The sequence below is a fragment of the Pleuronectes platessa genome, chromosome 11 (assembly GCF_947347685.1).
Source record: "Pleuronectes platessa chromosome 11, fPlePla1.1, whole genome shotgun sequence".
In the NCBI taxonomy this organism is placed as follows: Eukaryota; Metazoa; Chordata; class Actinopteri; order Pleuronectiformes; family Pleuronectidae; genus Pleuronectes; species Pleuronectes platessa.
Genome location: NC_070636.1, coordinates 21,822,131 through 21,951,353, shown reverse-complemented (window position 1 = coordinate 21,951,353; position 129,223 = coordinate 21,822,131). Strand labels below are relative to the sequence as shown.

General features: G+C 41.3%; 5 protein-coding genes and 1 long non-coding RNA gene across 9 annotated transcripts in view; 1 reads left to right on the top strand and 5 right to left on the bottom strand.

Annotated features, from left to right (window-relative positions):
- Positions 1-19,442: 19,442 nt before the first annotated feature.
- On the bottom strand, positions 19,443-56,624 carry lingo2b (leucine rich repeat and Ig domain containing 2b). Of its 2 annotated transcripts, none has more exons than XM_053435021.1 (2): positions 56,273-56,624; positions 19,443-22,842 (listed from the first exon to the last, which is right to left on the bottom strand). In XM_053435021.1, the coding sequence occupies exon 2, from the start codon at positions 22,797-22,799 to the stop codon at positions 20,931-20,933; it is 1,869 nt and encodes a 622-aa protein (XP_053290996.1). In that variant the 5' UTR covers positions 22,800-22,842; positions 56,273-56,624; the 3' UTR covers positions 19,443-20,930. The 2 variants fall into 2 exon arrangements, with proteins under 2 accessions (XP_053290996.1, XP_053290995.1); XM_053435020.1 differs by lacking the exon at positions 56,273-56,624 and adding an exon at positions 37,808-37,988.
- A 20,855-nt stretch (positions 56,625-77,479) lies between these two features.
- On the bottom strand, positions 77,480-85,563 carry eif4eb (eukaryotic translation initiation factor 4eb). Its single transcript, XM_053434036.1, is given in 8 exon segments — positions 77,480-78,106; positions 78,198-78,337; positions 79,837-79,950; positions 82,315-82,378; positions 82,542-82,637; positions 84,151-84,254; positions 85,403-85,432; positions 85,435-85,563. Coding segments are annotated over 8 exon segments (792 nt in total). The 3' UTR covers positions 77,480-77,991.
- metap1 (methionyl aminopeptidase 1) lies at positions 85,544-101,370 on the top strand. The gene is made up of 11 exons (XM_053434034.1): positions 85,544-85,678; positions 87,133-87,184; positions 87,963-88,072; positions 88,404-88,464; positions 95,444-95,535; positions 95,627-95,710; positions 96,498-96,636; positions 98,267-98,398; positions 98,892-99,035; positions 99,131-99,196; positions 99,665-101,370. Exons 1-11 carry the CDS (start codon positions 85,562-85,564, stop codon positions 99,829-99,831), a joined length of 1,164 nt encoding a protein of 387 aa, XP_053290009.1. The 5' UTR covers positions 85,544-85,561; the 3' UTR covers positions 99,832-101,370.
- Positions 101,371-103,731: 2,361 nt separating this feature from the next.
- Positions 103,732-115,713, bottom strand: LOC128450526 (alcohol dehydrogenase class-3 chain L). The gene is made up of 9 exons (XM_053434035.1): positions 113,287-115,713; positions 112,592-112,693; positions 111,236-111,377; positions 110,895-110,982; positions 110,597-110,816; positions 107,723-107,983; positions 106,699-106,834; positions 105,792-105,930; positions 103,732-103,820 (listed from the first exon to the last, which is right to left on the bottom strand). Exons 1-9 carry the CDS (start codon positions 113,302-113,304, stop codon positions 103,796-103,798), a joined length of 1,131 nt encoding a protein of 376 aa, XP_053290010.1. The 5' UTR covers positions 113,305-115,713; the 3' UTR covers positions 103,732-103,795.
- Positions 115,714-115,851: 138 nt separating this feature from the next.
- Positions 115,852-116,794, bottom strand: LOC128450528 (uncharacterized). The gene is made up of 3 exons (XR_008340021.1): positions 116,597-116,794; positions 116,265-116,339; positions 115,852-115,874 (listed from the first exon to the last, which is right to left on the bottom strand). It is a non-coding gene; the product is annotated as an uncharacterized LOC128450528 (long non-coding RNA).
- Positions 116,795-127,228: 10,434 nt separating this feature from the next.
- The window catches only part of LOC128450434 (alcohol dehydrogenase 1), a 16,374-nt gene continuing 14,379 nt past the window's right edge, over positions 127,229-129,223 (bottom strand). For 2 of the 3 annotated variants that reach the window (XM_053433871.1, XM_053433870.1), the window contains one exon: positions 127,231-129,223. This exon is cut by the window's right edge and continues 1,570 nt beyond it. Coding sequence is in view for 1 of the 3 variants with exons in the window: in XM_053433875.1 (XP_053289850.1) it covers positions 128,465-129,223 (759 nt within the window). In the remaining 2 variants the exon portion in view is untranslated. The other variant, XM_053433875.1, reaches the window with a different exon arrangement.

Below are 129,223 nucleotides of genomic sequence, written 5' to 3'. Positions count from 1 at the left end.
TAATTTCCCCCTAGGTCACACATCTGTAAATGGCAATCACGACATCTCCAAGGAGCATCATGGCTGCACGTCTCTATAAGGGAAGCCTCACGTGTCAACAGATGCTATTGTGAATGTGCTTTTTCCTTTAGGACATACCTGACATTATCCAACATTTGTGAGAATATCAAACACCTCTACGGCTGAGGATTAGAGCAACCTCTGCAGTTGTCAGGTGAGCATCTCCTCCAACCCAAATAAGGTTGAAGCAATACAAGCACAAACACCTTCACACTTATTCTCTGTATATTCGTCGACATACTGTACACACACCCAATTTGCAGTGTTGGACCCACTGGCCTGAGCAGGACACTAATGAGACGGCCGCCGCGCTCTGGGCTCTAAATGGTTCGTCAGCAATTAAGAGGCTGAGCTGCTTGTGCAAACAGTCTTCATTTTATAGCACAATTACATCTTGTTGGTGAAAAATGGGCCCTCCGCTGTGCGACCTGTCTTCAGTGTTGTGCTGTCTCAGTCCCGAACCGTTTCTATACTTTGTCCTGCAGCTGGTGTCTCATCAGTCCGTCTTTGGCTGCTGTTTTCAATTTCTTCTGGGGCCCCTTGTGGCCTGTTGCAATCCAGGACTGCAATTCTCACCGAGTAAACTATAGTGTGTGTGTGTGTGTGTGTGTGTGTGGGTGGGGGGGGGGGGGGGGGGGGGTACAAATACCATGCAGCTGTTCTCCACAGGGTTTTTAGCCTCTTCTTTCTTCGTTTCCAGCTCAATTCCAATGATAAACTTCCTCTAGATTAAAATAACACAAGGACTTTTACACTGCACCAGATAAAATATGTTAATCAGTGAACATTAGAATGAATTAATCAATCATGCTTTATCTTTGCAAGACTTTTCATACAAATGTAGTGTAACACAAAGTGCTTTACTTAACCCCCCCAACGCGCACACACACACACACACACACACACACACACACACACACACACTATTGAATAAAGAATATAAAATATTAGATACATTTTTTGTTTATAATAGAAACATTGAAGCGAACAGATACAGATAGAAAAATAAATGAAAAAGGATGAATGATTCAATTCGTAAGGAATGTATCAAAGTGAGTGAAATATAAGATATCATATTAAATATTGAAAGTAAAAGAATCTGGAAATAATAAAATAAGGTCATCTAAAAGGATTCACAGACTCAAATATAAATAATTAGAATTGCTAGTGGGCAGATTGTGTCACCTTGAACCGAGCTGCTCCAGTCTTTATGCTAAGCTAACAGGCTGTATGTTCCAGCTTTAAATGTCATGAAAAAACATACCTCATCAAAAAGGGCTAATTTCACATCCAGACAAGAACAGTTATGATGTTGCCGTCTATGAATATACACAACAATATATAAAACATTCCCTCATACTGCTCTCCTTCCACACTATCTTATCGCTGGCATTATTTATTCTAGAGCAGTTAAGTGACTTTCCTTCCCCGTGTCCTGTGAGAGTGGCGGCCCCTGTGCCACATGAACAACAAGCCACTGAAAGTAGCTGAGGTTTTTTAAGTTTGTTTGTTCTGCGGAGCTCAGCAGCAGCGAACTTGAACTCTACGTGTGGACGGCCAGCAGCGAGCCAGTGTGCTGATAGAAGTTGGCTGAAGTTTTCAAGGTCACTGACTGTCAACAGTCATTCCCAACAAACTGTGTAGCTGCTGGCCACCGCGCTGATGTGACTGCACTGTGAGAACAGCCTTGCTGCTGCAACAGAGGCGAGGGGCTGACTTCAGTGGAGTCTACCCGCCTCTCTGAATTTTTCAAAGACAAAACAGCCATAATTTGCAAACATTTCCAGGAGAACATTTGTCGAGCTATTTAAATATTAATGCAATATGTTATTTTGATGATTCTGTAATCTTGAGGATTGTCTATTCATGGAACCACCTCTTATTTATGCATCTCCATATCCCTGCCCCGATGAAGAGCCTGCAACGTAGAAATAGGTCTTTATTTTTAACTATTATAATACCACACTAAAAGGACGTCATTATACCTCATCACCTCGCTTTACATAAAAGTGCCTCAAGATCTATTCCCCTTCTCTTATAATTCTTTTCATCTTCAAAGGCACCTCAAGATTCCTGGATCAAAAACCTTAAGAAACACATTGAGCACTTGGCTCTTTTGTCCCCTTAGAATCCTCACATATGACGTTTGGAGAACGATTAACTTCATTATTTGGGTTAAGAGCAAGTTTACAATACACTTTATACGCTCTGTCCATTTGAGATTTATGCTTCCATATTAGCCCTTGCTACACAACCACTGTGTGTTGGAATAATGATGTAACATGATGATCTGGTAGCGAAAATACACTAAGTAGATTAGAAGCTTCCAGCCGCAGAGTACCTGAAAAGACTACGACAAAGATGCAATCAGATTGTAGACTAACCACCAACAGACAGAACAGGCTCCCACGATAACCAGTTTAATGGCTCTGTTACAGGCCTGTAATAGTATTACCTGCTGCTTGCAGGTTTTCTTTGCACCAGGGCCAATGGGCTTGGACAATCTTGTACGTCAGCACATTATCCTTGTGTCTCTAAGAACTAAGTCGGTGAAGAGGAAATTTAAACAATCCGGTTGCCTATGTACAGTAGAAACCCCTGAAAAGTACCTTTTTTTAAGAGTTCTGTTACTTCTTAGTATTAAAACATAGACTGTAGAATCGGCCAAACGTCAGCTCCCCAAAAGTGAAGCCAAAGCATCTTGATACCCTCCTGGTGGCGGGGTGCAGTATAGGTCGTAAACCTCCTCCAATTAGTTATGTGATGCTCTAAAAACAGAATGGAACACCATGATTGACTGCTGAGACCCACACGCATTTGGTCGATCGCCTGTATCTGTAGGAGCTCGTTACAGCAGCTCCATGCCCCAGTAGTTATTACCAAGACTCTCTCTCCAAATGTGCAAGATGGCGGTGTTGGTGTCGAGGGTATTTCGGCTTCATTTCTGATCCGTGGGAAGAAGTGAGGAAGTGTCATCCATCTTTAGATACAGTGATACATTTTGTTCAATACTGAAGATAGTTTCTCTCCAAATGTGTTTTTGCTGTCCTTCAGATTTAAAGGCTGAGAAATTATCTATTTATATACTTGTTTTTATTCATATCTCAATCTCTTTAACCCATTCAAAAACAAAAACAACATATTTTGACAAAACGTAGCTGTAGCTGTTTTTCCTGTTTCATGTATTTATGTTAGGCTAAGATAACTGTCTCCAGGCTGTAGCTGCTGTCCAAACATCAATCTAATATGACTTTCACAAGCAGAGTGAATCTATAGTGTTTCTCAAAACATTTATAGGTTTTGCATTTTAATAAAACTGAAATATAATAGTATTTATTAGCATCAGCCAATATTTCTTGCAGTAATGCGTACACATAATTTGCCTCAAACCCCATTCAGGTCTTAATGCCGCCGAGGTGACGATTGTGCCTGATGGTGCAAATACTACACATACCAAGGAAGGTATTGGACGCACTCTGCCTCCATCTAGTGGTCGGAGTGGAAAATACATTCTAGCCCCTTGGGAATGTGTAGCAAACCTTTTGAGGTATTAAGCTTTATTTGAAATACTGTTATGATGGAACAGCAATGATTGTACAGAAACATATGTTGTTATTCAATTTCAAGCAAAACCAGCATCAATATAATAATCTACATACCAAAATGTGTTAAATTAAGGTTATGCCCCATTATGCCTAATGTCGCTAATTTTCCTCATACCTAAATTTATATCTATTGTATATGCTATATTGAAATTAACAATCTCCACTTAATTTAGCATCTGTATGACAGGCCAAAAACACCAATAATATTTTTTTATATGATTGGAAATTAATTCAGGCAATAAGGGGTTAATTAGACTCATTTGTCACTATGTTATTATAGTGTATAATATTTATTTAACATGATATTAACACACAAAACGCAAATAACCTCCAGTGTTTACTCTTTGTCTGAGAAGTTTACATTTCACCAACTTCCTCTTCTTCTCAGCATCTGGTTTTATCAAACATGTGCCACTGCCAATGCAGCTCTGCTCGCTTTGACAGCACAAAGGTCATTTTTTCGAATTTTCACGAGTTAGCTTTCGCTCCACCTCATCATTCAACATGGTGAGCAGGCGTTTCGTTCAGCAGCACTCGTTGTCTTCAGTTGTCGTTTTAGCAACGTCTCCTAATGAGTGGGTGGAAAATGTGTCTGAGCTGTCTCTTTTACCACAGCCTCCTTTTATGAGTGTGAAAAATTACTGGTCATTTATTAAACGTTAACTAGCCATGCTCCTTATTCGTCACTTTTTGGTCTGAATATCTTCTCATTTCATGAAGCTTTTTTCCCCTCACAGTTTCACACATTATTCCCCCAGTGGCAAATTGTCTGACCTGCATGCTAATGACAGTAAGAAGCTTGTTTCAGCCTGCAGATCACTTTCTTGTTACGCGGGCAGCATGACCCTCTCAATCGTTATGTCTGTCTCTTCGTCTGGATGTCTAGACTGAAATATCTCAACAACTCAAACTCTTATTTGTACTGACATTCATGATCCCCCGAGGATGAAGCCCAGTGATTTTGGTGATCCCATGACATTTCCGCCAGCACAACCATAAGGTTCCTATTTTTGGTTTTGACTGAAATACGTCAACACTTATTGGATATATCTCCATGAAATGTGATTGATTGATTTGCCTCAAGAGTACTTCACCAACACTGATATTCATCAACATGGTAAATAGCGCAAAACAATATACCTGCTAGACAGAAGCATGTATGTCTTTTACACAACTGTGTATACACCAGGTACCCACATTTTTTTTTTTAACTAAGAAAGGTGATTGATTAATTTCCTTTAACCTGTAGAGGAGCTTGCCTCTCTTTTTCCACCAGTGCGTCATGCTCGACGTCACAAATGCTCCGAAAACTGAGGACTGCTCTCACCTCGCTGTCCTGACAAATTAGCCCTTTCACCTGGGTGTCACGTCTACGTCACTGCAGATCGTAGCTTGAGGCGATAAAAGCCAGTTTCCACGGCAGAGTCATTTGACCCCGGAGTGAATGCCGATTGCATCTATTTCCATTGCAGGTAATAGCCAGATGTGAGTGTGTGTTGGTTGGTTTTTGACCAGTGGAAAAGGGGCTTTAACACATTTGCTTGACCCTATGCCTCAAGTTGTTAACATGGCTGTAGACGTTGAGGGCAAAATGTTAAAGTTGTAATTTTTCAAATGATTACCACTCGTCTCTCTTTTTCACTAAATCAGAAACAAGGCACTAATGGTAATTATGTGACATCTCTTTAACTGGCACACTGCCGTTTTTCTTTTGACTTCAAGGCCTTGTCATAGTGCTGTAAATTCATTTTCATTAATCATTTTTTTATTGAAATAAATTACATCTCATTATTGTCAACTGAGCTTTAAGGTAAGACTGTTAATTGTCTTGCCTTGGTGAGGACATTCTGGTTTAGTCACTCAAGAGCATCTCAGTAACTTAGTTCAAATGAATCTGAGATGTGTTGGCACAGTAAACACCTTATGAACTGCTAATACAATGAATTGGGGATTTTAGGTACAAAGAGCCAAATTGGATGAGTAAGCCATGGTCTCTACTTCGCTCTGAGGTTATGGAGTCTGTGGCTGTGTCTCTGCATCTTTGGCTCACTTCATTAGCGTCACTTGGCTCAGGGAAATGTGATTGAGAGTTGTGACAGCACATCATCTTTTTTCATCTGGCATCAGACAAGCAGGCGGGCTCCTGTTTCCGCCCGGGCGGCTGCAGCCTGATGCCTACCGCCAGCATCCATTAGGATCGGTTTAACTTCAGTCCATTCCCCGCTAACCTACATGACCACAAGAAATGGGGCAAAACCCCCTCGCAGCAGCCTCCGGGGCCTCGATGAATCCCGGCTTCCCTCATTCTGCCACCCGACTCTCTTTGTGCTCTCTTTGTGAAATAACCCTCCTGTTTCCTTAGACCTGAAAATATCACACACGCTTGCGGAATCGCTATAGACATGAATGCGCTTTGCAAATGGAGTGGCAAGAAGTATAAAATATGATACAGATGAATCATATAAGGATGATCACAAAGATCCCAAGGACGTCACGCTCGTGGTCAGACTCGGCAAAGGCTGATCCTGCCAATTCCAATTACTCTTCAATTTTTAAAAAGGGCAAAGTGTGGCTACTGGGCCCGATCCCTTTGTGTGCTTTCAAAGCCGGCTCCAGGTTTGAAACAACAACGATCTGTGATGCCATTCAAAAGAGGCAACTTCAAAGAACATTTTTCTCCTGCCCAGCTGCACTGCCACGGGCCAATCATTATAATGAGTTTATAAAAATATTACTTTGGAATAGAGGTCTCACACTGCAAGCAACTGTACAGAATGATTCAAATTCCCTTTCAAAGACTGCTCATCAGACGTTATGATCAACGAGAGGAGCTTTCATGTACTTGCTGTCTGAGGAGCGATACTTGTAGCTTTCACTGAGCGTTTATTGGTCAAGAGATTATAATACAAAGCTAGCTGGCTTTCAGTAGAGCACACAGCTCCACCAAAGCCCATCAGTAAACCACATGTAAACCCACAGATATACATAAATTTGGATTTTCATTTCGATCTGCACCAAATTGGACACACTCATCAAGGATCCATTGATTATTCTGAGAAATCAACAAAGAATGTGGGAAAATTCTCACAATGTCAAAGAAAGTGAAAAATATTTCCTGGATGCGCCCCCTGATCCTCATGCGCACCACCATTTGATGGGTTCTTTCCAGAAACAAAATGTGTTCTTCCACCAAGGTTTGTGTAAGTCGATGCTCTCCCTCCAACTTATGGTCACTGGATCGGAGTGGTCATGTTTCATATCCATCTGGGGGGATGGACAGGAACTTGACCTAACTGTCCTCTGTACAAGTTGTACTTATTTTTTTATATATATTTGCTGTCCTGGCTCCTGAATGTCAGGACAGCAGAAAGTCTATACATCTTCCACTGCAAACTAAAAACACACCTCTTACGACTATACCTTGGTTAGTAGCACTTAAATGGCACTTACTTGTAGCACTTTGTAGTTTGGCTTTCTTGAAGAAATTGTACTTGCTTTATTATTGTTGTTCTGGGTTTGTACCCTCGTGTTCGCATGCACTTATTGTAAGTCGCTTTGGATAAAAGCATCAGCTAAATGAAATGTAGTGTAATGCAAGTAAGTTTTGTGGTAATCCGTCAAGTAATGTTTGTGTAATCCTTCTAACAACGGGGCCATGAATCCTGGAATTCAGCACACAGTGTTAGGATGCATAATAAATGCATCTACTAATATCTGATGATTGAATTTTATATCGAATGAACACAAATAATCTCCAGACGCTGTGAATTCCTGAAAATCTGCCAAACCCATAGTTTGTCCTGCTAAATACAAATTACCTGGGTTTTTCGAAAATCAATAACTGCTCAACAGACCTTCCCCAACACAATTTGAGAGCAGAAATGAAAAACACATTTCACCTTGAACAAGCCTTGATCAGGGTGACAAGCTTTGACAACACTGTAGCTTGGACCCCTCTTTGATTTTTAATGCATCACTTCAGGTTTGATCAGTCTCCACTTCACATGCACAAAGAGTACTTGCACACACCTCTGACAGAGAGGGGCGCTACACTGATGTTCAACATAATTGTACATCTTTATATGTTGCCCGGGATCATGTCTCTTTTATGAGAGCATTTGTTGTAGTGGTCATGAACCGAGTGAGTGTGCGTTTCTGGCTCAGAGGCACCAGTTGCAGCCCAGTCCAGACCTGCCGGCTGTGTTTGTGCAGTGATTTCATGCCTCACGTGCGCTCATCATGCTTTATTTGTCACGTCATGATCTGTGAGCCCTTCGAACACTGTGCCACCATTTCAACACGATTGTATCATTTGTTGATGCTGGTGTCTTCTGCTCACCCTCTTGTGCAAATATCCATTTATATGCTAAGTCGAGTGTCTGCAGCGATCATTTGCGTGTTCCTGGTGACTGAGTGTGATGATGCACATGCACATGCTCCTTTTCAGATGATTTGGAAGCTGCAATATTTGGCTTTAAATCCCAAACACAGCCCTGCCAATGAATGAGGCCGTAATTAAACATTACACACAAAAACTCATCAGGACGTATTCTGTATTTAAAGCCTTCCAGCAACAGCTGCTACAGTAGCTGAGAGGACTGTATCGAAGCCCTTTCATGTGTCATTGAATGTGTCTTCCCCTGACACACAGAGCTCTACATCAGAGCTCCTCTCTCCTGTTCCCCCAGCCGCCTCTGCAGCAGGTGATGGCATCATCCACCTCATCTCAGATGAAACATGATGCCGTCATCCACCTGCTGCAGAGAGCTCACTCGCATCTGGGTGGAACCGGTCACATTCAATAGATTCAACTCAGCCACTGCTGTCGAGGGAGACGATACACGCGGTGAGGGAAACATGTCAACCGTCCCCTGGATTATTGAATACCTGAAAGACCATTTGCAGTTGGACTAAGCAGTGCTCTAGTACACCATTACTTGTACTGGAGCTCACCGGGAACAGTGCTGTCTCTTTTCCTGTTGACTCTGTCCACCTCAGACTTTGAGTACACGTCTGGGGTCACACCTCTTGCAGAAGTTCTCTAGTAACTCAGTGGCAGTGGTCGGGTGAATAAGTGATGGGCAGGAGCAGCAGCACAGAGCGATGCTAGATTTTCTCGTGCAGTGGTCTGGAAAATAATCATCTGTATCCGAACATGGCCAAGACCAGGGGGATAGTGATCGACGTCAGAAGAGCTGGACGGCGACACAGGCCATGTGTATTCTGGGAGAGGATGTTGAAGTGGCGAAGGGAAGAAACGCTTCCATGTTGACACAAGACTGAACTGGAAGACAAACTCTGAGACATTATATAAGAAGGAATTGTAGACTATCTCACAAGGAAGCTGAAATCATTCAACAACAGGATGTTAGAAATAATCATCTGTAGTGGCCAGTGGTAAGTTCTCATAGTCTGCTGGGGGAGCATGACACCAACAGACTGAATGAACTGATCAAGAAGAACGGTTCTATAATTAGCTGCAAACCATACACGTTTGAAGAACTGTTAGAGAGGAGGACACTGAACAAACTGTTATCCATTATGAATAATCCTGAACTCCCTCTTCAACACCTTCTGGACAGACTGTCTCAAGGGCTGAAAGGAGGAAACCTCTCCTGCCCAGAGCCATAACTCTTTACAACTCTACACCTCTGTCTGACAGAGAACTTTCAGAACTCTCAGCTTTGCAGTTTCTGGTTTAACCAAAGTCCACTTTATGTGAAAAACCTTCCACTCTTACATGGCAAATAGGACCCAAACATAGAACTCAAGACACAAAGAGGAGGTAAAAGTTCAAACAAGTAAGTTTATGTAAAGCTTTTTCAGACATACAAGTCTGAGGTTTATGTCGCAGTTACATTGTTAACATTTGATTTGGTGAGTTATGGTTTCACATTGCAATTCAGAAGGCAGACCAAATTCTTTTGTATGATAAACCTACATCATCACCTACAGTACACTAGGTACCATGGTTCCATCGAAAAAAATAGCTTTTCTGTTTGAATGGAGAAAATTAAGGATCTTGTTAACATTGTTAATTTTGTTACCACTCTAACATCATCTTAGTATTACCACCAGCAAAATGAATGTCCTTGTTGGTCATTATATCCTTGGAAGTGACGAAGGCTTATTTTTCCTACACTATCATTCTATCGTGTCTCCACTTCCAGCAATAGGTCTGAAAGTCTGAATGATAGAGCAGGACAGGCTGCGACACAGGCAGTGGAGCCAGGACAGGTAATGGTGTGTGGCAGGCTGGGGTCTTCTGGTCGTCAGTCAAAGGAGACTAAATGTGGAGTGAGGCACGACAGACCAGGAAACCAGGAAATCCGGGAACAGCAGGCTGAGGCTCAGGGGAGCAGAAGATTAGATGGATGGGTGGATGGATAGATGGATGGATGTATGGGCAGACAGACCAAACTATAGGTAGAAAGACAGATGGACAGATGGATCAAAGGATGGAGGGATGGAGGGACAGACGGACCAAAAGACAGATAGAAAGACAGAAGGACAGATGGATCGAAGGATGGAGGGATGGATGGACAGTCGGAACAAAAGACAGACAGAATGACAGATGGACGGATGGATGGATGGACAGATGGACCAGAGAGACAGACAAACTGGATCGATAGATCTCGGCTTGGAAATCCATTTAACCACATGCTGTCATGTCATGTTATTTTTCAGTCTTCCTCCTCCACTAGTCAGCTGCGGTTTTCTGAGAGTGTTTCTTTGTTTCACACGTTTTCTTGGGTCAAGGCCAAAGGAGCAATCCCTTTGAACTTGTTTTTTCCAATTCCGTGTGCACGAGTGCCAGTGGGTAACTGGTGATTCTGCTTCACTCAGGCCTGTCAAACACAGATTTCACTGCAATTCTCTACAACTTATTTTATTCTATCTGTGTTTTTTCTTTCTATCACTAATTGAGTGGATATACACAACAACACTCTGCAGCCCTGTCTCAAATGATGGCTTTCATCAGAACAGCATCCTATAGGAAGGACATAACAGTTACATTTAATGCCAACACTCTTGCCCTGTCCACACAGAGATTTTTACAAACGCCTCCCAAATAGATTTTCTAACTGACTTCTCTGTATCGGGGGCCGTATCTTTCGGAGGACCCAGTCTATGTTGCCTAGCAACAGAGGTATGGATGAGAAAGTTCTACAGTTGATTAGAACTCTGAAACAGATGTTCTTTGATAGTGTACAGCCAGTGGTTTGGTTTTGTACTTACATTTAAAAATAAATTCCCCTGATGTTTTCGCCTCGCTTGCTGCTGCCATTACGTCATTGAAAAAAACAGTTTGTAACTGAAGTGCAATGAATCATGGGACACGTTGGGCCTAGAATGATCCACCTGGTGGAGCCTTGGTTGCCTGCGGGTGGAATGACACATTTTTTCGGCCGTATTTAAAGGACGACGCTGTGACGCAATCTGTCTTCAAAGGCAGCCTCCAGAAGATGCAGACATAGCTGTAGCGTTTTCACCAGGACGGAGATACTTGGCATCACATAGATTGCGATATGCAGTGATTAATAACATCTAAAGAACATATTTAATCTAATCATTTTATTTTTATGGTCACATATGTGTGAGGGGTAAATATCAATTAGAAAAATATCTGCAGTAGTGTCGACAGGCATCAGGTGGTGGATAGGTGTGCTACATGACAAATCTGTACCTTTAAATGTCATCTTTAATATTTCTCTAGCCTTACTGATACTGTGATGCTGCAGACATATCGTTAGAAAGCAAGAACTTCAGAAAATCATGGCATTGGAATTCATAGGACAACTTTATTAGTACAGTGTGCTGAGGGGTGTTGCGAGATTGTCGCATGTCAACATTCTTGTTTGGCTTGGTGTTCATACGGGTCGTGTCCGTTTTTTTATTGCTTGTTTGTCGGTAAGATTCATATCACAAACACCAGCAGATTCCCTTGATTTACTGTGTGCGTTGGGATATTTCTTTCAGGGTTCATCTGTACCCTGTTGCTCTTGTTACCACTGCACCTTCAGATACGGCTGAGACTCAGCCCCAGTCTTATTTCTGCAGATTTAGATTCCTCCAGACATCCCTCCTATACACTGCCAACACATTAAGGGACTCCCAGTGGCTTCCAGACGGCGACAGTCATTGGAAGGGGGCCAGGCGGAGACAGCCGTGTAGGATCCCCATGCATCTTTTATCCTGGATCAAACAATCAAACAGACAACATGAAACATGCAGCGCTGCTACTTCCTCTGTTTATTGTTCCCTGTTTTTGGGGTAAGAGCTGAACCAGCTATAGTGATTATTCAGGCTGCCTTTCTCTTCAGGTGCCTGAAGTGACTTTCCGCCCTTCTTTCGGCTCACAGGGACTCACCTGCTGAGAAAGGTATGTATATGTATTTAGTAGCAGGTGTATCGCAATACACCACAGTTTTTCAGCTTATCATTTCATTTGGCAGGGAGGCTGATTTCTACATAGTCATGCTAGAGTCATATTGTCAGCTAATTCCCTGATAGACAGGAGGCACTTTCTTCCCTGTAACCAACTCTGATGCATTAATGATCATCAGAGTGTGTGCACTGTGTGGTAATGGGCCAGAAGCTGCTTGTGTGGCCGGTCTCCTTCTATCTCCGAGCTGCACCCACGTACAGTAGCAGCACCACGCATATTCGATTTGAAATCCAGGTATTTCCGGGGCTTAAAATTGAGAAAATTCAAACTTTCATCAGCGGATATCTCGTGGGTTTATCTCCTCTACTTACGCCTTTCCTTCTGTTAGTAATTGCGTTTAGCCCCTCAGGTCCCCATCATTCATTCCGTCTAATTACCTCTCCTGACCCTCTCAGCGTCGCCGTGACCTCTTCATCCGGTAAAGGCTCTGACTTCTGCCTCATCCCTTTGACTGCTGGCTAGCATGTAACCAGTGCCGAACGGAAGAACGTTCCTTCCAAATGCATCTGCCTAAATACGGGTATTTATTGCAATTGAAAACGAGCTTTAATTGCCTCAGTTAATTAATTACAAGCAGTTATCAAGGTATCAAATTCAAGCCGAGCGCATATTGTCGTGTTGAAAGAGACGTGTAATTCATGTGACTGCATGGTGGTAAACAAACTGCCTTTGGCCGGTCCTCCAGAATGCAACAGATTAATTGGTGACACGCTGACAGAAACAGAGCCACAAAAATACGACTGTGCCTTATGAGAGCGAATTTCCGTTGAACAATGGGCCTATTTAAAGCTGACTGGGAGGCTTGTTGTAAGGAGAATTAATGTTTGAATTAATCAGCACCTAGCTTTGCTTTTTCTTCCTCTGTGATTTAGTGTCTGCAGCAGGGAAACGGGGCACCGAGTCATAACTCACAAATGAATCATTCATAATCATTGATGTCACTTGCCGGCTAACTGCGGTACAACAGTGAAAAGTGAATTAACACGCACTGATGAGATACACTGACATGTAGATGACATGTTTCTCTTTAGACTTTATCCTTCAAATTAAAGTTAGTGCTGTGGGTTTCCTTTTAAGCATAATAGTGCAGTGCTGCTGGGTATTAAGCCGGAACACTTAGCTGCCTGCAGGGCCAGTGTTCACACACCGTGCCAGTGAAGCCCAGAGGACATCTCTAATGTGACTGTAATTCTCCATGGCCTCTGCACAAATCACACTGTGGGCCTCCAGGCACCCAGCTGTAATGTAATGTTCTGCAGGCGAGGGTGTCTTCAAGAACCCACGCTAACACAACTAGGGGTCGACCATGACGTCACACTGAGGCTTTTCTACCTCCTGAGCTTTGGACGACAGATCAATTCAATCCCCACCCCCCGGGGGTCGGCCACTGGTGTGATGTGATGTGCTTCTTTTCTGTTATTGTGGTCATCTTTCATGCTGCACCCCCTCGCCGACACTTGCCACAAGCTGTGTTTTAATGGGGCAGTTCCACAGATGTGAGATGAGAGGTGGTCGACTTGGTCCAGCGCAGGGTTAAATGGGGGGAGGTGGTGGCACCGACACTGACAGTGCTCTCCAACATGACACACGATTCAGTTTCCACACAAAGGAAAATAGCTGTATTGTCACAGAGTATGTTTGTATGCACCTGTTTTAATGTGGATCTTCAATTTCCATGTTAAAAACTGAGTGAAAATGGCGGGGAAGGTTCTAAATGCTTGGCTGAGGTGGAATATTCACTTATTTCCCCTCACGAAACACAAATACCTTAACTTTTTGCCCTTAACATTTTCAAACAGGCTGGTTACTTTCATTTTCAATGCATTTGAGGTGAAATCATTTTTTTATGTTGCATCATCACGCGCCGCCTTCCCAACATCAACACAGATTTCAACATAAATGAACAAAAACACAGAAAAGACAATTCCTTGTTGTGTATCTATCAGTGCATATCAAACACAACATACGTTACACAGACATATGAAGACGAAACAGGCAAGAGAGGGAGACCCAACCGTGGTGAGGAGGCACATATGACAAGGAGGAACAACATGGAAGAAAGTGGCAAACATCACTGATAATGTTGAGAACTTTGACGACATTCCCCATGCTTGGCCTTGTTTAAATGAAGAATGCATCATCCAATAGATTGTGCACATTTTAATGCTCACATCATTTCTTTCTTTGATGATTACTTTTGCTGAAAATTATTTTCTATTTGAAGTAAGAGTAGTTTAAGTTAAATAGTCTTGGAACCATGAGTCACGCTTTGCACAGATGCAGCCAAATTAAAATTGTACTGTACTTCTACTTCAATAGAATTGATGAGTGTGACCACTCATCAATACTAAACAAGTAAAGAAGTATCAGCTAAAGGGAAGGTTGGCTCCTCTTACCCTCTGACACACTGGTAATACTTGCTGTCACAGTGAAATCCCTGTGTTACATCGTGTGTAAAAGTAACACTCTTATTTGTAAGGCGGATATTGTGTTTTTTTCTTTGAACAGCCACATAAAAGCAGAGTGAATGTTTTCATCTTCCTCATAAAGTGATAAGCTACTTGCCTCCTCCTGATATTCCACTGCTGCAGACATTAATCAGTGGATGCTTCACATGAAGAAACTTCCACCACAGTGAAAGATGCCAGGCTGCAGTTTTATGAGCTGTAAACACAATTATGGGACTCGGGAACCATCTGTTTTACTTGTCCATGTTTTGCACCATTAAGTGGATGATTACGTCGGGTCTGAAAATATGTCCATACTCTCCAAAATGGCAACAAAATAAATCTGTGAAATAAATGCTTTTTCTTGCCTTTTTATTTCTTTGTTGTAAGTTATCATACCATCCATTAACTGCAGTATTTAATGTCCTAATTTGTATGATGAGCTAGGAGATGAGAGCAGATGGAAGGCTCCTGTGCTGATTTGTGGTCTGAGGAGAATAAGATCAACTATGTGGCTTTTCAGCAGCAGCCTCTAGTAAAACAGTACAACCAGCACCATCAAACCCAACAGGCAATAACATAACACTTTTACAGCTCCCCTCCGAGGGCCGCCAGGGGTCCTGCGTGGCGTGAACCCGTCCTCAGCTGCAGGCCAGCTCGATTAGTGACTGACCTTTCATTATCGTCTGTACATCATCGGCCGGTCCCAGGGCACCGTGCAGAGCCACTGCACCAAACTCCAATATTTTTTATCGATCTGGGTCAAAGTGAAATGCACATCAAACCGGCAGCGACGTGTGCAGGAGACACAAAGTGAAATGTAGCCGGGGCTAATGATTGGTAACACATCTGAGGCTCAGGAAGTTTAGAAGAAGGTCAGTATCTTTGTAAGTTTGGTTCCAAGGTTGAAAGTTGTAATGAAAGTCTGGATTAAAAAAGATTTAATATGAAATGTTATCTCTAGAGGGCAAACTCCCAAGTTTTAAAGATATTTGTTTTCCACAATTTGAATCTCCAATTAACTCTAATGATTGCATTTTCTGTCAATAGGAGTTTCCTCCATTAAAGTCTAAATATAGATCCATAATAGATACAGTTTTAAAGGTAATTAGTAGATCTTTTATGTTTCACTTTATATTAAGCTTAAGATATTAAATCTGTGGTATCAGGGTGGGCACACATGTAATCAGAATAAACAAACTAGCTGCATAACAACTGTGTGATATAGTACATTAACTGCATCAGGCTCAGGTAAGGTTCGGACATAAGACACAGAATGCTAGTTGGGTTCTGGTTGCACTAGAATTTACCCTAGAAACTCATCAAGGTTTGATCTAAATTATTAAATATTTAACTTTTCATGACCAAATGTGCAAAAATGTAGGAGTCATCAATAAACCTCTTTTATTATTAAGTTCAGGGACAGATTCCGGGGTGTGGCCAGGGGGGCCCTATACAAATTTGTCAAGATTTTTTTATTTTAGTACACAATGACTTATGTAAAAAATGTGTTTAACAGTCAATGTCTGGTTCATAAGGACTGTGTTGGTGCATGCACATGTGACACCAACTTTTTCCAACACTAGTTGCCCACAAAAACACACAAATACAGAAACACCAAAACTGAAATCTCCCAATATGCTACTTATAATTTGAATTCCTTCCACAAGTCTCTAAATTGTCAGAACACAGATACGAGCACCCTCCATTTGCAGAGAAGGTAAATCGAAAACAGGCATATCATTTATGCCTTAGTCTCTTTTGGACTTAATATGCAGCATAATCAGTCATTTTCTGTAAGCTGAAGGTTGTGTGGGTAATTATATAGTGCTTTTCTAGTCTTGATGACCACTCAAAGCGCTTTACAGTACAGTTTTACATTCACCCATTCACACACATTCATACAGTGCATCTATTCACAGCACTTTGATATTCTATGGGGGGCCATTCGGGGTTCAGCATCTTGCCCAAGGACACTTCGGGCAGATGGGTCAGGCTGGGGATCGAACTGCCGACCTTCAGGTTGGAGGACAACCACTCTACCCCTCAGCCACAGTCGCCCCAAACTACAAAAGTAACATTGACTGTGGAGGAGAGATGATCTCACAACACAGGATGAAATTACAACTCTCACTGCAAGATCCACCAAACAGAGCCAGACAAACTCTTTTAATAAAATCAGTGGTCAACAACTCCCATGTTGTGAAAGCATGGAAACCTTGATGTCAAGTGTAGTGAAGCTTTTCTTTAACAGCCAAGTTGAAGTCAACACTGTTGCTGCATTCAGGCTCCTCGACTCTGGGTTACTTTGACTCATTCTCTTTGATGCAGTAGTGAAGTTAATGACAGATTCTTTAGATTCTCTGAAGATCCTATGTGATGGGTGAAATTATTCATTTAGGTGAGCATGGCTCTGGGCGTGAACACATCTGTGAGTGCCACCGAACACTTTGCTGTTTTATTTCCCCGAGTCGTATATTTACTGCAGTAAGTGAAGTTTGGGGCGTGAAAAGGAAGGTAATAACAGGGTGTTTCTTTGCCAAATCACTGAGCAGAATTGTTTTCATTCTGATAGAAATCACACACACGTTAACCACTCGTGTAAGCTCCTGTCGTACGAGAAGCGATTCAGAAAACCTCCGTCTTTGAGATACAGTGTAAGGAAACCCGACAGTAATGGATTCATTACATTTCCTCTCTATTGTTTACAGCGCTGTCTACAACTGCAACGAAAATAATAAAAGCCTTTTGGAGGCACTTTGATCTTGTCTTCGTATAACGCTTGATGAGCAGCCTGAATATTCCGAGTGAGCTTTCGTGCACCGAGACAGAAAGTATTTTCACAACGTGCAACGATAACATAAAAAAAAGAAGCTTTCTGTTAGAGCAGGAAGCCAATTAGCATTTATCTGATTGTCAGGTGAGGAAGTGAGGAGGGCAGCTGTTCGGAGCTGTTTTCACTGAAGCATGTGGCCTGGCTGAGGATCGCATTGATATGGTTTCAGGGAGTTCAAAGGTTTAACACCTTAACCACGTGTCCAGGTCAAGTAAAATGGCATTTATCACTTGCTGTCAGGCTATTTGGACCAGATACACTTTGCAGCACAAAGCGTTCCAATTCTGATGCTTTTCCCCCCCTCACGTGTCCCAGTTTTGACGTCCTCTGATCACGGTAAAAAGCAGTAGAATCGCAGTGTCCCAAATTCCCACCTGGACCACATGAAAGCGTGGTGCACAGTCAGGTTTCAGAGTGTGCAACCACTTAGCAGATTGTATGGGATTTCACAAAATAGAAGTCGTCTGCAATTGCACAACCCTCCTGCTGTGTGACGAGACCGGCGGACTACAGGAAATCCAAACTAAAGTTCTGGTGAATGTCTGAATATTTCGTCCGGACTTTCTCAGCGGCACAGAAATCTCAGGAGCACTCAGGTGAGGGGAGGGGCAGAGTGTAACGTATAAATTCTGTTTCTGGAGATCACATGTTTTTTGCACCTTGACACCAGTGTTGGTCCTTTGCACCAAAAGCTCTTCGTCTGTGTCGTGGAATTGTATGGCATCAACCTGAGATATTTGTATTATTTTAGATTTATTCAGTTTTGCCTCTGTTCGCACGTTAGAGACATCATCAACACGCCCAAATCCTTTGTGGTGAATCCTGCGGAGAATCAATCTGCTGCTTTTTTGTCACATGAGCTCAAATGGTCATTGTCTGGAGTTTCCAGAGGGTTGGCAGGAGAAACTGTGGAGAAAATCTGGAGCCCCTCACTCTGACCTTTGTGTTCTTACACACAGCGTCTCAAGAGAAATTCCCGAGATTATCTGGAGTTCAGTGCATGTCTGAAAGCAGCAATGTGCAATAGGTAGAGTGTCGGGGGGAGGGGGGGGCTCTGTGAGGCTGCTCTTCAGCAGCAGACCACACAGGCTGCGGATGTGACAATGTCATTTTGTATTCAGTTGGACTTGATGATTGTAAATGATTTTTGTTGCCTCTCTAAATTACAGGGGCACTGACTGTGTCCGCCTTGATATTAGATATTGGATATTTGTCCAGACACAATAGATACAGATACAGCTCAAGTAGGCGACCGACACATTGAGGAATTCGAGGGAGAATCCTGTAATAATACACCTTGAACACGGTTAATAACAATGTAATATCGTTTATAAAATGGGATTAACCATAAATAAGGATTGAATTATTAAACACGGATTATTATGTCCTGTATTATGATAACAAAAATACAGTTCATCCCTGTTTTTTAACATGTTTTTTTTAAGACACTGAAAGCTATAGAGCTAACAGTAAACAGGGAACGACGTGCAACTTACTGAATCAGGAATTGAGTATGGATGTAGTACATGTATTTGGCCTCTCTGTAAAAATATTTGCCCCTTCATATCCCTGATTTGGAAAAGTTAGAAAAACTCTAATTAGTACTGAGCTACAATATAGGGCTAAATTTGATGGGAATGTCGTTAATTGTGCTGGTACTTGTTCATAAACTAAAATTCATGGACTAATTCAGGTTATAACCTTTGAAGATAATGAATAGATTGTTCAAGGTTTATGAATTTATTTATACCTGTGACATCTGAGTGGAAGATGAATCATTTCCTCTTTTATCAGCCTCTTTACCCTTTCAGAGAGGACATATACAGTCCACTGTAAAACAGAGACAAGGGTCCAAGGACACATAAACAGACAGGAATCCATATTGTTCTGCCCACATGAGGGAAAAGGCCACTGAGAGACTAGAACTATTTGTTGTAACTTAATTCAATGATATAAAATGTAATTATGAATTACTTAAGGGATAAATATAATAAATCATATTAGAATTAGAAATAATGATTAGGCCTAACATATTAACACTTCTATATACAAATGATTCAAAACACATTAAAACCACTGTCAAATCAGTTAACAAAATTTTAACTACTAGGACTCCAATCTTAGGGGTATGGTTAAGATTTATTTCAATTTGAAAATATACCCATAAATTTGTGATATGAAAACAATTATACAACCTTGAACATTTTATCACAACAAGATCACACAAGTTTAACACCCACTTCCCTGCAATACAAAGAATGAACCCTTAATATAATTTTTCCCCCTTAAACATTGAAAACATTTTCAAAAAAAGAGAAAAAACCAAACAATACAAGATTCCACTACAACTTTCAATTCGCCATCTAATAAATACCCAGAACCCCTTGGTGCCCCTGGAAAGAATCCAGTCACGCTAGCTTGGAGTAGCGCGATCAAAGATAAATGCAAGAGGGGGGGAATTGGGAAATTCAACCTATAAATCTGTGAAGATCAACTTTGTCTTGTCCCAAAGACGACACCAGCCAGTAAATCTTTGCCATTGTGTCTGGTCACCAACTCTTTTATATCATATCGAGGGATTTGTGTGGCAGGAAAATCTGCCCATGATTTATTATGTTATACAGTGGGTTTAACATGCCATTTCTATAGCTGGAAGCATTTCCAGAGTAACAACACCACTGACTACTGCTATTTCACAGGAAACGTGTCCAGTTGAAAGTGAGCTCTATAGTAAAGACAAAGCTCTGATTTCACACAAACATTTCCTTGAGTTTAAAAAAATCCCTGTTGGAGTTTTTCCAGAGGGGACAGTGACCTATTTCAAAATGTATGCAGCATTTCTCTTGGATATGATCATTGTGAGTTTGCATACAAACATAGATAATCCTTTGTTTTACTCAACATTGACAATACTGTTGTTACAATGACCCAACAAGAACAAAGGCCTGGAAAAATGCTTTGGACCCTATCATTAGTTTTCATTGTTCCGTCCCACAAGAAAGGCAATGCGTGCACATGCACAAAGAAACACACGAATGCAACATGCGCACACTGATGCACTCACACAACACGCATCCCTTTCACACTGCAGCTAAGATGGGTATTAGACAATTTAGTCCTGACATGTTGCAGCGATGATAGCTCTACTTCCACGTGAAGATGTCCCCTGTCACTCCCAGCGGCTCCCTCCTTCACCTTGATGTCACGGTGAGTCGACAACATCATTACTCATCACGTCACCACGGAAACACATGCCTAGTGCAGCACTATATCACTCCCATATTGATATGTTGGTTATAGTAGTATATTCAATGTACTGTATGAGAACATTATTTCATATAAACACGTCCACAGTTTCATGTATCACTTTGTATATTCACATGTCCACTTCATCACTAAATCACCGTCATATTGACACCCACTATAATAATACATCACTGTCGTTTGTCACAAATCCACTGTGTCATCGGAAAAACTTTTTTTCAACTGATATGTGTATACTGTGTTGTTGGCGCTATTATCGTATCGTATGTTCAAATCATTTTCATGTTGACCCGTCTCGGGCCGCTTGTTTCTGTCACCTCAGCTGCTGCCCCGTTGGATTTGCGAGGGACATATTCTATATCAAAGTTGCTCTTATGGCGTCCTTTCCCTCGGCTCCAGATGAAAAGAATCAGGAAGCAGAATATGACCACACCTAGGAAGGACAGGCAGCCCATGGCTGTAGATATAATGATAGTCTTAATGTCTATAGGGACTGTCATGTTGTACAGTACCGTCCCATTCCCCCATGTGCTGTTAGAGTCTGTCAAATAGTTTGAGCTCCTGTTGGTGTAGGGAGATCTGTCCCCAGTGCTCAGGCCCTTCACAGCTAAAGAGGCTGACAGACTAGCATTGCCAGCAGGGTTACTGGCAATACACAAGTAAACCCCGCTGTCATGCAGCTCCGCTGCCTTGATCTCCAGGGTACCATCTGGTTGGACTTCCACCCTACCACTGCTCTTGGCTGTGACATAGCGTCTGTGAGGTGTAATCCAGACCACAGAGGGCCGTGGCGCTCCCTCTGCCAGACAGCTGAGGCGGGCGGGCTGACCCTCATCAGCCATCAGCAACTGGGTCGTGTTGGGCCCAATTCGTGGTTTAGTGCAGGTCATGTACCTAGACACCAGAGGCTCCTTGAGATCACGCAGACTTTTCCCCAGGAGGTGCTCGGGGGCGGTGCACTCAGGCTGGACATCCAGAATCTGCAGAGATGGGGGCTTGTGGCTATTGAGCAGCCAGAGCAATCTGCAGTCGCACACTAATGGATTCCCTCCCAGACAAAGCCTCTGGAGGCTCTCTGGTGAGGCAAACACTCCTCTCTCCAGAGAGTCGAGGCGGTTCTGTGACACATCCAATAGTTTCAACGATTTGAGGCCCAAAAATGCAAACGGCTCAATAGAAAGCAGCTGAGCCCCTTGGAGGCGGAGCTCCACCAGATGTGGGAGTTGGCCCAGCTCTCCCTGATGGATGTGCTGGATGCGGCTGTTGGACAAGTTGAGATGAGTGAGGTAGGGCAGGTTACGCAGCGCTGCACCGGGGAAGGCAGACAGGTTTGTGTTAGTTATGAACAACATTGTAAGGTTGAGTCCATGCAGGGAGAGGGGGGGTAGCGTGTCCAGCCAGGGCCAGTAATCAATCTCTAGTCTGCAGAGACGAGGTAACCTCTTAAAGGAAAAAGGCTTTAGAAAACTAATGCTCAGGTAGCGCATGCGCAGTTCGACCAGGCTGTGCAAATGTGCCAGAGCCTCAGTAGGGACCACGGTCAGGTTGGAACGTTCCAGGGTCAAGATTTGGAGTCCAAGTAACCCTGTAAAAGCCCGCTGAGAGATAAAAACTAGCTCATTATCACCCACTTCCAGGGATGTCAACCTGCGCAGATCTTGGAAGGCATGATCCAGGAGAACCACCAGTCGGTTGTGGCTGAGGTCAAGACGGGTGAGGTTGGTCAGGCCGGACAGTACGCCGGCAGGAATCAGCTGAAGCACGTTACTGCGGAAGTTGAGCGAGCGAAGAGAAAGCTGAGAGCGAAATGAGCCGGGCTCCACCACGCTGATGAGGTTGTCACTGAGATCCAGGTCCTCCAGCTGCTGGAATGAAGAGAAGTTATCCGGTGTGACGATGCGTAGTTTGTTCTTGCTGAGGTCCAGGACGCGCGTTTCAATGGGGATGCCTTCAGGGATAGTGGACAGGCGCTTGCGGTGACAACTAACCGACTTGCTTTGGGCGGAGCACTCACATCGGGCGGGGCAGCTCAGGGCTGAGCTGACCAGGAGAAGCACCAAGGCCCCACCCAGGATGAGGTGGCAGTGATGCGGGGCTGGGTGTCGCATGTCTCTTTTACCCACGTTGCCCTCTGTCATGGCACAGCTTCTTGTCCACACAGAGCACCATCACGATTAAGCCCTACAAGACACAATACAAGAACAAAAAAAAAATGTTAGACCGCTGCATACTCAACTCAGACCTTCGTAACCTGCGGGCCCCTCACCTTCTTACATTTTCAACCTTTTAGACTGTCTGCCTAAAGTCTTTTCTCTCTTAATGATCTGTCCCGTTTCCTAGCAATGAGGATATAACGGAAATTCACAGCAGGGCAAGACATGGCGAGAGAAATATCGGCTGCAGAAAAAAATGTGAATGTTCACCAGTGTGTTAGCACAAAAGGTTGCAGGAGGCTAACTGGAGATGTTTTATGAGAATGGAAGATGTTTCAGCTCAATGGCGAGAAGTGACTCTTGTTAGCGAGGGGCAAGTGCCCATGTGGAATAGTTGTGCCTACATGCGTGCTACTGTGTATTCAGCGTCATAGATAATGGAGTGTACAGAATATTTATTTATATATGTGTGTGTGTGTGTGTGTGTGTGTGTGTGCAAGTATGTGTAGCTGGAGGGGGATGTAGGAAATGGAACATGTCGCAAGTGTTGGCAAACAGGAAATATGCGTTAGTCGGTCCACATAGATTACAGCAGCATTTGCCCGGGCAACATAACTCCAGTATTAGATAAATAGAAATGTATATATAGGATTTCTTAATGACTGATCAACATACTGACTCAGTGGCTCATTTTTATCTGCACTGGATTTCAATATTATTCAATTTATTTATTAACAATGTTGTCAACTGTATGTACCACTGTGCATCAATCAATATAATAATGTACGACACCGAAGCTTCAGTCTGTTTATTCAAGAAAGGGGGCGGGCAAATGTCAATCAGAAGGACCTCCTTAGAAATGCATGACAAGGTCAGATTTTGACAAGATTAATGATATAAATCTGTCATAAATTAGACAATGTTCCTGATTGTTATCAAAATAGGTTTTCGATGTATTCAAGCAACAAATTATATATACTGTGTATATATATATATATATTGAAATAGAAAATAAAAAAACGTTGTTTAGGTGTCCAATTTATTAATTCTGATCGATAATGTAGTACTAATCTGGTACTTAAATTCTCTAAATGGGGTAAATATCCATTAAATACATTTTAGATGTTATTATAAAATAATTACATTTCTATGAATAACTCACATTCTCTAATTCATTTTCTTAGTAATTTTTTCATAATGCTTTAAAAAATTGGTAATATTGAGCTTGGAATGCCGAAAGCAACGTGATTTAGGCTTAAATTAACATTTGTATAACACGGTTCTAAACAAGGTTACAAAGTGCTTCACAAAAAAAATCCATGGCAAAAAGAGGAATGAACTATCATAAAAGGTATTCAATTCGTCAAGACTCTACAATTCATAGAGAAACCAAGGACTATCTCCATTTATTCTCCTGGTGTGGTTAGAAAACATGTTAAGTTCATGGAAAGGTATAATATGATATAGTATAATATGTTGAATATGTGAGTAAAACAGATATCGGAATAGGTCACAAATGTCAAAACTGCTAAAGATTTCCCAGATTACTTGAGTTCACCCTATCTAATATCAAATCACTAAAGAGCAAGCAATAAGCACAAAGACTGTGGAAAAAATAACACATGCATACATTTACATAATCCTGGCAACAGTTTCTTCATCACTCTTCCTGTTGCCTCACACTGCTTGTTATTTTATTCACTTTTTTCATGAAAGGCTTCTCCACAGCAATCAGTGAAATTTTAACTCATGTTAAATTCATTTTATTTCTAATCTATACAGCATGGAGTACCACTACAGGACTGCAGCCACTCTCTCAATAGCAAACAGCACAGGCAGCAGCTGATGATGATGCTATGGCATTACTCTACATGGTTAAAGTCACAGATAAGATGAGAACAACTTTGTGCCACCATTAGTTTACTCCAGTCAATTGAAGAGTGCTGCAGCATATGGAGAAATTAATACAACGTACAGTGATTAAATAATTGTATCATTTCCTGCACGTTCAATGAACTGGATCTGTGGGTGATAATTCCTGACTTTCTCATCACATTTTGCTCATATACGTGGCTCCAATGCATAGCCACTGTAGGCCCGTGTGTGTGCGTGTGGTAGGAGGGCGTTCCGGGAGGACGACATAACGGCAGGGTAATGAGCGAGAGGAGTTCAACTGTTGAACATTATGTTCGGTGAAAGCCATGCCTCGCCACGGCTCAGACTGGGCACGGACCTTGACAGAAAACCAGCAGCCACAGGTTGTTGAATTGACAGATGGCTATGCAGACAGAGCGGCTGACCATAATTGCCTCATTACCAGTAGTATCTGTATTCTGCTCGTGGCTATCTTTGCCAATTAGGTGTGCAAAACATGAGACACGTCCGCCCGTGGAGGAAATTTGAATGCACGATCATAAAAGGCGCAGAGAAAATGCAAGAACTATGAAAGGCGCATTTAAAAAGCTGTTTGGGCTGCTCGCAGGGCTCTGTCAATCACTGCAAAGTGTGATCCTGCCAAGGTAAGCGGATGATGAGCAACCAGACAGACACATGCGTTACTTTGATAGTGAAGTGAGTGACATTCAGAAAATAGCTGAGATGAAGGAGCTGCGGAGCATGCTCACACAAACACACACACACACACACACACACACAGTCACCATCGCTCACTCGATCTCTTTCCCACAGCACTCACCCCTCCGCCCGGCTCAGCAACAGCGCTGCTCGCATCTCCGTATCTCCCCTCTCTCCCTCTTTCTTCTATCTATGCCTTGTTTTATCACTCCGTCCTCCTGTTCACACATCTTCCACCTAACTCCTTTTCTCTCTCCAGTCCTGCCTGGCCTGGCAAAAGCCCTAGTCCGTTCATCAGTCCCTGTAGGCTGGGTTTCTATCGATCGCCGCGCAGACACATCAGATGCCAGGAATGTAGCCTTTAACAAAGAGCAGGCCGTTGCCACAGCAACTACAAACCCTCGCTCCCATCCGCTCTATGTAGTCTGCCAGTCAAATTAATGAAAAAAGGAAGAAATAGAGTAAGGAGGGTGACTTTTTTCATATTCCTTTAGTCCTCGCATTGAGGGAACACACAAATAGAATATAGTCCCGGAAATTCAGTTTCATTGGTAGAGCGGAGCCTAGTTTAAGGTGTTTCCGAGCTGTCACTCTGGCTGCATTGCTATTTGTCGACCTGTCTTTTTGCCCATCCATCTGCTCCTCTGGTAACTATCTCTGTCTGTCCACCTTATTATCTGTCCACAAGCCTGCTTCTCTCTTTGTGCTTCAGTCCGCCTTAAAGCCTCTGTTCCTCCCTGCCTCTCTGTTTAATAATTACAGTCCAGTTGTCCCTTCTGCTGTCCGTCTGTCGTGGTGATCCACCAGAGAGTTGTGTGACACTCTCCGCTCTGTGCCGAGCAAAGTGACAACACCAAAGCCTTGTAATTTATTTAACCTTGTGGCAGAAAAAGCACATGATAAAAATGACTGCTGCAGTGCTGGAGTACTTTTTTTACTTTGTCCACAATTAAAAGTAAAATAATAGCTCCTCTTGTAGACCACTAAAAACAATCACATTTCTTAAATGTAAGTATATTGGATTAAAATACTATTTCAGCATTTATACAAGTGCATAACCTTGAGAAATGATCTAGGCATAGCTTTGATTCTCCTGAAGTCCTGCAGTCTGTTTGATGTCCTAATCCATATCTGCCGTACAGAGCCCGCTATCCTCCAACCGCTGTCTTTCTTTCTTTGGATTTTCAGTTATTTGCCTTAAGGACCCTTTTCTTCCTCCACAGAATGACTGAATGAATGGCTGATAGGGGCTGACAGTCATATGATAAAATTATATCTGATGCCCCAAGTATTGTCTTAAAGGCCAGTGGTTTCAAAGAACTCAAAATTAAGGAGGAGCAAATATCGATTGGACAATGACTGTCACATACAGCAAATCTGTTAAAGGAGCCAACGCATAATCATCTCAAAGTCACTTCTTCAAGCACAGATGAGATTTGAAGAAACACTTTGGGCTAAACTAAATTCTTTCTTCTGCGACTTCTACTTTATCTATTGTGTGGCACTTTATCATAATTAGCCAGTGATAAACTTGCCTTATTTGGACGAGGTCTTTGTTTTTACAGCAAACTAAAGCTTTTCAGTCTTTCTGTCAGTGACAGGTGGTGGATGAGTGAAACGAAGATGGATTTTTTTTGCCTCCAACACGGAAAGGAAGATGCTAGTTCATGGGAAATGTAGTCCCAAATTTAAGCAAAACTTTAAGGAATATGTCAAACAAATTTGATGATACATTAAAGCTCATTATTATATATGAAAAATAAAGAGTGTTTATTTTAAATCTTGGCCGTAGAGAGGAACCCAGATGTTAGAGTAAAAACTGTTCCCTTCAGTGCTACGGAGCATTTTAAGAAGGTTTTCACGCTGTGCAATTTCACCGTTTTGATTAAAAAATTGGTTCAACAATAACGATAATGAAATGAATTAATGGAGGCTAGTTATTAGCAGTGCTCAGGTGCTTTGCTCAGCATCATAAAAACAGTGTGACTGTACCTACGTAGATGTCTAAATTTGTATATTTGGGGAGCTGTGAGAGAAACACCAGTAATTGCAACAGCCACAGAAATACCATCAGCGATAGTCACGTTACTTTAGTTGGCCACAAAGGGTGAAGAAGTTCAGATTGAAGTGTAGTGATTTTATAAGAGAAGATAACCAGTATAAGAGCTAAGCTAACCCAGCATGGACCTGAGAGAGTCAGAAGAGAGATAAGGTGTTGCAGGAGCGCCGCCAGGATTATATTTAATAGAACACACGAGAACCGCTTGATTGTAAAGTTAATCTTGAAACCCAGACATACGACTACTTAGTGAACAAGTGAACGAGCAAGAGAGGCTGATTCTATTCATGTGCTTCTTTCTACACCTTCTTATTGTGACTTAGCTCAGGTGTACCCGCAGAACTTGGAATCCTAGTCGTGCAAAATAAAAGGGTTCATTGAACAGGACACTATACAAATAAAGCAAAAGGGGAAAGGGTGTGTATTTGTTTCTCACACAACTAAGAGTTGCATCTTTACTATTTTAAACTGTATCATATAGCCCAGAGAAACATACAGTGAAAGCGTAGACTGTATCTACAGTTATACAACATGACTTCTCCCCAAGGTGAAGCCAAAGCACCTCGATTGGCCCCTGGTCATTGTCTGTAATAAAGGTTATTAGCCCCACCTCCTCCATGTTAGTGGATCGGACACGGACCAAACAAACAAAAGTCAAAGTACACATTGAATAAAAATAACTTAAATGTAAAACCACATTTAAGTTCACATGATCTCGTTTTATATTTGGATCAGGATCAAATTTTACACACTCACAAATATCACTTTTTTCACCTAGACCCATGAATACTCGTAGCAAAAAACGTAACAATGCAATGTTAAAGAAAGTTAAAAAACATTCCTGGAACGGCCCCTTGATCCGGGTCCGGAAACACAGTTAATGTGTTCTTCCTCAGGCAATGTCCTGCCCCTCCACAAACTTTCATAGAAATAGGTTTTTAGTAGTTTTTGCGTAATGCTGCTAAAGATCACATCGTCGATGATGAAAATGTGGCACCTGTAAGAATTTTTATCTCTTTAAGACATAAATAGACATTCATAGCTAGCTTTATTCAATCTCCATTCAGTAACTCGGAGTCTGTGACAGTGATAAGCAGGAGGGAACTGTGAAGCAAAGTCCTTTGAAAGGAAAGGGTGTGGTGGTGAGCACCCCTACTGCATCGAGGACAGTCTTGCTTCCAAACAAAAAACAAAACCCTAATCTCTTCGGCAGAGTTAATGAAATAGAATCCAAATATTTGATAGATTGTATATTTGCAAATCAGTTACCATCAGTTGCCCAGCCCCAAAAATGGTGGACGACAAGTGTCGTGATGACTGTTTCGTGAAGTAGGGCTTATTTCAGCAGCCTGCCATATTTTTACAATGGGGCGACTGGATATTGGACTCACATGTTAACAGCATCAACTTTATAAGGTGATCACATTATGAAAATATGTTGCACATTTAAAAAAACGATTCATGCAATTTACAGACACACGTTATCTACGGCCCATCAAACATGTACACCCCCTGACTGGCCAGTTAGTAAACAGCTCTGATAGCCTGACCCAGTCTAACCCAGGTGGCCATATGTCGTCTCCCTTCAGGCCATACTTTTGAGAAGCACTCAGAGCCAACCGTGCCATGGCCAAGATGGAAGACCTACAGGATAGCTCAGAATTCTGGGTAAATGGTAATGGTGAGGGCGCGGGGGGGGGGGGGTCAACGCGAAGGGCAGCCTACAGGGTTGAGCATTTTGGGATTTGGTTCAGAATTGGATCAGAGTCACAGGGAAACTGTAGAAAATCTGACAGCTGAAAAGGAGCTGTAGGGGTGATGCATGAGTCACTGTGAGAGCGAAAGCGAGAGCAGGCAAACATAAGAGAGCGGAGCATAAAGCAGAGACACATGAAGAAAGGAGAAAAGCCACGCTTATGAGATGAGATAAAACCCCTGTTTGCTCAGGTTGACTGTGATTTCTAATGTGATTTTAACCTGAGTACAGCTTGAAAACCTGATTACAGCTCTTCCAGGAGATCTCCATAATGCTCGGGCAATCCTCCGTGCACATGTTGATTTTGATCTGTGGGTCTATCTGTCACGACAAGCTCCTTAAACCCTGTCCATTATCAAACCGCTCTCCAAAGCTGTGGCCTTTGACAGGAGCGGAGCCCAACTCACGTGACACCGAGAAGGGCAGAGCTGGACTGTTCCAATTAAATTTTTTAATTTCTCTAAATCGCAGTATTGATCGCCACAAAATTAGTAATGAATTCATAATGAATTTTATTGACAGAACTGGGCTTGACAGGACACTGTTCGCCCTTAGGTGTCCATCAAATGAGTGCTTTTGTGAGAAGCTCTATCTGCAGTGCTGAATCTTTAATCTACTGTTATTAGCAGAGTTCCCCCAAAATGTGCGGTTGCAGGTGAAAACATTGAAGGCTTGAGCTGTTTACGGTGCATAATAATCTCGACTCTAAATCCCCTCTCCTCTTCCCACAGCCTTGCAAACATGAGGCTTCGAATTCATTTACATAGCCGCAATTATTTCCCACCCAGCTCCTTGGAAAGAACCATTATTATTTTTCCTCAACATAAATCTTACTGCGTTCACTCTCCCTACAACCTCTGCAAAGATGTTAAATGCACATTTTACACTTGTTTGGACAATTTCAAGAAGTCACATGTTTATTTTAAGTCTTCGTTTTTTCATTTAGAATCAGTGGAATGCTTTAAAGTCATCATTCCTCCTATTGTTTTCCCTTGAAATATTAAATATAGACCCAATGAGTCTTTGCTCATTTCCAGATGTAATAGTGGGCATGAATAATGGAATTATCTCACATGAAAGAGTTCACATGCAGGCGATTATTGCCGCAGCGTGAGCATGTGACATAACATACTCTAATGACCTGAAAGGACAAGGATGCTGAACCAAAAATCCTTTTTGTATCCACGCATACATACACAAACAGATGTGGGTGCGAATTGTGTTAACAGGGCGCTAACTGTGTCTTACATGGAATTTGATGCTAATGCAAAGAGGAAGCCAGTTGTGGCACAGCTAATTAACAAAGCAGGGACACACATTCTACTCAAGTTGTCTGATGAATAGAAAAAAAACATCCCTAGTGATTAGCCTTTTTATGTCCACACCATAATTTAAGATGTAGAACGAGAAGCAGAAGAGCCACATGACTTTAAAGCTTCAAGACAACTGAAATGTAAATTGTGCAAAAAGCATCAGTAACGCATCCATTATACTGTCGCTGTTGTGTGAGTTCACATGAATGATAATTAACTGTGTATTCATCACAAATACTAACAAGCCAAATGTATTTTTCTATTCTGGGAATAGCGGCACAGTGCACCCCCACTGACCAGCCTGCAGAGTGCAAAATGCCAGCGCGGTTTTCAGGCTGCTGCTGGAATTTGGAAGTTGAACCGTGTTCTCCTCAGCTAATTAACGCTTGTGCATTCAAACTCTGCCAATTAAGCAGCTCCTTTCTGCACCAGTGGCCATGTTTCCTCTGAAGCCGGCGCCTTGTTGAGCCATCAACAGCGTATCCTGTCTTCCATCATGTGGCTTGTTGTGTGTCTGCTGTGCTGCGGGCTCACAAGGGATGCGGCTTCACCCTGCAGACTATGGAATTAGAAACGTCTCTGCGTTTGCCCGTAGTGGTAGGAAGCGGGATTCTCCACCGCAACCTTCAGTGATATAATACAGAGCATAAACCCTGGAACCATCTGCAACACAGCTTGCATTCTACGGACATGAATAATGTTAAATAATATTCCTTCCACTAGGATTATGTCATAATTACTTGGGCTAGCTTGTCGAATTAAAACAACGGGAATTCAAATTCAAGGCCATTTCAGATATGCTCAGTGTTACACACATAGCAGCAGTTTTACGTATTGTTGTCATGTCTGAAATAAACACCCAAGTCACTGTGACACAAAGGTTGAGATGACAATCTGAGCAGGTCGGCCATGTAAACGTCTCTGAAACACTTCCCACACACGACAAATCAAATATCATCAGATCAACTCAACTTCTGGAGAAAAACTACGTCAAATATAAACTGAAAGAACTTAAAGGCACAATGTGTTCGCTCTATTAGGCTCAATGTAACATTTAGACAAATAATCTCCTTCGGCTCTAACAGATTCCAATCAACTGGAAGAAACTGCATGTGAGATATAAAGTTAAACACCCAAGGTGCTCTGTTTCGTCAACAATTTTCATTACGTGCTACTCGCTAGTTCAAAGTTAATTTGCTGACTTATTTGTGCTGTTTAATTTGTGTAGGGTTTTCACATATGTACAAAAAGGACCCTGTTCTTTGGCTTGTTTTGTCAGTATAAATATAAAATGCTTCCAAAGTCATTCATGGTATAGCCCTTTTCATCCAATAAATAAATAAACGTAAACAATGCTAAACACCACTAGTTACACTAGCCACTTGTGAGAGCGAGTGAGAAAAGTGCAACATTATACTGTGGATTGAAAAATTACATGTATTGGTTTTAAAATAAGGGCGGCCAAAAGTTGTTGTTGATCCAAGGGCCGGCATTCACGTGAATTTTCCATTTGCAGAAGTCATTTTTCAGATTATTCGGATATTAAGTTAATGCATGAAGAGACTGGGTGGTGGACAAAAAGGAGCTTTGGCAGCTGCAGAGCCAGAAACTTCTCTCGAGGTATTTAGACCAAATCTTATCTCCAGAACTTTGCATAGTGGACGCAAACATAACGCGTGCTGAAGCTGCTCTTCTCCATGTGTGGCTTTTTGCTCAAGCTCCCACTACTTCAACTTTATGACCCAATGAATGCACTTTAATGTCTCTTCAATTTCACCCTGAGCTCTTCAGAGCATTAAAAAAGTGGAGTAAATGTTAAATAAACAAAAAAATCTAAGACGTAACCCATGCATGAGTAGAGGGCTCATGTGTTCCTTGTAGCGACAATGGTCATTAATTAAGGCAGAAATAATCTCTCACTGATTCAGTAAGAAATCGAAACATGCTTCTTTATGCATATTCATATTTCTAACTCACCACAGTTCTCAGCATTGATGACGCCCTCTCACAGTGGTGCTTTGTGTAAATGACTAAATTAGGTTATTGCAGACCTTCGTGCAAAGGACACATGCTCTCATAATAAATTTTTTTATAGAGATGAGGGAATGGCTCAAAAGGGCTTTAGGCCACAAAAAATATTTTGAGGAAGGTTATGACTTGGTAATGAGTTTATGATAATAGATTAAGATAATAATTAAGAGCATTTATTGATAAATTGTTAAACAATTAAACCTTCATGTCTTAATGTAAGACAACAGATCAGATAAGATAAGACGTCATTGATCCCATGCCAGTGAAATTCACTTGTTACAGTGGCAGATAGTCGCTGATAGTCGATGTACCAAAGGCAATGAAATTGAAAAATATAAAGAATACATAATGTAAACCTTTCACTACAGACAGAAATATTACATGTAGAGAAACATGCTTGAGTAAATTGCAGTGGCATGACTGCACAAGGATGTCTTTGACTTTGTATGAACATTATAATGAGATATTGAAATATAAATATAGGCATTATATTGACTGTTATATTATTATGAGTATAAAGGATATAATTGGGTTTAATTTCATCAAAGTATACAAAATAACAGTCTACTATGAAGTATTATAACGCTTTATATATACTGTATATGGAAGAATATAATTGGTATATATCATACAGATAGAAAATAATGTCGGTGGAAACAAATGTGCAAAAGGGGATTTATTCATCCCAAAAGGGAAGTTATTAATAACTGGTTGTTGCCTCAGATCCTCTGCAGACTTTGTCCACAAGCTAAAGGACCTAAAAGTCTATTAAAGGCGATGAATTCTTTTTTACAAACACACTCACTTCTGTATCTGATGGTACTGAAAAATATGCATCAATATTCATACTACATTGCATATTTATCCTTTATACCATTTTATATTCTGCCTCAGCATCATTGTCATTGAAGGACACTCACACACCAATCATATCGTATGAAATGATTGCTTGAGATGATGCCATTGCTTTATTTCTATGGCTGCTTAGGTTTCCCGCAAAGGAAATAATCAAATTTTCCACACTGTGTCGACTGGCATTACGTTTCCCTACCTATCTTGGCAAGTGTTTTGTTGAGTAGCATATATTCCTCACCCTCTCTCTCCTTTGTTGTTGCTATAAACCAGTGTTACTTGAAGGACACACACCATATTAGGTTTCTGTCTAATTTTAGTCTCGGGAGGTGGAACTCATCCATTTTTTATGGTAGATGTATACCACCACCACAGATTCATTGGCCCTGTCCCCATTCACCACAATAAGATTTGTCTTGGCATATGGCACCAGACGTTTCCTGAACACATTCTACCGTTATCTCCTGCAAACCAGTTCCACGTAATGTGTTTTAAAAACAGCATTAATGTTCGGTGGCAAGTTTCAGCAGCCGAGGCTTCCTGCAGCTTGGGTAGGGGTTAGGATTATCTTCTGTTAGGCTTTTGAGAAATCCTACCCATCATACTGAATACAAGGTTTTACTTAACAAAAGAAAATCGACACACTATCGAACATACGATTTACAATTCAAACGTTAAGAAACCCCTGAGGCTGCCTTAGAATCTTAGTTCATTTTCAGAGGATACCATTCTACCACAGCAAAAAATCAGCTATAAAAACAAAAAGGGGAAATGAGCCTGTTGATGTTGGATGGTCTCTTGTTGACAACAGTTTTATGTTTGCCACAAAAGTCAGGGGAGGCATTTGTACTGTCCTTGTAGGAGCCTGTTGCAATTATATGGTGCCCATATCGATTCCAAGTATTGATTAAGGTCCATTCTTGAATTTAAGATTCACCAGACGGTTCTAAGGACTTCAGATCAAATGAGAACAATGGAAAGTAGACTCATTTGAAAACTGAATGGAACCTCATAAACTGGGGCAGAGGGAAACAATAATTCAGGCATGAAATTTAACTCCATCTCAGTCCACCCTGTTCAAGCAAACCACCAGAGACTATTTGTCGAAAAGTGTGAGCACCAGACTAGTTATAAAATCGGCCAGTGTGCTCATCTGAGGGTAAGATTTCCTGATTAGAAAATAAAAAAGCGTGGTCCTGATAGACAAGTAGCCTCTGTAAATACTGAGTTCTGATGGTAGGTTATAGCTAGAGGTGAACATGTCAGAAAATCACTAGGAATACACCAATCACTGCACATACAATGATGTAATTATCGAAGTAATCTAAGACAATGTAAGCTTAGCTGGTGTTTTTAACTGACCTGGTCTCTTACCGGCAATGATGCCTATATGAGAACCTAAGCTGCGTCTGTGGAGAGGAAATGTCTCCTTTATCTTCTCCTTCAGTGTTCTGTCTTTCCTTTATCAGTTTCCCAAGTGACTTGTTTACGATGTTAACACTTCTGTCCGCCCTTGAAAAGGGATCCAATGTTTTTTCCCGTTAAAAGGTTTTTTTTGGTACTTTTTACTCACTCTTGTCAAGGCTTAAGGACAGAGGATGTCACACCTTGTTGAGCCCTCTGAGACAAATTGCGATTTGTGAATATGGGCTATACAAATAAAACTCTATTTATTGATTCATGAGAAGCAGGTAGACGGCTGGACATGTTATATATCTCATTCATTTTGATTAATAATGCTAGGTTTTAGTTAAGCCGCGGTTGTTGTGTCTTATTTTATTGAGAAATATTTGGCTGGTATTTTATTTTGGATTATTACCAGAGGTTTTTTTTATTCTTTAATGTCCAGAATAAACACATCACTTTCCTCTAACTGTCCATAGCTGCAGCTCCTCTTTTCAGCCACTGTCTCTTTAAGGCCCTCCTCCAAATAAAGCCCATTCTGCTCTGATTGGTCAGTTTGACCACTCTGTTGTGATTGGTCAACTGGTTTCAACACGAGTAGAAAAAAGTGGACTCTGTTTTCCTGACTATGGAGGTGACTGGGAGAGCACATCCACCTGTATGGGAGGATCCAACAGTCCAGGTGGGAGCTGTTAGCAGATTGATCCTCAGGTTTAAAAGGCAGCAGCGGCGCTGCCTCTAGAGACGCAGTCAAGGAGAGACACACAAGGACTGAGACGGACACGCGGAGAGACAGAGACACTGGGCTGCCAAGCCAAACACCTGCAGAAACTGCTGGCGGCTTTATGTTGAGTTTGAACTTCATGTTTGCTCCTGTATGCTGAGTGGAGAATAAAAGATGCAGAAAAGCAACAGTTGTGTCTCTGGCTGTGTGTGGAAGAGCCCCTTGGCATGGTCATTTGCCTATCTTACTTTGTAAGGGGGCCTGCTAGGTGTATTATGCAAATATGGGCTGATTCAGTTTCAGTAGCAGGAGGGTTTTCTCTGGGGGCAGAATCTCTCTTTACCGTGGAATTTGGGCTTTTTAATCAATCAATCAATCAAATGTTATTTGTATTGCCCATATTCACAAATCACTATTTGTCTCAAAGGGATTTAACTTTGTGGAATTTTAACACACACAAAAAACCAGAGGAAAGAATCACAAAAAAAGCATCACATGTCTCCTTGAAGAGACAGACAGAGTGATGTTGATCTTCTCATCTCACTCTCAACAACAGAGTGAATAAGCTTATTTCCCAAAGAGTATTCCTTTATCTGTCTCTGTCCACGTGCAGGCTCTGTAATCATACTGTATATATTGCTGCTTCTTTATTTGAAAGATTTCTCTGGCTCATTCACTCCAAACGTCAGTCCTCTTATTCAGTGAGAAAATATGATTCATCTCTGAATAAGAGGCCTGCAGTTAACCATAAATAGGTAATTACCTCCTGAATCAGTCCTGTTTCGTGATCATGAAACCCTCTTACACTTCCCCTCCTCTCGTTCACTGAAAGTTTCCTCCCCTTACAAACTATGTCAGCGTGAGACCTAGAATTTTTCTCTATATTCAGCTTCTCCATTACTGGAAAGGCTGAATGATGGTTTGATTTCTAGAGTGGCAACCTTTAAAGGCGAAGGATTGAACTTGTGGTATTTTTCTACCAAAGCCGTGACATGTTCTAACTGGCTTCAGAACGAATTATATTTAGGCAATTTGTTCAGTAAGTACATTTATAAATCAGAAATTGTGAATTTGACCTTTTGTGAGAGTAGAATAATGAAGACTTTCTATTTTTTTAATCTATTTATGCTTTTTATGTTAATCAGAGTTGTGGAAATCAGTTATTAATGATCACTGAATGTTATGTGACCTCAAACTTTATATTCAATTTGAAAAGTGGGTCAGCTTACTGGAAGAAATACAACTTACCCAAAAGTAAGTTTGAGAATTGTCTCCCAGAGGTTTTTAAATCTCACAGAGAGCGATGAATCCCAGATTAACAATTTCTATTCATCTGAGGAACAAAATGTCTCTCCCTGCTCTGCTGTCAGTCAGCACATAATAGAAGGTTCTGGCTGAGAACCAAGATATTTACGAGCGCAGCAGTAAATATTGGCTGTGTTAATATCAGTGTGTACTGGAAGTGTGAACTTGCCCTCAGACCCTCCTATCATTTTCCTGGAGAGCCGTTTAGTTAGCGTCATCTCTTTTTACATCAGAGCGTCAGCCAGGGATTTGGCCGTCCTCGCTGGCACTGAATAACATGGGAGGATTAGCACTTTCGCCTGTCACCAAATCATTCTGACGGATTAGCAATCTCCTCTGTCACTCTCGGGAATTCACTGCGGCTCCAGAGGAATTCAAGTCAGGCCGAGAGCCAGGGTGACATTGGAGTGAAAGGCAAAACATCTTTCTCATCAGCCACTTCTGACGGAGTCTGGCACCACAATCAGCATGGACAATGTTAGCTCGGCTGACATTTGGTGGAAGTTAATCAACAACACAAACATCAACAGTGAGATGGTCTTATACGTACTGTTGAAAGAGTAAATCAGATTTGGATGAAAGGTCACTTTTTGTCAGTTATACGGATCAACAACATCAGTCTGAAAATGTAAGTTTAAGGCAAAGGATAAAATCTATCCACACTGAGGTTTTAGCATTTTTCTAACCCTCTAAAGTACTTTACTTGTTATCAGCATCTCTACTCAATAGACTGGACTGGGCTCCATTGGGGCCAAAACATTTCCAGCACCAACTTGGTTATATATTTCATTATGTATAGGGTGATTCAATCTTAAAGATTTCATTCTCATTGGCGAAACCAATGACAATAATTATGTTATGTACCAACTCATTACCTTTTAAACATCAGGGTAAATACTTGTCAGGGTTCTAGAACCCAAATGCAGATGAACGACTTAGCAGTAAAGAAATGTTGAGTTAAATAAACAGACTTACAGTCACTGGAAGGCAGGGACACAAACTGCAAATCCAAAATATAACAAAATACTCCAAAAGGCAAAAGATCAAAGTAGGCCAACAGTGGTCAGCCAAACCAAAACACTAAGCACAAAAGCAGAAAGGCGACCAGACGACCTGACAAAGACCAAGGGAAACACACAGCCCGTATACACAGGGGATGCAGGGATAACTGAACACTGAAACACATCAGGACAGGGGAAGATAATCACAAGGGCAGGAAGCAGGACAAACACAGGAAGTAAATCAAGGAAGCAAGTTTCAAAATATAATAGAAAAAAGGGACTCAAACGCCGCGGACATTAAAAGTCCATACAACTGAAAATCCTTCAAAAGAATCCAAAGTCTTCTCCAAGTTCACTAGAGGGCAGACTCATGACACCTCTACAACCAAATTCTGCTGTAGGCAAGGGACACGATAATGGGTTTGGTTACCCGCAGGTAAAAAGTCCAGGCTAAATGGTCCTAAGACGACAGCTGATGGACCGGAGATTAACATTAGGGTAACTATTTCTCCATAATTGTGATATAGTGATGAACTTCGTAATCTTCTTAATGGTAAATGACGGTAACATGAGTTTGCTTGTAGCAGTCCTGCTATAAGTGGTGAATTTTTTTTATTTATTTTTTTGTTGACATCAGAGACAATTAAAGACAACACTTATGCTGTCTCACAGGCGATACAAAAAAGGACCTCGTCCTTTTTTCTTCTCTCAATGCTCTACCCGGCTGCTATTGTTGTGGAGACAATGCCTGTCAGTTTCAAATCTCTTGACGGTGCAGTAGCTCTAACGATTCGCAATCACCACAAACACTTGGACAACAGACAGATGGCTGAAAGACACATTGTTTGAACGACATCATTTCCAATGTACCGTGGCATCAGAGATCATTGTCTCGGTTCCCTGCAGTCCGCCATTTTAGATTCAGAGAAACACTATTGGGTGTTCTTGATTGAATCAAAACAAATCTCCTACCCACCTACAACCTTTATACCAGGGAGGTAGGGGTGCTGAGGAGGGTGCAGCACCCCCAACAGGCAAGGGACTGTAATCACAGGGCAAACATTTATTTTCTTGAGTAAGATTGAGTTAAGCATAGTAGTAATCCCCCACCCATTTTCTTCTTATTTTTTTTTACAATACTTCATATAAACATTTTCTGCTTAACCTGTCTGATATACGAATGTGGAACATGATGAAGATAATATTGTGCACTAACTGAAAGAAATAACTGAATTAAAATATGTGTTAAAAACAATCTCTGGTTTCTACAAAGCCCCTGAAGTTTGCTTTCTGTTGCAGTATAAAATGTTTGTAAAATGGTATACAAAGTTGGCCATTCATATTAATAGAAAACTCCGGATTGTTGCACTGTTGCTCCTGCATTTCAAATGATTTCATTACGCAGACTTTCTCTCAGCACTTCCTACTCTTGCTACTTTCCAGCATCTCTACTTTGCACAAAATACCTAAGTGAGACTAAAATAAAACTGAGATACACAGCAAATCCCCTCATGGCAAACGTTTGCAGTTTTGCTCCCTGAGTTTAATGAATAATCGATTATTAAAATGGCTGCTTATTAATTTCCGATTTAAAAAAACAGTTAATTTGTCATTCTAAAGGCAGCCCCTCTAATCTTCTCCTGATACCCTTTCTTCCCGCATTGTTGCTGTTTGTACTGAACACTGATTAGGATCAATAACTAGTTAGGGCATTTGTTGTTTCTAACTTTGTTCCTGCAGTAGAAGCACTGACTGCAGTCTAGTTAGTGCATCTCTCACTAAAGTTGTGACATAAGCCTGAGGCTCGCTGGGACTGAGACAGAAACTCTCTCCTTTCATTTGTTTACGCCAGAATACGGATCCACATACTAAATGTACCAGCACCAAATTAGATCTGTGTGTGTGTGTGTGTGTGTGTGTGTGTGTGTGTGTGTGTGTGTGTGTGTGTGTGTGTGTGTGTGTACTGGCTGCTTTTTTACCTGCCTTTTATACCTGCCACATAATTGGCTGCCTGTAAATTCAGCCAGGGAGACTGACAAATGTGAACCCTGTTGGGAATGGAGCTGGTTTGGACCAGTTAAATGTTTGCTAAATGCACTGAATTCCCGGGCTACCTCACATTCACATGCATGCCTAAATATTCTAAAACATTATGCACAGTCTGATATTCACTTGAAAGCTTTGAGGGTAAGTGAGAAGCAGAATTTCTACCGCTGCACGACGGCTACGCTTCACGCTGGCTCTGTTGGAGGAAAGTGTAAAGAGATAGGAGAACTATTATATGTGTTTAAACAGTGTTTCCCTCATGTAAGCACCTAAATGACTGCTATCCTAAAAAAAGCAAATCTCCAGGGGAAAGCTATGAGAACATTTGGCTGAGAAAGTAGCACAGACAATCCTTTTTACTTGACTCCTTTTAGGCAATGTGAAGCCCAGCGTCTTTTCTTGTTCCCCTCCTGCAGACTCTGGCTGATATTTGCAGTAGCTAAGTGGTCCCAACATTATGAATCTTACAAATTGTACCGTTCAAGAAAACCAAGCATATGCCAGAAAATCAATACGGCAGAGCTGAGGACAAAGGGGCCTCTGTAGAAAACCCTGTGTCTTACACAGGATGGAGAAGTACTGGTGGCGTACATCCATTAGTGCCTCATCTATTTTCCATCAATGACAGACAGAGCGGAAGAATAAATAGTCACAGCTGCTCCAGTGACCACAGGCATCTCTAGGAAATAGTAACCACCATTATTCTGGTATTATTATTAGCTGGACATATCTGTTATCCAGCTTTTTTCTATTTCTTCATGCCTGTGTTAGGTCACTGTAAGTGGATATTAGGCCAAAAGATTTGTTTTGTCCAGGAATTCCTTGAGTGGCTTTAACATACACATTTGATTTTTTGGAAATCTTGCCAAATGCTCCCCCCATTGCATGTGCTTTTAACTCAGGTGGTAATTGCTCAATTGTTAAATTTACTATTTCTAGTCAGAGTTGTGAAAATCAGCATATGGACCAGCTTTGAAGAGGAAACAGGGCATTTTATTGCAGTACTTCGGCAAACAGTGGATTGTTAGTGAATGGTGCCATAGCTGCACTAGCACCGACATAGGCAACAACACAGAGTCTACTTCCCCCTACACATGATACCCACAAGGCCACCCTCTTAAAGAGCCAGGTTTTGCTTGTAACACTGTAAAAGCTAGGGAGAGTAGGCTACACTGTAAAAGTCCAATCAATACATCCCAACCCCTCCAATCAGCCCTCTCTTTAAATCTACACGCCCAAAAAAGGATAGGAGCTGAATGATGACTTCTACAAGATCAGTTTCCTGTGAATCGCTCGCAAACTCCTGCTAACGTCTCTGCTTTAGCAGTGTATAACTCCTCAACTGAAGACTTGGACCATGTGCATAAGAGCACAATTAGGGTGCAAGCAAGCAGAAAGGTTGGTTAGTGATAGACAGGTACTAATGAAATGATCGGTCCTGTTTATCAGGCCCCTCGTCCACTGGTTAAAAGACCAACAACCACAAATATATGGCTTTATTTTGAATTGGAACAATACAATCAGCATTCACTCACGTCTCAGTGACAGTAGACATGGGTTTTATTGTCCTCCTGCTCAGATCGGCAGTGATGGAAACATGAAACATGGGTGAACCGATCATTTGGCAAAACAGCGAGGTGAGAGTAGTCCTCAGTTTATGGTGCATTCCTGACGACAATCATGACGCACAGCTGGAAAAAAAGCTGTATACAGACAAATGTGTTGTGTGTAATGTGTTTGAAAAGTGTTTCAAATTACCAACTCTTCTTTTAACTGATAGAAGACTAAAATAAACAATACTTGTAAAAAACTGATTAACTAATGAGCACATCAGTACAGTGACATGCATGTATTATTGGAAAGACTCAAAATGGAAATGAACGTTGATTTACTTTTTGTGAAAATCCGACATTTAAACTATTTTTATCTGGGATGCAAAAAGCATGTTAATAACACACGGCACACAGATATTGATTCTCGTGAGATGAGTGGCTTTGCTAGTTCTCATCCAAATCTGCCCGGGCTCAGTGATCCAGGTTCTGTCCACGCACAAAACGCTGAGTGCACTTAGCACATGGGTCTTGGCAACCGGAGTGCACTCTCTCCTTTAATGATCCATTAAAACTGATAAATGGCCGGAAACATTACAACCACTTAGCTGCTTGTAGAAATAGTGCTTTTACTTTTTCAAGAGCAATCCCCAACAAACTGCCAAATTAATTTCCTTCAAGATTTTGCAGCTCAGCCAGTCGTGTCCCGTTGGATGTTTGGGAGTGTGTTGGTATGCAGATTAGTTTTTTGCAGCTGGAGCATTTTTGAGAAGAGGACATCATGCAATTTTTTTTTTTTATGCAGGGAACATTAGCTCCCCCCGCACTACTATTACGGCCACAGCTGAATGCCTTTATGATCATGCCCTGTCTCTGGGAGAAGTCAAAAGGCATTTTGGGAAATGAATGTGGTACATTTACAGTATGAAGAAGTATGATGAAGCTGAAGCCGTGGGTAGAACAAAGAGGCAAATTACAACACTGCATCACAAAGGAGGTTCCTCCATATGATAGAATGATGACGTACTGTATAACACTGCAAACGACAGAGGGTGAAATTTACAGCAATTCTCTCACCAGAACTCCAACTTGGGGAAAATTTAAGTGAAAGCCGCAGAATTCTACTTAAGTGAAGTACTGCAGCAATCACTCTGCCATAATGAATCCTACGGTGAGTTACTGAGCAGCTCTGTCTCCGAATAGAGGAGAGAAAGAGAGAGAGAGGATTGTTACCCACAATATTCAGAGTCATTCTCAAGTTCTTGGCATCAGCATTGAGGAGTTGAGACAGAACTTATTTTTTTAATCCATAACGATGTGTTAGGATTATGGAATTTTCTTTTTAATTTAGTATTATAGAGTCATGTCTGCATGTGTATCTCTGCTTTGTCCAAGCTCTTCAATCGTTTTCAGACATAAAGTCCACAAAATGTCCATTCCATGCTGTCATCTCTGTTGTCATCCTGAGATATTTGTATTCTTTATTTTTTTTTCTTCAGTTTTGTGTTAGAAACGTCATCAACACGACCACTGTGAATTCACCGGAGAATCTGAAGCTGTGTTCTCACATGGGCTCGTGCCGACATTCTGCAAAGATTCCAGTTGGGGAGAATGTCCGCAGCAGCTGACTCCAACAGCGCCCCCAAAAAATTTGAAATTTTAAGAGATTATTATTATATAGTTTTTTTGTCCAGCCTTATGCTCTTTGTGTGTTCCTGGCTGGGCGTGGCTTCCAGACACTTCCATCTGCCATCAACACTCCTGCGCCTGAACTGAATCCATCTACTCTCCAAACTCTGCACTATCAAAGAACTAGACTGACCACCACCTCTCTGCCAGATCATCATTCCAACTTGTGGCGTCTACAATTGGGCCGACACTCTGAACCAGTCTCACTTGTCTTTAAGATGTGCTATTCACTGCCTGTCTGCCCACCTTAAAATGAACCTGTTGTGCTCAGGATCACCAGTTGCTCTCCATCGACCAGCCACGCTCACCAAGCACTTCCCATCAAGACTCTGCTTAGATTAATAGCACTCTCTGTTGTCCACCCTGCACATTCACCTTGTGTCTACTTTCACCAAGGAGGTTATGTTTTAATTGCTTTTTGTCTCACTGCCTGATTATGTAAAAACTACTCTGCAGATTGTCTTTAAACTTAATAGAAGGATGGGCCATGAGCCAAGAAAGAACCCATTACATTTTGGCACGAATCATCTGGCTTAAGGGAGAGATCCAGTTTTTTTTTTCAGCGCTATCTTTAGCATAAAAACATATATATATATTTTTACATTTTCAACAATTTCCCAGAGAATGGGAAATGGGAATGATTCATTGATCGTGTTGATAAAGAACCGGACATTTTGGGTGGACTGATATTTTTGAGTGTGTCTAATTTCATAGGGATCAAACAGAAAATCGGGATCTAGAAAATGTAAATATGTTTTCATAAGCGGACTGTTAGTTGCAAATAAAATCTGAAACATACACCGTGTCTCTCCTCTTATGTTCTGCACATTGAGTCCAGCGTTAAAACACAGGATTTAGGATTTTAAGGTTCATATCTATCCAATTTTTCTGGTTTAGCCATAAAATTGGTGTATGTATACATGTAGACTGATCACTTACATCATATTACTACTCTATATAGTAGTTTGCATCATTAGTGGCAGAGACTGGAAATCAGACCAATCAGTGAGCTCATCTTATTTCACTCTCATAGACAATTCTGTCCCCATTTGACATTCACACGGATTTTCCTCCCTCCTAAAAATGAGCCGGGTTATATTCATAACGAAGAAATGTTTCTGTCACTCTTCACTAGGTCACACATAACCTTTCTCTGATTGGTTGTTGGTCTGTTAAGTGACATGATAACGTCCCTTGTGCATTGAAAATGAACTGAGAGGTTTCAGACCCATTAACAAATGCAAATTGCTCCTGTGATACCAGAAAAGCAGAGTCCACCATGCCCATCCGGGATCGATCCAGCACGTACATGCACAAGGGATTCACAGGAAATGAGGCATCCATGTACTTCGTGAAATTCAGAGGCGACCTTGCTTATTCACACACAGCACAAAATGATTGTCTTGCAATCATTATGTAGGAGCAGAACGGTCAGGCATTCTAAAGAAGAAATATAGTTGGCTGATTCCTTTACACGAGGATTCATAAAGAAGACGTCACATTTTTGTCCTAAAACAACCAGGGAATAGAAAGCAACGCTCTCAAAGTCCTTTTGTTCCCTCGCTGACAGATGAATATATATCTGAACTCCACTGCTTGTATTAAGGAATGTTTATGATGAAGTTGATATGTATACAACCAGAACTGAAATCTCGAAAAGTACAATAAACCTGAATATTGATTGATTGATTATTTACTTAAGCCTCGGAAAACACATTGAGGAATAAGACCCTCATTTAAAATGGTGCCGAGGTTACAATGATGAGTTAAAACATTGAGTAAATAAATAAATAAGAATGAAATAAATATGCATATATATATATATATATATATATATATATATATACAGTAATACTAGGCAAAAGGTCATAAACAATCAATTTTGACAATTCAATAAAATACTATAAAATACTATGGTTAAGCCTAACCCAACTAACAGTTACAAACACTGCAAGAAAAGTCAGTTGTACATGAAATGAGATTAGTACAAGAACCTCTCAGTTGAATCCACATCATTAAATTATCTCAAGTCAATCCTAAAGGTAAATCCATCTCTGACTGACAGGATGAGCAGTGACTTGAGTGAACACGTATATACTTGTACATTAATGAGTTGTTAACACCATCTTCTCACCCCACACTCAAATCAGTGCCTGAGCCAATTAACAGGTCTGTGATGCTGTAATTAAAATGCACCACCATGCAGAAGAAAAATCATTCAGTCACCTGTTCCTTGCTATTTTTAAACACAAGTGCCTCTCTACAGAGAGCGACAAGTGTGTTGTCACTGTGCTCACTCTGCATTGGAAACTAGGATGACATTAAGACATTATGTTCAATACTATGACACTGGATTTCCCTTTTTCCTTAATGAAACAAAGAGAGGCAAAAACATTGTAGCATAGCTCTTCTAGTAGTTTCCTTATCTCCCCCATAGGCAGTATAAAAAGATGGACGACGTGTTCCCACTTCCTCCAAATATCAAAAAAAGTATACAAAATGTCCTGGATTCGAAATGCTGCCATCTTGTGTAGTAGTGGGATGTAATGAAGTACTTTTATTTTTTAATTATTTTCAGGGACTTTTCCTTTGTACTGGCGAAACATATCAGCAAATATCTGAACTTTCCACTACGTTTTATAATGCAGTGCGGTACTGCAGGAGAACTTCATTGGGGTGTCATTGGTAAAGAAAAAACGAATACTTCTAAAATACAGAGGCCGCCTCCGAGGCTCAGCCATAATAATGTGGTATACTGTTGCATTAGACTGCCATTTTGACTTTTAATACTTAAGGTAAATTTAAAAGTACTTACTCTTACTTATGTAGTAAAGTTAATGAGGTGCTTTACATTTTACTTGAGTTTGTTTTTGTCTATTTGTACTCTAAATAAATAGACTGGTAGAGCCAATAAAATAGCAGAGACCAAATCCATCTAATCTGTACTTTGACTCTTCAGTTTGGTCTATCTCCCTTCCACTAACATGGAGCATGAAGGTTTCTGACCTATTGTGCAGCCAGCCACCAGGGGGCGATCACAATTATGGCTTCACTTTTACGCTGCAGTCATGTCGTCCATCTTTATATAAAGTCAATTGTCTCGACACCTGAATTCTACTTTATTTCAATGCAGCCCAATAAGTAATAACAAGGGAGGTCAACAATGTTTAGCTGCATTCTTCAGAGGGGCTGTATGTATAAAAAGCTAATTTCCAGGTGAGCGAGAGTGGGGTTGTTGATGACGTTTCTAACATGCAACGGATGCAAACATGAAAATAACCCAAAGATGGCAAATATCTCAGGATGAAAAAGCAGAGCCACACACATAGAAGACACGATGTGCTGTCAACAAAAACTGATTTGTACGTTACATCCTGCCTCCTGCATGCCTCGACCTGTGTTGACGTGAACACGCCCGACCACACAAGGTCCTTCAGCGTTCTTTCTATTTCAAAGGCAAACTCCGGAGAAAGTCACATTTGCCTGACTGACACAATTAACAGATGTCTAAAATTAACACAAACACTTTATAGTCTGACTTTCAGCAGGACCATGACTATGGCCCAGTAACAGTGTGTGAAATTGGGATAAACTTTTTTTTTTTTTTTGCAGTGGATCCGTTTCCAACACGGCCTTGCTAATTAATCCAAAAAGGGGCTGACCAACGCAGTAAGAGGGAACGCTTTGCACATTTTGCAAGATTAGGGAAATGCAACGCAGTCGGGATGTTCTCTCGTCAGACTGTCGCTGTCCCAACGTGAGCTCTCTGTTCGCTCAGCCACTCCAATGCGTGACATTCAGATAGCTCTGCAGTATTTGTTCTGCAGACGCAGGCTTTCAACAAACCCTCACAGACAATTATACAGTGGGACGCTTTCATTCATTCCAGTGTGTTTGCCAGCTGGCTTCCCGCAATCATACAGCAAGAAGAGCATTACAATGAATGCTCTTATTTTGGCAAACAAGCATAATCATAAAACAACTCCAAATTCAATGTTTACGTTTGAACCCCATCATCTGTGGCGTTGCAACATCCTAATTGCAAACGAGTTCTTTAGTTATTAATTTATTTTAGGTGTTGATAGTTACATATCAGATTTACCCTGAAATGGTTAATTTCTATTTTGATATTAATTTGACCTTAGATAAGATTCACTTTTTGTTTACATTTAGTGTTAGTATTTATGTTTCCATGACAGTAGGATAGAAGTTACCAGTCACTAAATGTTGCATTGAAATCATAAAAAAGACATCCCCTCTCTAGAATGGGAAGATCTTTTTAGTTTTTAAAGTTCCGATGTTTACATAGATTTTCCTCCATAAGTCAATGTTTCACACTGGTTCAAAGTGAAAATCCTAAAATCCTCTCTGCTTGGAACCACTTAAACACTTGGAAATATAACAGGTCCCAGTCACACTAAATCCCCTCTTCCATTGTCACAAACCCTCTAACACCCACTGACCTCTGGTTTCTGTCTGCAAGGCGAATGGATACAGTCGCCATTGACTCCCACGTCAAAATGAAGTTTTTTATCGCCTCCGGTCGCCAGTGATTTCTTCTTCTTCTTCTTCTTCTTCTTCTTCTTCTTCTTCTTCTTCTTCTTCTTCTTCTTCTTCTTCTTCATTTCAGCACTGTAGACGCTGATGCTGCACCTTTTCTGGTGCAATGTTTTGACGGGCACATGACTTTGGGGCGTTGGTGCGTAAATAGCCGTGAACACTTGTGTACATATTGTTCTTTACATCTTGGGATGAAAGGGAATTTATTGCTTTGTATTGTGCAAAATGCAACACTGACAAGACAGCGGGGTTTGAGGGAGCTTCTCAGTTTCCAGCAACATTGTGACGTCGGAGAACATGACTCACCAGGTTTTAGAAAAACAGAGCAAACCCCTCAACTGGCATTAGGTAATGAATAATGAAAATAGACTTTTCAGTGGGTTTGCCCATTTCCAAAAACCTCCATACTCTCATATCGGTGTAAAGGAGGTGTGAGAGACAAGGCACAGCCACACTACACACAAGTCTCAATGGAAAAGTGACTGACAACCTACCGACATAATCATATAAAGCACTCCAAGTTAAATTAACTCTTAGGTCACTTACTCATTTTCCACAGGGGATCAAAACAGTGCCAGATGCTGAGGACAATTTGTGGCTGGTTCTCGTCTGGAGTCCTCTGCACATGTGGTGAGGACACACTCTGTCACACACTAGTGTGTCTGAGCAGCACTCTCAGTGTTCACTTAATACCTGAGAAGTATTTCTCACACCTGCTCAGTAACCGCACTGCATTATCACTGTGATCCATAGTAAAAGTACATGATCCACAAAACCGCCTGTGTAGTTTCAAATCTATTGTTCAAATCATTAGCTCACTCAACTAAGAACAAAAAATCGAAATTGTCCTTCAGATGCTCATGGTGGCAGCAGCTATAGCTGGGCATGTAGCCCTGAGACCGTCATCTATGAAAGCCACTGAAGCTGTGGCTTTGGCCGCCGACCAACCGCATGGCCCCGTGGCAAGGAGTGCGGCCCCGGACAGAGGATCAGCCGGAGCACTGGCGTCCACACAACAGGAGCGATGAGGGGCCTCAGGCACCACAAGTGGAGACGCACAGGCCTGGTGCTACTCTGTGGGTTTAATGGCCTTTGTGCTCTTCGAAGTGCTTTATAATGATGATGGGGCAAGTGCATTAAGACTGCAGCTTGCTGGGCCAATCACACTGACAGGGTCGTTACTAAAGTACAGCAGGTCCTTCCTGGGAGTGCTGCTCTGTTCCCTTCCCCGAACAAACAGCCTGTGTTGCTGATTTTATTTGTGCCAGTACAGAGCACTCCGGCGAAGCCCTCCTGCATCCTGTCACAGAGGTGAAGAAAGCCTTATTGAACATTTTAGATTGGAACAATATTTGTTATGAAATGTGAAACAGCGGGCCGCCTCGTTCCCTCTATCATACATGACAGGCAATCAGCGGCAGTTTTTATTACGTAGAATGTTATGTCAGGGTCTCAGTTTGATTTGTGCTCGTCTATCACCCGGTGTTATTTATTACACTGTGGTTGGGCCAACAACAACATGTATCATATATATTTAATCAGGATTTTTATTTTGCTGATGATACAAATTTCCTGTTGCATATAGCCACAGCGGTGTAAACGACATATCCTTACTTCACCGGGCAATGAAATGCTTAATTTATTGATTTATCCTCATTTATGCTCCGAACACATCAGTGGCCACTACACTAATACTGTAAAACTAACAGAGCATAAACAATCGATGTTGATCCTGCAGCTGTTGCACGCTCATTTTGAGGTTGCACTGAACGATGGTGAGATTAAGAGTTCAGGAGAGGAAATATTTAGTTTGTCTTTACATGATGCCCTGAGGTCAAAACAACTCATTTTGATCTCCCTCCCACTCATCCCAACCACCGCTCTCACTTTCATTTTCTACATCAGCTTTACAATATTTTACGCTAAGCACTTTTACATCACTCTCCAAAAGGCCCCCACTCCTCCTGTTGACTTTTGGCATCATTTCTGCTCTAATATCCAGTTTCCATAATTTCTATGATTCCTTTCTCTCTTTGTTTTAGCTTCTTAAACCCCCCTAGGGCTTTTTCGTCTCTATCACCTGCAAAGTGTGTCATCCATGTTCCTGTTATGCATTCCTATCAGTTTGACTGTATGTGTGACTAAAGTAAATTTGCAGCAGCAGAGACGACGGGAGGCTGCGGGTGAGATGTCGGGGGAGCTAATCATAGGATATGGTCCAGGTGCAGGCAGATCTCCCAGTGATCTAGGGTTTCGGGCCTCACTGTTAAATAAATACTGAAAAGGAAAGAGATGAGGGTTCAGGTGGGGGGGGTGCAGGTAACATGATATTTCAATATGAAATCTGGTTCTTGGCTCGTGTCACGTGTACTTCCTCACCTGTCATGTCCGTTCCCATTAAATCCGATGCCAAACACAGTCAACTATGACAAATTATATATCCATAAAATATTTGACTTCTTGGGGTAGTACATTTTTTAGAGTGTTTAAAGTGATAAGATAAGATAAGGTAAGACAGGCTACATAGATCCCACACTGGGGAAATTCACTTCTGTTGTCTGGGAAGACAACAGAGGTAGACAAGAGAACATATAAGTAGAAAATAGAAGATAAGCCATTAAATAAAAATGCATAACACGCCTTTCACTACAGATTGAAATATTATTTGTGGAGAAAATATATAATACCACTAACAAATTGTAGTGGCACAGGCACGAGGGTGTATACTTAATGTAATGTATAAGGAGATATTGAAATAGACGTATAAATGTATATGAATATTAGTATAAAAACAGTATGTGCTACATGTATATTAAATTGGTATAATTTCCCCATTGTGTAGGCTACTAAATAGCACTATTCTATGTATAGTATAACTATCTTAAGATGGATGTACATATATTTATGTAAAGTAAAAAATTCTAAACTTGATTTGTTTCTATCTACAAACAGCAAGTTTCATGAAAAAGCTTCTGTTACACAGCTAAGACGCCACCACAAAAACAGTGTCAGCCATCTCGCTGATGGTGGTCTATCGAGAATGGAGTATATGATAAAAAATAAAACGGATGTTTAGATATTTAAAAAATAAAAGCAAACACATCAGCTGATTCAAACAAGATCCAAACCATGCACAGAACTGTTTCAAAGCGACAATTTCAGGGACTTGGGATCTTTAATAAATATATATAGAGTTTTGTTGTTAGCCTCGAGCCTAGCTTGTGCAAGAAAATGCTACAAGGTTACGTTTTTACCTCAGTTGAGGAGCTTCTGTTCTCTGTGAGCACCCTTCTGTTTACAGCTGGAGGTGGAAGGGGAAATCTGAAGATCAATAGAAATGTTGTCATTTTCATACATTCTCTGACTTAACCCCACCGCTGAGCCGTCGTTCCATATGAATATTTTATGTGCACTGTTCTCAGGTGTGTGGCGCCTCCCAGTCGCCTCGTTCTCATTGACTATTGTCGGGTTTCTGCTCAGTATTCCATCGCTGTTCCTTTCACGCCGAGGACTTTCCGAGTCGGATTTGAACCGGACCAGCCTTGAATCCGAAACGCCTCTGCAACTGGAGGGTCGACTCAGACCCGACGTCTGCCCAATTATCCTGCCGAGAGGGGGCCAGCGCTAGGGAACAGTGGCAGAAGTTCAGAGAATTTAATTCAGAAGGAAGGAAATCTCTTCCTTTACACTACACTGCTGTGTTAATGAACGTACTGATTAAAGAGAGGGGCACCCAGCTCCTTTCACACACTGTGCTTTTAAATAATCCAGAAATAGACATCTGAGGAACGACGGGCGACGAGCGTCCTCTTGGTACGCGGTGTGCCGGAGGGAGGGGACTTCACACTAACCTGAGAACTCCATTGTGCTGAAAGCCTTTTTCCCTGTTTCACCGGTGTCTCCTACAGGAGGGCGTCCTCCAGGGACCTCCCTGTTGCTTCCTTTCCTCATTTCTCGGTGGTATGGGTGTGAGCTGTTATCTGCCCCCAACACTGCTGGGAGCTGAGCATGTTTATATGTAACTGCAAGAGTGACAGGCACTTATAAACATTTTGACTCTAGGCAACTGGAAGGTGTTTTCACCGGTCGCCAGAGCAACAGGGAGCTCTTTCCTCTGGTATGTGCCGTGCTACCGACATAATGAGATGCACAAGGTGTGCACTGACTCTCAATGAGGCAATAAATAACATTATTCCTTATTAAGGCCATGTGTTACTACAGTGGGTCATGGCTGTACGGAAACAATAGAGACACTGCTTTTAACGGCACCACGTGTTTTAATGTGAACGCATATTTATTTTTAAATTGATGTCCGTCTGTGGGAGGACATAACATGCATTGATTTTATTGTAAAAGCTGGATTACATATGCATATTGTTATGGTTATTATGAAGACCTTTATTACTATGAATGTGTATAAATATTATGATTATGCCAATGGTTATTATCTTCATTATTACTATTATCATCATTTTTATAGTTAAGATTTCTTTAATGGTTTTTTCTTTTGTTTCTCAAGGAAAATCACACGGCACAAATTTCCAGGAATGTCACATTTACACATTTGTTTCTGATATCAAATCAAAATCTTGCAGAATAAGAACGGCTCAGATCCCATGTGGGTCGAGCCCTCGAGTGTATTTATGAGCGAGAGAAGGAGCGAAGGAGCGCGTGCAGGAGGAGGTGTGACACACCTGAGCAAAAAATAGGTTTCTTTGAGCGCGGGAGCATAATTCTGCTCTTGTGAATTTCCCACGCACCACTGTTACATTTTAATCATGCACTGGAGACGGGGGAACCTTGAGATTGTTGAAACTGACGCCTACAGAAACCTGCATCTGCAATGCTAATCACACTCCAGCAAAGGGCCCCACAGACTCGCCCTGTCTTCCCTGTCAACCTAAAAATTCCTCTCCAATAACAACGAGCACTCCGTGGCTCGCTGAATTGCTAATGTGTGGCGGGGCTACATCTGGAGTCGGCCGTCCCTGTCCTGCTACTTTGACCACATCTGCAGTCAGAATAACAGCACAGCGATGGAGTCAATCAACACACTGACTTAATCCCATGACAATGCATGTTTCCTGTTTGACTGCCTAACCTATAAACACGTCATTTTATCTTTCATCTTAATTTAAACATTTGTGACTCCCTTTGTTCTGTCTTTACATAGCAAGTTAAATCTGGAAATATTCAGAATTCTGATGTTATTTTTGCTGCAGAGCTGTGTTGTAGCCACTCAGCCTTTTTGTATCCATTGCCGAGCACCTGGCTTTAGAAACCTGAGATGCATCCCGTTTTTGTGACTATTTTGAGAATACTCTCTGAGAGCTCTTATTTCACCTAAAAGGTACCACCGGTTTACGAGCGGTTTCATCACTGCAGTTTGATGCACTTTACAGCATCTTCTTAGTACGGCATTTGGAGAACTCCTCTCTTGTCTCCACTTGTTGCAGCCAAGTCCCCCTCACCTTGTTCATTGTGGTAACAGATGACATCTACAGTGTGCATATATGGATCACTTTCAATGGCTCTATGATTTAATCTTTTAGGGGAATATTCTTAGGAAATGAGACATTTCGTCACCACTGGGACACGATCACAGCACTGGAAAGATTCGTGAATATGAACCATGGGATGTGATGGCATGTGTTGTTCCAGTAGAAAAACGTTTTCAGTGATGGTGCAGCTTTTTTTGTGTGCAGCTCTGCACACTCTCGATGACTTGCAGTATATTTTGGGAAGGCTGCTTGGAGGACAGCGAGTAAGTTGAGCAAAAGTTCAACTCGGAGCCTGTTGTTGTTCCTTGCTCCTTCTCTCCCATAACTATGAGTTACTGTCTGCTAGACAGCAACACACGGTCGTTTACAGTCTAATGCTGCTTGATAATATGGTGCGATAAAGACAATCATTAAACAGTTGATGTTGTGTGTTTATGAATTTGCCAACTCCTTGCATTAATAATGGGTTCGGCAGCCAGCTGTTGTTTCACTGTCGTTGGAATTGGTACTTGTGCGACAATGACTTTAGTGTATTTGCACCAATATAAGAATAGGTTTGTCGGAGACCAAAATAAACACAAGACAGCCAACGTACCAAACCACACCGAGCTTCAGTTTGTGTGAATAGACATTGTTTTACTCCCTAATTTAACGAATTGAGTTAAATCAACTGGTTGCCTGGCACAGAGCTGGTGGTGGAGTGTACTACTCTACTGGCTTCAGCAACACGTCCGAGCTTCTTTCAGCCTTCCATACCTCCGACATCTTCTCCTGCATCCACACCATGTGAGAAACCTATACAAGCTACATTTAAAGTGCACCTTGTACAAACTCCTGTACATTAAGTAGAGAATTATTTAATCGGATATATTTTACCTCGGTGCCATGACGGCAAACGTTAAGAGGCTACCACCACGACCCTAACTAAAGTCTGGTTGGGGGCCTATCATTTTTTATTCTCAAATCTCTGCTGTAATTAAGCTAAACTGCTTTTAGTGCATGCACTGAACTTCAGATAATCTCCTGAAATTATCCGGGAGAGCTGAATGTGAGAACCCAATTGTCCTTGTCAGTTGAAGCAGAGAATCTCCAGATTCAAAGCTGATGTCCAGGTAGTTAACATCTTATCTCCTGTTGGGCTCTTAATTGGACATTTTCTGGAGTTCATGTTCAAATACAGCTTGCTTAAAAAAATGCATAAGCACCTCTGGATTTCTTCCTTTTGGCTTAATTTGGATTTTGGACCATGAGAGGGGAACCAACGTGTCAGGAAGCACCCAGCTGGTTAGTGTGCGGCTACGCGGGAGGTGGTGTCACCCCATTCGTTTGCTCGTCAAGAGTACTGACCAATTCAAGGTGTTGGAACCGGGACTGGCGAGGTTGGGCAGGTTAGACATTGGTCACGGTCTTTTACAAGGAGGCACGGAGATCAGTTTGTGCCGATTCCGACGCCGGAACACTTTGATGCACTCGATAAGAACCGTGAAACCCTCCCACACGACACGAGCGCGGGCGTGACGCACCCTGCGAGTTACTTCCGAACCAACAGAGGAGGTGGCGTGAGGGAAGGCAAGGAGAGGCAGCCCGTGGAGGAGAGCAGAAGCACAAACAATAGGTGGAGGGGTGGGGGCACCACCACCACCTACCACTCTTCCCTCTATTATCGCCTTCCCCCATCCCCCTCTCACCCTTAACGAGGGATAGTTTTCTCTTCGCCTCTCATCTCTCTCCTCCCCTCCATTCCCGGCCGTCTCCGGGGACCAAACACACCCCTGACAGGTTGCCATGGAAACGCCTCACACATACTCTCTCTCTCTCTCTCTCTCTCTCTCTCGCAGACACTCATCCTCTTTCTGTCTCTCGCTGCGTGTCTTGCAGCGGTAACGGCTGCATCCTCTCTCTCCTCCATTAGCATCCCTCTTGCTCAGAGACAGCAGGGGTGGCACTTGTCGAAACCCTGAGCTACCTGCACCTGAATTCATCCGTCACTAGAAAACTTGCGAGAAACCTACTTTTATATTGGGAGACTATCGTCTGAGTGGTGTATTGTTTGACACAGCTAACTCCAAACTATTGTTCCTGGACGCCCATCTTTCTTTATTTTTAGACATGTCACGTAAATGCATTTCTGTCTATTTCCCTTGAACTTTGCTCTCCATTATAAAGATACGAACGTCCAAATTAAATTTGCACCCAATTACCTTGGCCCATGCCATACTCGATTAATGGCCACGGACGTCAGACAAGAGACAGTCGCTGAGTCCCTTCACTGGAGAGTTACTCATTTATAATTCAGCCCTATATCTCATACTTAAGGTCAAGATAGAAGTGTGTAAAGTGTTTTTTTTTTCATCTGTATGAAAGACTATATCTACACTATAGCTGACCCCATGCAGCCTTTTAGAGCTCCAGGTCCACTCTGAGGAGGGGTATGAACAAAAAGGATTGTGTTTGTGTGCTGCAGGGCCACTTTGACTCACAGCAGAGCGCCATCATCCAACTCCATCCAGTGCATGTGTCATCCCCGCTGAGGCGCTCAGGGAGGGCTCTATGCACCTTGTGAAGTGAGTTGGAGTCATCGTGTCACCTGGTGAGCAGATGCAATCGCTCTGCTGCAACTCCCATCCACGGGCGTCACCAAACCCCAGGCGGAAAATAAATAAATAAATAAAAAATAAGCTTTTTCCACATGTAGTCTTTTGAAATTAGGAGATCTGCCTTCGTCAGCAGTGGGTGTTATTAGGGAGGAGAGTCGTCATCCACCCCAAACTCACCCACAGTGAATGCAGCACATTTACATTTACAATACATGACTCCCAGCGCTGAGGCAAAGCTTCCGTCTCCATTCATCACCTCACAGGGAGCTCATCACTTTTATTTATTTATCCGGTGAATTACCGGTGAGGTCCTCACGCCCACAGACTGCTGATGAAACCAAGGGTCATTACCATTTCTCCCATGACAGCCAGTTGATGGTGAGTTGTGCGGGGATTCACTCATCTTGGCAACAGATAGATTGAAAGCACAGATTGAATGCCCCCTGCCCTCCATCCCAAACGAGAAGACGTGTTGAAGGTGTGTGGTGAGTCTTACCTTTCACCTGCTCCTGCACGCCAAAATCCACCTTCACGTTTTTACATCACTGAGTGGGAGTCCGAGGCACGCACGCACGCACACACACACGCACACACACAAACACACACACACACGCGCACACACACACACAAACTGTCACTGACACACTCTCACACACTTGCACAGACTGTTAAATGCAATCCTGTCCCTGAGTTGCTCTGCTTCCACTCTGTCCTGCATGGGAAAAACTACCCTGAATAAAATCCGTCGCTTGTCTTTTAATGTCTTAAATTTAATTTATATTTGATCTGCGTCTCTCTCCAGTCACCAGGCTGCTAATCCGTCCTGACGGCGGCTCCGGGTTTGAAGAGGGGAGGCAGCGGCACCGCGATGGATGACGGCGGGTAGAGAGAGGTAGAGGTAGAGAGAGAGAGAGACAGAGAGAGAGAGAGAGCGAGAGCGAGAGGGAGAGAGGGCGTCAAGCACGAAGCTGCATCCAGAGAGGCCGGGCTGACTTTGCCTTCACAATAAAAGCCTAGAATTTAAAAGAAGAGATTAAAAAAGCATGAAATAATGAGGTCCAACAGTGACTGATTCCACTTGTAGGTTGATTTCGCTCCTATGTGGACCTGCTGCTGTCGAAGCCTGAGTCTATATGGGACCGAACATTGGAAGGTGGGGAAATTAATTAAAGGTCCAGTGATTTAGGTGAAAAGGATATATTAGCAGAAAGTTAATATTGAGTAATCCTAGTGATGTTTTTACTAGACCTGCCATGCTTTTAACAGTAGTCCAGACTGGACAAACGTAACACTCTTGGGGTTTTCTATTTCATGTTTGGAAGGGGAGGGTGAAGCTGCAACACACAACTTCACCATTAGATGTCACTAAATTCTACACACTGAACCTTTAAAGGAAGAAATTAATGAACTTATCAGTTATTGAGAGAAGAGATCAGAGCTAAGAACTATACATACAATGCCTAAATACAAATATCTTAGAAGCTGTATCACTTTGTGGCCTATTTATTAACTACTGCTGATAAATCCTGGTCAGGAACATATTCTGCAGGTTACTATATGGCAGATTTGTATTACTGTTAAATAATACTATGTACAAAATACCCATTCATTCAGTATCCCCTACTCACTATAGAGGGACTTCTTTGTAGAGGACTATACGGTTAGGGCATCAGCTAAAGACACTACAATGCGCATTTCTTATGAAACAGTTATTATGTTATTGTTGCTGGATTATGACTTAAAAACCACAACATTAGCCAGTGAAAAATCCCATTATATATTTTAACACTCTACTGCAATGAAGATTTCATAGTCAATATTTTTCATGAAATGAAACTGAAAATTACTGTTGTCATGTATGGCTAATATAAATTTGAATGATTTACTAACTGGTGTTTTTTTTTTACATACATACATTGCATGTCAACTCTTTCAGAGGTCTGTTAAGCAACTAATACAATATTCAGACCCAAGTTCACTACTTATCTAAAGCAATTAAACAAACGTTATGCTTTTACTGTGATGACAACTTGCTGAAGAGGAAATGATTCTACGATTGTTGTTGCCATGATGGAGATCAGCACCCATGGCTCTTGTGAATGTCTGTGTCTATATGATATGCTGAAATGAGTACTTTATCCAAGGACGTAGAAGAGGACCTGTTCATCTCTGACCACAGTTTGAAGGCACGCAGCCCCACTCCCATCGACTGCCAAAGAGCACAAGTCGCCTGTAATTCAACCTCTATTAATTCAACACTGCACTTCCCCTGGACTACTAAAAATACACATGCCAAGTGTAAAGTGGAAAACATAAACGATTTGCGAGATATGCATTCCACAGACAGACAGACAAACAGGCGGACAGACACATAGACAGACTGAATTTGAAGGTGGATATAAATTGAATAAATAAGATGTTTTCCATGCAAAAGTGATACACATCAATACACCCTAACTTCTCCTTGACAAATGTTGATCAGTGAAAAGAAAAGACTGCAGAAGTCATTTTCTAATGCGTGAGAACAGTTCTTGTGTATATGCATGTGTATAGTAATGCGTTCAAAATACCTGATATCAGAAGTGTGGAAGCTAAGTAAAGGATAGCTTGACAAGTACAATTGTCTATAGCTAATCAAGATGCTGTGTATGAATGTTAAAAAAAATTGTATTTCTTGCCCAACATCTTCCAAATTCCATATTTTATAAAAATCTTCTCGATCAGTTAAAATGACTGATCGGCAGAACAGATTCACACATGTCCAAAAAATGAATCATTATCAAAGTTTGACTCCTTTTAAGAAAAGGTCAGTGTACTAGAAAGAGGATTTCATTCAACGTATCCACTCACTGTCAACTTAAACCACCTTTACATCAGGAGTTTGAAAGGGCAAAAGGTTTAAAACACAATACAGACAAAGCTGATTTATTTATGTGATTTTGAATTCTTTCCCCACATCAGTGCAAAGTATTTATTTGAAAAATCCTGAATTAGAGATTTTATTTTGACAGATTGGTAGGAAGTCCCGTATCAAATTCTCTGTGTTTACCAGGATGGTGGGAATCGGGTCTTCCAAGTTAACTTGTCTGCTAATACCAGTGAACAGCAGCTCACAGCATGGGGCAAAAAGAGAGGAGTGCCTGTGGGACCTATTTTGTTTCTACCTTCAACTACCCTTTTTTATTTTTTCATCTCTTTTGTCCTCTGCTCTGTGTGAGTTTTAATCCGGGTTCAGCTTTTATCCACCTCTTCCCCATATCCATGTTACTCATACACACCACACTCCCCTAATCCTTCCCTTATTTTAATCTTCTGTGACATAATGTCCCTTGTGACTAAGTCACTGGGGACCCCCGACTCACATGTGGCAGAATGAAGATATGAGAAGCGTGTGAGCCTCACATGTAGGTTGTGCCGGTTTGTTTCACTGTAGGAACTGAGATTTGGAGTGAAGATTACATTTAGGATTAGGTGAAGATTCTGGAGTTACTTCGTGCGTGTGGTTTATTTTTCCATCTCAAACTGTTTTTAGAGCATCAAACTTTCTGAAATATTAATACTTTAACAAGCATAAGTGCTATAGGAATAAAACACCTGACATCTTTACAACTAGAATTCGTGCTCTGTGTGTTCATACCTCTGACAAGGCTCCTGTCACATCATGTCAAAGCAATGATTCCCATTTATTATGTAGACTGTGGAAGGCTGCCATATTCCAGTTTGTCCAAACACAGTTTCATAATACATTTCTTAGTAAAATCTAACATTTCTAACTTGCTGTCTAACACACAGCTATACAATTACAAACAGCATTCATTAGACAGTGGGTGTAAACAAGCTGGATGGAGAGCAAGGTGTCTCCCAGCTATATTAAGTGGCGCTCTTTACATGCATGATATGATGTAAGATGTGATTCGCCAGCTTTGGTTGTGAGCCGTTCAGGCGCTCCACGTGGATTTCGATATTGAACTTTAACAGAGTTGCACAGTCAAAATCGGCGCCATGCTCTTTCTCTACCCACAGGCCTGAATAAGTTATTGTTACAGCGGGGAGGAAAACACTGACTCACAGTAGTTTCGCAAACGCATTGTAGGAAATATTGATGTATAAAATTTAAGTAGGTCCGCAAAAAAGAATAGGACAGAATTAGCTGTATAATCGAGGCTGTGGTTAATTTTTCATTTGTGTGAATCGGGACCAAGTGGAGGCAATGGGGGGTTCTCAGAAGCATAGAAGCCTGCATGCGTGCAGAGTTGAGGGGAGAATGGTAGGAACATTTTTTTTGCTGTCTTCATTAGCATGTACCTCTGGGGCTAATGTCTCTGCGGGGTTCTGGCTAGACAACCTAACGCTCCCCTTCTCTCCCTGTGGTGAAAGACTGGCTTGCCACTCCCTCCTTGCAGTGCCTGACACTTTGGACTGAGACGGAGACCAAAATAGAAGCAGTAAAGACGTAACAGGGCCCAGTGGACACACACACACAGTTCTGGTCTCATGCTGAGGAAAAAAATGAAGCATTACCTAAAATGTTTGTAGCCATTTACACTTTTTAAAGCTCCATAATTCATCACTCTCCCATTAATCATCAAATACTTCCTTTCATAGTTTGATGCAGTATCCTCGTCTCAGCTCTTCTGATCTGAAGCAATGTTAATCACAGCAATTTGCATAAAATTTAACAGACTGGAAAAGCATGTGTTTTATATATATATATATTTTATTCTGCTTTATTACAGACACAACATGTCCTTATCTATTTTTTATTTGATTAATTGAACTTTACTGAAATACCCCAGTTAGAAAAAAGGAAACAAACCAAACATTAATATTAAATGAGAGGAATTAATCCTCCTTCAGCATTTTCTAGACAATGCTTTGATAAAAACTTGCAGCGCTTAAATGAGGGTCCAGGAATTAAAATCACAGAAATCAGTTTCAAACGCGTCTCTGGCAGCAAACATGTGGCTCCCAATGGAAACAACTGCGTGGTATGCAAAATAATTCCAACCCACAATGAACTATGCTAAACAGTTTTTGACAATATACCTGTGCTTTGATGGATGATGCCTGTATGGACTCAATAGGAGCCGGTTATATTTTATGATGAAACACTATGACTGAAATTATCTGGAGGAGCTGTGTGTGAGAACACAAAAAGTCAGAGCCAAAGAATACAGCCGGAGGATTCAGGGCAAGCGAGTGGGCGTTTCGATGACTTTTCAAACTGGCGACAGCAAAAGATTGGCCATACATGTAGAAGATGCTGAGGAAAACGTCCAATCGGAAAGAGCATAACAGGCAACACACCGATTTTTTATTTTTCTCTACAATTTGAACAGTTTATCAGACTATAAAATTGTCCCTCTTTAGAAGTGGATACAAAACGTACATAATACATTTCGTATTCATTTTCCTTTGCACAACCTATTTTGCTAATGATGAAGAAGTTAAAAAATTCAAAGTATTCCAGTAATGTCTGTACCACTGCAGACTCCTGCTAACATTGAGGGAATATTATTCTTCACTGATGGCAAATAATGATGAATGCGAGGCTATAAATATGAATGCCTTGCATTTTGACATTTTGGATTGATAACCAGGAAACAGTAGTTCATTAATATTCCCAGTGATTAAAATCATAAGTTACATGACATTTCAATTTTCAAAAGGTCAGATGAGGAGACTTTAAACTTATTTTGAGACCGACAACCCTTTCATAAGGAGCGTCCACTGCTAGTTCAGGATATTCCTTATGAAGCAATAGAAGAATCATCAAATGTCTATTAATACCAAACTGTTGGTTTCACTTGCAGACCCATTATTTAGAAGAGGGGTACTTATTTATATTGTTGACCATATGCAGAGGACCAATTGATCATTGCAGGTGTTCCATGCATTGATTATTTCACTGAATAGGATGTGTTCAACAGTTTGTTTGTTTATTTTTCTAGTTGGCTTATGTACGTCCCAGCATCGACTGGGAGAAAATGAGGGGTTTCTCTAGATAGCACCGCTTCATGATGTTGGGACATGGTTTTTGTGCAAACCACAGGCCTCCTTTCAGTCAAACTTGAAACAAACATGCCGCATGTGCTGGAGGGGACTCAATCCCCCAAGATGTCACAGGTTCCATTGATCTTAGAAAGTCAAGGAACTCAGTCTCCCAGAGGATGTAACAGGATGCTGCATGTCCTGGGTTCTGGACAATATCACACAAAGGTGTCAAGAACCACCAGGGTCAACTCCTATTGGTCACTCTGGTCCAAGACCCGTGAGGTCCCCGAGGCCAATATAAGGAGAGGTCTCCCCAAAATCTCCCTCTTCTCTCATCCCTCCAATGACGGAAGGCTGCTACAGCGTCACTCTCCACAATCCTTCGATGGCCAGCAGGATGTCCAGCCTCTGTTCTCCTACATCGCCAAGGGGGGGGCCTGGCTGATCCAGCTTCCTTCTCTATCCAACCCACAACCAGAGGTCAGAGTTGCAGCTCCCAGCTCATCTTCAGGGAAATCTCCTCGCCCTTCAAGCTCTACAAAACTCCTCGTAGCGACGCGATGTCCTGCAGGAGAACTTCAACCAGCATCTGAACATACGGCTCGACAGAATCGCGAATGCAGAACTCTACGACCACAAAGCCAGGAGGCGTCACAGAACTGCAAACTGAACAGCAACTTTCTTTTCCTCTTTCCCTCGGACTGGTAACATAATCTGGGCTTAATAATTATACATGTTAAGCAAGACTGTTTACTCAATTCTGTGTGTTTACAAGTTTGATACATGCTGTGACGTTGTAGGTATAAGTTAAATGAAGGTTAATGCTAATTAGGCTCGCCACAGGGTTTGTCCCTGACTCTATCATTATCTGATTAACATCCACACAGACACGCATAGCATCTCACCTAGTTAAACCTTCCCCCTCAGCAGTAAAGCAACGGCCGTAAAGCAACCTCAGAAGAAGGGGGGGGGGGGGGGGCTCTTATCTTAGGTACCATTTTTTTTAGCATGCTAATTTACATTCACACACACACACACTCACACACCTCCTTGTTAGTTAGTTTGATTGTTTAGTAATTTGTGTTTTTATACTTTATTATGTTCTTAATAAATGTTCTTCTTTCACAAATGTTCTGTCATTAATATTGCATAAGTGAATTTTGCCAACGGTTACACTGTTAAGAACTCCATAACCTTCATTGTTCATTATATAATCTTCAATGGTAAAATATTGAGATTTCTAATTGAACTAGATCTAAATGAGACTGATCTTAATCAATAAATTGGCTATATTTTCCCTTCTATGAAGGGTGGTGCCCCGCGAGAACTTTAACCAATTAAAGTTATGATTTTATATTCATATTTTAAATATTAATGTTTTATATTTTATTTTGATAACCAGATTTATTGAGTGCCTAAAGGCACACCATTCTATGGTAACACTTTTTAAGCACTATTGCACAACAATGACTCAAAACCCATTCAAAAGAAGATCTGAGCGATAGGCTGCAGGTCAGCCCCTCCTCTCGTCAAGACTCTCTTCAACTGTGTCAGAGCCTGGTGGTGGCAGAGCCGCAGGGTCACGAGCATCTGCCTTACATCTTAACTGTCGCCTTTACTCACGCGGAGGTTGTGAATGGAGGGAGAAACAACAGGGACAGAAGGCAGACCATTTGGTCTCAGGTCCGAGGCCTGAGAGTAAACAGTGCCACCTTGACTGCCTCATGCAAAGTGTGTTCTGCCACTCTCGGAACCTTGGGAGGAACCCGGGTGCACATTAATGTGGCCACTGTGGGGTACTCAGGAGCAGGGCTTTGGTGTGCGTGGAGCTTTTCATAGTCTTACGTTTCAAATTTTTTATATGCATCACAAATTACATGCACTGTGGCAAATGTAGAATACTTAAACCGTAGACCATCCATAGGTCCAACTTAGCTATCAATTCAGCTCTATGGGCAGCTCCTTTACCTGAATGCTGGGAGAACGCTCCAATTCTCTTTTTTGTTAATTTGTCACAAATACCCTCATTTAAAGAAGAAAGATACAAACCCCAAAATGTATGTAATGGGTAAACTTCATGAAACAATTAAGTCAACTCATCAACTGGAAGAAACCTCCAGCAGAACCAGACTCATTGTGCATGAGGGATATTGGAAATGTGTGCACTTTGGAGAAGATTACTTATGTTCAGAAAAGAAAGAGTGAAATGGTTTGATCGGGAGGTCGACAGTGGGAAATGAGGTTGCCTTTAAGGTGCAGTGTGTAAGATTTAGGTGAAAGAGATCTATTGGCAGAAATAGTAATAATAATTATCTTAGTGATGTTTGTTTCATTTAAATTGTACAAATTGTTGTTTTCTTTACCCTAGAATGGGCCATTTATATCAAAATACTTTATATTTACATCGGGAGTGAATCCTCTCTACGGGGGCAGCCATCTTTTTTACAGTAGCCCAAACAGGACAATCTGAACACCTTTTAAGTTTTTAAGAGAACTGAAGGCTTCCACAGGTTCTCTTTCATGTTTGGAAGGGGAGGGTGAGGTGACGGGTATTCAGCTGCAACATGATAGTTCACAACAAGACGTCACTAAATTCTACACACTGAACCTTTAAGTCTTTTTTGTCATAATCCTTTTTTATTATTATTATGATTTTCGTTTCTGCTTTGCCTCGTTTGTTCTTTCTTTTTTGTGTATATGTATTTGTGTGTATGTACAGGTATGTGTGCATATATATATATATGTATGTGTATGTATGTATACATATTTATATGTCTATATAGGTGCGTATCTGTATGTGATAAGTGTCATGTTTGCAGATGTCCACATGTTTAGGTCTGTTGGTGTGTATACTAATATAGGTGTAGGTATATCTAGAGATGGGTGTATGTATATTATGTTCATCCATGTATTACATTTTGAGATTATGGTGAGAAATAATAAAAACACGCTTCAAAAAAAGTGGATGTATTATATATGAAGAGCCATTTTAACAATGAGGCTAAAGACAGTATGTTTAAAGAGATGGTTGTCCCCTGGTTGTGAAAACTGTATATATTTGCAGTTTAATGAATTTCATCATTCAGTATTTCAGGTATTCCTGATAAACACCTTTGGGAGATGTTTGGGGCATGATTAGCAGCATGATGGGAATCCGAAGGGAATGGCAGTATCCAGTACTGAAGATGGGGGAGGATGCAGCAGTGTCTGATGAACAGAAGGTAAAGATAACAGCGGAAGCACTTATTCAAATCCAATGTTCTGACTGACTGAGGATGGAAAGAGAGCAAGGGCAAGGGCGAGATTAGCTAATCCTGGAATTCTTGAGAGAAGGGACGATACTAACAATACAATGGATGCTCCTTTCACATTGGAGGAAATGAGGAGAGCAATGGAAAGATCTGTGCCAACATCTCCAGGGAAGGATGACATCTGTTATGTAATGCTAAATAAGTTAGGTATGGTAGCATCAATGAAGCTGTTAGGTTTGTATAATAATGTATGGGAAGTGGGGAAGTTGCCAGTTGCTTAGCAAGAGGCAGTGATTGCTCCTATCAGGAACCATGGGAAGGATCCATCCAATCCAATGAACTGTAGGCCAAAAGCACTGACATCACATTTAGGGAATATTATGGAATACATGTTAACGAAGATATTAGAATTTTCTATGCAAAGCAGAGAATTCGTATCTCGCCATCAGTGTGGATTTATGAGGGGACGAGGGACCTTGGGCATTTAGAGACAAAAGTCTCATCACAACTCTGAAACTTGTCAATGTCTGTAAGTATGTGTGACTTGCTCCTGTCTCAACCATCAGCCTCTCCATTTACAATCCATGATCCTGGCAGTCACTTACCTTGAATGCAAACATGTCGACTTCATCAGGACCGTCACTGGTTCAACTCCACGGAGGGTCAACAAAAACATACCTGGATGGACAACAACTGAATCTGTTCAAAAGTCCAAGAGGACTCTCCCTACCCCACTGTCTAAGTGCCCCTGAGCAAGGCCCCTGCTCACCGGGCGCCGTGCATGGCTGCCCACTGCTCTGTGTGTCCTCCTGTGTTCACCAGATGGGTCAAAAGCCGAGGACAAATTTCCCCCCATTTGCATGTCATGTGTGTGGGACCAATAAATGTATCTTTACATCAGGTGCTTGCTTCATAATGTCTTTTCTTTGTCATCCACATTTTGCATCTTTGTGTGAAGAGTTTTTGCACAAACTAGTGTCTTTGTCACTGTCTTTGCTCACCAGGGTCAGGCCTACAGTCCCATGCTATATGGCCCTTCTGGCTGCAGCTGTAGTAGGTCACCTCAGGGCACACTTTATCACTCCTCTCCATGTAGCCACTTGCATTGTCCTTCATCACATTATTATCACTCAAGTCACCTTTAAACTTCAGCGTGCTCTCGTAGCTCCTCAACTTGGTTTCGAACCCGGTGAAAGTTTCCTTGTTATAGTCTTGCGTTATGGGAATGCCAAATGGCTTAAACGACTCTGGCATACTTTTAACATCATGGCAATCAACAGCCCATCACTAAGACGCTTTCTGTCGCGATGTTAGCTCAGTATAGAGGCTAATCACTCGTGGCTTGCCTTTACCTACGCGGTAGTCTCTCAGTGTACGCAACAACTTCCCACGTCATCTGCTGCCTCCCTCATAATTAGCGAAAGACTTTTGTCTCACTTGAATTAATTCAGTTCAGGCTTGTTAGTTTTTTTCATCATCGTCACTTTCCCCCTCCTTGCTGGGTTCAGGTGGCTCACTCAGGATTGACTCTTTCAGACTCAGCAGCCGCAGCTGGCTGAGAAACCTTCGCCCGAACTGTCTCGTAGAACTCGTAGTTTTTCTCTTCTCCAATGAAACATAACCGGTACCATCGGCCATGACATAGTAAGGGTAGAAAAACTCTTTACCTCACTTAACTAATGGAGAAAAAGAAACAAACACTTCGGTACCATTTGAACCGGAAGAGTACACTTTTATTTTGTGCAAGCTCATTTAATACATGAGTGTGGTGGGTCAAAGGTCATGACGTCATTATCCCAGTCAAGAGCACAGCCCAACAAAATTGTTTCTTAACATAATATCGACAAACATTCTCTTTTGTTCTATTTCAGAGTAAGATCAGCGTAAGCACTCAAATATAACGTCATATTATTATTATATACTCACACGATCATATATGTATATAAAATTACATATAATGAAAAATACAATATCAACTTGGTATAAGGTAGATATATTTCCGGTGTTTCAGATTTTTCAGGTAAATAAGGGTTTGGCTTTTAACACGTTACATTTATGGCTATAGGTAGCAGAAAACTAAATCTGAATTTTTTATAATTGACACATAAGACGTGTCAGTGTAGCCTTCGGCCAATCAGACTAGAGTTGTGACGTCACAGAAGCGGTGGCCCCACGGTGCTGCAGGTGGACGAGAGCAACTGCACGCTCTGACTGTGATCGGTGGTTTTCCTCTAAATGTCAGCCCTGGGATACGCTGGCGACATGCTAATTTACAACGTGTGAAAGAGGCATCGATGACATGCTTCAACATGTTCCTATCATTTGCCATAATGTGAAAAAAAAATAACTGTCACCTCCTGTAATTTTGTCAACAAGATGTGGTTATTGGCACCTCCTCACACCTCCTGTTAACAGAACAAACACGTTTCACAACAACAGACACTTGGCCCCTCTGAACAGTAATACTTTACAATAGCACAGCACTGCCATTAAAACATGTAGGCATAAAAAAGGCAGATATAAACAAGGCAAAGTTATTAATCAATCAATCGATCAATCAATCACTTTATTTGTATAGCCCAAATTAACAAATCACAATTCATAGGGCTTAAAAAGGTTCGACATCCTCTGCCCTAAACCCTCAACAAGAGAAAGGCAAAGATTTCAATTAACAGGGGGAAAAAAACAATAGAAACCTCAGAGAGAACAGCATGCGAGCATCCCTCTTCCAAGACCAAAGAAGTCAGAAATGCAATAGATAAATAGCAATAACCATATTTAAAAAGTTCAGTAGAAAAGTCAGTATCTAAAATACATGGAGAGGTGTATCATTATCTAACGAAAGGAAAAAGTCAGAAGTCCTTTTATCATTAGATCTTACTTTTGGATAAAAAGAGATTACATCCACTGACATTTTTGTTCTGTTTTAGGACAGGTAATGAAATCCATGTCAAATGTGTCTACCTGAGATAACACTGGTGGGGATGTTCATGCCAACTGAGGGTTTCCAAGTAGGTGTAATGATGCTATGTGAGGCGGGGTGTAGAGGGTGGGCCCCCTCCTTCATAGGTGTATCAATGATATGTCAACAACGACCCCAAAGGGCTCATCTGCAACATCTGACAGCCACGTTGTGCCCCCCTCTGCTTTAACATCACTCTATGATGTGGACAGTGGGACGTGAGGAGGACTATAACTCGAGGTCTGGTCTGAGATGTGTTGTGCTGATCTTTCCTGGTAAGCATTGCATCTTGCTCTTGTCCACAGACAGCTTCCTTGTATCCCCCCTCGCTGGCCTGTGTGTGGCTTGGATGTATGGGCTTTGCTTTGCCTTTCATCTGCACTGACAAACTCTATTGCAGGTAGATCAACATGGTTGTAATGTTGAGGTTATTTGACCTAGACCGTGACATATGCTTAATTAGGTTAAGCTCTTCAGAGTCATCACTCGTCCTGTCTTATTTCTCTGTAAAAGTAATTTACTCACACAAACCGTATCATTTTCCCGCCAAAAAATAGCCGCAACCACTGGGAAAAGAGCTAGCATGCAATCCTCTACTAAATTCAACTTATTAATAGTTACAACGCCTATTAACACTTTTTTAATGCCAAACTTACATAAATATTGTAAGGAATACCCTTAAAAACATCCGAAATATGATTGACTAGCCGGTTGTTAATTAGTATTACCTTGCTAATGTTATCTGCAAAATAATCTACTTAAGCTGTCATCAGCTAAGTATGCAAATAAAGTAGCAAGTAGAAAAAATCTGTTTGAAAGTTACTGACAATTATTTACTTTCTTGACCCTCAGTTGTTGCTGTTTACACTCTCCCTCTTCTCCCCCTTTGTCTTTTGCGCACAAAGTTTGGCATGGACAGATATAGTCAAGTTACAATAAAAGAATATTTGAGTCGACATTCTTGGTTGCTTTACACCACAATCTTTTAATGTTTTTGCGGGTCATCAACAGTTAGTTACCCACATAATAGCTCCAGCTAATGCGAAAGTGAAATGTGACATTAAAAGATATTTGCTTACTGGATGCCATTCTGACAACTTGACCCACAACCCATATTGTGTTTTTCGCATATACTGCAGCTGGACTCTGAGCATAGATAAAGAAGAGACATTTTGGAGAATCTCATATACTCTACAGCACAGGTCAAATAAAATATTAAAGAGTTGGCTCTATGTTATATTAATGGCAGTATTTGCAACGACCCTAAAGCTTAACTATTTCTGTGTTGCTCACGGTGATGAGTGTGTTTTTTCCTACAGGGATGCAGTAAGAGATGCTGTATGTCGGACGGTGGAGGATAAAGTGTGTGGTGGGCTCTGGAGGCAGCAGTATTAATGAATCATTTTATCACTGGTCCAGAGCCCTGTGACTTGCAGCACCTGCAAAGAACACCACGGCCTCTCTTCATCTTCACTGAGCTGTGGGAGGAAAATTAGTCGGGAGACAACATAACCTAGTGAGTCAATATGTGTTATGAATTTATTTTGCCACCACCTGGTAAATGAGAACCCGCAGAGAGGGATCAGAAGATGAGGATCACAGAGCTAAAAAGTGGTCATTATCGTCATGGAGCTAGATGAGGCAAGTTTCACGTTAATAGGCTTTCCAGGAATTTTGTGATTGTGTCTTTATAATTGTCACATTTTAAAAACAACCCTTGTTAATAGCCTTTTAATTCCTGAACAGTTCATTATCCCGATTTATGCTCAAGAATAATGTATAATTTAAGCTGTAGCCATGTAACTCAAGCAAAATTCTGTACTGTAAACATCTTAGAGGCGCAATTAAACGAAAAATACAGCCGATTTATTGTGCTCATTGAGTTCAAACGACCGGGTTCTCCATAAAGCCTTCCTCAAATGCACTGGGAAATAACAACCATGAAAACGTGACGTGAACGATGTCTCTGAGGTGGGTGAGGCTGCATCAGTCGGTGAAAACAAGTGTACAAAGATAGCAACACACTGCAAAGTACTTGAGGCAATAAAAACATGGAGCAAAACATCATCAAAACAGCACGTCTAAAAGCATTATGAACAAAATGCCAATATAAATTCTCTTTCACTTATACCAATAAGGACAAACAAAGCTCGGTGTAACACTACCAGTGTGTCACGGAGAGGGCTTCCCCCTGGGGACACCTATTCTAAATATGTAGTCTGTGCACTCATGCAATGGTAAAAGCCTTCATTGACATACCGGTACTGGGGAGAAAACAAGCATCTACAAACAGAAAGGAAATGTTTTGAAAGCATATTCATGAGAGCAGCAATAATGTTGCTTCAGTCCTTATAAAGGACCAAGAGGTTAAATAATGCTTACAACTGTTCATGCAGCGTGGTCTTAATGACAGAAGAGGGCCTCTTCTTTACTTTTTTAACCAAATGTAACATCTTTCTGTTTCTCTCAATGTTTTATTCACCAGAAGGAGGGGATCATTAGTAGAGGATTTATTCTGCTGGTTTAAAGGTCCAGTGTGACGAATGTCAGAAATGGAAAATATCATTTAAGTCCATTAGTGCACCTGAAATTAAGAATCCCTATGTGTCTGTTACGTAAGAACAGTGGTGTCAACCTCAATCACAGAGAGGGCCAAAATTAAAAAGTGGGACTACGTCGAGGGACAAACAGGGTCAACATTTAATAAACAGGATAGACAGGTTGTTGGATAAAGAGCAAAAAGAAAACATATTTAGGTGGGCTACAGCCTTCTTTTGTGCACATGTGCCAGAGCCAGATGTTTGGCATCTTTTCTAGGCTCTCTGTTCGTTAGGTTTGGGGTTAGGGTTCTGTGCTGTGGAAACGTGAGACGACTCCTGTGTGGGTTTTTGTTAATCTTCATCACAGGTAGGCAGTAATGTGCCAGTTCATACTTAAAATTAATTAGTTGTTCCATTTTTTTATAGGGATGATTTAGGTGTCAAACTTGTGATGATGTGGTTGGTTATGAATCGATGGTGTCGGATCATGACCGTGTGTTGATCCGCTCATTTTAACACTGAGTCCTGACTGTGAGCGTCACATCTAGTGTTGTACTGAGATGTTAAATGTTAATGAGTCCTTTTTCATGATGTTTAAATACAGTCTCATAAACTCTGGAACAAATCAAACCAACACCAAGTTACTTCATGTACTGATCAGGTCCTGATAACTAGTGATGAGTGTTTATTAGTTCAAGTGAGAGCAGGTCAGAGTGGAGGAGGAGACAGAAACTCCAGCGCAGCTTCTGCTCTGATCACTGAGCAGCTGTGCCTGTGTGTTGTGCCAGTACGTGCGCGCTGTCTGGGAGCAACAAGAAACTTGGACTATGGGTAGAAAAGGTCTCTGGTTCGTCTCTGGTTCGACTCCACGGAGAAACAACAAAAAGACAAACCTGGATTGATCAGTCCAAAAATCCAAGAGGATTCTCCCTACCCTGTCTAGTGCCCCTGAGCAAGGCACCTTACTCCCCCAACATCTGGTCCCTGTGCGCCGTATATGGTCGCTCACTGCTCTGTGTGTCCTTCACCAGATGGGTCAAAAGAAGAGGTTAAATTTCCCTATACCTGCATGAGTGTGCCTGTGCATGACTGTGCATGTGTTTGGGACGAATAAATGTATCTTAATCTTAATCTTAATTACACACACACACACACATTGTCTCTTGCTGCTGGTATTTCACATGATGGCCTGATACGATGATGATTTAAAAAATGAAAGTGAACGCTGGAGTGAGCCACACACACGTTCACGTTCATCATCTGTAAATGAGAGTCCGCCATGTTGCACCGCCATGTCTCTGTGTAAGCCCAGAGCGGAGAAACCAAACAAACTGCCTGCTTTTATTCACACCAATTCTATACTGTAAACCAACTTTATACAGAATGCATGATCAATTAATTGTCATTGTATACTGTCGTTACTGGTTGCATACCAAAGAAGAAAAAAACATTTATTAATCATATTTCAGTTCACTGGAATTTTTCAACAATTATTACATATTTCTTTATTCCCGGATAACATATTTCTGCAGCTTTGTCATGACAACCCTTCATTTATTTCATCTCACTGAGCTGTGAGTGGCTACTCAAGCGGCTGTATTAATCAATATGTTCATATCAGCAATGGATCAAATGAAGATGTGTGTTTGATGTGTTTACTGCTGCCAACTGGCCCAAACCACTTGCTGAATGCAGCTTTAAGTCTTTGGGATTCGTAAAAACGTGCAGACCCTTATCAGTTATATATTGGAAGTGGAGTGTGGGTGTGGGATAACAAAATATTCACCTCAGTGAATCCAGATGACAAATTCAATGTGACTGCTGAGTCTCTCATGCTCATTTGTCACAGCTGGATGACACAGGGAGAGCACAGGGGCCTATTATTACCAGCCAGTGTAATACATAGCTGCAAGTGCAAACACCACGAAACTTCCCAAAAGGCTAAAAGCTAATTATCTCCAGTTTGTATAAACATGACTTCTAATGACCTCGCCATCCGTTGAAAGTTAGTTGGAGGCAAAGTTGATGTTAATTGGAAATTCTGCTGATTGGAAATCTTCAAAATATGCTGAAAATGCTTGAATGAATTGATTGATGCCCTCGGTTTTGCAGAAAGAAGCTTTTAAGCTTAACTTTCTGGTCCAAGCAGTGGTCACCTACTGGTTTTCACTCCTTCTAATGAAGGGCTTAACTAGCTGCCATGATGAGTGTAATTTATCGTAATGAAGCACTTGGTAAGATAGATATTCAGCATCGTGGGTCCTGAGGACACGAGTCAGAGCCACTGTATTAAAGAAACAAATCACTGTGGCCATTAAGACAATGCAAACTAAATGTCAATTTTTCAATTAGCAAAGGGAAGAAGAAAAGGGCAAAGTGATTTGTAGCAATGAGTTAATGAGTAAAAGTCAAAAAAGTGACAAGATACCAAAGGACAGCTCAGCAAAGGGAAATTACAAATGGCTTCGAAGTCTGAGATTATGGACCTTCCCTCAGACGAAGGTTGGATAAAGGTCCCTCCTCAACCTTCCCTTGTTTACTTGCCTCCAGTTTCACCCAAATTTCTGGATGCCTATGTTATCTTCCATCCATCCATTGGCTACACCACTTATCTTGTTGAGGGTAGCAGGGGGATGCTGGAGCCAATCCCAGCTGACATTGGGGGAGTGGTGCGGTAAACCTTTGACAGATCACCAGTGTCACACAGGGCTAACATAAAGAGACAACCATTCATGCTCACATTCACACCTATGGTCAATTCAGACACCGGTGTGCATTTCTATGAACAGTGGGAGGAAGCCGGTTAATCGGAGATAAGCCACACAAACACAGGGAGAGAATGAAAATCCCAAACAGAAAGACTTTGGTCGAACCGCGGAATTGAACCTTCTTGCTGTGAGGCAACAGTGCTAACCACCTATATATCATATAAAATATGTCATCTATATCGTTTAAAATCATTTTTCAGTGTGTTTCCTGTCGCGATACGCTCGCGTCAAGCGGAAAAAATAGACTCGACGCCGAAACGATCGCTTCACGGCGCTAGGCAGCAGCGGCGTGTCGCAGCGCTTCAGCGTCCGGTGTGACCGGCACAAAGGTTTAACATGGGAGTGGATGGGAGCCAGAGGCGTGGCGCTGCGCTTACGCCACGCTTCAGCGTCGCTTCCGCGTCCGGTGTGAACCCGGCGTTACTGCTTTCTGACATATTTCTGATAGCACCAAAAAAAAAGGTTTGCCCGAAGGCATTTATTTCTTTCAGTCTCAAAGAAAGTGGCAAAAATTCCCCAAAAGACTTATTACTGACTTCAAACCAAATCTGATCTCCTTTTGATGACTAATGTAAAAGACCAAACAGATATAGTTATATTACTCACTTCTGAGAATTTTCCTTGACAATGTGTGAAGCCTCGATCCCTGGGGAGACCCACCACGCCCTTTGGAAACAACCAGGATGTAAAGCACTCAAAGTGCTTTACATTACAGTTTCCCATTCACCCATTCACCCAGTGCATCTATTAGCAGCACTTTTTTGCAGATAACGAAGACCGGGGATCGAACTGCCGACCTGCTGACCTGCTGGTTGGAGGACAAACACTCTACCGCTCAGCCACAACTGCCTCATTAGTGAGTCCTTCTCAAACAGTTCGACAACAAATTGTCACTTTTTATTGTTTGTGTGCTGGACGTTGTGTGCAGAGCTTTTTATAATCAGTCTATGGAGCAAAGTGTTAGAGAATTATTTGTTCCTCCAACCTGGTTTAACTGCACTGAAGACTTTATTGTCAATGTTTTTCAAAAACAAATGTGTGGTTTATGAATGATTTACTTAACTGTTGTTATTTTTGTATACATTGCATGTTGGTTATTTCAGAGGTCTGTTAAGCAACTGACACAATCTTCAGAGCCAAGTTCACAACTTTAACTTTAACTTTAGCTCAAAATAAAAGTGCTGTAATTCCTCTCTCTATATAGCAATACTGCAACAAAATGAACATGTCGGTTTACCCTGAAGACAGCTTGCTAAAGAAGAAGGGATTCTGTGTTGTTGAATGTTGATGCCATTACGAAAGATCAGCATCCGCTACCCCTGTGCATGTCTGTCTCAGTCCAACATGGTGAAATACAAATAATGAAATCATCAAAATGATCTGGCATGATTCTGACCTGGGGTTTGACCCAGTTGCCAACCGCTTCTGCTGTAGTTTATCTGATGTCAAGTTTAACTCACAGACAAACTGCTGGCACACTGCCTCCACCCCACTGACCGAAGAGAAAAATAATAAATAGGTCCTCGTGCCTTAAATGTGATCAATACAATGTTCCAGTCAGTCGTCTTGCGTACTAGGAGCCCACAATGTTGAGCTAACATGGGAGCGATACGCTGTTTCTTCTTAGTTGGCTGTCAGGAGTCGGCTGATGGCAGAGAAGGGTGCACAGGGAGTTTGGATCAATAATGGAGACACCACTATGTTTGCAATGGCTGCTTTACGCTCCATGGATGGTGATCTGTGTTGATGTGCAGATGGAGTCCCAAGGGTCCCTCTGTATACATGTTAAGTATATGCGACTGGGCCGCAAAATGTACTCCAAGGATTCTAAATTACAAAGCCACAAAGTAAGCTAATTGCGTCTCTCATTACCTCCTTCATACATTTAATCTGGGTTAACAAATCCTGCCATTGATCCCTGCGCTGGTGGGAGAGAAAAGAGCAACCGAGTGGGCCCTGGGGAAATCGATCAACCATCTACCGAACGGAAAACTGATAAAGCGTTAAGCTTCACAAATAGCCAAGGCTTAGATGCTTCAGTTGTATGGGTATGACACATTGTAATGTCCTTATTATAACTGCTGGGAACATACACTGTATGTTATAAAGATTTATTTGATGGCAAATGTGTAATTTCATTCCTGGGATTCACAACACCAAAGAGGTACACAAAAGAGGAGAAGGTTCCTCTGATGTTTTATGCTTCTGATAATTGATCTGGAATTCCCTCGTCACCTCTGTACACACAAGACATTTTCAGTTTATATTGCTGCCTTGGTTAATTACTTTTCCTGTTAATTGTGCGCTGCCACCATCAAAAGCACCTGACAGGAAACAGACCGCAGTGTAATCCACACCACCCTGAGCTGTTAAATTGCTTAATCACGGCCTTTGGAAGATGAGAGCCTGCATCATGCAAATTTATGGCTGTAAACAAATCCCTCCCTGGACTTTTTACTGGCCTAAGAAACACCAGTTTAAAGTTGAATGGGGTTGCAGCTCTCTCAAGTGTACACTGACGGGCACCAATGAAATCATCACCTATTAAAACCTGTCTGGAGCCACAGCATCAACAGAAATACCCAGAGCTGCTGAGTAAATATTCCACAGTAATAACATTTTATGTTTTTGCTCTTTGCGCTTTTTTGCTCAATTCAATAAGCTCTAAACAAATTGCCTCAGCAATATTTTTTTTCCTGTTCGAAGGCTGTTCTGATTTTGGACTTTATTTTGTATATTCCCCTGCTGCATTATCACCTTTCCGTCCCATTGATTCGACCCATTGTCTCGCGCTGGAGGCATTGGTTTTTTTTGAGAACTGCCTCTGATTGGAAAGCAAGGAGGCCCTGCAGCTACAGGGGAGCCAACTGGAGACTGAGAAGCTGTTCTCAATTCAATTTGCCAAATTGATTGCGTTCATTGCTGCCAAGGTTAGTCCGTAACCCCATTTAATAAAGTGACCATGTCAGTGGCCATGTGTTTACCTGTCTGCACACACTGGCACATTTGGTTTTATTGCAATGCACAACAGACAGACTAAAAAATAATTTTCCACTGTGGACAGATTTCAATAGACGCAAGTGGGAGAAAAAAACGGATTTAATTTTGATGGCAGTTGCAGAACAGATTTAATTAACACACCCTACTGAGGTGTTTCAGGTGTTTGACAACTGTATTTATATAACATATTACCTCTACCAAAGAGGTTAGGCTTTGGATGCTGTCTGTCTGCCTTTCAGCAGCTTTACTCAAAAACCACTGACTTGTTTCCCATATTGTGTGGAGGGGTGGGGCCTGCCCTAATGAGGAACTCATATTTAGGAGCAGATTTGGATTTTTTGTTCACATTCTTTCGGCGTCTGCCCTAGCAGAGGTATGGCCTCCCTTTAGATTCAAGGAATTTGCAGAGCGGTTGTTTGGGTTTTTCACAGTGCTGTGGATGTGGACTGACTTTTGGTCAGTGGAACGCTCATCGTGTGGTTTTTGTGCAGTTGTCTTGTCTGGTAAGTGTCATTGTGGGGCACTTTATGATGTCTTCAGTGGAACGGGACAACAAAGACATTATTTTTTCTTTTTTACATTTGGCTTGCAAATGGTCCCACAAGATACATCAGCTGCCCTTTAAAGGTTTCTACCACAACCATGTCGGAAACGTCCACAGGGACCTAATGAAGCTTCTCCACTCACTTAACGCTTCATCAGCTCAAGGAGGCTCCGGTTGTAGACGCTTCGCCTGCTGGCTTAAAGAATGCCAAACCTTGAGAATGTGATGACATTTGTCATGTGGAAGTGACATTTTTAAAGCCGCCCTGATGGCATGAAGTGAGATAGGAAGCCATGTTGCCCAAAGTAACCTTTTCTTTCCAAGATCTTTTCATTCTGACATTTTAAAGGATCTTGGGATGAGGTAGAGGGTGGAGTGGGGGGGGTTGACTTTGTAGTTCCACACCAGCTCGGGCTAACAGTGAATGCTAAGCTGCTGTGGAAGCTTTGGGAAGGATGTTCCTCTTTTTTGTCTTTCAGAGTTATTGGATTATATAGTCGGAAGATTGGGTTGGTTTTCAATCCAACCACCAAAAGTCTATATCCTACAATACAGCACCAATGCAAGTGTAAAAGCATTTCATTTATAACAGGAAATGTGCCGATGACAGGTTGCAAAAAAGCATTCCACAATTTAAAAGTTAATAACTGCAAAACCAATGTTTTAATTATATTAACACTCCAATGAGTCATGATATACTTTAAAAGGTTGATTATGTTCAACAGTTCAAGGCAAAAAAGCAGAAAACAAAAGGTCTAAAAATCTAATAATATGCAGGCAAATTAATAGAATAAATTAAAAGGGTTTAATGTCATTCAGGATTACAGCACACAACAATGCTGTAGAATAATTTTTTTTGCATTTCAGGGTTCCCTGCCATAAAAAAAAACGTTGAGTTTGCAGCACTCTAGTTACCATCGACTATTAATACCTCTCATGGTTAGTGTTTTGGAAGATTCATGTTTGTCATGTTTCTCTCCGTGGGTGTTTTTCCTGTGATTCACGTTCTGGGCAGTTTATGGAAACATTTGGCTTGTAGACATGGATTGAGTTTCCTTCCCTCATGATTGCATTCCGCACAGTCTTTGCAGCAAAGTAAACATATGCACCAATAACAAATAAGACAAGAAAATGTGAGAGGCACATAGGGCATTTCTCAAACAACAAATTTGTTCTTGGTGGTTGAGCCGCTCTTGGTGGCTGTGTCTGCGTGGGACTGGTAGCCAATGGTCATCTTCGTGGGCAGCCCCAGGCGCTCCTTGTACACTCTCCTGTTACGGAAAATGGCAGAATATTAGAATGTAGAGATCATCACCACCTGTGGTTGAAATACTTTCAACTGACACCAAACGTCCGTCTCACCCTATGTGTGTTACAGCTTCCCGGTTGTCATAGTCTGCGGTCCACACGGCTATTTTGTCTCCTTTTGTGCGGATGTTGACCACGGCTCCGCAGACATGATCGCTGTAATCGTCAAAGGCCTCTCCGACTAAACACAGCAGCTGACGAAGGGACAGAGGGAAGAAAAGGGCTATTGAGATAACCTGATGAGTCACATAACTTTAAATATAACTGCAAATCCACCACATTCTCACAAAAGAGGAAGGCCACAGACATTGTTGGCTTTGTCACAGTGGGACTCCTGCACTCTTTCATTCAGGTCTACGCAAAACATTTTCAGAGTGAGATGTGATTTTTTACAATTCATGTTTGACCTTTCTAAGATCAGTGAGGGAGAAAGAGTATTTCACAATGACAATTTTCCGTTTATGAAAACTATCTCAGTTTGAGCCATAACATTTAAATACTATACTCGAAACACCGTATCCTTCAAGGGATGAGATGAATGGTTTGCATTAGTGTGGTGGTGTATTCGCAGCCCTTTTGCCTACAGTCTGTTAACATGTACAATTAAAATATTGTCATGTCAGATATTCCGAAAATCTCTAATATATTTTTTTATAAGCTCCAAAATGTCAGCAAATGAGACATCAAACTTAAACCTCCAAAGTACATGTGAATTTTTCTCAAAGAGGGTTTTTCTCATTTAAGATTATAATCCTACAGCTGTATATCCAAGTATGTATTTGATTCTATAAACACAGGCTGAGACGGCATGATTTAAGACAGAATTGTGATTGGCAGAGCTTGTGAATCAGCAGAGCCCTGATACCACTTCTCCACTCGACACTCATTAATGCCCAGACTCAAAGATGGCAGCAACCATGTCTGGGATATTCTCTGCAACGTAGCTTCTGGCCACTGGTGGCAGCACACCGCCTAGCATCAACCCGAGCACCTGCGATGTTTTTACCCAGCCAGGCTGCGAAGTCTTCGTATTATCCGCAAAGTATTTTCAATTTTTTTTCCCACAACACCTTTTATGATCTGTGAGGTAAACGTCAAAGTTGTGGCAGCTCCGAGATCAGGACTAAGCATCCCTCCACGACTCAATACAAGGGCCTAATAGGAGCTTATTTAAGACTGTCTGCAATCTTTATAGGTCTTGCTTCAGGCTCACCATATAGTAAAACATTTAGTGTGAACGTCATTAGAAAAATCTAAGTGAGCCCTTTCAGCCCTCAAGAGTCTCAGTATTGACAGTACAGTAAGGGCTGGCAAGCTCAGGAGAGCTCACTACACTGTGTGGACTGCAGATTTAGCAGTGAGCAAGTCAAATTTCAATTGCACTCATCTGACTGCTCTGTGACTCATCACCAGCTCAGCTCATAGTCAAGGGAATAGCAAATCTTCGTAGACATTAGTTGATGATTGTGCGCAAAAAGACGAGCGGACTAAAACAATCTCGTCTGTGGCTCAGATCAGTTTGGAAAGTTATAAAAGGAGGTAATAACCTGTATGAACATTGTTACAGATGTAATGATAGAGTGGTCGACGAATTACATCTGACAGCAGGTGAAAAAGGCTCAGAGGAAGGATTTATTTTATCACTTGTTTGAGTAACAGCACTGAAGACTTGACAAAGCACGACTGAACTTACTGTTTCCAGCCAGAAGCGGTCCAGGTCTGATCTCCTCATCTGCTTGTTGAGTGTCATCAGCCAGCGGCCGCCGCGCTTGTTCCTCTCATCTTCCCACATGGGTTCAATGCCATCCTGCAGTGATGGTTCAAACTGTCAATGTACATCCCACACCACTGCACCACAACTTCAACACAGCCTTAAAGAGTGAGGTAGGGACAGGATTCCCACATTGGCTGCAGGAAAAATATCTTTTGCAACCTTCAAACTATCACAGTGGAAAATCTTGAAAACCAATTGTAGATGTCTGCAGTTGGAATACTTAAAGAATAGCAAGAAATGTGCACTTGTCCATTGATGGCTCAATGTGTATCACATTTAACCTACTATACAAGCTTGGCCTTAACATCCTCAATCACATCACCATTTGTGTTTTTTTCTTGTCTTTGATCTTTAAGTTTCTGATTTTGTACTGCTTTCACTCGAAACACTAGGCTCGCACTCAGACTCTGCTTGTGCTCAAACTGTGCGCTCGTACTCAGATATTTTGTTGCTTGGAAAGATTTCTTCTTCTCACCCTCGTGCTGCTTCACTATACGAGTGAAACAGATTTTTCCTTTGCTCTTGAATTTTAACTCCTGCAGCTGTAGAGATAATGAATGAAATTGTCCCGCCCTTGTTGTGGGCGTGTCAGCTTTACTTTTTGAAAGTCCCATATGGGCGGATACTATAACTATAGAGCTCATGCATGCGCGCCCTCCACAGCTTTATTATTTCACCAGCTTCTCGTCTGTGTGCTTGAAGCAAAAAGATCATCTTCATGCAGCAGGAGTCCCGCAGATCCCTCAACATTGAGGGGCAAATGGAAGGATCTTAAGTAAGTGTTTCTATATAATATTACACTGTCAATGATAAAAAACTAAATCGACCTCGCCTTGTTTCTTTGTTTTCTTTGTATTCTACGGGAATAGTGCCAACTGCAGAAGTAACCAGATAGGCAATACACACACCCACAACAGGGTTACAGGGTTTTGTATTACAAATCCAAACGTGACATCAATCCTGCTCTCAAACCAAAAGACCACGCTCATGAATTAAGATAAAGAAAAAAAACATTGTAAAAAGTTGTGATTTCTATGATTTCATATGTGAAATTTGTTCAACTTTAATTTTACAGGTGCTGATAAACTAGCTCCCCCGCTATGAAAACCGGTTCACTCATTAATCAGGGATTTACATAAAAAGCTGGCTGATCAAAGAGCGCAGCCATATTTGATGACTGCCTTTTCCATTTATTATTATCACCTTCCTCAAATGCAGTATAATTAGTGGCTGCTCCTGCTTTTCCACTTACAAGAAACTTCCACCCACGCTTCTCATTTTCTATCAGCACTGTGGCTAAATGAGCTCTTTTAATTGCACGAGTTCTGAGACAGATTTAGTCAGACCAAAAAGACTAAACAAAACCTGCCCACTTCAGTCTTTGTTTGCCTACCCTCAAGTAATGATGCTGCCATTTGACTGGAATTCTTGGTGTCAACAATCATAATTTGAACCTGCTGTCATAAAGAAATCTTGAAATTAGGCATTATTGGTATGCCGGCGATAAAAATAATTTGAATATGTTTCAGTTCAGAAACCTAACTGTAGCATGATAGTTTATAGCTGCCTATCTAATGTCTCAAAAAATAAATGCATAAAGTAAAAGCAAGATATTTCATGTCCATTTAAATGTGAACCACCACCACTTTAGAAGAAATAGTTTTATAGTTATTAAAATGGTGTCACGGACACTGACACCAAAACACTGTAGTTCATTTAGATGAACACACAATACAGCAAGTGCAGACACTGGTGTATAATACAAGAAGCCCTTTTCTCAGCACCAGGGAGAATAGAGCTCAATAGCCTGGTTCCAGTAGTAAAAAATCCCATTCATTTTCTAAATGGTATTTTGATTTTTAGAAATAATATTTAACCATACATGGCAGACTGCGCACATTCAATGAGATTGTGAAACAATGTTTTATGCTCCTGTAGAAGCCACAATACTGTATATCAACTACATTGGAAGAAAAACCTGTCTTATTTGCAATGTCAAGGAGAATACAACACTATCGACAATGTGATGCATGGTTCCTTACTCTTAAAATAATTCAATTCAATTTTATTTGTAGAACGCCAAATTATAACAGACATTATCTCAGGACACTAAATTCAATAATAAAGTACAAAATCGTGCACCTTTTACCTTTATTTTCTAATCTTTTTTTGCAAAAGAATTTGCACAATTCAGCTGGTCGGCCTTAAAACTCTCTAAATAAAGATTTTCTGAAACTTCAATGGAGAAAACAAAAGGGAAATTTACTTCGGAAACCAGAGCTGTTCTAAACAGGGGTGGTCACGGTTACGCTTTAATACTGAGGAAGAAGGATTTTAAGATTTTCTCTGCACATTTAATACAAAAAAACAAATTTTAATAAATGGACACAAACTTACCTTAAAAAGTGAGTAATCGCAGCCTGACATGAGGTTGCTTGACACCTGGATGTGATTGTAGAGACTAGAAGTGACGAGAGCACAGCATTAGCGAAACAAGCTAATTCATCGCTAACGCATGTAATGGTTATTTAAAAACGCAACATCTGTTAAGGACATTTTACTGCTCCCTCCATAGTGGTGCAGAAAAACTAAAAGAAGACTCAGAGAAATGTGTAGCTCCTTACGCCCAGAAATCTTCAACCGTGTCAAATTTGGAGATGAGTCGCAGGTTGGCCTGCCACGTCTTGCTCTTGTCATTCTTGAAGAACCACAGAGACCAGCTGTTGGGCGAAAAACAGACAAGGTGGAAATTTGAATATACGTCTCAAGCCCCCAATTAAACACGAGGTAAACAGCACTAACCAAAAGCCATTGAGCTGTGGAGCAAGTGGGCAACGTGTGGATGCACCTGGATGCTGCTGACAACACCGCCCAACTGGTAAGTATGTCACACTGTCACTCGCATTGTCAAATTAATTGTGACACAGTGTCATATGTGCTCAACGCTAAATCCTCTCACAGCTCAGCAACTGCCTTAACCTCTCTAGGTTCGAGAAGAATAAATAATTGTGTGGCTGTTGACGCTACAATAAAACCATTAATGCAACTAGTCTGTCGGGGGCCACAGGTTCAACTGTATTTGCATACATACATAAATACATAAATATAAGTGGAGGCTTTGCCATTTGGTCACATCTGTGTATTCCTTGTTAAATTGTCCAGTACAATAATTCATTGTTTGACTATAGGTCATAATAGGAGGCGGTTTATATATTCCTCAGTCTTTTTGACTGGCAGGTTTAAAATGCACGATGGGATAACCTCCAGCACCCTAAGACCCTGTATCAAAACACAGGGATTGATAAAATGAATGAAAGCCAGACAGAAGGCTTGTCTCTGCTGTGCTCGGTCATGACTGTAAATAAAGATGGACAACACGTCTCCACTTCCTCACGCCATTTGCCATTTAGCTTGTTTGAAGCCGCAGTCTGTATGGTATGGATCAAGCGATGCAGCTGCTTCGTCAAGGTCTCACCGATAAATACACACCAGTCATGAGACAGTCTCAGCTGTTAAACATGACGTTTCACCCTGTTTTAATAAAGTCAAATAACAAATTAAAACAAGCTCACCGGAAATGTTTAACTCGATCATTCAGATTGATAAGAACAACCTAAAATGACGGGAAACCATCTTTGATAAAAATGCATTTGACGTACTTTGACTCTTCAGTTTTGTCCATGTCTCATGAACTGACATGGAGGAGGCAGGATTTATCACCTCCACTCCCACCAGCCACAAGATAAATAATTAATTAACCGTTTAAACAAAAGCTTATCTGTATTAATGAAAATCGTCAAAGCCATGTAGTGAATAACGCAACGTCCACACTGATGCAGATATTTTGCAAACCCAACTTTTTCCTGTGTTGGGCCCTCTCGTCCACATGCAAACTGCGTTTAAAGATAATATAACTGAGATTTTTTACAAATGCCTTCCAAGTGCAGATTTTCAAAGACTTTTCTATGTACCTGTGTGTAAATGTAAAATAGTGTTTGGGAAACGATGAGGTCACAGCTTACTTTAGGCATGCTCACTGTTGCTTTATATCAGCACTGTGTGCCACAAAGTTCTTGGATAAGGTGACAAAACAGATGTCAATTAACAATAAGCAAAGATGCAGGTAAATAAAACAGAATGAGATGCTTTCGTTTAAGTTAGAGAATGCTGTTTTTTTGACATAATGTAAAAGGTAGTAGTATGGATGTTCATGGCTGTTTCAAATCCTCTTACCTGTTCTGGAGGGGGTGTTTGATGTAGGCCTCTGGGCTCACAATCTCCAGTCCCGACTCCTCAGCTCCATCTTCCTCAGGCAGCGTCGGACTTGAGCTGGTTTCCTACAAGGCAGTGAGGCAGGTACAAAATCTCTGATGGTGATCTTACTGGTGAAAGGACCCTGTACCAGCTACCACCAGTAACTGTCCATTGCATAAGTGGACCCTTTTACATTACATCACATTTCATTTAGCTGACACTTTTATCCAAAGTGATTTACAATAAGTGCATTCCACCATGAGGGTACAAACCCAGAACAACAAGAATCAAGAAAGTACAATTTCTTCAAAATAGCAAAACTACAAAGTGCTATAAGTAAGTGCCATTTAATTAGATGGTGGTGGTGCCATAACTAAAAACAACATGTACCCAGTGTTCAGCTGATTAACCAACAGTGCCGATTGTGATCTCTGAAATCTGCTGAAGAATCTTACATATGTAACAAGAACAATAAGAATCTGTGAGTGCTCACTTCTGAACCCTGATGTGAACATCTGGCAGGCATTTCACTGCGATGTGAACCCGGTGTCTGGCGAGCGACCATTAACTCGTGAACACCACGACATTTCTATTCATTATACAGGGTTACACACCCACTATAAACACATTAGAACATTTCAGCTAAACTCAACATTCGGTATACATTTTTAACAGCAATCCTGATCAATGAGATGACAAATCGTGTGGACATTCACCCAACGCTGCTCCACTATGTACGTTTAGACACTAAAATAGGCAATGAAGTCAGCAGAGAGCAGCGTCAACTAATTTTGAAGGTCGAAAATGTAACTTCAAAAACACAACCATTTAGCATTTTTCATGTAATTCAACATGCCGAATTCATCATTAATCTATTACAGTTATTAATGTTTTGGAATCAACACACTTCCTTCGCGCATTTGACCAGATTACTCAATCGAGTACTGAAGTGAGTTGTTCTGTAATGGAGGTCTGTGTGGCCAAAGTTAACGGCACGTTGGTAACGTCAGCCTTAAAGTTGGGAGACACACGAGTGCTGCTCCTGGGTCGTGGCACGGAACACAAACTTTAAACCGGGCCAAAACAACGCGAGTGCTAACAGCGACAGCCACTTTCCGCGTGAGGGCAGATTCTTACAGATGTTCCTGAACTTTTGAAATGTTCTCGGCCCGTAATTAAAGCAAGAAGCCCCCCCGAAAAGAGTGTTTAGTTCTGTGGAGAGAGTGCTCACCGGTTCGGCGGTCGCCATCTTATAATTCTCTGAGTGGGAAAGTCTCCGCCGATTGGATGCGAGCCGCGCCACGTGACGCCGCCGCCTCGGACATGCGCAGCGCGACGCCGCTGGCTGCGCTGCTCGCCGCCGGCTCCACCCTCTCCCGCAGACGAAGGCATGGCGAGCACCGAGACCAGGAGGGAGTGTGAGACCGAGGGCTGCAGCCAGGACGCCAAGCTCCAGTGTCCCACATGTATCAAGCTCGGTATTCAAGGCTCCTATTTCTGTTCTCAGGTACGGCTGCCTCCCCGGCTCGCCCCGCTGCAATGCCGCTTGTTGCTGCGCTCAGGCCCCCCTGTCTCCTCACGAGGCTGCTAACGCTAAGTGTCATGCTAGGTAGACATGTGTACGTGCCCGGTAAAGCGCTCATAACGCATTCGCTGAACTTGAACGAATGCCTCCTGGCTGAGTTACCGCCACACCGATCGCTGAGGATGTAACGGTGCAGCCGGTAGTCGATATTATGTCCCTGCAACAGCAGGCCGAGGGAAAACGTTTAGCTAGCTAACGGTTCGCAGGTTCGCAGAAACTCCAGGTAGAATCTAAACTGTGCAGAGTGGAGTGTGAAATAATTAAATGCCGTGTAGGAACCGGGTACCAGTGTAATGTAACACAACACAAGTCGTGATACTTGAGTGTAAAGTGTTGCAGAGGTAATGTGGCGTGACAGATGACTTGGTGCCACGATGTGTGATCCTCATCCTGGTTCTCCTCAGGGGGGCAGAACTCCACTCACAGATCAGACAGTGTAGATATGAACTGATTATGGACCAGACCTCAAACTGGCCTTAGTAATGACTGGGAATGGAAGATGTTCTCCAATTAGCATACAGAAGATCGGCTGAGCAGAAGTTGATTGAACTGTATGAAAACTTTTAGTTTGGGCACATCTCAGCACTAGTCTCTCACTAAAATATTGAAGGGACTTGAAACACGTCTAGTGGGACCACAGAGAGTTGGTATAACATCGATGAAGTTAGTAGATTCTGCCTTGTGGCATTTTACAACTGTACAATGTAAAGATAGGGTGAAATAACATACAATGTAATACCATTGAACTGCTATGATGTGATTTAAAAACAACTTAAGGAAACAGAAAAACCTGTGCCCATGATGGTCTTCAGTTAATCTTAAAGATATTGAAGGAAGGAGATCCCTTCATTGAAATAAGACGATTGTTACGAAACTTTGGGGCAGCTACAGCGAGCGCACCATCACCCACTGCATTTATTTGTCTCCATTTTGAATAGACCTTATGTCGTGTTCCTTGAGTTCAACGTTTTATAAATAGTCAGGCCGGGGGACAGCGTACAGGCTCCCTTGGTGTCGTGGTATTTGACCCGGGAGGTCTTGCTGTCAGTGCAGTTTTGGCTGTGCAACCTGACTCTGCTCTCTGTCCCCCCCCACCTCCCACCTCCTCCTCGCTCTCTCTTAATTGTTCACTTATCGCACACACACACCATTGAAATAAAGAGCATGGCAGAGTGTCTGTGTGTCTATCCAAGTAGAATCGTAACCTTTTCTTAAATAGGTTGATCACCAGTACAAGTTCAGTGACCATGCTTGGGATTATTACATGTTAGTTACTAATTATAATAGTGCACCATTAAGCCCAGTTTGCTCTGTATCGATAATAGTTGGTCTGTCCATCCTCATTTAGATGTTTTTGTTTGTGTTTTCTCTTCCAGGAATGTTTCAAAGGGAGCTGGGTGTCACACAAGTTCCTGCACAAGAAAGCAAGTAGGTATCACGGGTCACTGACTGCCTTTACATTCATCACTTATACCCCGGTTATGATGACGGTTTTGAAGTAACCCATTTTTGGGTTAAAGCACGTAAACGTCATATTCCAATATCAGTATCCTGGATAAGCCTTTGTCCGGGTCTTGAGAAATACGATTTTACTAGCTTGGGTGCTCCATAAGCAACTGGGATACTGATGCATGTAAACGTCTCCAAGTACAACTGCCCAGTTTGTACAACACAATAGCCAATCAACAGTATCGGAACTGGTGCTTGGAGGTTTGTTTCCTCTGGTCTCATGAAGGATTTAACTGTGACACAAAGCCGGCAAAAGGATAAGTCAAAGTGGAGGCCTTAACCACCGTACTTGAGTCCAACTGCTGATAGCCAGTGCTGCTGTTACTGTGGTGATGTTAAACATCTAAGGCAGCTGCGCAAACAGCACACAGTTATGAGTAAGCAGGATACTGGTATTTATCATGAAATAGCGCAAGTTAACCAGATTTTTCAATGTCTAATGTAAACGCCATATCCCGAATATGATGAAAACCAGAAAAGTCCTTATAAAGGGTTACTAGCTCACATTTAACAGGTCACATACATACTTTGCATGTTATTTATGTCAATGACCAGTTTAAGAATTTAGAAGCAGCTGTACTCATACATGGTGTTTTATTTAGAACCTGTAACAAAAGTCCTGAGTAGATGATATTTCTGGGCAGAACTGACATTGTGGTGCCACATGCTTTAAAGGCCTTGTGTTACATTTTTTCAGAGGAGGACAAGAACCAGACTGAACCCAATAATTGTGTGGAGAAGGACATCAATATAGACCCATGGCCGGGCTACCGCTACACAGGCCTACTACACCCTCACTACCCTCTGGTTGGTTATATTTTGTCTGCAGTTTTTTCTTTTGAGTGTTGATAAATCCATTTTAACATTCTTGTCATATGTTATCAATATTTACCACTAACCACTGTAACAATGGGAGCAACTAAGAGGACAAGGTTTGGGAATAAAAAAGTTTTAAATGTCGATTGTTCCTTTGATACACATTTCTGCACTGTGTTAGGTGAAAGAATGTCAGCATACTCAATGGTCTCATGCTCTCTTATATACATCCATGCACTTACATTCAAATGTTTTGTATAAAAGAACTGGTGTTTGTGAATTCCATGATGTGACATTTCTATCGTCTTGGCCCCTGGTGTAGACTCCCATGAGGCTTGTACCTGGTGACATCCAGAGACCTGACTATGCTGATCATCCCAGAGGTAACTATGCTTCTTTCTCCCAGTATGTCCTGTGTTGACCGTATTGGCTAATTGTCCACCTTGGTAAGCTTGGTATGGGGTTGCAGCAACGGTATGAAAATGGAGTGAAATGTATGGTTAGGGGAGGCTACAACTAAATGGAGAAGGTCACCTGTGTTATGCATGCACATATATGTCCTCTCTCCTCTACTGCCTGTCAGACTCTGCAACTGGCACCATATCAACATGTGCACAGAAAAAGGGAAGGGAGACCGATAACCTCCTTTTGTCAAAAAAGAAACTTAAATCAGCAGTGGGATCACTTGATATCCCAAAAATGAAATGTATGAATAAGGGATGGGCATTCGATTAAATAGTCTTAAATTAATGATCGATTTTTGATTAATCATTAATATTTTTATATTCAAATTCACTATTTATAGGATTTATTAAACTGCAGTGAAAATAGAAAAAACACAGCGTGTTTCCTCATTGAGATCTTTATTACAAGATGAACAACTCTTGTGGCAGTTAAACGGGATTCCTTCACTGGTTACACTTGAAAATATGCGCTGCTGTACTCGTAAGCCCAGATGAGAGAGCAGCAGCTAGCCGCTGGAGCTAGCTTGATTTGACGGCGACTCGGATATTCCGACCTCCTGCCACATAACGAAATCCAGTTGATGAAAAGATAATGTCATCGACGAAATTCTTAATGATCAATAATCGATCGTCGATTAATTATGCCCATCCCTAGTATGAATTGTTGGATTTATTGTCTGATGAAGAAGGCAGCACTTTAAACAGGATCTGCCATCTTCCAGAACACCATTCTTCCTTGTTGTGTCCCTTGTAGTGTAATGAGTCCCGTTAATAAGTTTAATCCCTCTGAATGTGTGTGATCATTTAAACACAGACTAAATTATGCACTGTTGAAATAGTCTGTATCTGTGTCTGTGAAGACACAGTGACCCTGAATTCACCCCATTAGGAAACAAGTGCAAACTTTTCTAGTTGTGCTGATACAAGTGTGAGGGTGTGAAAGGTTCAGACAGGATCCGTCTATTTTAGGGCTGAAATGAATTCCAGAACCTTCTGGGTTTTTTTTAACAGCTAATAAATGCTAACATCTACTGTTGCCAAGTATAATGCGTTTAAGAAACGCTGATATTTTGTCCCGACTCGTCTCCAACGTCTGCACGTGATCTAACCTTCAATAGGTATGTGGTGTGGTTCTTCTACTGCTACCATGAGGCCAATTTACAGTTTTAGCTCAATTACTCATGAGACTAAAATAATAGTAAAATCACCTGGGCTTTATCAAGTATATTCAAATAGTGGTGTGTAGTGGACTGGATATTTGACATTTAAGCTGTGAGTTAAATATGAATTGTGCTCGGTGGTAACAATGGATTAAGCTTAAAATTCAGCACCAGCTCATTGGCCCCACATTTAAAGTGTTATCAAACTCAAGCAGGCGGATTTTCTAACCAAATCACAACACCAATTTTAATCCCTGAGCTACAAACTGAAATAGTTGTCCTTCTTACAGGTATAACTTAAAATAACTGCATGTTCCTAGTTAATATTACATTCAATTCAGGTGGTAACACTCTCCATGGGTCGGACAGCATGTAACGTTTACGCTTTCTCCGATTTTAACAGTGATGAATAAGCTCGGTTCCAGATAAACCCAAACGATACCCAACCCTAATAGCTATTACCAAAAGGTCATAATTAATCTTTTGAGATCTCTGAAGTATTGGATCACAACATCATACATCAGACAAAAGTGATGACACACAAGTGCACATTCGGAGCTCCAACATAGTGAGGTCCTGTTGTAGTGTGCTACAATAATCTACACACAATGTGCTCGTCCATGCATGCATTGTACATATTTTTTGCATGAACGCACAGGTGCGTGTTGTGCGGTTTGGAAAACTCCATAGCAACAGATTGGTTTGGGTAACCTTCAGCCCTGTGGGCAATGTTCAAGACAGAGAAGTGAATAAAGAACAAAACTTTTTATAAGTTTGATGCAGTGTTAATTTTGGCAGCTTTTTTTGATTTAGTCTTAGTCTTTTGACGAAAATGCATATTAGTTTTAGTCACATTTAGTCATTTTTATCCTTCTTAGTTTTAGTCGACGAAAACGAATTACATTTTAGTCTAGTTTTAGTCCCATTTAGTAGCCACATTAAATCCTTTTCTTCTCTTCTCAGGCCCAGGGACCCTGTGCTGTGTCTAAAACTGCATAATAGTCTAGCTTGCAGTACTTAGGTTGTCCATTAGATATCCCTACCAGCATAAGTCTATAGCAGGGGTCGGCAACCTTTACTTTCAAAAGAGTTATTTTACCCCCTCTTCCCCCAAATAAAATTTGTCTCGAGCCGCAAAACATATTTGATAACAAAGCTAATAAAGTTTAATATAAAGTTATACTATACTAAACTATGGTTTGTTGCATTTACAAAATTATAGAACAACAATAAAGAAAACTCTTGACATTTTATTGCTATTTGTACCTGTTACAACAAAGGAAAACACAGAACGCTTATGAAGAGAAGAAAATACACAGGCAAGTGTAGGCCTACTTTGAAATAAATTAAACACAGAACTTTGTAGGGTTATTTGAGTCCTCCCCATATTTGTGGGAAATGTATGAAATAAGAAGAAGCCTATTTTGAAATAAATAAAATCATATAGCTGCAGCCTAATAGCCTAGAAATATATATTTAGTTTTAAATGTGAAAACAAAAAGTGAGAGCAGGTCAGACTGGAGGCGGACACAGAAACTGAAGCTCGGTACAAACCAACTGCAGCTTCTGCTCTGATCAAGAAGCTGCTGCGCTGATCGCTGAGCAGTTGAGACCAGAGAAACTCTGTGTTATCACTGTTTCCATAGTTAAGAAGCAGCCGGTGAGTCAGTGACCGGCTCCTTCACGTGAACGAGCTCTGATCTTGTATCTCTGGGCGAGTGAGCGGGGCGGGGGGCGGAGCCTCGGGATCGGTGCGCTATCTGGGGCACTCACACACACACACACACACTCACTCACTCACTCACTCACTCACTCGCCCGCTCCTGATACTTAATGACGGCCTGATACGATGATGTTATAAATGATTGTGACTTAGTCAACCACCAACATTTTCGTCTCGTCTCGTCAACGAAAGTTAAAATAGATTTAGTCATAGTTTTTATTTTCAAAGATTCGTTTTCGTTACGTCTTCGTCTCGTCTTCGTCATGGAAAAAAGATCGTTAATGAATATTTTTCGTCATAGTTTTCGTCAACGAAATTAACACTGGTTTGGTGCAATTAACAGTGAAATTACTTACTAATTACTACGTTCTCAAATGACACTCATCAGTAGTATTTTTTCTGTCTAATGCCATATTGATCCTTTTTTTAATAGTTTCTTCTAAAATATGCAGATTAGTATTTGAATCATTGTGATTTTAGAGGCTGGAATCTGTTTTCAGCTGCAGAGTGCTATATATCTGTTCTCAGCAGGAACAGTGAAACCAATATAATTTCACTTGCATTAATTGGACTTAGTATTTTTTGTACATAAGTACATTATAAATTGATGCAATTATTCTGTTCCTGTGATATTTTGACTCAGAGGCATCTTCCTCCTGATGATGCTCGTTTCAAAGCAATAACTGGAATTCCCTCTTATACAGTCCCAAATGAATGATGATCTCTTTCCACCATTGGCCCTAAAGTACAATATATTTGTTGCAGGGAAAGTGATGCTGCCAACAGGTCTGCTGTCACACTTTCTCCCCATTTTGCTTCTTTTGTGTTATCAGACAGTCATAATTGTAACCTTCCTTATTTACCTCCATTTCTCTGGGAAAGTCATTCATTGTGCAACCATGGCAACCACCCCATCCTTGTCACCTGACTGCATAGATCCATACTCAGGTAGTCATGGCTACCATCCCCTTTCATTCCCTTGTGATGCCTATTCAGGGACTGAGGCACAGTTGTTACAGGCTAATGTTTCACACAGATCTGTCAGCTCGGTTTAATTTTATATTCTTACATTTTGAATATGCATTTTGATATTGATTCCACTATTGAACCTATAAGCATAAACCCAGAAGACACAGTAATGTGCACACTGTGGTTTTTCTCATATCCTGTGCCTTCTTTGAGCAGCTGTATCAGAGCGTAAGTAATACTAAATGATTGTTGCACTCACGCTATAGGCTCTTGGGGTCAACAGGAGGCTGTATTTGAATTGTACACAAACCTGTCTAAAGTCTGTGTTGCTAGGCAACTGTTCAAGTTCATCCAGCAGTCATCTTGTTGAGTTAATAAATTATAGATCAGTGAATTGTTGATGACTCCTGTGCTTTCCCCAACACACATTTAAATACTCCATTAAAATGTTTACCGTCTAGAAAAGAAAGAATGGAATATGTTGTGATGCCGTTTATTCTGCACCTGAATTGCTGGTAGTCTAATTTATTGTGGGGCTGAAAGCACTGGCAGCTGTGCTTCTGTCTTCTGTACAACAGAAAAGGACCTGCTCTGCTCCTCTGAGTCCACAGTGTGAGTGTCATTAGAGTCTGCCTCTGTTCAGGAGCTGATACTGTAGTGTGTTCTCTGTAGGAGCAGCTAGTTATCCATAGCACCGCAGCTCTGCACAACCCTTTTATGTTTTTTGGGATTTGGGAATTTAAGTACATAGTATAAAGACTATGCAGTGTATATTCATAATTTATAAAATTATTTTAATAGATAAAATTCTAATAACTGACATGAGAAACTGGAGAAAAAAGTTAGAATAATCCATTTTAAATGCACTATAAATGTGTGTGTATATATATGTATATATAAACTTAACATTGTTTATATGGAGAGATATACTTTAAAGTAATATTCCCACCAAGTTTGGTGAACATTTTTTGATGTTTTTTCTACACATTTATGCGCACATACACACAGACATGGGCGAGAACAATGCCAGTGTGCAAAGCTATGCTAGCACACATGCTACAAAGAAACATGAAATTAATGCAGTGTAGTTATTTGCAATTTGTTGCTATTGCTACATAGCCAGCATTAGCAATTACAGCTGTTTATTTACCTCACTCACCACTTCTTACCAAGAGCTGTCTCCAGAGGTGGAAAGTAGCACTAATGTTTTTGATTAGCTTCTACCGAAGATAGCATGCTAACCAGTTAGCCCCTGCTAAGATGGCCCAGAATTGTCAGCACCATCCAATCCTGATGTGATGTTATGTTATAAGTCCTGATTTAAGATGGATGTACAAATTGGAATTCATAACTATTCACCCTCCCGCTCTTGGTGTAAATGTTATGCCTGAGAGAAATCAACCTAACCCAGCACTGACAGTAAAGGTAGATCCATATTTCTGCGGAGAAGCTACGCTGTAGGTACACATATAGTTGTGCGTAGGTTTGCATGAACCGGGCTGCAATTACACAGCCGAAACACTAGTTATTTCACAACAAAAACAATTAAAGTAAGAATCATGATAATGATAGAATACCTTATGCCTTCTCCTAACCAGAAGACTAATTCGGCTGCTTCCTTTTTTTTCATACAGTTGCAATCAGAAATATTCAACCCCCTCACCTCAATAGACATTACAGTGATGTGGATGACAGATAATGACAATAAATGACTAAAAAACCTCATCAAACAACAAATCTTTTTCGCAACCAAGCTTTGGTGGACTTGGAGGTTTTGCTTTGGATCATTGTCTTGCTGGAAAGTCCAATGATCACCAAGGTTTAATTTGTCAACAGAAGGCATCACATTCCTCTTTAAAATGGGCTGGTATTTCTGTGAATCCATGATGCCATGTACACAATAAAGATTGCTAGTTCCTGCCGCAGAAAAACTGCCCAACATCATCTTTGACCAACCTCCATGCTGGACTGTGGGGATGGTATTCTTCTAGTCCTAAGCCTGGCCTTTCACACGCCAGACATACCGCTGGTCCATATGTCCAAACAGTTCCAGTTTGGTTTCATCAGTCCATAGAACTGTCACCCAAAACTAAGTAGTCTTATCCAAATTCCTCCTGGCATATTCTAGTCGACTTTTGATGTTCCTTGTGGTCAAGAGCTGAGTGTGTCTTGAAGCCGGCCATGAAGTCCTTTTTTATTCAGTGCACGTCTTATAGTTGCCACTGTCGCACTTGTACCAGCCTTCATCAGGTCATCCTGTAGGTGTCTTGCAGTCACACAGGGGTTTATCTGAGTTGTTCTGACTAAGTTGCTGAGGGTCCTTGATGAAATGTTGGGCTTTCTTCCACGGCCAGGCAGGTTTGAAGCTGCTCCATCAGTTTTAAACTTCCATATAATGTTCCCAATTGTGTCTCTTGGAATATAATTTTTTGGTGAAATCTTCTTCTACCCAAGGCCTTTCAGGTGTGATGAAATAATCCTCTCTCTCAGCTTTTGTGGAAGCTCCTTTGTCTTTCCCATGATTGCAACTCACTTTGAATACCTTCATGGGTGGGGTTTATATATGCATCACAGCTGAAGCAAATGAAGGATCAGTATAGAGTTCCCAAAGGCTTAATAATGTTTCAACTCAACTTTAGGACAAAAAAACTGTCAGACAGCTTTAAAAACAACAATATTATAAAGGGGTTGAATAATTGTGACATGGCTATCTTAACAAAATATACTGCTACACACAAATACTACATCATGCATTTTCCGTGTTGATTTTCTGTATCACTCTACTCATAAAGAAGACATCCGAAGCAGAATCATGTTCAAAGAGCAAGATACTGTCAACTTTAATTGATAAATCCTTAAAATCTTTGGGGGGTTGAATATTTCTGATTGCAACTGTATAAGAACTGATCAGGACACTGTAAATCCAGCTGTTATGGTCAAGTGGAGGCTGGCCCTGAAATTTGATAGACAGATGACTGCTGCTTTTCCAGGTCCTATCTAAGTGAGCTGACCATGCCTGTTGTTTCTCCTTGTTGCCATCCAACAGGTATGTCTGAGTGTGAGCAGACCCTTAAGGGGACATCACAGATCAAGGTCCTTTGTCCTGAGGACATTGAAGGCATGAGAGTTGTGTGCAAGGTAACTAATTGGCATGTCGTCACTGATGCCATAGTTTATGTTCATAATTTTCCATTGATCATGCATTGTTTTTTACACATGTTGTTTGCAGCTGGCAAGAGAGGTCCTGGACATCGCAGCCGTGATGGTGAAACCAGGTGTCACAACAGAAGAAATCGACCATGCTGTGCATCTGGTACGCATGCTCACACAGTTCAAGACGTAGTTATCAAATGTAACTCGTAAAATATCATGGATCGTGCGAGGCACGAAGACGGAACTGCGACATGTCTCCCTGCCCAATCCTACTGCCAAAATATTACTCTAGAAAATTTGATAAAATAAAACACTCCTCGTCAGAGTAGGTAGAAGATGCTACATTTGTAAGGCAGGTTTATTTCGTTTAGGGATGAGACTACATTGACTCACTGTCGCCTCATGAGGTACAAAGTGGTATTACAAGCCAGGGCTAGCTGTTTAGGATGACAACTAATGGCATGCCCCTCAGCTGTACTTTGTGTCTTATGAGGCAAGTACTATCATGCTAACATACTTAAGTAGGAATACAGTCATATAAACATAATCTGCTGTATATTAGCGTGTTAGCATTGTCTTTGTGATCATTTTCTGATGTAATTAGCTCAAATCACTGCAGCCTCACAGATCTGTTAGCAAGTACACTTTTGTTTGAATCTTTAATAATTGTAATTGTAGAACTGACTCTGCTGATGAATAATGCAAGACTATATAAACAGACCCCCAGCTGTGTAACAGCAATTTAAACTTCAGTAAAATGTATACTGTATGCTGACACGAATACTGACGCACTGTCATGTCGTATATAAAACACACTGTACATTCCTGTTACTATGTGCAGATACAGAGCCCACACTGCCACTGATCTTTATTATGTGTTGTCCATTCTTGGTTTTGTAACATGATGCTTTTCTTCTTCCTATAACCAACATGACTAATCTGTTCAGGCCTGTACAGCGAGGAACTGCTACCCATCCCCTCTCAACTACTACAACTTTCCCAAATCCTGTTGCACGTCTGTCAATGAAGTCATCTGTCACGGCATCCCCGACAGAAGACAGCTACAAGACGGGGATATCCTCAATGGTATGATCATTGTTTAAGTTTAATAACACGGCTTTCAGACATGCACTAAACTCCGGATCACCTCATGAATTAACGACTGACTAATCAAATCAACTACACAGTGAGATCAGAGTTGGTTCTCGCGAAGCAGCCGGTCAGTGACTTTCTTGAAGAACAGGAGGGTCATTTACTCCATGTTTTAAGCCTAATTGTCCGCAGATATCATCTGACGAGGTGCAATCAGTGATTTAGAGGAGATTTCATAGCCTTAAAATATAGCAATATTTGTTTTCGGCCATATGGCCCAGCCCTCTGCTTAATTAGGGTGTTTGTCTTACTGCTTTGGGTTTGCTGCTAACATAGAACCCATACAGGGATCTATGAAGAAGATTTTACTCATTTAAAAAAAACATTGGTCATTATGTGGTGATCAGTGTTGATATTGTGGCGTCATTTCAAATCAACGTTTAAACTGTAGTGTGTGTGTGTGTGTGTGTGTGTGTGTGTGTGTGTGTGTGTGTGTGTGTGTGTGTGTGTGTGTGTGTGTGTGTGTGTGTGTGTGTGTGTGTGTGTGTGTGTGTGTGTGTGTGTGAGTGAGCACCAGAGGGAAGAAAACGAGCAGGGAAATGTTTACTTGAAGATAATTGGGGGGTGGAGGAGAGTGGGGGGTATATATATATAAAATTAACCTAATAAATGCAAGTTAGTTGGTTCATTTATACATCTGAGGCATCAAGACGTCGACGTATGTGGAGACGTAATGATGTGGCTCATCTTAAAGTAAACTGGTTCTTAAAAGCTTTGCAGGTTGAAACTGTTCTGACCCATCACTTTGGTTGAAAGGGGGCAAAATATATTCTAGAGCTTTTGGTGGAAAAGGCTAGTGTATGTAAGTAATTTTATGCCTCCTGTAAGTTATATAATGCCTCCTGCAGGTTGTGCCACCTCTCAACTGACACTCTGCAGATTTAGTTGTTGTGAACGTGTCTGACTAGAGAATTTCCTGCTGCGTTCCTCATATGTGAAGTCTGGACAAAGTCTTAACCACATTGTGAATAACCCAAATAGTCTCACTGTTGTCATCTTCATTCAACCAAGTCCGATGAAGAGTTAAGCTAAGTTTGTGGGGAAATGTTTAATTGAAGAGAACTGAGGGGTGGAGGAGAGTGGGGGGGCTTCTGGAAGATGACAAATGGTTTTAGCAGCATGCTGAAATGGTGCCAGCAGGAGTTTGACAATTTTTAGCCTCTTTATGAATTTTTCTGCTATGAAGATGTCTTCAGTCCGCCACTCCCCTCAGTGCAACTGATGGAGCAACTCGTCTCTCACTGCATGGACCGACAAGACAAATAGTTCCATTAACCTTTTCCAGCTTTTCTCTTAAGATCGTCCAATCTCTTTTTTTCATCTTAAACGAGACGGGTTGACCGATCTGAGAGTTCCAAGTTCATCAGAAGTTTTAAAAGCTGGGTCATTTTGTTGGGCCTTGCAAATGGGTTGATATATTATAAACGTCCATGTTTACCTTCCATTATTAACTGTTTCAGATAGATTACTCATAACAGCCCTTTCTCTGTGTTGAACATAATAGAATCTAGTCTGTCATGTGACACAGTGGCTTTGGCATTTTCATTGTTTCTCTCTGACACAGTGGACATCACCGTCTACCACAACGGTTTCCATGGTGACCTGAATGAAACCTTCTATGTCGGAGAGGTGGATGAAGGAGCAAAGACGCTGGTTCAGACCACATATGAATGCCTTATGCAAGCCATCAACTCTGGTAGGAACCTCACTGTTATTTTCATTCACTCACCATCTTTGGATATTGCAGTAACTTCATTTTTACTTTTCACTGCAATGGCACATTTAAACCATGTCAATTTTTTTTAATTTGACTGTAGAAATTTAACATTAAGGCTTTAGCAATAAAAAATTTGCACACAGATGTTTTGGAATAAATAAGTGAAGTATAGCTATACATATTTTATTTTTAAAGATATATCTTTGTCAGTATGTTCTGTGTGAGCCAAAATCTTACCAAAAAAAGCAGTACAGAAATGTGAAACATACCTATTGAGGTAATTTAGTGTTGCCATTACAGTACACCAGAGAGAACTAACAATTGTATAGGGAGTGTAAAATGTATTTATTTAACTCTAAAATACTGGTTGTTGACCTTTTTAGATTCTAGTATTGTTTTGGTCCTTAACCATAGTTAAATTGTCAAAGGCCTGTCACCCTGATGCTCTTCGTCTTTGCCTCCTTTTCCACAGTGAAGCCTGGTATTCGTTACAGAGAGCTGGGTAACATCATCCAGAAGCACGCTCAGGCCAGCAGCTTCTCTGTGGTGCGGAGCTACTGCGGCCACGGCATCCACAGACTGTTCCACACTGCTCCCAATGTGCCACACTATGCCAGTGGGTAGTCATGTCCTTAACTCTGAAAGTTGCTATTCAATTTCCGAATGTTCCATCACAGCACAGCATGATCTCCGTATTTACTTGTTTCCCAGAAAACAAAGCAGTTGGAGTTATGAAGCCGGGCCATGTGTTTACCATTGAGCCCATGATATGTGAAGGTGAGTGGAACTGCCTATGTTTGAATTGTGTGAACAATATTAAGGCTAATATTATTTCTAATCATAAATTGAATAATATATAATAATTATATGATAATGATGATGAACATGATAGATGTATATTTGATATGCAGTTTTAGCAGTCATAAAACAGATGTTTCTCAGGTTGGAGAGGATCACTTAATTATTTCTTTGTACCACTTAAAATATAAATAACTTAATTAGTACATATGTGGTTTTCACAGGAATGTCATCATATTTATTTTTAATAATTGATAATTTTTCTATTCAAACTGCAAGAATGAGGACTTTGGCTGTTGACTGTATCTCAGGAATAAACCATGTGTCTTGCAGCTGGTCATTAAGCCCAGTATACCTCGTGGGTGATCAATGAGTCGATGCCAGACTTTGAGTGTTTGTTTTCACAGCTCTCTTTAATTGATGGCGTGTGTGTGTGTGATATTTCAGGTGGCTGGCAAGATGAGACATGGCCAGACGGCTGGACAGCGGTGACCAGAGACGGCAAGCGCTCTGCTCAGTTCGAACACACCCTGCTGGTGACGGAGACCGGCTGCGAGATCCTCACCCGCCGCATGGAGGAGGATGGCCGCGCTCATTTCCTGAGCCAAGTGTAGGCCGAACCAGAACACACCTAGGGACTGGACTTTGTGGACACAGACACACCCAGCACATCTGGGTCTCACACACAGACACTCACACATCTCAAACAAGAGGCACCACTCCTGGAGCCCAGTGTAACTGTGGCTCTCATTGTTCTGTGCATTAAATATGGGTTCCTCAAACTAAATGGAAGTACTTGAATGTGTCTTATATCAAATGTGGATTGCTTATTAGTGAAAACTGTCTCTTTAGAAGGAAATAGGAGTATTCATGAGATTATGCTTTGCCTCTTTTCTGTCATCCTCTGCAAACTTGATCAGACTCTCAATGAATTTACCAGAGAGATTGAGAAAAAACAGCAGCGGTAGAGTCCCAGGAAACAGGGTCAGCAAGTCATACAAGCTCAATAAGTCAAAACTTATTTTAGAGTCGCAACAAAAAACCAGAGGCTGAAAACCCTACTTAACATTTATAGCCAGCACAGCATACATAATTGATAACACACTGTGGTGGAGTTGTAAGCAGATGTAAGTATTTATGAATGTGTTCATCAACAACTACAACTCCTCCCTCTCGTGATTGTTGACAAATACTGTACATTAATAAACTGTCGTTTAATAAGGTCAAGTGTTTCCACAATTAAGATGTAAGTCAACAACTTGCAACAAGTTTGAATATTTAAAGAAAGGCTTGCAAGTTTTCAAATAGGCCGTCTTAACAGAACAATGCTGGAAAGTTTGACATTTTAGGGAATAGACTTTTTGCCTTCATGCTGCAGAATGATACTCTAATCTGTTTGTTAAATATGAAACTAGAGCCAGGAGATGGTTAGCCTAGCCTAGCATAAAGACAGGAAATGGGGGAAGCTGCTGGCTGCGCTGTCCAAAACTTTAAAAAAAAGTGGAAAAGATACTGCAATCTGTGGTCTTATTGGAGCTTATGTGCACCTAACCTCTCGAAACAATGAGTCTTTTAAAAAAGCACCTCTACAACTCACTAATATAAAATTTAATACTGTATCTGCATTATTGTGTCACATGCAGAAATGACAATTTGTGGTTGTATTACAGTAAATTGATGTATTTATGAACTCTGGTCTAGGGGATGCTAGCGGTTTTCTCCACTCCGTCTTATTCGAAGTTAGGCTGAACAAAGTTTGCTGTCTCTTTGGTCAATATTTAAGGAACTGATGTGAGTGCGATCAAACTGATGCAGATTTTACAGAATAGGAATAAAACAAAGTTGAGCTCAGACTTTGAAGTGTTGAACTTGTTTCTCTGCTTTGTTGTCTGTTGTTGTTTCTGAACAGCCCTGGTGTAGCAAATCGAGCCTTAATGTGTAAATCTAGGAATGAGAATTTGTCAGATGTGTCTCGGCACATTTACTGATGTTTCCCCTTATATCTCGAAAGTCACCATTTACCTTGATGTGGGGATTTTTTTTTCCTGGTGTGAACAGAATTCATTATTTCTACATTTTCAGAGGACTTATGTGATCACAGCCTCTGTTATCTTTGTATTTCTTCTGAAGGAGTAATAAATGACTCTTCTGTAGCTCTGTATGGGCGAGTTTGTCCTTGATTAGATTAGTGATCTAAAATCCCCAAAGTGGTTTATTCTACTTGAAATAACCCTCTGGATGCCTGTCAGACTTAATGCGGGTTTACCTCTGTGGAGGACAATGTTGGACCTTAACTCCTATGGTACACTATTAGCATGACTGTACAGGTAAAGATTTCAGTCACTAGAGTTAGACTGGATGTTTTTTATGCACCATAACTATAGCTCCACAAACCAGACTTCATTGAAAACTTGGCAAACTATTTATTTGCAGTGACAAAAAAATAATGTCATGCAGTAGAAACAAGTTGTTTTGAAACAAAGTGATTTCCCAGTTTCAGTGCACAATGAAACTGAATTCAGAACAAGCACATTAACAAACGCTTCATGGTTGTCGTTTCAGCACATCTGCAGCTCGCTTATCAACATGTTACATCTCACTTTTTAAATCGGACCGTTGCTTTTTATACAGTGATTTTTGGTGCCACAATAGTCGTTTTGCCTCGTATGACTAAGGGTTTCACTGTCAGATTCTAAATGTTCGTTAATCTCTGTTAATAACAGATTTACAGAATCAATATAAAGACAAAATGGATCAGAAATAGCAGATCCCCATCATATGTCATTGTTCAAAAAATATTCCTGGTCGCTCTGCATTTTATAGGACTACAGACGAGACCTAAAGCTTATATCGATAGAAAAACAGTTGAGTGATATGGTAGGAATGACGTCATCATGATGACACTGTTGGGTCAGATAATCTCATAACACATTAATTATTGCACCCTTTAACATTAGAGACTGGAAACAGTTCATTAGATTAACCAATCTTGCATTGTCATATGTCTCCAGACAGGAATGAAACCAGAGACATTGTATTTATAATGAATGTCATTACAAGTACGCCTAAATGTTATTTTCTACTGTATATTTACATTAATGCAGAATATTCCATTTTCAAAAGCCATGTTTAGTCTACAAGTCAATCTCGAGTACTGAAATATGCAGAAATTGCACGTTGTTAATAATAGTTATATGACAATCATACGGAGAATCATAATATGTATTTTTAAATTAATTATTTAAGTAAAACCAAGAATTTTAAGATTAAGAGACGTAACGATCTATCGAGGTATGAACAGGAATAATTAAAAAGAAAAACCAAGATAAAAGTCAGGTTAAGAGGCAAAGACACAGAACAGTACACATGTGACAAGTGTGAGACCAAAGGTTAAAACCAAACAGATGTGTTTTGATCTGAGATTTGAACTGTCCAATGCATTCCAGCTGGTGGATGCGAGGCGGCAGAGAGTTCCAGTGTCGTGGAGGCGGGCAGGTGAGTTTAAATGTGAGTCGGAGAGAAGAGAAGCTGAGGAATAGAACAGGACGGGTTGTAGGGATGGAGAGAGTCCAACAGATATGGTGGGGAATTTAGTAGTGTACTATCTGTTGGACTGGAAGCAAGTGAAGCTGGATGAGGAGTGGGGTGAGGATCCACACTGCAGAGGTTTGGAGTCGTAAGAGAGAACAGCGTAGCAGTAGTCAATATATTCCCATATTATTGTTTGTATAATCAAGAGAAGAACAGCTTTGTTGTGATTACCATTGTCTCTTATTATTTTCAAATGATAAAATCTGATTAGATGAATCTTCAGCATATTACTGAAAGTTTCCTGCCATGTTTGTGGTGAAAAAAAGGCCTTTTGAGGCATAAACGGCCCACAATCCTTGGAGCCATCCTTTTCGCTGTATTGTGTTCTCATCAAGCACAAAAAATAGAAGAGGGAAAAGTTCAGTTTTGTGTTTCGGCTGTAGAGCAGGAACGGAGCTGCTAGGGAAACATTTTTTACCTAATTAGGATTGGCATAGCGGAGTACAAGACATTGTAGAATCCTCTCAAGTCGGTTACACTTTGAGTCAACGTTATTGAAGTGGAAGTGCTTTCCGAGAGACTGGAGACACTTAGATTTACAGGGAGAAGTTTGCGTACCCGTCACATGACTGTGTGCTCCAATCCTAGAGGGACAATAATCAAAGGATGTTCTTGCAAGTATTTAAAAAGGCTGGATTTCATCTGCAGTAAAACGACTTCGTCATCAGGCCTCCGTGTCGGTGCTGCTCGGACTCAGCTATCCTGTATCGATTAACAACCTGCCAACAGCGACGTCGGTTTGACTGTGGTTGCATTTGTTATTTATTTAGTCTAGATCAAAGGATGTTTCTGAATAATCTTATTTTGGTTCCTGCTTCTCTCACATGTGTTCCTTCGGGGGGGGGGGGGGGGGGGGGGGTGATCAAAGAGGTGACTGACTGTGAATATAATATTTATAATATAAATAATACAGACTCGGGAAGTGAATTTAAAGTTTATTTATTTGACAACATGGACTTCCATTGTGTTTTCAGCGCTCCTCTGCATCTAGAACTGGAGGACCACACGAATGCTGAAAGAGAAAAATGGGATCAAATTCTGAATATTGGGTTAGTTTTTTTAGTTTTAAAGATTAAATTTACAATATGAATCTAATCTAATAAAATCAAAGAACGGTAAAAACATTTTAGTTAAATTTAAGTCATTTTCGGTTCTTATCCCACTGATGTATGTTCAAGCATTTTTCTGGTAAGTCTGGTATAGGTCGGGATTTACAGGTAAGACTGACTCGTGATTGGTCGGGCGGGACACTGCTACCACGACTACATCCCCACATTCTACAGCAGACTCTGCTGTGCGTTCAATTTCAAAATATTTTGGTTTCACTTCTTGACAGTTTTAGGTAGTTAAGACACCTCATCCATCTTTATATACATTCTATGGTGTATACATGACAGTCACCAAACCCACCCTGCTAGCTGCCATGCCGACTCGTGAAATGTGTTTCATTGGCACAATAGAGTGAGACATGTTGAGGAATAAATATTAGTTACAGTTACAGCAGGTCTGCACGATGATGGTAGCCAGCTAAGCTAGCATGGCTAACTTTGATTTAAACAATCGATACAATCTTCAGACCTTCAAACATTTCAGGTCAAACATTTTCAAAATAAAAGCTTGCAAGCTAAAGACAAACTTTGTGTATTACTTTGTAGACAAATTGCTGCAGAGGAAGTGATTCTACGAATGTTGTTGCCATTACATAGATCCGCACCAGTCAGTCTGATATGGTGAAATAAAAAATGATCAAAATGATTTGATGAGTCAGATATTATTGCTGGTTTTGGCCCATGGTTTGCCAGTTGCCAAACACTGACGTAGAAGAAGGAATGCTCAACTTGGTTTGATGACTGTTAAAGCTGCCCCCGCCCCAACTGACTGCAAGACACTGTTTGCCTGTGTATTAAGTGACTCTGCACCCTCTTGGTTCTTTAAGAATACACATACCACGTGTGAAACCGATACGATGAACAGCTGGAGAGATATGCATTCCACAAACAGACATTGGTGGAATCAGTAGGTATGAGGGGATAGTAAGGAGCAGCTGCGGAAATTCTGGTTGAACGGCAGCGTGAAACAGCACTGAAAAAACTATGTTCACATAGATGTCATGTTTCCATCAACGCTTAGATTAGAGCTGACATGTTCTCACCTTATAGACGTGGGAACAATTTCAAAGGAAGGTAACACATGCAGTGACATGAATGTGTGCCCACGCTGGCAAGAAAACAAGGAAGAAAGAAGCTCGGTTCACACGCTCACATACACACATAGACACACACAGGGAGTGTGACTGCATTTTCTAATCAGGATGCCATTACACCACTAGATTTATACATTGAAAACACTTACTGGCTTCTTTTTTAATATTGACAATCTCATGTATATATGACCTTTAAAATACATTACTGACACAGGCTGCTTGTATTTGAATGAAAGCCTCTCAAGGTCTCAGTATGTCCTCAACATAGGGCAGGAGTGATGCATAAGTTCCTAACTATAGACTGTATTTAAAGATGGACGACACGTCTCCACTTCCTCCCACTATCCAAAAATAAAGTTAAAATATCCTACATACGGATGCTGCACATTTGGAGCTCGAGTCTGTGCGGTAGTGATAGGGGGATGTAGCCGGAGGAAAAACATTCTGCTGAAGGTAAGCGCTAGACCAATCACAATTTAGTATCTATCAGCTGTCAAACATGACATTTCATTGCGTTTTATAGCATTGAATAACTAACTACAACTAAAGTTACCATTCACACCAAACCCATGCACTTTTGCTTTGCTTTCTAAATTTGGTCCATGTCCCATCTGTTAACAAGGAAGAGGTGGAATTGATGGTCTATTCTGCAACCAGCCACCAGGTGGCGAGATGGTCATTCTCATGCAATCTTTGGTCAGTTTAAACCCAGAGGGACACCAGAGCGTGGTACACATTAACATAACAAAAAAAAACTATGTATGTCAAATCGAGGCTCACCACTTCCCAGCATGCATGAGATCGAAACCATCAGTGATCTTCTCAAAGGGCAAAGTGTGAGTTACAAATTCATCCACTTTCAGCTTCTTGTTCATGTAGTCTTCCACCAGTTTGGGAACACTGTCCACACTCTTGTATCCTAGGGAAAGAGTAAAAAGGGCCTCAAGTGAACAAAACAGGACTCATACACAAACAGAGCATACACTATTTATCTATATGAAAAGCAAATAAGTGATCCTGTTAACAGACGTTACACAACTGTTTCCACAAAGTTCCAACCTGGGGGATATTTGCTGTGAACCTCCACCTACACACCTTGTGAGTGTGTGCATTAGTCAGTGTAAACGTCTGTGTAACAGCTTGGCTCTGAGCCAGACCCACAAAGTATTATTGTAGAGAATGAATGATGAGCTTGTTTTGTGCAGTATGTGCTCATTGTTTGCTTGGAATGAGAGCTGGGAGTAAAGAGATGGAGTGGGTGAGTGGAATGGAGACCATTCATGCAGGGAACACGAACACAAACAAACAAGAAATTGCCTCCTTTGTTGTTTCCCCATTATTGTTAATGTTGATTAAGTTCATTAACTGGCTGTAGCTAAATCTGATTGTCCGCTGTAGTTCCCCGGTTACTAATAAATATTACAACTTTAAAATATTTATTTTCCAAGCGTACGGCGTACACAGACAAGGCTTTTTCCCCAAAATAAATTCAATGATGTGGCTTTGAATCAAAGCTAAAAGAGCAAACAGAAACAAAGGAATGTATGTTCCTTTGTCCCTCTGTGTAAATTGTGGCCCCCTGCTTAAGAAAAATCCTAGATCTGCCACTGTATTGATATTGAATGAGTCAGATTCTGTTCCTTTGAGAAACGTCCCTGAATTGAGGCCTCGACAACAATGTAGCTACCTCCGAAGGCAGTGCCTTTCCAGGTGCGTCCAGTCACCAGCTGAAAAGGTCGGGTGGAGATCTCCTGGCCGGCAGCTGCCACCCCGATGATTATGCTTGTGCCCCATCCTTTATGGCAGGCCTCCAGAGCTGCCCTCTGCCACCAGGGAACAAGGTCAGGACAATAAAACCTCTGTCGGATCCAAACAGCACCTGTCCACAAACTCAAACATTGCTCAGTTGTGTTTTTCTCTTTCTGTGTTCTTCTCTGAAGGCCTGACAGGAGGGGGAGGTTTGCCATGTAAGACTCAGTATTAGGGCCATGTTGGATCAAGTGTTTTATACTACAAGAATAAAATCTTAATGGTATGAGAATAAAGTCATCAAATTATTTGAATAAAGTTGTAATATTACGAGAATATAGTGTAATTTTACAAGAAGTCAAAAAATTACAAAAATAAAGTTGCAATATTGCCCAAAAAAGTGTAATAATATTACCAGAATAAATTGATAAATTTCAGTTGACCACTAACAAACACTTCCTTCTGCAAAAAAGAGGTAACTTCCTCCAAGTCTGAGTGGTTCTTTCTTTGGAATAGACAGTTTCTTAAAGACCTTTTTCTCCCTGAACCTCATGATAATGTGATGCTGATGTGACACAATATTAGGTGTAATGTTTTTTTTAACATATACTAAAGCATAACTTAACAAGACAGATTTCCTGATAACCTGCCTATAACATTACACACATTTTTCTAATATTACAGCTTCATTCTTAAAATTGTAGTCATGCAAGTAGGTCAGACTGAAATAGTAATACATTTATAAAAGTAAAATACAACTATTGTTATGAAATAAAATTAATACCTACTGTACAACAAGAGGCTTTTTTCAATCTAAAAAATATTGGTTTCCTTGTAAAAATTGAGCGTTAAGCGATCCTGGTTATTCAGCATCCACAGTTTAGTTATTACGGTTCTGTAATATGGTAATTCATATAATATATATATATATATATATATATTTTATTATTTCCCTCCCTCACCATGATTGCCACATTGCCCACACATTCGAAGGAGTAGTCCACGCCTCCGTCCGTCATCTCCACCAGCACCTCTTGGATTGGCTTGCTGTGCTCCTTCGGGTTCACCATGTCCGTGGCCCCGAACTCTTGAGCAGTGGGGAACTTGTCAGGGTTTAGATCGACGCCAATGATCCGAGCGGCCCCGGCTGCTTTACAGCCCATTATGGCTGCGAGGCCCAGTGCCCCCAGGCCAAACACTGCACAGGTCGACCCAGCCTCCACCTGCGGCGTGAGAAACACCAGAGCCAGATACAGGTCAGCACATCTCTGTGGCTATGAATGATACAGCAGTGCACAGCAGGGGGAAGAAATAATGATGCTGATGAGAATATAAAGCAACTTTACTGCCTCAAAAGAATGCTACATAATGATTAGAAATAGAGCCAATACATTTTGAATGTGCTGTTTTTTCCCTCTGGCATCATGTAAATACTGCTATAATGATAGTAATCAATAAACGGCAACAGTTAGTCATCATTAAAAATCATTACAGAGGCTCTGCTGTAGACCTATAGTCAATGCTTAATGTCAAGAGGCTAACCATTCCCAATGGCAACGCTAACATGGTGATGTTGAACAGGAATAAAGTTTTCCATGTTTACCACATTAGTGTGTTAGCAAGTCAGCTCGAAGAGTGTTTGTCCCAAACTTCATGGAAGCCAACAGCTGCTGAGACATTTCACTGAAAAGCACAAATGTCAGAAAGACGTGACACTAAACAAAATTGATAAATGACCAAAGTGGTTTTTTTTATAAATAATTATAGACAAAGGCATTGCAAAAAAATCTGGATATTGACCCACTAAGACTTTTCAATATGGTGGCCATCTAGCCATTTGTTCAAAATGGCCTCCGGGGACCACTGTTTACTGGTACATTTTCTCATCGAGCGTATAATGTGATATTGGCCGTATAATTAGTCGAATAAATCTTGAGAACTGCCATTTGGATAATATATCAATATTCAACATCGCTGCCTTTTTCAAAATAGCCGCCTACTTAGTATCAGACTAAGGCTGTGTCCAAAATCACTCACTAATTCCTATAGAGCCAGCAATGTAGTGACTTTGCCATTTTGTAATGCTGTCCAAATGTTAAGTGACTTTTAGTATACCCTATATAGTGCACTCATTTTTTCCCACAATGCACCGTCAAAAGTAGTGTATAACAGATGGTCGCTGACTGAGCAATAACATCATGCATTGTGCCTGCGGAGGAGAGACGATGGAGCGAAGGCAGCAGTAACAGCTCGACCTGTCGTATAAGTGTAAATACGAGCAGAGCAGAGCATCACAGCACAAACTGAGACAATCAATTTATACTGACTGTAAAATAAATATTTAAAATTTACTGTCGGATTTTCCAGCAGCTGGCTTTGTTGTTGTTGAAAGTCAGAATCCTGTGATAATTAAGTAATTGCCGGCACAGAGAAAATGTGCCAAGTAGTTTGAAATGGTTTTTCTTCTTCTCACTGTATAGTCCTCTACATAGAAGTCACTACACAGTAAACTTAGGGTTAATGATTTCGGACACAGCTCAAATCTACTCATCTAACCATCTTGGAAAAAAGCCGGCCATCTTGAATTTTAAATGACTTCCATTATCCAAATGGCAGTTCTCACAAACTATCTATGGTCCTAATGAATTATGTACATATTCAACTAACTATGTCCTTAATATCACATTATTGTCAATTATACTGATAAACATAATTGATCTGAAAACAGTTGTCTCTGACGGCCATTTGGAAAATAGCTGCCATAGCTTCTGTATTCAAAATTCATCATGGCTCAATATCCAAACTTGCCTGTCACCAAATTTGATGCTTTTATCCCAAAATGTTGTCGACATTTTTTGTTAAGTTGCACCAACAAAAGGATAATTAAAAACCAGTAGGATCATCTGGGAGATATTTTCCTTCAGGACCAGAGTGGTGGACTTACCGATTGACACTGTCATAATTACCAGTGGCTTAAATAATATACACTAACACTAAAAGCTTTACAGAATGGAAAAAGGAACCTGAGCTCCCACCAGAATCAACGAAGCTCTTCTGCCTGACAGGCTTTGCAAGGTACTGAAAAGACAATCCCATAAATACAACAATAAACTTCTGCAAACTCTATTTAATTATGTATGCACCTAGTTTCACAAGGTGATAAATGATGTATATCGACATTCCAGTAGCAGGAAATCGTACTACTATTTACTGTACTCTCATATTCATTCTTTTCACATGTATGGAGTATAAAAAATCGATGATCAGGGATTTAATGTTTGAGCGTGAGAGTGGGGAAGAAAACAGTTTGAATAAAAATGACAACTGAAATACTCAATAAGCAATGTTAAAATGAAAATGTGCTTTCTGACATGTCAAGTATTGTTTATTATTCATTAGCTCTGCCAAGAAGGTTATGTTTCAATTGTTGCTTCTCTGTCTGTTTTTCAGCGGGATTATGGGAAAACAACAGAACCGATTTATCTTGAACCTCATTGGACCAAGAAAGAATCCATTAAATGTTAATTTAAGGCACCTTCTTTAACACTGCAATATCTCTTTTTTTTTACATAGTCACTGATTAACCCGGGAAATATTTTGTGTATCTTTGAGAAAAAAAATCAAATTTATGGGACTGATGTCTCTGAGTGTGTGTAATTTGGTGTTGCTTGACTGAATTAGAGGGATTTGGGCCTCGGTAGAGATAGTCAATCTACTTAGCGCAGTTCTAGTCGTCTTTCGATTTGGTTTCTGTACACATCCCACAGGGACTATTAGTGCCTGGTTGTGATGAGCGATCGAAGCACAGTGGTGTTAGGGGAGGAAAGCTGACTTGCCTTGGCCGTGTTTATAGCAGCTCCATATCCGGTGGTGATGCCACAGCCCAGCAGACAAACCTTGTCCAGCGGGGCCCTGCGGTCCACTTTGGCCAGAGAGATCTCGGCCACCACAGTGTACTCAGAGAACGTGCTGCAGCCCATGAAGTGGAAGAGGCTCTTGCCTTTGCAGGAGAATCGAGTCGTCCCATCTGGCATCAAGCCTTTGCCCTGAGTGAGCCTAGAGAACAAGTCAAACCGAGGTACTTCAGTGTAGCAGATAATCTGTGGTGCTGCACAGAGGAGATTCAACACTTACCTGATCTTTTGGCAGAGGTTGGTTTTGGGATTTTTGCAGAACTTGCACTCTCCACATTGTGGGACGTATAACGGTATGACCGTGTCCCCTAAAATACAGGCACAATGTTTTACAGGGGTCACGTATCTTCGTAATCATCAGATTCAAGGATTTATTACTTGTTCTAAAAAAAACTACATTTATTTTCTCAAATTAACAACCTTTAAGATCCATGGCAACCTGGGCTATATTGAAGCCAGTGATAAAATATATTTTCTATATTTTGTTTGTAAAACTCAAATTCACAACATACCAGGCACTTTGCATTGTAATGTCAAGACCGTACAATATAAGAACAGAACCTGGTTGAAACTTGACGACTCCATCTCCGACACTCTCCACGATACCAGCTCCCTCGTGGCCCAGCACCGAGGGGAAAACTCCCTCAGGGTCCGAACCACTCAGGGTGTAGGAGTCAGTGTGGCAGATCCCTGTGGCCACAACCTGAAAAGAAGGAACAGCATCGGATCAACGCAGGATGATTTGAATCTAAAGACGTGTTTTATAGGCGAACATCCTCTACACATTAAAACCTTTCCATTTGTTCACCACTCTGCCTTAAAACTCATCCCTGGTGATGCTAATGAAACTCATCCAACAACCAGATGGACTTAATCACTCACACTAAACCGAATGGCTTTTAATTTAGGTCCCAGGAGTTTGCCCTGAACTTGGAGAATCTGGTTTTCTTGTAGTGCACCTGGCTCGTGAAACACAATTCAGCATATCTTTGAATTAAGTACACTTGTACCCTCTGGACAGGGAGAGAGCGTGACCTAGGGGATAGAGCGGGTGTTCTGCAACACCCGCTGTATCCCTAAGTGTCCTTGGCAAGATACTGAACCCCTAAAATGGCACCTCATAAATGCTGAGTGTTTCAAAAATGTAAGTCGCTTTGGACAAAAGCGTCAACTAGATGACATGAAATGTAAAGGACATTTTCGAAATTTGATCTTAAACCTTCCAAATCCAATTATGTATGAATATTTGTCTTTTAAATCTATAAATATATCTTTAATTATTTTTGGACCTAGTTATTATAACTGCAAATCCACACATAACTCTGTTTTATAATTTTTTCTTAACACTTTGATAATCTTCTTCCTCTAATTGCCCTAATCCATTGTTTTGGAAATGGCTTTTATTTGGGTAAAATGTCAAAATGTTTACTGCTTTACCCCTATGTTGTTGTTTTTGCTGTTTTTCTGTCTCTATAATTTAACTCCATATCATTGTAATATCATGATCATGAGTTAAACAGATATCTGCATATCAGTATTTACTGGTGGGAAGTTTGTATTAAAATAAAGACCTCTGCTTTCTTAGTCAACCTTACATATCAGCAAAGGAGACTCCTACAACATATATACCCTATATATAGACTCTATGTAGGAACAACATGTAGGAATGAAGGGGCAAAGTACACTGTATTATTGGAGAATCAATACAGTAAATGACGAGACCTGACAGGATAATGACTGAAAAGAGGCTGTTAAGTTATAAACAGTGTATATATAGCAGTTATCAGCGGTGTTAGTTGTGAAGGGTTGGACCAGACACTTTTATCTTGCACCCCCCCCCCCCCCCCCTCCCACTAACTATTAACTGCAGACCTTATTAATAAAGGTGAGTGTAGATGTCAAACCCTGAGACTTTACCTTGAGCCGAACCTCCCCTGCTTTAGGAGGCGCCACCTCCACCTCCTCCATCACGAGAGGTTTCCCGGCCTCCCATGCTACTGCAGCTCTGCACCGGATCACCTACAACACAACACAACATCCAAGAGCTTCAGCTGGTCTGGAATCTGTCTTTGCATCAAGTCGCTGGACACGTCACCCAGTCAGTGCAACACAGGAAATCATCCAATTAAATGAATGAAGGGGGATAAATCCCAGCGGGCTTCTTCTGGCCGGCAGACAACAGGATGTTGGACTGGCTGACAGTTCTTCTACTCTGTTCTCTGCCACATTCTGACTTTAACTGAACCTTACAAAACTTGTCTTTCAGAGAAACTTTGACCTGTTGTGTGGAAATGTTGCAAAAACATGAGTCTGAACGAGATATCTCAGCACCAAGTCTGAGCCGGACACACACAAACCTCTTCAATGACTCATCGTCTTTCTTTACATTTACATTACATAGATTGTGAAAGAGTGCTGCAGAGAGTCTGTTCAGATTCAGAGCCACCCCTCACGTCCCTCAATTGTAAACAATCCCTCTGCTCCATAAACATGACACTGAGCCATGGCAATCCCAGAAGGTTTTTTTTGTGTGTAGACTCACTTGAATCCATTCAAACCCTCAGTGAAGTTCACTGAGCGAATATATGTGAGGAGAAACCAAGCATGCTTACCTTCCCTGCAGTTGCCATGCTGTTTAATAAGCTGAGCTTTGCTCCCAGGGGGAGATGTGGAACTTATCAGAGTGTTGACCAATCACAAGGCACAACCCCGCCTCAGTGGGCTGAGCGTCGTGTTGGAGCACTCGCTGCAGTTCTTCCCACAATGCCCATTTCCTTCCTCATTTAGGGTTTAGGATCTGGAAATTCAGTTAAATAATTTCTTTTAATTACAGCTTACCGTTAGCTTGTGATTTCAGAGTGTTTCAATAGTTCTTACATTATTTTAAGAATGCAGATCACAAATTAAGTATCTACCTAAGTTTTGTTCTTTATATTTGGATAAATACTGTATACAACAGCAAGGCAGTTGTGTCAAATTCAGTGTTCAAATCCCTCTCATTGAGAAGTAGAATGAAAGTTGAGCACTTACCTCCACAAAGACCATACATTTTTCAATTTCAATCAAACCCTATAAAATTTGGAGATATCCATTCTGTAAATGTACCTGACTCAACATAAGGGAATACTTATGTGCAAACTCACATTATGGAATTAACAGCCAATTATGGAAAGAATTTGACTGGAAATGAAATATCTGATATTTTAACACCCCTCTTATCTTGTCCTCATATGTACAACAACCATTGGTATGTTAGAGAAATAGTGGAAAGGTAGGAGACCACACATCATTATTCTGACACTGCCCAGAAATGCAAGAGAGGTGTTCAAGAGGAAATTGCATTTTGAAAAAGTATAATCCTTTAGATCCATTGTTGTTTTTGTTGGGAGCCATACCTAAAGACCACTATAACATATACCAGAGATACGTATTAAGGATTCCTTTGCTGACTGCCAAGAAAATGATAACTGTGAAGGATGTAAAACCACCAAGCGGCTAAAAGCAGTCTTTTATACAAAGATTGAACTGGCTGAACTAATACATGGATGCTGCTAATTGAGATGGGTTCCATTAATGTCTAAGACATGTTTCATGTGTTGCAGGGATCTTGTCTTGGGTAAACATCTGCCGTTGCTGATTTTACTATATATCTATATCTATATCTATATCTATATTTATATCTATGTGCACTATTGCTTGCCCTTTGGTAAGGCTGTTCCGAAACTGTAATAGTGACCTGCAGTAATTAAGCAGCGGAAAGTAAAGACCGGCTGCAGGACTCAGTCTACAGAACCCAGAAACTGCACCAGCACTGCTGCACAGAGAGCTGCTCACTATGCGTTAAAGTTATCTCAAATTCCACAGCACACTTTCTTTGGCCCCTAACAATAAACATTCAAGTGTAAAGCCAAGATGATGAACTGTTCTTTAGATATGAGTTCAACAAAGGGACAGACGACTGAATCGTTGGAGATGCTGCACATTATTACCTTGGCCAAGGAGGCTATTTTCATTTTGTGTGTCTGAATCAGAGCTAAAACTTTTTTTTTTTTTTTAAATGTAACACAGTATTCAGAGACATTGTTACTCCGACACACAGCACAAACAAAGCAGAAGACCACAAAGCCCATCGGTTTAGCTTTACAGATGGTTTTTACAGTGTCAATCTGTGTGGAATCCACTCAATACTGTTAAAAGATCATATTATTGTGTTTATTATTTGTATGAATAATATGCTGGGTAATATGATAAATTACTGAATGACTTGAAAGCAACACAGTGGTCTTATGGTGCATGGTCTTATGGTCAAAGTTCATCAAAGTTGAACTCCACGTAAAGCCACGCTTGGATTTGCCTCGCCACAGGAAGCTAAGGTTTTATTTGGGAGACTAAGCCACTGAGAAGTTCCCATATGTGTGACAGGGCCCTTAATGTGGAGAAATACTCTACACTCCACCTATAAATCTTCCACTGGCAGTGCTTCATCGGTTCAGTGGTGTCATTGACCTTGGTCACAGCTATTTTGTGAGTGATAACCTCATCCAGCTACAGCTTCTTGTCCAACTTCTTACAAACTAGATAAAGAATTGTAGAATTTCATTTAGGCTCTAGAGATTCATTTTTGCATGGTCACACGTCTTATCAGAGAGAACTTTCATGTGTCACGTTTCACATGAGACACTGTGCAAGCTGAGGAGAATCAGTGCAGTGTCTTGGCCAGGGGTGGACTGGGACAAAAATTCAGCCCTGGCATCGTCTGTCCAGACCAGCCCACTACATTATCAACGTACACAACATAGAAGTCCACAAATCTCGCGGCGTCTTCTCTCATGCATACTACTGTTACCACCTAGCTCAAAGATGGCAACAAGAAGGGAGGCCACACACAAACCTCTCAAGCCAAAAGTAAATTTATTTAACTCCAAATCAAGATAGCTCTAACTACGTAGTGGGATGTGTAAAATATGTTACGCGTCAGTGGTGTTAACGGTGTTTGGATGTGTGGAAATAAGGTGTGATGTATGTTGTAAGGTGCAGAAGCAAAGAAAAACAAAGGCCAAGGGCCCCATGCCCCTGGAAGCAGCCTTTAGATCTGCAGCTGAAGCCCAGCCCAAAAGGGCAGGCCCAGGGTGACGCCCCTGCCAGCTCTACCTGTGTCTGGAAAACAACTCCTCAGGCTCTCACATGTCAAGTGGTCAACCTGAGAAGGACATGGATACATTATAATGTCTCTAATCATCACAAATTAAGTATGATTTTATAAAACATAAAAAATGATAAACTCACCAGACTAGAGGAGACTCAACAGACAAACTTTGGTACAGTGAAGGCAGAGAGTGGAGGCAGACAGAGGGCAAGTCCTCGAACATGGACAGAGGGGGAACAACTCCTCAGGCTCTCACATGTCAAGTGGTCGACCTGAGAAGGACATGGATACATTATAATGTCTGAAAAATAAAGAAAATGTTTTCCTCTGTCCTGCACCTAGAGTTGAGAACTTTTTGGATGTGTGTTTCTTTTAAAACCTTTTGAAAATTATTATAATTATGAAGTATGAATTTACACATTAAAAAATACATGATAAACTTACCAAATTCTAACAGTGGTCCCAAATGTCCACATATAAAACAGAGGGAGAACGACTCCTCAAATATATCACAACAACCTGTAATGGAGAATAATTGATCATTTAGTGTACATGATCACACCATTAAGGATCAACATATAAGCACTCTCATCTCTATTTACAGCTCAGAAAGTTTACTGTTGCAGCTCTTAGCTAGCTTAGCTGAATCATCTGAACAATAATAACCCATAATATCACAATTCGGCATATTAAAACACAATCAAAAACGTTTTCTACTTTGTTTTGGACATGTCTCAAAAATGTAGCCTAGCCAGCCCCATGCCAACGTTACTTACCATGTCTGCCTCCACTCGCTCATCATTGTCGAGTCCTCCTCGCTCGTCTCCCGGCGCACCTGCTGCTGCTGGGCTGGTGAACCCGGAACCAAATAGGTCCGTCAGTTTGGCACATTTAGCAGCCTCCACCTCCAGAGACTTCAGCTTTTTTTCCCAATGCTTCTCAGCGCCACCCGGGCGTTTTTTACTCTTCTCATCCATTTTAACTTTCTGTCTCAGCAGCAGCCCGTCCCGCGACTCCCCCCGCCAATGCCATGAGGTCCCGCCCCACCCTGGTTTGTGTTGTGATTGACAGCACTGTCAGGACTCTCTGAGCCTGTCAGCACATGATTGATTGACAATGACAAACAATAGACCAATAATATGTGTCGATGCTGGCAACACACCGCTAACCCTCTGTAGCCAATTGGCCGGCCCAATTGGAGGAAATTTAGAGAGGAAGAAGAGAAAAAAAAACGAAAAAAAATACATAGCGGACCAGACCGGCCCACATTGGGTCAACGGCCCACCGGGACGATGCCCGGTATGCCAGATGGCCAGTCCACCCCTGTTCTTGGCACAACCAGTGAAATGTGAGTTATGTAACTAAATAAACGACACTCACCTCTCATTCACTAACTGGTGGAAAAGAGCAAGTGAACTGAACCCCGGTTCTTCACCTGGAGGTCCCCCGGGGGTCACAGTTATATAAGTAATATACTTCAGAGAATGATGCAGACCAATCACGTCCCCTTTATTTGCATCCTCCCTTATATTTTTACCATATTAAGAATCTCTGGCTAAGAAGACAGGTTATTAGGTTATAGTGACATGAATGTGTTGACCAGATGAAATCAAATACCACAAGTTATTTTCCAGAGAGTAGTCCACTCCTCCATCATCTCAGCCACAACTTGACTGATGGTGTTATTATGAACCCTCTTGTTCACAGAGTCGTGCCGAACACCTTCAGGCCTCCTCCAACTTCACTGAATCAATGTCAGTTGTTAAAATTCTGTTGGCTCCTGCAGCCTTGCAGCCGATGGCTTCAGCTAAACTCCCAGTTCCCAGGCCAAAGACAACACACATGGAGCCACAAAGATTCCACATAAATCTTTTGTGTTTAGTCAGTGTGTCTCTTAAGGTTTGAGGGTTTTGTGTCCTCTAAAGAGTGCGGATTTCCTTTCAGAGCAGCAATCTTAACAGAAAACATCTTTCTATTGTTTTGTTTTCTTTTATTTCAATCTAATACATGTATCAGAAGTGAAACATGCACAGCAGAAAAGTATTAACTGTTTTCATATATAGTGCAAATCCCACCGCTGAGGAGACAGCGTGTGCCCAGGGTCCGTGCATGAAGTATAGACAATGGAATATGGTTTTATTTTGTCCCCTGGATTTCAAAACCAATGTTGGGTTGTGTGAGTTTCAAATAGATTCTACTCAAACCTTTAGAATTGTGTAAATAAAGGATAAGACAGGCTTCAAAGTGCCATTTTCACAATGACATTTCATCAAAGTAAATAAGATACAACATATCATTAGTGAGCTTTAGGCCTGATGGATACCTTGTTTGGATTACTGAGAAACATAACCCCGATAGTGTAATGTCATTACTTTGTATGGCGTCTTAGTCATCCACAGTGAAAAACCCAAAGCACTCCAACAGATGCTTCAATCCAATTTGTAAAGATTGGCTCATTAGTGGCTGCTGCCATCGTGTCACCCCCACCAAGGTGGTTATGTTGATTGTATGTCTGCAGGATTACTGCAAACCTACTGAACTGATTTTTTTAATGACATTTTGTGGAAGGATTGTGAAAGACCCCTTACATTTTGGAGCAGTTGTGGATAGATGGCGAGATAGAGCATTAGCCTTGGCAAAACCAGCCCCCTGGTTTCCTGATGGTTTTGTAGAATGCACTATAAATCAGCCTGTTTAGATTTACCCAGAGGCGGCTGCAGTGAGCAGTTAAAGAAACATTCTTGTGGACAGTTCATCCCATAAACCCTGTTTACAGCTGATGAAACAAAGTTGTGTATGTCTTTTGTCAGCTACAACTTCTACTGCTACTGATGTTGATCTGGGACGTTTCTCACCTTGATGCAGACCTCACTGGGGTCAGGGTACCTCTCTCCTCAGTCATCACAGGCCGGTTGCCTTGAACTCGAGCATCTATAGAAGGCAGTTACACGAGCATCAAGGTACCAAGTATGAAAAATATTACAGCTATGAAAACCACTACTGGAGGGGGCTACCAAACTCCTTCCTAAAACATATACATCTTTTTCACATTCACCGTAAAAGGCAACAAGCTACATTAGCAGGAACCAGGATATAATGTTACATTCTTCGTTTAACATTCATCACAACCTCTCTGTCAAATTGAATTATCTTATTAAGGAAACAAATTGATTTATATTGCATATTTTGCCTGTAATGCATATATTCTAAACCTTTCCTGTTTGGAATGGGCTGTTTGCTGGACCTGTGTTAGTGCTCCAAGTGACTTCAGAATTATTGTCTTTAGTGAGTCCCCCTCAGACAGTTCGACAATATGCCGTCACTTTTATTGTTTGTGTGCAGAGCTTTTCATAAACTCTAATTAAAGTCTATAGAGCAGAGTGAAGTTAGAAAACTATGTGTTCATCCTGCCTGGTTTATCTGCAAATATTTTATGGTAAGTGTTTTTCATAAAATGGAACAGAATTAGCTTTGTCACTGAAGGATAAACTTAACTGTTTTTCTTTATTCATAGGTTGTATTTCAGCTCTTTCAGAGTTCTGTTAAGCAGCTGACACAATATTCAGACCTTAGTTCACAACATTTTAAGATTAAAGCTTTTTAATTCAGCTCATTATAAAGCATTCCAGCATCAAAGTGAAAGTTGGGCTGTTACTTTTAAGACAACTTTGTGATTCTGTGAATGTTGTTGCCATAACGAAGATCAGCACCAGTGACACCCATGAATGCCTGTGACAGCCCGTGAAATCAAAATAATCAAATGATCTAAATGATCTGGTGGGATTGATATTAACGACCGCAGGCCAACCACTGCTGTAGTTCACTTAAGGACGTAGAAGAAGACAACTTGGTCCGGAGACTGAGACCAGGCAGACTGCCCCGCCACCTCTGACTGATACAGAGCACCGTTCACCTGTTTGCTCAATTAAAACTAATTACTTAATAAAACAGTTAATATTCCAGCTATTTCATGTCCAATTCACAACAAACTCAGCACTGCTCTTCCTCGGACACAAACCATAAACATAAGCATAGACTAAAGCGGCCTACTAAACCATTATCATATCCAGGAAACCAGTAGATTTGTATTGATTATTCTGTTGTATACATTCTATCTTGAACAACATTTCCTTGATGCAATGCCTCCTCAGAAAGAGCTAATCTGTAAAGTCAGAGTTACTTGGCCAACATGACTTTCATTCCCATAGTACAAATGTATGTAGGATTAGCAACCATTACAACAGTCAACAATGTAAAAACGTACAACAGAACAGAAACATTTCTCCGAGGCAGCTTGGAAAAGAGAAAGAGAGAGTAAGCTATCCTCAAGCTGAGGTATTACATAACAGTAACATATGTTATTGCACTAAAGGTTAGAATTGTTTTTACCTACATATCTGTAAATTGATATTGACCAATTAAAATGCTGCAATGAAGGCAGCCATACATTTATAGTAACATTGTTTTTTGAGTATGTAAGTAATTCACATGTCTATTAAACATGTCTGCAATATGCAGATGTATTGCAATCACTCAAGCAGATTATACTTTCCTTTACCAGCTGAGGCCAGTTGTTGCTGCAAAGATAAAACAACCCAGAGAGGACTGAAGCTGCAGGGCAGGTATGGGGGGGAAACCACAGCAGCTCCTCGACTGTATGGTAACCATTTGACCCGAGGTTTATTGCTGCAGTATACAACTGTTTGGCAATCATTGAAATTGGCAGGGACTGCAGCCATGTTCCCAGTTACCCAGATGTAGATGTGGAGACTATGTGAAATAAACAAGCAGCAATCGAGCCACCATTAATGTTCAAATCATCAGCAACATACCTTAAGTTGATGAGCAGATTGATGCAATGTTTGTTCTGTAGGTCTTCAGTCCGACAGTATTAAAGCACACATTTTAAATACTGTTGCTAAGAAGTTGACTATAGACAATTTTCACAACCAACCCTCCAGGCTGCACATGTCTAATGAGACAGAAGGTCCAACAATTCCTAAATACAAAGTGTGCCAAGGATGTGCGAGCACCAAGCCAAGAGTCATTACCGCCCAAAACAGGTGGTGAAACCTCAGAGGGGGAATTTGTGAAGGAGCCTCATTGCTGCTACAGAACTGTAAGAACCAGTGAAATTGTTCAAAGCCTCCTCCGACAACTGAATATTCTGGTGAGTAACCGAAACTCCTCAGGCATCTGGCGAGTGGTTTCAGGATATAAAAATAAACAAAAGGAACTGGACAAACAGTCCAGCTGAGGTTGTCCATCTTCATGTACAGTCTCTGTGAAGGCCATAATGATCCGTTTGTGTGATGTGCCTCTGTGTTTCTCTGAAGTAACAACAGAGAAGTTTTATAAAATCAAAGAATTCACTATTACTTTGTTAGAGTGGGAAAATAGCTATAAATGGAAATGGAAAAAATTTCCATTTATTCCAAAAATTTATGAGAGCTGGATCGACTGACAAATTATGGTATGGGTTATACCATAATTTGGCCCTTACAGACAATATTTACAAATATAACAGGTTCCTATATCAAATTACAAAGTAAATACATATAGGTAATTTCAACCCATGGCAGTAATTTGGATGTTCTAATACGAAACCTATTTTTGTGCAGAAAAATATAAATAAATAATGATTGGTGGTTTTTAAATATATACCTGGAATATTAAACGATAATATAAAACAGGAAATTAATATGGCTTTTTTTTCCATTATTTTTTTATGACAAAAAGGAAAAAGTTTAATAAGAACGGGTAATGATCTTAAACAAGTGAATACACAGAATTTTGAATAACAAAATGTATTCCAATTAAAAAGCCAAAGCTCAGTTGCTTCACTTTTAATACGTCTTGTGCATAAAAAGGATTACAATAGTTGGGTTTCCCTGAAAGGACACAGTGGTCTTACTGTGGAGAAATGTTCACATGTGTCCGGGTGCTGTGGAAGAAAACGTTTGTGATATGGACATATTTTAATTGATATTTTGTGACATACGTCACCCCAATAAAACCCTGGATTCAGAAATACAAAAGAAATGGTGGGGAAAAAAACAGAACCAAACTTTAGGTTTTATCGTTGACCTCTGGCCCTTACCGATGAAAAATGACAGTCCCACCTCCAACCACAGCCTCCTGAATGAACAGGTAGCAGTCGCCCAGGTGACTCAGGAGGTCAGAGGTCACTTCATCTAAAACGTTGACCAACTTCAAGCGGAAGGCACCATCAGCGGGAAGCTGAGGGGTGGGGTCGACAGAGTCCACAGACAGGACACGAGTGTGATTGTCTCACCTTCCTTGAAAGGAATAAAGTATACCTAAGATACTATAAGTTTCTTTATTTCAGAAATCTCACTAGGTCAAATTTCCATCACATTTACTTTTCATAAATATGACCACAAACATCTGCTATGTATCTAAAAGGTTGGATACAACAAACCTGAGAGGATCGATGGTCTAATTCTCTTCCTACACGTCTGTTTTTGATTCATTGTGTGATTGTGTTTCAACTTTGTTAAAGATATTTCCTTCGCAAATGTGTGAGTTACAGATTGAAAAAGGAAAAATCCAAATTATCTCTTTTTTTTCTATCAGTACAGGGGAATTTAAGAACACTGAAAATATTATCAGTGCTTATTTCCTTGATTTTGAATTGATAACTGATGTTATTGAATATATATGATTTCATTCTTCTTTCTAGTTATACAGCACATTTCATACATAGAAGTAAATACAGTGTGCTGTACAGGGACATTTTAAACAAAACAGAGACTTGATGAAAAGAAATCCGTTTAAAATCAGAAAGCACAGTTTAAAACCGTTTTCCAGCAAAATATAAGAATAGTAGAATAAAAGATTAAATCTGTTTTTAAATTCTCTGCCTGTCAGAACAGTCCAGAACAAATCTCTTCTCTGTGATCTTTGTGTTAGATCAATCAGTTCATCTTCCAGCCTTGATCTGAAACAAACTACACCTCCATGTGTGTCTCTTAAACTCTGGAGTGAATCCAACAAACAAAAAGAAAAGTTCAGTTCTGTTCAGGTTCTAATAACTTTTGATAAGTGTTGGTGTTGATAGTGACAAAGTGAGCTCAGGTCAGGGAGTGTGACCTGATATGATACAAAACAACCGCTGCTTCTGTTCTGATCCTGAAACAGCAGCGCTAATAATTTATCATTAGTCCGAAACCCTGTATTAACACTTGTTTTGCTTCCAGTGGCGATTTACGGCCTCGGTCACGACAACGAGTTCACCTCTCTAATTTGTCTGTGTGATTGAGCCGGGCGGGGCCTGTGTGTGTGTGTGTGCAATGCCGCTTTCAAAAAACTGTAAAACTGATTAAAACAGTTGAAGGAGTGAAACTGAATTCTCTATTTACAACAGTGAACTATGAATATGTGTAATATGAATAGCTGCTGATCAATTCTAGTAAATCTTTTGTCACAAACAATGATATTGAATCACTACTCTCCGCTATGAATCCTCATATGACTCGTTAAAGAGGACTTTTGGCGAAATCTTTTACCACACTCGGAGCAAGAAAATGGTTTCTCTCCTGTATGAATCCTCATATGACTCGTTAAAGAGGACTTTTGGCGAAATCTTTTACCACACTCAGAGCAAGAAAATGTTTTTTGTCCTGTATGTATTCTCAAGTGTGTCTTTAACCAGTCGAATGTCTACATTTTTTATCACACCGAGTGCAACTAAATGGTTCCTCTCCTGTATGAGTCATCATATGGGGCTGTCATGGGCTAGCTACCCATGTTGGCAGTCTCCGACGCTGCTTCAGTATGTTGGAGACACCCGCTAAGTGCTACTGAAAGTCAACAAAGGAACATACCCCTAGAGCCTGCGAGAGCTGGGGCGCAAGATGGCTCAACGACTGATCACACGGTTACGGACCCAGGAATGGAAACGACTACGAATAGGAACACAGCACATGAGACAACCATAACAGCAGCAGGACACACACTTCAGGTGTGCCGCTGTGGTTGGGAGAGAGTAACATCGGCAAGGGGGTTAAGGATCCATCAAGGGAGGAAAAGGTGCTTGGGAGAGCAGAGACAGGGACCTCGCATTGACCAGTACGTCTTACGAAGCAGCCAGTCAAATCAGTCGAATGAAGCACAGCGACGGGACGCAAACCGAAGTTCGCAGAGCATCAGCACCCCTGTAACGGAAGAGGATAACACAAGCACAGAAATGCCGATGGATGAACTCACCCAACCACAGAGACCTCTAAAAGAGGAAAAGATCAAAGGGCACAGACCGAGTGTGAAGTGGCCCAAAGCTGTTGAAAAGAGAGAGTGGGAAACAATCAACAACGACCTGATAAAAATCTTGGAACAACAGGTAGGAACAGCAGAGAAAAAGCTTGAAAGGATGGGAGACATTATCTACCACTACGGAGAAGAGCGCTTTGGAGTAAACAAAAGGATAAGTGGCAAGACACCACCCGCGCCAGCCAAATCTAGGAGGCAGCAAGAGATTGAGATATTGGTCAGAGAGAGAAGGCAGCTGAGAAAGCAGTGGAAGAAGGCCTCTGATGCAGAGAGAGAAGGTCTCATGATACTCCAAGCAGACATTAAATGTCGGCTGGCAACCTTGCGAAGAGCGGAAAACTTAAGGAAACTTCGTAGGAAGAAGGAACACTCAAGAACACGGTTCTATAAAAACCCCTTTAAGTTTGTCAAAGACCTCTTCGCAAAGGAAAAGTGCGGAATCCTAAAAACTCCAAAAGCAGAACTGGAAGAACATCTGGAAAAGGTCCACCAGGACACGAAAAGGCATGAGCAGATAATCATCCCACATGACATCCCACCTATTCAACCACCAGAATTCAATCTGGACACTGACCCTCCAAAATGGAAGGAAGTAGAGAACGTTGTCCGACGAGCAAGAGCGGCCTCGGCTCCTGGGCCTAATGGAGTACCATACAAGCTCTACAAGAACACCCCGGATGTTCTACGCTTTCTTTGGAGGCTTATGAGGATAGTTTGGCTGAAGGAAATAATACCAAAGGCATGGCGAAGGGCTGGTGGTGTGCTAATCCCGAAAGAGAAGGATGCGACAGACATCAGTCAATTCCGACCAATCTCCCTTCTCAATGTTGAAGGGAAGATCTTTTTCAGTATAATAGCACAGAGGCTGTCCACTTACCTGGAAAGGAACAAGTACATTGATACATCTGTACAGAAAGCAGGTATTCCTGGTTTCTCTGGTTGCCTGGAACATACTAGTATGATCTGGCACCAGATCCAAACAGCTAAGAAGGACAAGAGAGACCTCTATGTCATCTTCCTCGACCTGGCCAATGCCTTTGGCTCAGTTCCCCATGAACTCCTCTGGGAATCCTTCAACTTTTTCCACATACCAGAACCCATCACTACACTGGTAAAGGCATATTTTCAAGACCTGCAATTGTGTTTCACAACACCTGACTTCACAACAACATGGCAGCGCTTGGAAGTAGGCATAATGGCAGGCTGTACAATTTCACCTCTGGCCTTCACTATGGCCATGGAAGTCATCATCAGGGCATCGAGATGGGTGGTCGGCGGTGAGAGAACTAAGGAAGGGCTCCGTCTCCCACCTATCCGAGCATACATGGATGACATGACTACACTGACCACCACTGCAGCATGCACCAGGCGGCTACTTGCAAAACTGCAGGATAACATCAAGTGGGCCCGGATGAAAATTAAGCCAAGCAAATCTCGAAGCATCTCCATAGTCAAGGGTCAGCTTAAAGATGTGAGGTTCTGCATTGGAGATGACCCGATACCAACGGTGTCTGAGCAACCCGTCAAGAGCCTGGGTAGATGGTACAATGAAAGCCTCCGGGATAAAGATCAAGTGCAGCAAGTAAGGCAGGATATCGCCGACGGTCTTGAGAACATCAACAAGACCCTACTGCCTGGGAAGCTCAAGCTTTGGTGCCTACAGTTTGGACTTCTCCCCCGGGTAATGTGGCCACTCACCATCTACGAGGTCCCAATAACAACAGTGGAGATGATGGAACGAACCATTACCTCATACGTGAAGAAATGGCTGGGTGTCCCACGATGTCTGAGTAACATCGGCCTCTATGGCAAAGGGGTCCTTGAACTACCTCTTACAAGTCTGACGGAGGAGTACAAGTGCTCTAAAGTAAGACTTCAGATGACATTGAAGGACTCCAAAGACCAGACCATTAGCAAGGCTGCACCTCCCCTACAAACTGGATGGAAATGGACATCATCCAAGGCTGTGCAGCAAGCAACATCAGCCCTGAGACACCAAGACATTGTGGGGACTATCCAGCATGGAAGAGGAGGCTTTGGCCTGGCAGCAAGCAAACCAACGTTCCATAAGGCAACAACATCTGAACGCAGGAAGCTGGTGGTCGAGGAGGTGCGCAGACAGGAGGAGAGTGCAAGAAGTGCAAAGGCTGTCTCTCTTGTTAAACAAGGGCAATGGATGCGGTGGGAAGGCCTGGAGAGGAGAAAGATCAACTGGAGTGAGCTTTGGCAAATGGAGGCAAGCAACATCAGCTTCATCAAAAGAGCTGTTTATGATGTGCTTCCATCACCAAAAAACCTACATCAATGCAGTGTTAATTTTGGCAGCTATTTTTGATTTAGTCTTAGTCTTAGTCTTTTGACGAAAATGCATATTAGTTTTAGTCACCTTTTAGTCATTTTAATCCTTCTTAGTTTTAGTCTAGTTTTAGTCGACGAAAACAAATTCCATTTTAGTCTAGTTTTAGTCGACGAAAACTAATTCCATTTTAGTCTAGTTTTAGTCACATTTTATAGCCACATTAAACTCCTTTTCTATAAAAACATATAGCTGCAGCCTAATAGCTTAAAAATATATATTTAATTTTAAATGTGAAAACAAAAAGGGAGAGCAGGTCAGACTGGAGCCGGACACAGAAACTGAACATCGGTACAAACCAACTGCAGCTTCTGCTCTGATCAAGAAGCTGAGACTGATCTCTGAGCAGCTGAGACCATAGAAACTCTGGTTTTCACTGTTTCCAAAGTTAAGAAGCAGTCGGTCACTGAGAGGCTGCTCCACGAGAACGCGCTCTGCTTTCACTGTGTCTCTCTGAGCGAGTGCGCGAGGCGGGGGGCGGAGCTACGGACCGGAGCGCTATCTGGGGCGCACACACACACACATACACAGACACACACACTCGCCCGCTCCTGATACTTCATGACGGCCTGATACGATGATGTTTTAAAAATTATTGTGACTTAGTCAACCACCAACATTTTCGTCTCGTCTCGTCTCGTCAACGAAAATTAAAATAGATTTCGTTATAGTTTTTATTTTCAAAGATTCGTTTTCGTTACGTCTTCGTCTCGTCTTCGTCATGGAAAAAAGGTCGTTAATGAATATATTTCGTCATAGTCTTCGTCAACGAAATTAACACTGCATCAATGGTATGGCGAGGACCCGACCTGCCCCCTCTGCCCAGCTCCAGCGACTCTCAGGCATATAATGACAGGTTGCAAGACCAGCCTCTCACAGGGCCGCTACACCTGGAGGCACAATCAGGTCCTCAAGAGCCTGGCTGCAGCACTTGAGACCAAGAGGAGTGCAACCAATTCATTACCTCCAAAAACAAGCAATCCTGTCAAAACAACAACATTCATTCGGGAGGGACAGAAAAGGCCCAAGCATCCTCCTACGAAGCCAGAAACTGGACACCTAGCCATGGCCAGGGACTGGAAGATGCTTGTCGATATTGGCCAGCAACTAATTTTTCCACCTGAGATTGCTTCTACCAACCTTAGGCCAGACATGGTACTCTGGTCTCCTTCACGAAAGGCTGTGTACATCATAGAGCTCACAGTCCCGTGGGAAACTCTGTTGAAGAGGCCTACGAGCGTAAGAAACTGCGTTACACAGAGTTGGCAGCAGACGCAACTCAGCGTGGCTGGAATGCAAAAGTCTGGCCAGTTGAAGTGGGATGCAGAGGATTCGTGGCTTCTTCCACCATCAAGTTGCTGAAAGAAATTGGAATCCATGGACAGGCTCTGCGACAGACCGTCAGAGCAGTTTCTCAAGCAGCTGAAAGAGGCAGCCAGTGGATCTGGATCAAACAGAAGGACCCTGGCTGGGCTATAACTTCATGACCCCCCATCCCCACCTGAGAACTTAATTCAGATCCCTCCAACTTGAGGAGGGAATATGAGGTATGCGGTCAGCTGTAAGGCTGGCTCAGGGAAGAGGACGCCCCTGCCTTGCATAGTCCTGTGGGAAATCTTAATTGGGCATGGGACACAAGCTAAGGCTTGATCACCCTTTAGCTGGCCACCTTTGATGAGAGTGTTTAGTGATTTAAGGCCGAAACACCCACTGATTCAAAGGCACACTACTGAGGATGTGTCCCAAAATTGACATCTTAACCCAGTTTAAGAAATACACCTCCCATGCCACTCTGTCAACATCACGGCAAATCATGTGAGAGCATACCATCTATTGGCACAATGGACAGTTTTAACATCTCGTCCCGTGTTTTATGATTCTGATTCTTCTTCATATGGTTCTTTCCTCTAAATCTTGTACCACACTCAGAGCAACTAAATGGTTTCTCTCCTGTATGAGTCATCATATGTACATCCATATGGTTCTTTGCTATAAATCTTTAACCGCACTCAGAGCAACTAAATGGTTTCTCTCCTGTATGAGTCATCCTATGTTTCGTTAAACCAGACTTTTGGCTAAATCTTGTACCACACTCAGAGCAACAAAATGGTTTCTCTCCTGTATGAGTCATCATATGTAAATCCACATGGTTCTTTTTTCTAAATATTTTACCACACTCAGAGCAACTTAATGGTTTCTCTCCTGTATGAGTCATCATATGTTTTGTTAAAACAGACTTTCGGCTGAATCTTGTACCACACTCAGAGCAACAAAATAGTTTCTCTCCTGTATGAGTCATCATATGTTTCGTTAAAGCAGACTTCTGTCTAAATCTTGAACCACACTCAGAGCAACTAAATGGTCTCTCTCCTGTATGAGTCATCATGTGTTTCGTTAAAGCAGACTTTTGTCTAAATCGTGTACCACACTCAGAGCAACTAAATGGTTTCCTAACAGGTTTACATCTCAAATCCCTTAAAGGCTGTTTGTTAGTTCTTATATTCAAACCAGACTGAGGCTCCCTGGTCTCCATCCAATCATCCTCACTGTCTTCAGTCTCAGAAGAGTCTTCAGTGTTGTCCTCAGAACCTGGTTGTAAATATTCATCAGGACCTGAGATCCTGGCTTGTTCTGGTCTTCCACCGTCCGCTCTGTTCTCCTCATTCTGACTCTGATGAAGCTGTGACGACTGAGGTTTCTCTTCGTCTTCTTCACTCTTCACAGCGAAAAGAGTCAATGTGACCTTGATATCAGCCTC

Coding starts and splice junctions, on each gene's coding strand:
- lingo2b (XM_053435021.1), bottom strand. CDS start 22,799: ATGACAGAGGGCAACGTGGGTAAAAGAGACATGCGACACCCAGCCCCG.
- metap1 (XM_053434034.1), top strand. CDS start 85,562: ATGGCGAGCACCGAGACCAGGAGGGAGTGTGAGACCGAGGGCTGCAGC. Junction 88,465..95,443: donor CTATGCTGATCATCCCAGAG/GTAACTATGCTT, acceptor GCCATCCAACAG/GTATGTCTGAGTGTGAGCAG. Junction 95,711..96,497: donor TCGACCATGCTGTGCATCTG/GTACGCATGCTC, acceptor TAATCTGTTCAG/GCCTGTACAGCGAGGAACTG.
- LOC128450526 (XM_053434035.1), bottom strand. Junction 111,378..112,591: donor CAGGGGAGGTTCGGCTCAAG/GTAAAGTCTCAG, acceptor CCTTCTTTTCAG/GTTGTGGCCACAGGGATCTG. Junction 105,931..106,698: donor GAAAGGCACTGCCTTCGGAG/GTAGCTACATTG, acceptor CTCTTTCCCTAG/GATACAAGAGTGTGGACAGT.